The sequence below is a fragment of the Bacillus rossius genome, chromosome 2, assembly GCF_032445375.1.
Source record: "Bacillus rossius redtenbacheri isolate Brsri chromosome 2, Brsri_v3, whole genome shotgun sequence".
Classification (NCBI taxonomy): domain Eukaryota; kingdom Metazoa; phylum Arthropoda; class Insecta; order Phasmatodea; family Bacillidae; genus Bacillus; species Bacillus rossius.
Window position 1 is genome coordinate 5,444,952 of NC_086331.1, and position 121,941 is coordinate 5,566,892.

General features: G+C 41.1%; 1 protein-coding gene across 1 annotated transcript; it reads left to right on the forward strand.

The window, feature by feature from the left end:
• Positions 1–23,358: 23,358 nt before the first annotated feature.
• Positions 23,359–118,458, forward strand: LOC134529939 (solute carrier family 41 member 1-like). Its single transcript, XM_063364486.1, has 11 exons — positions 23,359–23,370; positions 24,676–24,939; positions 35,993–36,074; positions 62,192–62,514; positions 85,402–85,581; positions 102,943–103,087; positions 105,970–106,116; positions 106,751–106,898; positions 112,319–112,530; positions 115,801–115,949; positions 117,573–118,458. Exons 1-11 carry the CDS (start codon positions 23,359–23,361, stop codon positions 117,747–117,749), a joined length of 1,839 nt encoding a protein of 612 aa, XP_063220556.1. The 3' UTR covers positions 117,750–118,458.
• The last annotated feature ends 3,483 nt before the right edge of the window (positions 118,459–121,941 follow it).

Consider the following 121,941-nt stretch of genomic DNA (forward strand, 5'->3'; position numbering starts at 1 on the left):
TTATTATCAAGCAAGTCCAGACTTTGAAACGAAAATCAAGATAGTAATTACTTGATCCCACTGCAGCTATCTACAATTTCTGTTAACTGGCTTTCAATTAGACTATTGAGATAGCAAGCGTTGCGTACGTGACTTGCGGAATGTCTTGGAAAAGTCGTGATTGATGTTGAACTTTGTTATTCGCTTTGCTTCCTGAAGTAGGCACGCGGGGAAACCCCCCCCCCCCCCCCCGCAAACATGGTATTGGGTCTATGGAGTTGCCGGCGGCACAATTGGGTCATAGTACAGGAGTTGCAGCATGGATGTGGGTGGCAACTCGGCAGGGACTTCATCGGAAGTCTCCTTATCCCCACATCTTCATCATTGTCACCATCATAATCCTCATCAGCTTGCATAGTTGCCAGCCACCAGGATCCATATCCATTTTCTTCTGTGATCCCACCATCGCTCCGTGTTCACTTTGTTGCAGTTCTCTCCTGTCTTCTGCACACCCTCTTTTTTCTTTTCGCACATTCGCTTCTTTAGTCATCCCGTTTGTCTTTCATCTTCCACGAGCATGATCCTGGGTCCAGAGTGAGAGAGGGTCGTGTGCAGGATTCACAGTAATCAAGGTATCTTATGTTGAGGCACTGAAGGCCAACTTTCGTGTTACCTCGCGGTGCTTCGAGGCATTGAAGGCCAACTGTCGTGTTACCTCGCGGTGCTTCGAAGCATTTAAGGCCAACTGTCGTGTTATTTCGTGGTGCTTTGAGGCACTGAAGGCCAAATGTCGTGTTACCTCGCGGTGCTTCGAGGTACTGAAGGCCAACTGTCGTGTTACCTCGCGGTGCTTCGAGGCACTGAAGGCAGACTGTCGTGTTACCTCGCGGTGATTCGAGGTACTGAAGGCCAACTGTCGTGTTGCCTCGCGGTGCTTCGAGGCACTGAAGGCCAACTGTCGTGTTACCTCACGGTGCTTCGAGGCACTGAAGGTAGACTGTCGTGTTACCTCGCGGTGCTTCGAGGCACTGAAGGCCAACTGTCGTGTTACCTCGCGGTGCTTCGAGGCACTGAAGGCAGACTGTCGTGTTACCTCGCGGTGCCACGAGGCACTGAAGACCAACTGTCGTGTTACCTCGCGGTGCTTCGAGGCACTGAAGGCCAACTGTCGTGTTACCTCGCGGTGCTTCGAGGCACTGAAGGTAGACTGTCGTGTTACCTCGCGGTGCTTCGAGGCACTGAAGACCAACTGTCGTGTTACCTCGCGGTGCTTCGAGGCACTGAAGGCCAACTGTCGTGTTACCTCACGGTGCTTCGAGGCACTGAAGGTAGACTGTCGTGTTACCTCGCGGTGCTTCGAGGCACTGAAGGCAGACTGTCGTGTTACCTCGCGGTGCTTCGAGGCACTGAAGGCAAACTGTCGTGTTACCTCGTGGTGCTTCTAACACATCGGGTGTGACCCACTCCCAAGATTCGTGACACTCCATGTTTGATTCAACTGAGGCAAGGATGGTAGTGACGTTGAGTTTTTTTATATAATAAAAAATGAGGTCATTAGAGACGTATAAAAGAACCACAACACAAATATAGGATATCGGGAATTAAACTGGTCAAAGGCCATCGTTAGAGAAACCATTTGAGCATTCAACTAGGTTAGTTGTGAGAAACCTACGAAATATGAGGTCAGGATGGAAGGATCGTTATTTAAAACTGGCTTGTTTTTAGTTCAGATCCAGTGCCTCTCTCCTGCGCCATCTCTCTCCGAGACTTCCGCTGAGGAATATTAAATTGTTAATATATAAGTTTCAATAATAAATTTTTTTTTTCAAAAGTTTGATAATCATAATTAGTGTAAAGTTTTCTATAACCAACGATTTCAGTTCTCTTACCATTAATTGGGCATCACCTATACTAAATACAATTCGATTTATTAAGGAACAATATAAATAGCCTATACCAAACATATTCAAACCTTAAAAACCTCATGTGAATGTTTGACAATGATAATTCGATTGGTTTATGTAAACAGCGTTATACCTACTGTATTGCCACTTCGTGCGTCTTGAGTGGTCTGTGGTTTTCTTTCATGTTTGGCTATTTAAAGTTCTTAACTTCTGTGAAATGTCTGTATTAGCTCATTTTCTCTCTAATATTTGATAATTTTACAACAAAGTTTTCTTATGAATGAATTGATTACTGTAATTATTTCACAATATTTTTAATGTAAACCCTTATAATTTCCCAAAAATCTTAATGAAACATTTTTGTAAACGGGTGATAAAAATTTATTAATCATCTTTTTTAGTACTTTTTATCAACTCAGTAATATTACTAATTTTCACATTAATCTAGGAAATCGTTTTGATATTTGCTACTTTCTGTTTTATGCTTTAATATAAGAATTTTTTTATTGGCAATTTGCAGACAGGTAAGAATGTCGATCATTAAACTTTTAAAATTCAACCACTTCATATTATAGTGGCTGATAACTTTTTTCTTCATAAAACACAAAATAAAAATTATTTGAAATCACAATAAACTGGCCTAGGGCATTAAAATGTGTTAAATAACGCTATCAAAAATTAATGAACTGAGACGTGTTGATTATGAATTGCTACAGAAACGTGAAGATTTTGTTTTCCTGAGGGACCCGCAGAAATTATTTCATTCTTTTTTCCCCACAGGTTCGCTTATTAGAAATACGATTAACAAGTAGCCTGTAATTGTTTAGTTAAGTGATTTTATCGTGTTTGCGAAGATAACATAACTTTGCTGGTTTCACTTGATACTTTAAAAAATTAGATCATCGATTAAACGTGACATAAATAGCTTAACCATTGTATGAAATTAAAAAAAAATATGTTAGGTATAAAAAAATACGATGAATTATTACTCTTGTGCATACACCACCTGATATAAACCGTTTTTTATTCAAATTATTTAATAAGACGATTCTTCATATCTTGATAGCTTATGTGATGATTGATGTCATTGCATTTTATTATTTTGACTGCGACGATAACACTTAAAATGGTTTGATTCATCGTTGCTTCAGAAATGTTTCACCTAAGTGCTAGTGGCACCTGCGACTGAAACACACATTCTGCTGCTTGCGTTTTACTTAGCCATAGGTATGCTAATTTGAAGATAAAAACCATCTAAACTATGCCATTTCAGTGTGTTTTTGTACGTTAAAATTTTTATCCTCGTCAAAGTAGATGTTATTGGTTGCATTTCAGTGTAAGCGTGGCAATAATTGAGAATTGGAGTAGCTTACCGGTGGAGCTACCCACGAAGGATTTATTTTATTTCCTTGGTGTTTAAATCCTCGGTGACGGCGGGAAAGCAATGAACGGGTCGTTACCACAACGCCGAAATAACACAACGCCGAACGTACAATAACGCCGAATGCCAATTTGAACGCAACGCCGACAGCTATAAAACTGATGTGTACCACAACGCCGAAATACAGTAACGCCAAAAAAATGTTGCGGGGGGAGGGGGGGGTGTCACAGGAGCAAAATGAAAAACAACTGAATGAATTTTTGTGTGTTTCTTAAATGTATCTTAACGCCGAAATACCACAACCTTACCTAACCTAGGCTAGTCTAACGTAGCCTAACCTAACCAAACCTTCCCTAACCTAACCTTTGTGGCAGTCCTGCAATGACATTTTTCGGCGTTAATGTATTTCGGCGTTGTGGTAATTCGGCGTTGTGGTACACAGCAGTTTTCTAGCTGTCGGCGTTGTAAACAATTTGGCATTCGGCGTTATGGTTTTCGGCGTTAATGTATTTCGGCGTTGGGGTATTTCGGCGTTCTGGTGCGTCCCCGCAATGAACGCCATCAAACAACTTCTCAGGACATTGTTTTCGCGGGAAGACTCGGCCAGGGACCGTCGCGGCGTTTGCACGGAGTGTTTGCGGCAAGCCTCGGGGGTCCTTCCACTGCGATAACACGTTACATCTTCACGCAGGACCCCGACAGAGAGCCGAGACTCTACAAACATACGATACAAGGAGTGCAAAGGCATTGAAAAAATTGGTTGTCTGTAAAGTCGGTTTACGGACGATAGTTTAACGTGACGTCATAACAAAACATTGATGAAATTATTGCATACTTTTATGAATAAAATTGAATCATTTTTATTGAACTATCACTATTTTGTATGGATACAAAGAAGGAGTGAAATGAAATGTACAATTTAATTGATAAATTTACTTTTATTTGCAGTCATTAATTCAAATATAATTATTACTTTAACGAAGAGATTATTTTAACTATAACTTTTATACATGTTTGCTATTTAACTTCTTCCAATCTGTGCTATTCTGTTAAGGATAGGACGATGATAGGAAAAGTAGGAAACGAATGGGAGTGTTTCAAGTTTAATGTGCCTCGAAAAAGTCAAATCGATGGTTGTTCAAATCGAGTGGAAGAGAGATAGATGCGGCGCAAGCGTACAATGAGCGTAACGGGACACAGCGTAACGGGACAATGTGCGTAACGGGACACTTTTTCGTGCGTGCAGCCGGCGTTCATCGATTTATTAGACGTTGTCACGTCAAACATAGCGCGTGTAACTCAGTATTGGTGATGGTAGTGAAACTTCTTTGGCAATTTAAACCTCAACTCGTAAGTATATCGTAAGGGGTGAAACGGCAGAGGGAGAGAGAAAGAAAGAAGACAATATTCTAAATAAATAAAACTCACTGTTGAAATACACCATAAAGATAAACTGTGCGTGTTACTGTTTCTTAAAACAATTCGGCCATTTGTGAAACGCCAAATCTCTGAACGAAATATGAAATGCATAGCAGGTAGCGCTATCTATGCGGGACACGCAAGGAGTGTATCAACAGCACTCTCTACGCTGCGGGTTAAACAATGAGAAACGAGAGAGCGCTGGTAGATAATATAAAATTGAAAGCTGACTGTATAGGACACCTATATCTATTTTCTGAAACAAGCGCACGCGCACACTCTCTGTCTTATCCTTTTGTCCAACCATCTCTCTCGGTTTCTTATTTTTTTTGTGTGTGTGTGTGGGGGGGGGGGGGGGGGTGGCGAATCATGCACAAAGAGGAGATCGAAAAAGAGCCCAGCAACGTATATATCATTTTCGCCAAGTACCTATTCTCTGTCCTGATTGCGTCAGAAACGTTTCACAAAAATGTTTCACGAAATGTTGCATTCAAATGACGCCTTGAACGTTTACTAATCGCGCCCAAAGAAGTTTCACTTCAAAATTAAACCCTTAGGGACAAAAGCTCACCTTCATGCAGCGATGCCGAAGCTGCATCAAAATGGCCGCCAAATAGAAAGCAGAGCTCCGGGTGTCAACGCGCTATTTGCAAACAGTTAGAGATTTATTTAAAGTGTCTGATTACGAACAACACTTAAAAACCATTGCACTTGTCTGTACAAGTTTGGTTTCGTGGTTACATCTTTAACGTGTGTTTTTTGAACATCTAAAAACGTTCAAACGGGTAAGTATTTTTACGTAAGAAATAATTTCTATGCACATTATTTTGAGCTGTATAGGGAAGTGCTATAGAGGCGCGTTCCGGACTAGAGGACTGCGCGCTTTCGTTCGGCCCCTGGCGCGTACAGGCGAAAATGCGTGCGATGCGTGAGCCATTATCGCCCTTAGAGACTCGGTGCTTTAAGAGCTCGTGCGCTCAGTCAGGCGATCAACTTAACAACGTCACTTACTGTGACGAATATAGCATGCCCTGTTGAGGCATTTGGGTAAGGCAGGATTAGGACAGACAATGACAAATTAGTTTTAGAGATTATATTTCCTTAGGCGCGTTATGAGAAAATGAAGAGTGAAATTTTACGATGCACAGGCACCATGCTACGAAATTTTCACAGGATGGATAAAAGGCTAAATACAATTAAAAATTACATATTTGCTATTAAATCATAATATACTTTAGTGATTGATATTAAATACTGGTCCATATAATTAAAAAAATATTTATTTATTAAGAATATTAGTGATATAAATTGTGTTTATAAAATTTTTCAAGTGTATTTCAATAAGTGAAGTAATAATTTCATATGTATAATTTAATTGCGTTAAAATTATAAAGTATAGCATTATTATGTAAGATATTATTAATATTTATACATAAAAATAAACCTTCAGCATATTTATTGAATTCATTATTGATGAAAATTTATCTCGATTATTTTTTTAATTAAATAATTAATTCAATACACGTATTTATATTAATAATTAATACTTATTTTTATTTAAAAATTCAATTTAATTGAACTTATACTTTACCAAACGTATTTATAATATCACTCCGGTCCTTCTATTTTTTTTATTTATATTAACTAATGCATGTAAAACAAAAGTTAGATTTTCATTACGCCAAGTAAGCATAAGTTTTAATGCGCGTACTTAAGTACGCCCACCCGTTTGTTTTTGCCGCCACGATTATACCTTTACAACATAGACACCACAAAAAGTTTTTGGTAGCCACAAAGCAATTTATTTGTCTCCGCAAAGTGGTTTGTAACTAACAGCCATATTTCCGTGTCATTAACACGTGGTCATGACGAGACCACAGAACGCACTTTGACGGCACAACTGAATGTTGGTCAGGGTCAATCAAAGAGAAAGTAGTTCAATGGTGGCCGCAAAACTGTTTTCTCGGAGCATCGTATCACAGCGGGATCACTCTGTGGACGCGCGTGGCCTGTTCACGGTGGTTCTGCAGCGGGCGAAGACCACAGCCTGTGGTCGCGCATGGTCTGATCACGGTGGTTCTGCAGCGGGCGAAGACCACAGCCTGTGGTCGCGCATGGTCTGATCACGGTGGTTCTGCAACGGGCGAAGACCACAGCCTGTGGTCGCGCATGGTCTGATCACGGTGGTTCTGCAACGGGCGAAGACCACAGCCTGTGGTCGCGCATGGTCTGATCACGGTGGTTCTGCAGCGAGCGAAGACCACAGCCTGTGGTCGCGCGTGGTCTGATCACGGTGGTTCTGCAACGGGCGAAGACCACAGCCTGTGGTCGCGCATGGTCTGATCACGGTGGTTCTGCCACGGGCGAAGACCACAGCCTGTGGTCGCGCATGGTCTGATCACGGTGGTTCTGCAGCGAGCGAAGACCACAGCCTGTGGTCGCGCGTGGTCTGATCACGGTGGTTCTGCAACGGGCGAAGACCACAGCCTGTGGTCGCGCATGGTCTGATCACGGTGGTTCTGCAACGGGCGAAGACCACAGCCTGTGGTCGCGCGTGGCCTGTTGACGGTGGTTCTGCAACGGGCGAAGACCACAGCCTGTGGTCGCGCATGGTCTGATCACGGTGGTTCTGCAACGGGCGAAGACCACAGCCTGTGGTCGCGCATGGTCTGATCACGGTGGTTCTGCAGCGAGCGAAGACCACAGCCTGTGGTCGCGCGTGGTCTGATCACGGTGGTTCTGCAACGGGCGAAGACCACAGCCTGTGGTCGCGCATGGTCTGATCACGGTGGTTCTGCAGCGAGCGAAGACCACAGCCTGTGGTCGCGCGTGGTCTGATCACGGTGGTTCTGCAACGGGCGAAGACCACAGACTGTGGTCGCGCATGGTCTGATCACGGTGGTTCTGCAACGGGCGAAGACCACAGCCTGTGGTCGCGCGTGGCCTGTTAACGGTGGTTCTGCAACGGGCGAAGACCACAGCCTGTGGTCGCGCGTGGTCTGATCACGGTGGTTCTGCAACGGGCGAAGACCACAGCCTGTGGTCGCGCATGGTCTGATCACGGTGGTTCTGCAGCGAGCGAAGACCACAGCCTGTGGTCGCGCATGGTCTGATCACGGTGGTTCTGCAACGGGCGAAGACCACAGCCTGTGGTCGCGCATGGTCTGATCACGGTGGTTCTGCAACGGGCGAAGACCACAGCCTGTGGTCGCGCATGGTCTGATCACGGTGGTTCTGCAACGGGCGAAGACCACAGCCTGTGGTCGCGCGTGGCCTGTTAACGGTGGTTCTGCAACGGGCGAAGACCACAGCCTGTGGTCGCGCGTGGTCTGATCACGGTGGTTCTGCAACGGGCGAAGACCACAGCCTGTGGTCGCGCATGGTCTGATCACGGTGGTTCTGCAGCGAGCGAAGACCACAGCCTGTGGTCGCGCATGGTCTGATCACGGTGGTTCTGCAACGGGCGAAGACCACAGCCTGTGGTCGCGCGTGGCCTGTTAACGGTGGTTCTGCAACGGGCGAAGACCACAGCCTGTGGTCGCGCATGGTCTGATCACGGTGGTTCTGCAACGGGCGAAGACCACAGCCTGTGGTCGCGCATGGTCTGATCACGGTGGTTCTGCAACGCACGAAGACCACAGCCTGTGGTCGCGCGTGGCCTGTTAACGGTGGTTCTGCAACGGGCGAAGACCACAGCCTGTGGTCGCGCATGGTCTGATCACGGTGGTTCTGCCACGGGCGAAGACCACAGCCTGTGGTCGCGCCTGGTCTGATCACAGTGGTTCTGCAACGGGCGAAGACCACAGCCTGTGGTCGCGCATGGTCTGATCACGGTGGTTCTGCAACGGGAGAAGACCACAGCCTGTGGTCGCGCATGTTCTGATCACGGTGGTTCTGCAGCGGGCGAAGACCACAGCCTGTGGTCGCGCATGGTCTGATCACGGTGGTTCTGCATCGGGTGAAGACCACAGCCTGTGGTCGCGCATGGTCTGATCACGGTGGTTCTGGAACGGGCGAAGACCACAGCCTGTGGTCGCGCATGGTCTGATCACGGTGGTTCTGCAGCGGGCGAAGACCACAGCCTGTAGTCGCGCATGGTCTGATCACGGTGGTTCTGCCACGGGCGAAGACCACAGCCTGTGGTCGCGCGTGGTCTGATCACGGTGGTTCTGCAGCGGGCGAAGACCACAGCCTGTGGTCGCGCATGGTCTGATCACGGTGGTTCTGCCACGGGCGAAGACCACAGCCTGTGGTCGCGCATGGTCTGATCACGGTGGTTCTGCAGCGGGCGAAGACCACAGCCTGTGGTCGCGCATGTCTGATCACGGTGGTTCTGCAACGGGTGAATACCACAGCCTGTGGTCGCGCGTAGCCTGTTCACGGTGGTTCTGCAGCGGGCGAAGACCACAGCTGGCGGTCTGGCGGGGATTTCTTCGCTTGTTTGCGTCATTTTATAAAATTGTTTGTTTCGCTGCCCTTTTTTTTCTTGCGCCTGCTGCCACAATTGATCGATTCCTAGCAACGAGTAACATAATTATTTTACGTTATTTAAATAATTCTAGCAATTGGGGAGATTGATTTGAATCACTATTTCGGACATTCTCCATTGCGTGTTTGCACTGCTTAGCATAGAGAAAACCCAAATATCGGACAAGGAAAAATGAACATACAAACACAAAGAAAACAAGCCAAAATAATTCAATGTCAAATGTTAAATGTAATGGAAAAAAATTGGTTGTCTGTAAAGTCGGTTTACGGACGCTAGTTTAACGTGACAACGTCATAAAAACACGTTGATGAAATGATTGCATACTTTATGAATAAAATTGAATCATTTTTATTTTAATAATAAAAGAATAAATACTTGAAATCATACTAGTAATCAGATTTTTAAAATGCAAGAATAATTAAACTTTATTGCCGAAATTTTTGTTTTAATAAGCAATTAAAACCACATTAACTTTTCACTTCACTTTATAAACAGTCGATTGGAAGAGAGATAGATGCGGCGCAAGCGTACAATGAGCGTAACGGGACACAGCGTAGCGGGACAATGTGCGAAACGGGACACTTTTTCGTGCGTGCAGCCGGCGTTCATCGATTTATTAGACGTTGTCACGTCAAAAAAGAGAATTCCGTGGAAGGGATTATTCAGAACAATATCACTGCACCAGCGAACACAGTTTGTTGATGATCGAGAGTGTTCCATAGCCAGACGAACAAAGAACTTTGGATGACACCGCGATAGACAGAGGAAACCAACGATGATAATAATAAACACATATATTTTGACAAAACACGGACAATACAGCGATGCACTTGCGAACCCATGGATGAAAATAATCAAGTATTCTCACAACACAACGCGGACAGCACAGACAACCACAAAAGGTTTCCCAAGACGAAAGAGTCGCTGTCGCACTAACACGAAACAAGGTCTTAATTCCTGACAGGCATTCGAGAAGTCATGAGTTCCATTTAGATTGACTACTTGTGCGTGGCTCTAGTAAGCCAATGCTTCTGACTGGAAGACACTTGTTTTCAAAAAAAAATTAAAATAACATTTAAAAGACTGACTCTACAGTTACCGGTGTGTCTGACTTCATAAGACAACATGTATTGTTCCTCAAGAACAAAATGTTTTTTTTTTTTTAAAGAAAAACTATAAATCATAACTATAACACCAAATGCTCAACAACTACATGTTTTATTTCTTACCATTGACCCATCACGCAATCAGAAACTATTAAGTATCTTAAACGACCCTTGTTTCGTACCTTGACATGCTTTCAGTAACTTTGATAACCACCACAATGCCTCAGGAATGCTGTCTGGTGATAAGTGTTGAGAAGTTGTTACAAATGAAGTACCTGCAGGTATCGTGCATAGCCTTGACCTCAGGGTTGTTTTCCTTGCCACGTATTTCAGTCCATGGCACTATCAATGCTGCGCCTAAAATAGTCGTTCCAGATAAAACGTTTAGCTTAAGTGTCGCCGAACTCATTGTTAATCAGAAACTGTGAAAGCATAGAATTTGAAGAAAAAAAACGAGACGCCATATTGGACTAAAACGGTTTAGTCAAAACATTATTTATCTTTCATTACTGAATCGGTGTCTTCATTAAGTCATAAGCACATAATTAGAGACCCGTGAAATTCGCGGGTTCAATGACCTCCAGGATAGACTCCAATATCCTCTACACACTCGGGCAAATGCCAACTGTTCATTGGCTGCTGACTTGTGAGTCGTCTCGACTGGGTGGCCTGTGATTCGACACTTCTATGAGTGAGGGTCTCTAATTGGCACTCAGTCCTCCAGATTAACAGTGAACCAATGACAGAAGCAACACTAAGATATAATTATTTGAATTTTAGCATAACACGAAATGAACCCGCGAATTTCACGGATCTCTACACATAATTTATATCAATATCAGATGTTGGCGTGAGTGATAGGTTGCCAAAATATTATTCCCATATTAACAGTTTGTGTTCAGCATTGGATTAATTTTTGATTATGACTACAACAAAAAACATATATTACCAAAATGTAATTATTTTACAATGTAAGAAAATGTATTAATTTGAGCTCTCAGCTATATTTTATATTTTCTATAATAATACATAGAAAATTGCTATCACTTAAAATTATTTAAATCAAGATGGTGTAGTTTGGTTTTTATCCTTCCCCATAATATATTTTCAGCTGGATATTTCTAGATAGTTTGGTACTTGATGTATCCTTAATAGTAAAAGAGTCTTATAGAGTGCATCATGCTGAAAGCGGCCATATTCTTTTGCTTTATCATTTTAAATAACGTCAAAGCATGTCTGCTTGCATCTTTTACCACATCCTTGGTTACCTTTACATCTGGTTAGCCTTGAACAGTTTATTAATTTATTAGCTCCGCAGCATTCAAATTTGTAGTAAGCATTTAAGTTAAGTGTTTTTTAAGAAGAAAAAATACAAAGTCAAATAATTCTGACAGATGTAAGTGTAAACCTAGACAGTTTTTTTTGCACAAATCTCGCAAATGTTCTGTAAAATGTATTCCGGAAAAAATTGAATTTCATGCAATATGTTTTAAATTATTTTTGTTATCCTCTTTCAGATTTTTTAAAGAAAAAATTACAGGTAGATAGCATATCAAAATGAAAAGTAGTAAATAATGTTGCTGAAAGTAAAAATATATTCCCACATTTAAATAAATTAAGTAAACCGCAATTATGCATATATTTATATATTGAAGGTTTGTTCAATTACTTCTAGACGAGTTAAAACTGTAGATTATATTAACTGCATGACGCGCTACTTGTAGGAAAATGAGAAGCTGGAATAGGAGGGAATGCTATGAATGATATTGGGGTCAATGACATTAACAACATTTATATTTTAACGAAATTTAATTTTCAAATATAACACTAAGAAGTGTAAGATTAATACAGTATGTGTGTAACATAGACATGTTTGCAAATGCACATCATCTGTATGCATGCTTTTGCAAACACATTAAAAATATACATTCGTTCACATATATAACTAATACACATTAATACGCAGGCCTAGGGTCAAAAGTTGCATACGAGTTTGATACCTGCCTAGATATTCAGGCCAAACTTTATATGACATCCTCTAGATAATGTTGCATGTAGGTTTTTATATACTTTAATCTGTCTTTTAAAACTGTTGAATAGTCAATATCGAATAAAGTATGATTTATTAATGAATATATTAAATGCTTTTAGGTAACAGGAGCTGCCTGATGCCCTGATGCAAATACCATTTATGGAGATAATCTAGTAGCATTATTACATGAGCTTTGTTAAATCTGTATGATCAAATTATTTATTGATAATTTTACACAACGCGGGCAAGCCACCGACAACATTCCATTACATGAGAAAAAATCTTCTATCTGTGTGCTCGTGAATGGATGCTCGTCAACATATGACACATTCTCCTCCCAGTTCCGTGTTGTTTGCACATCACGTGACGACCGATGACATGTTTGTCATATTTATCAGCCGGGCTTGTAACTGCCCGACAACCTTCATTGTGGCAAGAGCTGAAGTCACTCTTGACAGTCCATGAAGGACGTTGTTGCCCAGTCACGCATCAAGAGTCTCAAATGTGTAGAGATGTGGTAGGTATCCGCACACCCATTGCGGTTTCAGGATGACTTTTCGGGAGGGGCTATCGCACAAAGAAAGGTCGTCGTTGCAAAAAATGAAAGTGGTCAGATATTGGCCTTGGAATATTATTTACAAATTACAGGTTTCAAATACAGAACCTTAGTAGCTCCATGCAACTTTTTATGAGATAAAAGTTTAACATATGAAATTAAATATTTAAGTAAACATAAATATACACTAATCAATAAAATTGGTATCGGGAGGGGCTATCACCCCCACCGCCCCCCTTCTGAAGCCGCGCTTGCCGCACACTAGATATGTTTCTTAAAATAGACCCCATCAAACATTTTGTGCTGAAAAGAAATTAGATTTTCAGCCTTCCAAAATCATTTGTGAATGACAGCAAAATATTGGTGACACTAATAAGACAGTTTGTGGACATTACACAGATGTTAAGTGGTGTCTGTATTGACAAGATAATTTTGTAGTGGCCACATAACCATTTTATCTTTGTGGATATGGTTTACGATGAATAGGGCCATGCATATTACGCGAAAAGATTCCGAGACCAGCTGAAAATCAAAACAATGTAGCACCGTCTGTGTTCCGTGATTGGGTGGGTTTCTCTCAGGTACATGTCGATTGTTACAACACCAATCACTAGAGAACTGTAAAATTCGCGATTTCAAATCCCTAAAGGATGGACTCCATGATCCTGTACGCACTCGTGCAAATTACATCTGCTGATTGGTTACCGACTCGTAACACCTGTTGACTGGAATAATCGTGTTTCGCTAATTCTTTTGTTAAAGATTTTTCATCGGCCCAGAGTCCTTCAGATTTACTGTGGCCCAATCACTGAAGCTAAATAATGTCAAAAGTATTTGGACCCTATCCTATCGCGAAATGAATCCGCGAATTTTACAGGTCTCTACCAATCACATTAGGTCAGTGCGGAATCAAACGCGTCCTGAGTGGCTCAGTTGAAACAAGGTGAAGACTTCTCTCGCAGACGGCCACCAATCACAAGGAAGAAACCGCTGGTGCGGGTACACCTTGCTGCAGTCTTGTAGACGTTCAGGGTTTTTTTTCGCGGAAAATGCCTGCCCCTAGCGTTGAATGGTTTGGGACTGTCGCCCATCATTCCCAGAAGAAGCTTCAGTTCTGTGGATCCATGTGAGAAAACACGTAACACTAGCTGCGTCGCGTGGATGAAACACAAATCCAAACACAGCGGGCAAGCGACTGCCACGACTGGAAGGTCCTCTGGCCTCGCCACGTGTGCGGACGATGAATGGGTCTGTTGACGTTTGCCCCGCGCACACAGAGAAATGCTTCACCGAGAGCTCACAACATCGCCACAGCTCCTGTTAGCGTAGTGTCTTCTGCGCGCTCTGCTGGAAACAGTTTAACTTGGGAACAATGAACCGCTGACTGAAAGTTGTTTACTTGTTTTTTGACGTGACAACATCTAATAAATCGATGAACGCAGGCTGTACGCACGAAAAGGTGTCCCGTAACACACATTGTCCCGTTACGATGTGTCCCGTTACGCTCTTTGTACGCTTGCACCGCATCTATCTCTCTTCCACTCGATTGGAACAACCATCGATTTGACTTTTTCGAGTCACATTAAACTTGAAACACTCCCATTCGTTTCCTTCTTTTCCTATCATCGTCCTATCCTTAACAGAATAACACAGATTGGATGAAGTTAAATAGCAAACATGTATAAAAGTTATAGTTAAAATAATCTCTTCGTTAAAGTAATAAACATATTTGAAATAATGAGTGCAAATAAAAGTAAATTTATCAATTAAATTGTAGATTTCATTTCACTCCTATGTATCTATACAAAATAGTGATAATTCAATAAAAATGTTTCAATTTTATTCATAAAAGAATGCAATCATTTCATCAATGTTTTGTTATGACGTTGTCACGTTAAACTATCGTCCGTAAACCGACTTTACAGACAACCAATATTTTTCCCTTAGTCTTTATATTATTTGTTGTTGTTCCAAGTAAAACTATTTGAAAATACTGTGTCAATTTTTTATCAACTAGGCGTAATACTAGTAAAACACTTTTTTTTCTGCTGGAAAATTTAATTTAGTGGCACTTTGTGTTTGACAGATTACAAATACTTTCAGACGGCGGGATAATTAACTTCATTTTGTTACTAAGGCAATACTTTGAGTATCTTTACTCACTATTGTGTACTGAAAAGTTTATTTACTATCAAAATTATTATTGCTAAAAAAAATTGACTGTTGGCGTACTATAAGACAAAGTTTCTCCCTTCTTTAAACACTGCACATAGGGCCGTCAGAGATCACAAATTTAAACTTATTTCTCAGCTGCCAGGTAATATTCCGAGAGTGTGATTTTATGTTACTATTATGGATATTTATAAAAAAAGGTTGTATTCTGGCTGCTCTCCGTTTGTATTATGTTCTTCAAACAGCTGTTCTAACCACTATACACATTATTCAAGATAAACAAGGATAGGCTTAAATACCAGCTTGTCTCTGTAAATGTCGTGGAATATATTAACTCGTGTTAACCATTTAACGCCTATACGAAGATGATGGTTATAAACCTACTTATGCGAGTTTACTTTATGGTCACAAGTGCAAATAATAACTCTTGGAAAGGTATAACAAATCCCAAACGAAAACCCAAAAAACAAGCCCAGATTATTAAACGTATTTTGCAGCAATCTCCGTATTTATATAAAAAATTACGGAGGCACAGCAAATATTGGCGGTCAGATAGCACTAGGTATTTAGAATGCGGCTATATAAAACCCAGCCGCTTACATCTTTGGTAGCTGCAATTCGGTACGTCAGTCAAAATTACAATCCAAAAAAAGGTTTAAATAATAATGATTCTTCTCACTTAAAACCCTGTTAGTTCGGCAAGAATGAAAAATCAAAGTTAAGGGAGTATACTGAAAACCATGAAAACTGATGAAATTAAATATTCTGAAGAAGCGAGTCCTATAAAGTCAGTTTTATCATCGGAACTTGACAATCCAAGATGGCGGTCGCCACCTCGCATCTCAACCGGAAGCCAGGGCCAGTACCCCTATTTGTATACTACTGTGGATGTCTTCCCTATCAACGCTTGATAAAAATTTAATTGTATTTGGTTTGTTATATCTGCTCCACTCGACTCGAGTGGTCGTTATCAAAAAATAGGATACATTCAATCAGTTACAGATTGACAGACGCAGTAGGTGGCTCTATGCGTTGACAATTGCTCTTGGCAACTGGAAACTTTTTAGTTCAATTCCATTTCAACTAGAAAATATTTGGTAAGCATCCAACATTAATTTATATTCGCTTGTTATGGAAAGCGTAAGTTAATATAGTTTATATTTCATTTGGGCATTACCAATAAGTAAGCTTTGGAAAATTAAGTTGGAAGTCGAGAATTTTGCAGAACTGAGTTTACAATGCTAAATAATAATTTTTACTTTTCAAAGTTAAAATATTTAGTTAAATTAAATATGCATAGTATTTTCCTTCCGCCACTAGGTATAATCGGAATCCTATCAAACCAATAGCCGTGAATAGCAAACATTTTTGTATCTATATTATGGAAGCAAAAAAAAAGCTAAGTTTTTTTTAAGATACAAAACTACTTAGCTTAGTTTAATAGATTTTACCTGTCCATTAGGATAACATTAACAGGCTTTTAACTAATGATGTTGCTTAAACAACTCGGTGAGGTTAAAACTTCAACTTTTAAAATTATAATTTTAAATGAACTCAATATTTGTCTAACCAGATTTACTGTACTCTTAGGTTTAAACAGAGAAAAATAATATATTTAAAACACTGGAACTGAACTGTGTCTAGGTATTCAGATGAAGAATTACTTTCACTAATTGGAAAATTCTTTCTGGTGTTTTTCAGGTAGCTACATCGACCCGGGTCTGTGAGCCAAGTGTAAACAGTCTGCTAAGCACGGTGCTAGCCTATCAACTGTATTTCTAGTGAGTAGCTTTTCGTTGATTGAAATCGTGTGATTCATTTCAAAATCTGAATGCAATTAGTTTTCTGTGGCAAAGAATCCAAATAAACGCAGTCTTTTGACCACTGACATTTTGTCATTCAAAATATCTGTGTTCCTTAACACATTCATACAGCTATGCAACTGACAAAAATTATATGGAGCCATTTAAATTAAAAAAAGTGTTCGTTTTAAGTTCTTGCTGATATTGTCATTCAAAGAAACTACAAATTTTCTACATTTTTTTTTTTAATAAATTTCCAACCAACTAATTTTTTGAAAAATAATATTTTAAAATTCATACATGCCAAACTTTAAAATAATAATTCTCAATATGTTTATATTTATCGATAAACTTTAAAGCTTATCATTCGAATAAAAATTAACTGACATTTTATAGTGCAATTGTGACCGATTAAAGAATTTCCTCCGATGTAATTACTAAATATTTTGTAAGTGCATGACTTTTAAATAAATTGACAAATACAACAAATTTACATTAATATGGCTTAGTAAAATTTCTGAGAGTTGAAATTAAACAAAATAATTTCAAAGATATGTAGGCTAAGTTCAAAAGGAGTTATTGAGTCAAGAAAGTATTCTTAAAGACGAATTTCCTTAAAAATATTAGGCTTAAAACCATCGTTTAAGTAGTGATGTTACAAATCTTAAGTCTAAGTTTTTGCACAACCATCTGCCCTTTGTCAATCAAGCAAAACAGCATATTTAAAAAAAAATTATTAACCTATTGTAAATCTGCTTCAAGATAAATGCTTGATAAATATTACGAAATTGTTTTAATTTTACACTTAGACAGTTTATTTAAACCATTATAAAATTTATCATGTATTAATAGTAAACTTATATTTTGTAGTTATGTATTTTCACATTTAAAATTTATTGAATATTTACTTTATATCATAATGGTTATATCAAAATGTAGCTATCCTTAAAACGTAACATAGTCACAAATTACATTTAGTAAGTAACGGTTACTAATGGTATATAATAACTTGTTTTAATCCTTTCGCAAAATAAAATATGCAAAGCAGATTTATAATTTCGTGAAAATGAAATTTTCTAGACAATTTTAAGTTTTTTTATTTCTGGAAGAAGAACGGTTAAATTCGTGATTAAAAAAACCCCAAGGTTCCTTGATTCCCTGGATGCTTGGGATGTATTCTAATGGCCAAACCCATTATGATGACCTCAGAAATATTTAACAAATAAAATATAATATCAAGCAGAATTTTTTCCTGTCGTGAGTAGGTACTGAGTGACCGAACTTTTACCGTAGTTTTTAGATGATTTTTTTAGGAACCACGGAGGGGAAAATCAACGTTAAAATTTCTATAGTTTATGAGCGCAGAGCCTATCCTACTTTCCAGAGGTAACATGCTGACAGTTGGCATCCTCTGTCAGCTTGCGAGTGGCCAACCACAGCACACCTGCGCGGCGTCGTAGCTGTCTCGACGGGGCGATGACATGTCAGTGGTCTGCGCGACTTCGGGTCCTCCCAACAACCTGCTTCTCTCCAGTGAAACTTCCTCGCAGCCGGCAGGCTGGTCGGCATCAGAGCGCAACGAGAGACGAAAAGTGCAACTCTCAGAATCGAGGCGTTCGAAGTTTTAAAAGGGGAGGGCGGGATAACTAATGAATAGGGGCAGGCATTTTTCGCGATAAAAAAAAAAACCTGAACGTCTACTAGACTGCAACAAGGTATACCCTCACTAGCGGTTTCTTCCTTGTGATTGGCGGCCGTCTGCGAGAGAAGTCGTCACTTTGTTTTACCGAGTCACACAGGACGTGTTTGATTCCGCACTGACTTCATGTGATTGTTGTTGTAAAAATCGACATGCACCTGAAAGAAACCCACCCAATCACGGAAAACAGACGGTGCTACATTGTTTTGACTTTCAGATAGTCTCGGAATCTTTCCGCGAAATATGCATGCACCTAATAATGAAGCAGACCGTCAGAAAATTCTAAGTCCCTAGGGCAAGATTTTCATCGCCATGTTTGTTACGATCGAGAACCTACATTGTGCACTTTTTCACATCGAATCTATGTATCAAGTTTCAGCTGTCAAATTTCTTTCAGAATACACAGGTGGCAGCAGTGGCGCTCGATGGCTTGTAAGCTTGCATCCTTGCGCAAAGTGTACATTAAAAAAACCTGGAAGGTGAATCGTCGCTAGAGAACACAACAGCGACCACAAACACGAAAACCGACGATTAGTCAAAACAGAACAATCCATGAAACCACCCAAAGCATTGCATTCAGCCCATTTTAACGCCATAAATTACTTCCAATACAGGAAATTATACATTCGAGTATCAATAGAAATATCAAAACACCGATCAAACAAGAACAACAAGGAAGACTACAAATTGAGCAAGAACTAGGAACCTCTATTCAGAAATTCGCGGTTTCAATGACCACTAGGATAGACTCCACGATTCTCTATGTACTCGGGCAACTATCACCTGGTCATTGGCTACCGACTCGGGAAACCTGTTTACTGAGATTCTTATGATTCGATACTTATTTTGTTGAATGTTTGCCATTGGCTCAGAGTCATTCAGGTAAATTGCGGTCCAATCACTGACGCAGCATTTAGCTAAACGAGTTTGGATTCCAGCCTGTCTCGAAAGGAATCCGCGAATTTTTCCGGTCTCTAATCATAGGCTTATTTTGTGAAGAAAAACGTTGCTCTGTAACGACAGACATTCATTAAAAACACAGTACATTTTAATGCGAGAAGCCCTTGAAGTTGTGATAGCGATCGGGAATTATTTGTTTGTATGGAAAGTAGAGCCACGGAATTTTCGCGCATTCATTTAGTCGCAAGCTAGAATGCAAACTTCCACTCTGTCGCACTGTGTTCATGATTGGACCGCAGTTATCTGGACACGCCCCTCTACGACCTTGAGCCAACGATGTCCAGCTAGGAGAGAAGTAAGCTAATCAGGTAGTGCCAAATAACAAGGATAAAAATGTTCTCGCTAAGAAATCAACCAATGGGAAAGTAAACATGGGTCGAGCACACCTATAACTTTGAATTCTATCCTGAGGCCAGAGGAATCCGCGAAATTTCCGGGACTCTAATAGTAAGTTTAAAAAATCTTAGTTGAAAATCCGCTCGTCACGTCTACTTGCTGCGTCACTTATACCATTTTTGAGCGTTGTTTACTGGGAAACCGATGTAGCGAAGGTAATGAATGCGACACATGTCAAGATAATGGCATGGGTTTCTGTAGATTAGCGGAAAGGAGAGGAAGTAGCTACTCAATGTCGTTTCTTTCTCTCACGCTTCACAAGGTTTCAAGCTCAATTGCTATGCTCACGAGCTGTAAATGTTGGAATGGGTAAGGAATGTTGAGAATAGTTCATTTGCGGTAAAATAAATATTTTTACGGCCTTGACTTAATTTTTCAATCGAAAAATTTCGTACTTTGCGACAAATAAAGTGTAGGCTACCTAGTCCATTTTTTCTTTTCGATTTTGTGTTTGATGCCGCAATAACTTATACAATATTTACTAACGGTAAATGGCTGTTGTATTTGCTTTAAAATATGAATACGCTGTGCATTAGAATTAATATTTTTATATGTTTTCATAGCGTTTTTTATTTTTTATTAAATATATTTTGGTGTCAAATTTTCCGAATTTTAGATGGTTCCTGAAAAATGTATTCGCAAAATCGCGGCTTCGTTGAGTCCGGGCTTTGTAAAATCGAGGTTCAAGTATACTCTTAAACATTCTGAAGTTAAGTACTGAACATGTTATTTAAGGGTTTATACAAATTTCCTTGTATTTATTTCAGAGATGGATATCAGGAATTTCTTTAGACATAAAGGTGTTTCTGCTACACAGAAAAAGAACCTCCATGACACATTAAAAGATCAATGTCCAGTACCTTCGAAAGTGTGTCCCACAACAACTTCTAATGCATTCTCAACACATTCTTCTAACTTCGCGTTATCTGTTGAGCAGAATCTCTACCACTGCCAGTCGTCAGAGGTCTCATTGCCACAATGTTATTCCACCATTAGTGCTGAATCAGTTGAAATGTCTACTCCTGACACTGCCGAGTGGGATGACGCCAAACCATCAACTTCAGTTTGTACTGTAAACAAGCATGAAGAAATACATTTAACAGCTAATCACAGCTTGGGCTGTATTGGGTTTGTAGGTTTGCATCCCTGCCTAACTAACAGCCCATGCGTTCAGCAGACGTAGACATTGTAAATCAGCTTATTTGGGCACATCGCCTGGAGCCTCCAAAATATGCCATAAGAACTGCGATCTCTGATCAGCTCATTTACAATGTTTACATGCGCTGAACGCGCGGGCTGTTAGTTAAGCAGGAGGGCCAACCTACGAGCTGACGGAAACCTCATGCGAATGTTTCGATTGTGTCGCTTTGTGTTTGTAAAAAATCAGACGCAAAATGTAAATATTTCTATTAAATAAGCAAGTCGATAGGTCAAGTGAGAGTGATCAAGATTCGTCAAGGAAGGGGGGGGGGGAACAAACAAGCGGAAATATCGCAAATACGATGATAGCTATGTGGACTTTGGCTTTACTCCAGTAGAAGTAAACAAAGAAGAGAGAGACAGCATTGGGTGCTCTGTTTGAAAATTCTAGGGCCCAAAAGTATGCTCCCAAGTAAGCCACAACGTCATCTTGAGGCCATTCACCCTACCGTGGTTGAAAAATCTCACGAATTTTTTAGTAGGAAGTTTCAAGATTTACAAAAACAAATAAGTGTTCATCACAAAGCCCCAGTACCTAGCAACGCACTGCTAGCATATTTCAAGATGGCATACAGGTTGGTGAAGTGCAAAAACTTAACACCATCGCAGAAGAGGTTATTCTACCGACTGCTCTCTGGTGGGAAAATCGGCGAAATATTTATCTAACAAGGTACCTTTAACTAACAACAACATTAGTCGAAGAATCCATCATATAGTTGAGGATCTCAATGTGCAATAAATAGAGAAAATAATTTAAAATGCAAGGAATTTGGTCTACAACTTAATTAGGCTACTGACAGTAATATAGATGCACAACTTGTTTGTTACTTTCGCTTTCTGGCTTGTAGTATACTACTATTGAAGACATTCTGCTCTGCAAAAGTATAATTGAAAGCGCAAAGGCTCAAGACCTGTTTGAAATTCTTGACAAGCTTATAACAGAAATTGATTTAGGTTGGGAAAAGTGTATCGGTGTATGTACCGGTGATGGTGCTCGATCAATGTCTGGCCGCTATGGAGGATTACAAGAGCTTATTCACAGTAAAGTACCCCGTGCTACATGTATCCATTCCATCATCCATAGAGAAACACTTGCATCGAAGTTGATGAGCTCTGAATTGAACTTGATATTAGTATGTGTCATAGACGTAGTAAACTTCATAAAAACTGAGCGCTGACATCCATACTGTTCAAAAAACATGCATGGACATAGGAGATGAACGCATAGCCGTGCTATACTACTGAAATTCACGATTTCTTTCATGTGGAAATGTCTTATCCCGTGCATTCGAGTTACATCAAGAAATTCTCAGGTTTCTGCGAAAGGAAAATCATGAAAACTCCAGAACTTTGCCGGGCCAGACTTTATGCTAAAAGTAGCATATTTGTGCAATATATTTGACAAACTGAATGCCATGAATCTCTCTCTCTCTCTCTCTCTTTCTCTCTCTCTGCAATGCAATAACACGCACATCTTGAAACTATTGAAGGAAATTGCGGCCTTTATGACAAAACTGTAGTTGTGGATAAGAGAAATTAAAGAAGATGGTAGTAAAGAATTTTCCTTAAAATTGCATTAATACGCGGCTTATAATGAGCTCGTTTTCTCACAAGACTTGCTGTCCCTTTTCACAGAACACTTTTCAAATCTCACTCAATGGTCTGCAAAATACTATGCAGAAGACAATGTAGAAAATTTTCTGTGGATCCAAGGTTATTTCCATGCTCAAGCTTCAGAATTCACTTCGCAAGAAGAAGAGAGTCTCATTGAAATCTCTTGTGACAACAGCCTTAAAACAAAAATTCGCTTGTTCCGATTTAATGGAGTTTTTGATAACGGTCAAAAATAAATATCTCTCAAGTTCAAACGCTATAGGGATTCTTATTCCCTTTGCAACATCCAATTTATGCGAAGCCGGATTTTCATCAGTAGCTGTAATGAAGTGCAAATATCGCTCCAAGATCAGTGTGGAGCAAGAAATGTAACTGGTAGTGTCAGCCTTATCTCGCGCTGAAAACATGTGTGGGGCTCACCAAGCTCACCCGTCACACTGATTAAATTGCCTCAGAATTTCTTTTTTGTATTTGTCTGTAATATCAATATATTCTTGTGTGTCAGTTCTAATATATGTATATACCCATGTGATCCTCACATTTTGGTTGTTTTCATTTATGTGCCTAGCGTCATAAATAAATAAATAAAAATATATTAATTATCCTTTTTTGACGTTGTACACATATTTCGACTAGAGCGCCGCGACAAATGACTGAACCTGTAAGTGCACCGCGAACTTAAAAAGCTTAGGAACACCTGCTCTAACTAATTCAGCTCACTGTCTCAACTTCGCATCGTGCAATGAGAACACCTTTATCTCAGTATTCATTGTTACGATGAGGACAAAAACCAGGTTCATCTTGACACGAAACTCTAATTTCCATGGAAGTCATCGTACATGCATTTAGGATGCACCCTTTTTGAGTCACGCGAGTATGATTCAAGTGTAGAACAGAGACGACGTAAAATAATCGTGTCATGTTTGTTGCCACGATAACAAGTGTCATGTAGAGTACTGTGTATTATAGTGACAGCTACTTCAAGATTAATTAATTCTCCGTCTACAGCGGGAGTTTGTCTGTCTGTCAGTATCAAATAGCGGAGCGATAAGACCACATAATATTTTTCCAAATGAAAGACGTCAGAATACTATATCTATATCTAGGACCCATTCAATCATACTTATTGCACAATCATAAGAAAAATTGTGTAACGTGTATTACGTTTTCAACAACAAAAGCATTACAGTTCCATAAAACGTAGTCAAGCTGATTCTCAACTGAGCTGTTAAATTTTCTCACTAGTTATGAATTCATTCTGCATTTACATTGCCACCTTCTAGTGCTAACTTCATCATACCCAGATTTAACGTGAGGGATTTCTAGAAGCTAACTGTATTCTATCCGCCTCCATAAAACTTAAAACTAGAAGAACAAATTTAAAGAGTTGTTTTGAAGTCCACTAAGGCCATTTCATTTGTTTGTTGGAATTCGGCACAAGTTTTAGTTATCCGAAACTGATCGCTCCGCTTCACCGTATTACACGTGTATTCCATGTTAAACTTTGCGCCAACGCATGTTGCGATCACACGATCTTACCTCGCGTGAACCGACAGACGATACCAATGTCGAAGAAACGTTATGTGCATTTCTATTGGTGGGCTGGAACGACATGTACACGTGAGAATCTGTTGTGTAACGGTGAGAAAATGATGCCTTATGCGGCCGCTGCGTCATTCCTGTTCGAAACTTGAAACTGAACTGAGAGCATTTCAAGGCCACTATTATAAGTATTTCACGGGAGAAGTGATTGCAACACAAGAAAAAGAAGCATTATTCTTATATGTATTATATATCATATGTCTGATTTCAAAATTGACATGCAAAAAGTCAGAAAACCATCCTAAATTGCCTGCTTGCACTGTGTCCATCCGAAATCATTGTCATGGACCGCTAGGTTCTTCTCGATGTTCTCGACTATCTTCGTGGAGCGCTCAGAACTCATTGTGTGTGTTTGGATGTGTAGGTAGAGGTTAATGAGAAGAAGGACAGGGTCAACGATAGAGGAGGGCATAGTGCCGGGGGCAGGTTGTGCCCCGTTGCGCTCGACAACCTAAAAGTCTCCAACAAGGACCACCAGACAGGTCCGTGGTCACGAAAGGAGATCGCTCTTGAACGGCCACTGTGCCGAAGACCCTGCGTGCCGATGGTGGACGCTGCAGGTCCTGAGGACTGCACAGGCACCTCGGGGTTCCTGGTTCCATTCCCGACGGCGCGGCCTCGAACCCAGGTCATCATACCCGGGCGACGTGTTCGACGTCGCTTGCGGCCGGGGGTTTTATCGGGGGACTCCTGTTTTCCCCCTCCGCGTGGCCCGTCGTCGCACCATAGGTATATCACCTCCCACAGCTTCAAGAGTCCCCGGGCACAAGTCCACCTAGTGCAGGATATCACTAAAGCATGTGCTATTAAGGGGGAGCGATAATAATCGGAAGACCCCATAAAATTTTCAACAGTTTTTCTCATATGTGACACTTTGGGAGATTTTCAAAGAACATAGTGTATATTAACAGTATATTTTTAAGTTGTAGTCATTCCCATTTTAGATTATTTTCTGCAGCTTTTATTATTAACTTTAGGCATTAAATTATAATATATAGAATGGTTTAGTGACGACACTAATATAGGTCCCTGGGTGGTGGGTGAGGATTGAGAGGATGGGGTCAATGACCGTCCGACCTCTTACGTCACGGCGGCCATCTTTAATGGTCTTGACCTTGACCTTTTACATTGACCTTGACCCTGGTGGTCATTTTGGTTACGCCATTTTGTTTTTACTCGATCTTGAATTCCGTCATCTCCAAATCGAATGTTCCACTCACCAAATGTTGCACTTTTAGTTACAGTCGCCATCTTGTTGTCTTCTGCAGGAGGCTGCCATTTAGGATTCCATCATCTTTGTTTTTGGTGTTTGTTCCTAGAGAGCGCCAGCAACGCTCTGTCTCATGCCCATAAGGTCGATGTTCCATTACCTGCCAATTTTATTGTGGTCCTTATCGTCATATTAAATTAAATTTTTATGAAAAATACATTGGAACAACGGTGATTCGAACCATGACAGCTCGGACCTCTGGGCTGGGAAACATACGCCTTTGACCGCACGGTCATCGAGACATATACCAGACCGAGAATTAAATAAGATACCTATTAAAAAAAACACACATAATTGTATTTTTTTTTAATTTGAAGGAATATTAAATATCATCACCTGTACGAGACCGAGCCACCTTTTTTTTTTTTAATACGTGTGACGGGGCTTGTGTGACGGGTCTCGTAGATGCATGTCATCCTTCAACGTGACATGAGATACATTGACGGAATACATGTAAATGCATTTGCAAGATGAACCTGACTTATTATCCATTCAGGCACTTAGAAAAGAGTAGCAGTTTTATTGACCATTGGTTGTAGAATTATTGCTAAAAAAGAAAAAAAATGTTAGGTCATCAGCATCGTATTGTCTGAATGCATCTCCTGCTCTATGCTATGCCGCATGAAGAGTCCGGCCGTCCCAGGTTCCCAGAGATGAAGCTCTGACGGCTCTGTTGCCAGTTGCAGCCCCCAGCTCTCCTCAGTGGGCCGGAGCTGGCAACAGCGGATGACCACGTGTTCACGCCGATAACCCCCCTCCGCTTCCCACTTGAACAATAGCTTCAATCCCTCCTCTGTCTCGGTCATATCTCTGCCCGCTGCACCCGAGCGCTACCTAGCGACCGTGATGAACAGCTGCGACCTTGAAGCGTGCCCTTAAAGCGCTCCGCAGAAACGGCCAGAATCAACCTTCTGCAGTACGTGCCGCCGGGCCTAAGTGCCGGGGACACACACGCGACCTCGCTGCCACGAAACAGCCTTTCGCTCCACGAACTCCAAGTTCACTCGGCGACTCCAACTTGCGACCTCTCACGTTGGATGCGGTGAAACTCGAGAAGTCTTTCAACTCGTGTCTCTTAACCTAAAGATGATAAGGATAACCAGAGACCCGTGAATTTCGCGGATTCAATGACCTCCAGGATAGACTCCAATATCCTATACACACTCGGGCAAATGCCAACTGTTCATTGGCTGTTGACTTGTGAGTCGTCTCGACTGGGTGGCCTGTTATTCGACATTTCTATGAGTGAGGGTCTCTAATTGGCCTTCAGTCCTCCAGATTAACAGAGAACCAATGACAGAAGCAGCACTAAGGTATAATTATTTGAATTTTAGCATAACACGAAATGAATCCGCGAAATTCACGGGTCTCTAAGGATAACATACTTACCTTACTTAAGGCGCTCGAGTTTGAAGTCGGAGATCGCAGAAGGGAGTACCAACTAAATGCAGTGAGAAGTACGGTACCTAGGCAAAAGAAAATGAACTGAATAATAATTGAAAGCATCACTGCCTGTTTACTATTTAATTTTCCCGCTTGGCATTGCCTTGGTACATTGAATACAGAACCATTTACACACATCTGCAGATCTAGATCTCGCATTAAAAAAAAATACATCAAATGTAATCCCTCATTACAACCACCATATTACGGGTAATTTTACAAACATTAAGAAAGCATTAGTTTTCCCTAACAGGTCCGTTGATTACAATCTTGGATGACGTAATTGTCTATAAAAGTTGTTTAGGCACACTCCCAATATTTTGGTCAAACCGGTCTCTAGTTATGGCGTTATTATGCGAGTCTGACATCCCGCACCACAGCAACGTGTTAAGTCTGGCTTGCAGTTTACGTAATTTCTCACGTAGCGTAAAAGAAAAAGTAGTAGAGTTTAATTCGCCACATTACGATTCAAGATGCTAGCAAGATATGAATTTAAGTTTATGATCACTCAAGTCTCTCTGCTTATTGTTTCCTTGAAAAACCAACCCGGTCTCTGGTTGTTAATAACGGTTGCGTCGAGGCTTACTTGTAGTCGCGCAGCATGTTGGACGATAACCCGGGCTGGCCACTGGTCGATGCGTAGGTGAATGGAACAGCCTTTCCATTTTAGCAGCGGCGCAACACGCCTGCACCCGCGAGCCGAAGTCGACTCCACCAGCCGCCAGCACCGTCTCCACGCTCGCCAGCCGCAGACCGTCGCAGGTTAACGCCTCACCATGACGTCATAAGGCTCAGCGCGCAGCGCGGTGTTGGCTCGCGGAAACACACACACGCGCAGCGCCGCGAATGTCCGTAATGCTTTTGTTTTAATCAAGCTTCAGGGCGAGAATGGACCAAGTGCCAAACAATCTATCATAATTAATACCAAATCAATTTAAAACGACGTTACTGTTACAAAAGGAGGTTAAAACAAACAAATAATAAAATTGAAGTTAATGGAGGCGTGGCAAACCCCTCAATATGGGCATGCATATTTCGCGAAAAGATTCCGAGACAAGCTGAAAGTCAAAACAATGTAGCACCGTCTGTGTTCCGTGATTGGGTGGGTTTCTCTCAGGTACATGTCGATTGTCACAACACCAATCTCACAAAGTCAGTGCGGAATCAAACACGTCATGAGTAGAGACCTGCAAAATTTGCGGTTTCGATGGCCTTCAAGATAGACTTCACATACCGCTGTACACTCGGGCAAATAACGCAAGTTCATTGGCTGCCGACTTGTAAGTCGTCTCAGCTGGTTTGTCTGTGATTCGATCCTTCTTTGGTTGAGGGTTTATAAGTGGTTGAGATTCGTTCAGATGAACAGTAAGCCAATAGCAAAATTATCTATGAGATATATGTGTTTGAATTCTAGCCTATCACCGAATGATTCCGCGAATTTTGCAGGTCTCTACTGATTGGTCATGATTAGGGGCAGGCAATTTTCGCGAAAAAACCCGAACGTCTATTAGACTGCAATAAGGTATATCCGCACCAGCGGTTTCTTCCTTGTGATTGGCGGCCGTCTGCGAGAGAAGTCGTCGCCTTGTTTTACCGAGCCGCTCAGGACGCGTTTGATTCCGCACTGACTTCATGTGATTGGTGTTGTCACAATCGACATGCACCTGAAAGAAACTCACCCAGTCACGAAACACGGACGATGATACAGTGTTTTAAATTTCAGCTGGTCTGGGAATCTTTTCGCGAAATATGCATGGCCCTAGTCATGATTCAAGCCCATATAATTAACGAGTAAACAACTTTCTTTACTTCGCTAACGTCTCTTCGACAGTGGGGTCATAAAAATGGGATACATAGGCCAACTGAAACCAGGGATTTTGGTAAAGGAATTTTCCATGGCCAATAATAACAAACCATCCCAGATTTTGAAAAAAAAATAATAATAATTGGCGAAACGTTTTTTAAACTGAAATAAGGTTGTCTGTACTAGGATTCGAACACAAACGGTTCGGAATGCAAGTCAAACGTGTTAAAAATGTGTTCCGCCAACCGGGGCTAAAGAATATCTTGACCCGTAACATTGCCTTGAAATAAAACTTTCTCTAATTTCAGCTTTTAAATTGCGTGAATGTAGCACGAAGTATCTCACTGAATAAAAGTGGCGTGGTTAGTCATTTTCTTTTGGCGTACTCGGTTATTTGTTACACGAGTTAAACTGCCGTCCAGTAAGGACAAACATAAGAAGTCGCCATGTGTTCTGAGAAGACAAGTCAGAGAAGCGAACTTACCTCTAATGACATCTGGGCTAGCCAACAAATCCTCAAATTTGACCATGCATTCCTAATTGTAGAAAAAAGACGTACCATTTTTAGTTTCTCTGTAAGTGGATTCTGGTTAGGAGCAAAAAAGGTCTTGGATTAATCCGGTAGCTGAGTAGACGAACGGCTTTACTTTATTGATAGAACGGTAGTTTTATTGACACGGCCCAGAAGACATTAAGAGGGAGTGTTGAGGCAATCCCAAAAAAAAAAGAAAGAAAAAATAGCTTTTGGCCTTCGTTTTGGCCACTCAGCTGCCGAAATTGTTCTGATTGTGTGTGGAAGAGTGGGGAGAAAATAACGCGCGAAATGACCGTGACTTAGCTGTGGGACTAGATGGCATGTCAGGACAATAACGACGATAATGGCAGCTCTGCAGGTGACCTTGGATGAGCTCGCACGAGGCAAGGCACCACGCGGTATCTCGCGGTATCTTCTTCTGCAAACACGGCGAAGCAGGAACCTTCTGGCGAGTGATTCAACCGCAGTCCTAGGTAGTCATTTGGACCGTCGATTGTTCCTGGTTATTTTTTCTTTCTTTGTTTCCAACCTGGAACGAGTATGCGGGTGTTGGCAAAAGGCAGGGAACAAGAACATCAAAGAGAAAAATTTGTGGTGGCTTGTTGGTACTCGACAACTGTTCCTGCAACAAATCCATCTGTTAGTAACTGTAGCTTAGAATGTTCTGTATAAAGATAACTCTATTGCATTGTTAACCTCAGGCAGAACGTTTCTGTTGCCCCTTCTTTGCTCATTTTCCTCAGAGTTGTAAGTTCTGGCACGGAATCGTGAACACGTTGGAATGGAAGGGCATTTATGACCGCCATGATGAGCATTAAGATACCATGGTTTATAGTCTAACCTGCAACCTAAATTTGAGACTAGAGTTAAAACCGCACAAAACCTGTGAAATTTTACTGCAAATTCGTTAAAACAGCTCAACTTCAATCTTTAATCTTAAGATTCCCACTGTTTGCTTTTTTATTTGTATCTGTCACTGATTTTGTATTGAGTTTCGCTAGCATAAGCACGAAGCCTGTTGGCAGAATTTTCATTTTTGACGTGATAACGTCTTATAAATCGATGAACGCCGGCTGCACGCACAAAAAAGCATGACTCATTGCCACGTTCCGCTTGAGCCGAGCGTGCAAGAACCGGCCAACCACCGTGCGAGAAAATCTTCTATAATATCAAACAGGTTAAGGCGGGCTTTTTAAAAGCAGCAATTTAAAAAATTTGATTTATTTGTCCAATTTCGTCATTTCAATTTAACAATTTATTGACATTGATTTGATATCAGTTTATTTCTATAACTAATTGTTCGTGATTATATTTAGCCGAATTATGAAAATTAAATTTGCAAAAACTAAATCATATTCGAAAATTAAAAAGTACCTATGCAATTTTTCATCAATGTTTTCTAATGAGGTTATCACGTAAAATTATCGTCCGTAAACCGACTTTACAGACAACCCCCTTTTTTTTAAATTAAATTCAGTGGTTCAATTTAAGAGTACGTCTACAATTGAAGTTATCTTAAACGATCAATAACATAAGAAAGACGGAAATGTCCTGATATCTGTTTTCCGCGACTTCCCGGAACCACTCCTGTCGAATGCTGGAACGGTTCTTTCCGCCAGACTGCTTATTCCTTGTTGTTGTGTTTCTGTCTCTAGTCCCTTACTGTGTATGAGACGTTTAATACAACAACAAAAATTAAATTATTATAAAAATATACTGTTTGTCTTCAAAAACCTTATAATATTTATTAATCGTCTCATACGTCTTTACAGCCTTGCTTTTGAAATAAGCAAAGGTTTTTTTTTCTCAATTATATAGAAAAATTAATCTTACATTACATCATAATAAGTCAGACTGTACACGATTTTAATAATTTAATACAACCGAAACCCAATATTCAACCAAAATGAAAACGTGTTTAGAAATACATTTAGAGAAGTAATATTTGTGTTCACGTCTAACTATCGTGTTAGTGAAATGTGTATTGAAGTATCAAATTATACAAGGTATAAATGTAGCTGCAGTGACCATAATGTAACCACATTAACGTGCAGTCTTAAATCACTTGTATCGGAAGCCCAGTTAAAAACCGGTCACTTGTGTTATGGCGTGAGAAGCTTATTTCAATACTGGTTAGATGTTAGACAACTTGGCCACCCGTTGAAAAATTATGAATAAAACAAACACTTAAATTTAATATACACGAAATATTTATAAAAATTAAATTTATTATTTTTATATATTGAAAAAGAAAATTATTTCTGATATATGTATATACGAACGAAATGATAAAAATAATTTGAGAAAAAAAATATTTTTAGTGAAGAACCTCTTGAGAAACTACATTGCGCGTTTATTATCTCTGGTCACTAAATATACTGCCTTGCTGTGGATTCGATTCACTATACACCAGTATGTCAACCATATTAACAGTGCAATTTGTATGAAGGTGCTCAATTGAATAGAGTTCGCAAAAACATTAGCACGCTAAAGTTCAGATGTGCGTTAAAATCTATTCGCAATCAATTTAATCCTATCATTAGCGCTGGAAAATTGACACAGCAGTGGTTGGTAGAGACATATTTGCAAGTGGATGCCAACAATCTCAATTATATTAAAACAAACACACGTGGCCAAAACATGGAAAACTACTTTATCGCTGAAAAAAAATGCTGAAACTATCGACCTCGTTAGAATATGACGCGATTCATGTTACCTTTGCGCCGCGGACTCGGCAGCAATGCTAGGAGGAACAGGTTAGCAAAGAACAGTGAAAGTGTTACACTGTAAGCGCGTGAAAACAGAATTCATAGAGCGTCACAGAGTCAGACAGTGAGTCGGTGATGAGAGTATCTATATTATTTAATTGCTCTCAGTTGTATTTTTTTTCTTCAAAAAAAAAACAACAAATAATGTTACTTCGATGTTTTTTATGAAATAATTTTGAGTATCGCTTCCATAATTTGTGCATATTCCTGATCACTTTTAATAAGCTAAAATTTGTGCCTTACTACCTATGAGGATAAAAAACCGCAATCTCCTTAAACAGGCAAAGAATTAATAATTATATTTTTGTAATTTTTTTAAATTATTTCTTGAGTTAAGGAGGAGCTGAAAAATGCATGCAAGTCGTATTTCAGAGCTTTTAGTGGAGGAATTAATTGGTATTTAGTCTCTAATCACATCGATACCATGACTTGCAAATAGGGTGGAAATAAATAAGAAGAAGAATCAGTTATGGAATGCATTTCCCGAGAATGCCTACCAGAATATGGCAACGTCTACCACTTTTTCAATTGAAAAAAAAATCGGGTTTTTATAATGCTGGGAATTTAAAACTATTCACCTTGGTGTGACCTCAATTGATCTGAACACTCAAAATACCTTGATCACTTTAAAAAGTTAAAGAAAGTAATTATGCGTGTTGCTTCTGTGCGAGTTACATACACTGTGGACTGGCGCGTAGTCTTCTCGTCGTCACAGGACAACTGTGAAACTTGAGCGGTGACCGTGACATCATATGGCAGAGAAATAAAAGATAAAGGTTTAATGCAAGTTCCTTAAGTGCTTTCAAGAATCTGTACCGGTTGTCTTACGCATAAAAATCACTCTGAAAATACGCGTTTCAGCCATTTTAACTGTTCTAAAAATACATTTTAAAAACCTTATCTGAAGTAGCTTGGCTCCTGGGTTGTAGCCGTGTCCTTGGCAAATAATTCACCAACGTTTCGGTCGACATTGCAGTCGCCATCATCAGGGAGCAGTTACCTACTCAAGGACACGGCTACAACCCAGAAGCCAAGCTACTTCAGACAATGGCCGTGAAAGCCTGCGAACATTGTTAACCTAATCCGAAATCAAAAGTACTTTCCGGCCCTCAGCGAACTCTGAAATGCCCCACTCGTATGTCTGGAGCGGTCTTGTAATCGCTTTGTTTGTCGTGGAGCTCTGCGCACCGCGTCTGTGTCCGGGCAGACGGGGGGGGGGGGGGGACTTGCGCAGACGAGACACGTCAAGGCGAAGGACAGGGAATTGTGTGTCTATGCGTCTGTGTGTGTGCGACCGTGGCAGAATAGCGCCAACCAAGTGCAAGGGCGAACGGGAAACAAGCTGTTTTCTGGGAATGGCTGTTCAGCCAGGGTGACGTTTCGTGAGGAATCAGCGACAGCGGTGGATGGTTTTCAGTAGGTGGTTGGGAGGGGGGGGAGGGGGTAAGAGACAGGTCTTATCTTGCGGATGGCGCGGCGTCTGAGGAGGGGGAAGCCTTCTTTTCACAGACGAGAGAGCCAAACTCCCGATCGTGCATCTTCGGATGTTTTTTTTTTTGTTCATTGTAAATAAATATGGCGGTGTTGATAAAAGGAAAGACCATAAACAAGGCAAAGGTATTTATTTGTACGTTGCCATATTTTTCGTTTGCCGTGTGTCCGTGAATGTTTATTTTGGACAACTCATGATAACTAATGGTCAATTAGGTGAGTTTAGCTACATTATACATACTTTAAAACATTGTGGACGGTTGATTTGTTTAGGATAGATACATTAAAGATTCTGTGAAATCATGTAAACGGTTTCCTAGCGCTGGATAGCTACATATTAAAAAGTTATTTGCTAAGCAACCATTAAATGATTTTACCGTCTTTTTAATGTAGATATACTTACCTAATATATAACCAACCATCCACAATGTTTTAAAGTATTTATAATGTAGCTAACCTATCCTAATCGACCGCAAAATTCAATGCCAAACCGGTTTATACAATCAGCTAGAACGGGGGGAAAAAAGCGAGCATGAACGTCGGGGAACTTCGGGTGTGGCTCTCTCGTCTGTGAAATTAGGGAAGCCTAATATGTACTCAAGCGCTGTCCCTGCCCGAACACGCCCGAATATTCACCTTCGGCCAACCTCGGGTTTATTTATATATATTTACATTTATATTTCTCTGTTTATTTTAATGTAGCTATACAAACATAACCAAACGTCCATGGTGTTTTAAAGTGTTTTAATGGAGCTAAACTAACCGACTACTTTTAATATTTGAATTCATTTTTCCTGCGAAAAAATAAAACAAATCCCGAGGTTGGCCGAAGGTGAATATTCGGGCGTGTTCGGGCAGGGACAGAACTTGATGGACATCTTAGGCTTCTCGTTTTTTTTTTCCTAACCTAAGTTAAAACTAAGTGTGTAAGGGAGGGGTCTAGGTAGGGAAGACTCTAAGTGCGTCTCAGGGCAAGCCCTATACGCTCTAAACATGCGGGTTTTTAACCATGCAGAAAAGGTCACGTGCATCATGTGCTAGGAGGGGATTGGCCAGCCACGGCAGACGTTTTCGCCATGACTAACTCCCCTCACTCTTAATTCTAGACTAAAACTAGATAAGTTGGGCCCAGGTAAAACCTGCATAGACAGAGGGAAAACCCTGGGCACATACATGCGGGATGCAAAGGTCATGCATTATTACAAGCAGGTGGATTACAGGAATAGAAGGATGGTCCTGGAAGAAGAGTGGGGCATGGTAGAAGTTCTACTATGCAAGGGGTGGGGCACTTGGACTTTTAGTCCGCATTGGTTTGGTCAGGTCTGGTCTTTTGGGGGCGGCTTATGCCGTTTCCCGTCGTGCTGCCAGTTAGCACTCATTGTGGCTGTGTAATATGATCGTGTAAGTGGGGCGGTCGCGAACTGTGGCGTCGGACTAGACTCCAGAGTGGTGACAGAGCTTCAGGTCGACCTGTCGCCAGTAAAAGGCTGTCGGTCAGTTGGAGAAATTTCCACCATCTGTCATTGAAAAGTCCTAGCTGCAGTACTACGCTGTGTGAGCTGCGGTCGCGAGCAGGGTATCGAGCCAGACTCCAGAATGGTGACATAGCTTCAGGTCGACCTGTTGCCAGCAAAAGGCAGTCGGTCAGTTAGAGAAATTGCCACCTTCTGTCATTGAAAAGTCCTAGCTGCAGTACTACGCTGTGTGAGCTGCGGTCGCGAGCAGGGCATCGAGCCAGACTCCAGAGTGGTGACATAGCTTCAGGTCGACCTGTCGCCAGTAAAAGGCTGTCGGTCAGTTGGAGAAATTTCCACCATCTGTCATTGAAAAGTCCTAGCTGCAGTACTACGCTGTGTGAGCTGCGGTCGCGAGCAGGGTATCGAGCCAGACTCCAGAGTGGTGACATAGCTTCAGGTCGACCTGTCGCCAGTAAAAGGCTGTCGGTCAGTTGGAGAAATTTCCACCATCTGTCATTGAAAAGTCCTAGCTGCAGTACTACGCTGTGTGAGCTGCGGTCGCGAGCAGGGTATCGAGCCAGACTCCAGAATGGTGACATAGCTTCAGGTCGACCTGTTGCCAGCAAAAGGCAGTCGGTCACTTAAAGAAATTGCCACCTTCTGTCATTGAAAGACTCTAGCCTAGCATCTACGCTGTTAATCTTCGAAGGATAATTTATTTATTCCGTTAGGGCCCCGCTGGGCCAAAGCGCCAGGTCTTATCTTGCGGAATCCGCGGCGGTCTGAGGAGAGCCTCGCCCCCCCCCCCCCCCCTCCACCCCCCTCTCGGAGGAGGAGGAGGAGGAGGGGCGGAGGAGGAGGAGGAGGAGGGGCGGTTGAGTAGGGGAGGAGGGGAGAGTGTCGCGAGGGACAGAGGACGCGACGGGCGGTCAGCGAGTCGCCGGAAGCAGACCCGCCACAGCGGCGATGTGATCCGGCCGCCGCCGAACAGCCAGGTGAGTGCCCCCGGGGTTTTTACACGTGTTCCCGCGCGCCCTTCTGGCCTTCACAAATAATCATAACTAGCCAGCACAACAGTTTGTCGATGATTATTTTTCTGATGTTATACTTCTTTAGGAGCGTTATAAAAAAAATGAGAGAGAGTTATTTCGTACGCGCGCACCGTGCAACGAAATTTTCACTGGATGAAAAAAAAAAAAAAGCTAAATTCGAATAAAAATTATATACCTGCTTTTAAATATTATAATTTAGTCATTGATATTGAAAACGTGTTCAAATCATTAGTGATAGAAATTGTGTCTATAAACTTTTCAAGTGAGGTTATGTTCCCGAATGTATAATTAATTCTCAATATAAATTATTAAATTATATTTAATAAGTAATTTAAATTAATAAGTTGTAATAAACAGATGACATGATTATTAATTTCATACTCGTGTTTGTATTAGTTTTGAATGCTGAGTATTTATTGAAATTTTTTTAATATGATTTAATTTATACTCTACCAACCATTTTTTAATAACTTTAGTCGTTTTATTATTTTATTTCTACTCATTGCTTGCATGTAAAATTACCGTTATTGTTTATTACGCTAAGTAAGCATAACTGCTAACGCACGTACATAAGTACACTCACTTTTTTTTTAAATATTTCAATGAATGAATATAATATTTGCAAAAAATTTTAAACCCAAAACTAAATCTTTTCACTATTTCATAAAAATTCCAATTTATGGCGATCAACCTTGTGATTTGTAATTTTACGATTGTTATTATGTGCATTTGTTTGTTGAAACTTACGTTATAAACGTGGGAATTTTTCGATGTGTAAACAATTTATCTCCCGGTGTACGCCGATAGGTAGGAGTAACTTCGCGAAAATGGAAATAAATTCGATGAACGGAACCACGCGTATCTAAAGATAACAGCTGTTTAAGACATCAAAAAACACTAAGGCAACATATCACATAGATAATTTTTTTTATCATTAGGAAGAATGCACAAGTTAAATTAAGATTTTTAAAAAAAGTGATTGATTCGTTTTGTCACTGATTTTGCAAAATTTCTAAATGCTCTTAAAATGTACAGTTTCTCACCAACCCCTTGCACGCCTTTTTCTTTTTTTTTTCATTCTGTCTGTATTGCATTGAAGAGAACTGTAAAATTCACGGATTCATTTCGCGATAGGCTAGCATCAAAACAACTATGCCTTCGTACCGCTTCTGCGATTGGCCTACATTTTATCCGCGGAACTGTGAGCCAATGGGAAACACTAAACCAAGAAAGTGCCGAATTACGGACAGCCTAGGTGAGACGTCTCACGTGTCAGTAGCCAATGAACAGGTGTCATTTCCGCGAGTATTTAAAGGACTTTGGAGTCTATCCTAGAGGTCAATGAATCCGCGAATTTTGCAGGTCTCGAATTATTTTGCTTCAGTGAATGGGCCACAGTTTTTCTGAAGGACTCTGGGCCAATGAAAAATCTTTAACATAAAAATTAGCGAATCACGATCATTCCAGTCAACAGGTGTTGCGAGTCGGTAACCAATCAGCAGATGTAATTTGCACGAGTGCATAGAGGATCACGGAGTCTATCCTTTAGGGATTTGAAATCGCGAATTTTACAGGTCTCTAGTCATTGATTATCACAGCGAGCGTGCCGGACGCCTGCAAGCAAGTAACGTCAAATAACCACGGGCCAATCAGGGAGCTCCTCGCCTGCGGCGGCCCTGGCTTGTTGGCGCCGTGTCGCGTTAAGCCCCCCGCCTACCCGGGAACACACACGGTGCGCAGAGCTTCAGGGAAAACAACGTAACTACTCAACACATCCGAGTGGGGCCTGCTCACGAAAAGCATTTAAGAGTTCGCTGAGGACCGAAAAGTACTTTTGATTACGGATTAAGTTTTTAAACCGTATTTTTAGAAGAGTTAAAAATGGCCAAAACACATGATTTCAGAGTAATTTTTAGGCGTAAAACAACCGGTACTGATTCTTGAAAGCACTTACGGAACTTGCATTACACTTTTATCTTCATTTCTTGGCCATATAATGTTACGGTCACCGCTCATGTGACGACGAGAAGACTGCGCGCCAGTACAGAGGAGACACCGCGCTAGAAGCACCAGCGAGCGTCGCGCTTATCATCCCGCCTCGCTGACACACATACACCCCTGACGAGGCGGGCCCCTTAAGGCCCCTGCGCACAAGTCCGCGGCGCTAGACTCCCCCCCCCCCCCTCCACCATCCCTCGACAGGCAAGGCCGTGTTCCACCGAGGTCACGTAGCGACGGCTGTCCGGATCAGAAGAACTTCCCGCCTACTTCCTGGTACAGAACGCTGACATTAAAAAAAATTGGTTGTCTGTAAAGTCGATATACGGACGATAGTTTAAAGTGACAAAGTCATAACAAAACATTGATAAAATGATTGCATACTTCTATGAATAGAATTGAATCATTTTTATTGAATTATCACTATTTTGTATGGATACAAAGAAGGAGTGAAATTAAATCTACAATTTAATTGATAAATTTACTTTTATTTGCACTCATTAATTCAAATATGTTTATTTCTTTAACGAACAGATAATTTTAACTATTACTTTTATACATGTTTGCTATTTAACTTCTTCCAATCTGTGTTATTCTGTTAAGGATAGGACGATGATAGGAAAAGAAGGAAACGAATGGGAGTGTTTCAAGTTTAATGTGCCTCGAAAAAGGCAAATCTATGGCTGTTCCAATCGAGTGGAAGAGAGATATATGCGGCGCAAACGTACAATGAACGTTACGGGACATAGGGCAACGGGACAATGTGCGTAACGGGACCCTTTTTCGTGCGTGCAGCCGGCGTTCATCGATTTATTAGACGTTGTCACGTCAAAAAAATTATTTGTCGGACTGAGATGAAGTTAGCTCTATATCCGCCGGCTCTATCCGGCCGTCCGGGACAGAGAGCTTGGGACAACAACAGCCTAAGTCATTCCACACAACTACGGCAGTTTCCAACCGAGTTTTTATATTTTTACAACAAAATTTTCAAACATAACGATGGCGACCGTGTCGAGTTACACACGGTTCAACACTGTAGTTACTTAAAGACTCACAAAATATTTTAGCTGTATTATTTATCGCAATTATCATGCCAAATGGAATGGGGAGAAAAAATACCACGTTTATAACGTAGTTATTAACAAACATATGCATGTAGCTAATAACGATCAAGGCTTATTGCCATAGATTCCTGTTTTTGTGATACTTAGTTTTACAGTATTTTTTATTTTTTTTGAAATATTGAATTTATTTATTGAAAACAAAAATAAATGTTGTGTGCTAGTCTTACAGTACTCGCCAGTGATATGTTGATGAGCAAAATCATGTGTTCTCATGTTGTTCATGTTGCGAATCAACTTACCATACGAAATTCGGACACGAAATTTAACGTAGAATTGTTTGACGTGACAACGTCTAATAAATCGATGAACGCCGGCTGCACGCACGAAAAAGGGTCCCGTCACGCACATTGTCCCGTTGCCCTGTGTCCCGTTACGCTCATTGTACGCCTGCCCTGCATCTATCTCTCTTCCACTCGATTGGAAAAACCATCGATTTGACTTTTTCGAGGCACATTAAACTTGAAACACTCCAATTCGTTTCCTTCTTTTCCTATCATCGTCCTATCCTTAACAGAATAACACAGATTGGAAGAAGGTAAATAGCAAACGTGTATAAAAGTTATAGTTAAAATAATCTCTTCGTTAAAGTAATAAACATATTTGAATTAATGAGTGCAAATAAAAGTAAATTTATCAATTAAATTGTACATTTCATTTCACTCCTTCTTTGTATATCCATACAAAATAGTGATAATTCAATAAAAATGATTCAATTTTATTCATAAAAGTATTCAATCATTTCATCAATGTTTTGTTATGACGTTGTCACTTTAAACTATCGTCCGTAAACCGACTTTACAGACAACCAATTTTTTTTTCTCATCGTTGTCAGCCATGGGCGCAAATCTGTATAATTCGCATGGGAGGCCTGGCAAAAATTTCTTGATTGTGGGAGGGGGCGAAAATTTTTCGCGTGGGTTTAACCGACGCAAATCTTCTCCGAATAGGATGCTTGTATGTTGTATACTGTCCATATTTTGGCCTATATGTAGAGACCGGAAAAATTCGCGAATGCATTTCGCGATAGGCTAAAATACAAATAGTTATGCCTCAGTGCCGCCTCTGCTATTGGCTCACAACTCACCTGGATGACTCTGGGCAAATGAGAACCGCCTGACCAAAGCTTTATCGAATCACAGGCTGCTGCGATGGAACGTCTCACAAGACAGCAGCCAATGAGTGGGTGACATTTGATCGAGTGTACGTAGAACTATGGAGTTCATCCTAGAGGTCATTGAACCCGCGAATTTTTCCGGTCCGTACCTATATGTAGATAATAAGCAGTACATTTTTTTTTTAAATACGCAGGAAGTTTTCCATTGGTTTCGCATGAAACCGGTTTTCACGATCACCCTTCAACAAGCCAAAGCGGGCGCCCTTGAGAGAGGGGATTGTTAAATCGGCCCGGGGGGGGGGGGGGGGGGGGGACTGCCCCCTTATACCAGCTGTTATTTAAGGGCGAAGGATGAAATTTGAACACGATACCTCACTTGCACTTGTTGTAAAGTAACGAAAAAAAATTTTCAACAAATATTCTCTAAGTGTAACATAAAGAGTGTAAAAAGTCGCGCACGTTTTCCTGATTATTGTCTCTTCCGCGGCTTTTTACGCCCATTATATTACACATACATTATATTACACACACTGTTGAAAGTATTTGTTGTAGAACAGAAATAGCTTGAAAACTAAAAGAAATGACGAGAAAATGAAAGGAAGAAAATTCATTTTGGTTAGTTGGATCGAACCTTAATACTTTCACTGTGCTGGAGTTTCTGAGTACATGTTGACTTTGGACTACAGGCTGTCCTTGCATATCGCGAGATAAAATCGTATAAAGGGCTTTGTTTTCCTCCTTACTGGTCTGTTTATTTATAAACCACTGACCCGGTGACGCAGTGATTGTCCGTGGCCTGACAGCCAGCTCTTGTTGTGGCCTCATGCTGGGTGACTTTACAGGCTTGCAACACGCCGGTATTGTGTGCATAGTGGATTGCCTACCTCACAGGCGCGAACAGCTGTTTACGACGCCAAGTGTCGTAATGTACACATAATTCTTATTCCTTGTGCGCTTCCGTTTATCGCGCCCGTCTTTCTCACACCTAATTCCTGACAGAGTGGAACGGCACCCCTGGTTGCTCATTCTTTTGTTGCACTAAACTGCCAGCGACTCGCAGCACTCGCCACGGCTCATTACTTTTTATGAGCCCTCTCTCATCGAGAGCGCTCCAGAAGCCCGCTCACTCACCGAACCGTTGGTAGCTACGACAACTAGTCTCGTCATGAGTCGTCATGCGCTTGATGCCACGTGGCAAGCGGGTGGTAGCATGGAAATATCCTTAAGAGGCCCGCCTCGTCAGGGGTGTATGTGTGTCGATGAGGCGGGATGATAAGCGCGACGCTCGCTGGTGCTTCCAGCGCGGTGTCTCCTCTGGACTGGCGCGCAGTCTTCTCGTCGTCACAGGACAACTGTGAAACTTGAGCGGTGACCGTAACATTATATGGCGGATAAATGAAGATAAAAGTGTAATTCAAGTCCCTTAAGTGCTTTCAAGAATCTGTACCAGTTGCTTTACGCCTAAAATTTACTCTGAAAACATGCGTTTTAGCCATTTTAACTCTTCTAAAAATACAGTTTAGAAACTTAATCCGAAATCAAAAGTACTTTTCGGCCATCAGCGAACTCTTAAATGCTTTTCGTAAGCAGACCCCACTCGGATATCTTGAATAGTTTTGAAATCACGTGTGTATTTCCTGAAGCTCTGCGCACCGTGTGTGTGCCCGGGCAGGCGGGGGCCTTAAGACACTACCGATGAATACGTTTTATCCCTCCTATTTTTGTTTACGGAAGAATGTAGCTGTATAAAGTGAGCTACATTTAAATGGTAAACGTATAACGTAGAGACCTGCAAAATTCGCGGTTTCGATGGCCTTCAGGATAGACTGCACATGCCCCTGTACACTCGGGCAAATAACGCAAGTTCATTGGCTGCCGACTTGTAAGTCGTCTCAGCTGGTTTGTCTGTGATTCGATCCTTCTTTGGTTGAGGTTTTATAACTGGTTGAGATTCGTCCAGATGAACAATAAGCCAATAGCAAAATTATCTAAGAGGTATATGTGTTTGAATTCTAGCCTATGACCGAATGAATCCGCGAATTTGGCAGGTCTCTACGTATAAGTCAATGAAATTCGTTCAAGTGTAGGAACATTACCAAAAATGATTTGACAGGAAACTGGACGAGGCCAGAAGCACTCGCGTGTTTACGCTGCGGTAACTGGGCACAGGTGGGCAGGATCCATATCTTTGGCGTATGATTCTCACGTGTTATCAGCAGGAGCGGCGACGTGGGAAACAACCTCGATAAGCGGCGTTCGAGTACATGTGAAATTCTCAGTCCACTGTAAGTCCCGAACGTGGTGGTGAGCCCGATTTCTGATATCGGCAGTCGAATTTTCTTATCTTGCATGCCATGACCAGGTGTGGTTAATCATATTCCGTTTTCGAACAATCTGATACACAGCCAACCTTCATGCAATATTTCATTGCAAGTTTATGAACAAAACGGTTGGTCCTATTTTTTTACAGATATCCACATTGTGTTAAGTCTGGAAAAAGTAATGTAAGTTGGAAATGGTCAGGGAAAGTCAGGGAATTCACTTGGGATCCTGGAAAACACATAATAATTCCCAGTGATGATAATCCGAGAGAAAAAAATATTTTCAGTCTGCTATCACCCGGACAATGAATTTTTTTTTTTTTTTAGGTGGTTGTTTTAGTGCATAGACACACAAACTGTAGAATCGCGTATTCATTTTATGTTTGAATTTTCAATATATATATAATCCAAGGCCAGAAATATTTATAAAATAGCAAAATAGTTATGTTATTTAAAGTTTTATCAAAATATTGGAATCAATGTACAGGAAAGGTGAGGGAATTATTATCATATATTCGTGTGGACAGCATTTTTGACGTGACAACGTCTAATAAATCGATAAATGCCGGCCGGCCGCACGAAAAAGTGTCCCGTTACGCACATTGTTCCGTTACGCTGTGTCCCGTTACGCTCATTGTACGCTTGCGCCGCATCTATCTCTCTTCCACTCGACTGTTTATAAAGTGAAGTGAAAAGTTAATGTGGTTTTCATTGCTTATTACAACAACAATTTTGGCAATATGCGTTAATTATTCTTGCATTTTAAAAATCTGATTACTAGTATAATTTCAAGTATTTATTCTTTTTTATTAAAATAAAAATGATTCAATTTTATTCTTAAAAGTATGCAATCATTTCATCAATGGTTTTTTTTGACGTTGTCTCGTTAAACTATCGTCCGTAAACCGACTTTACAGACAACCAATTTTTTTTGTTTCGTAAACATACCCCATTAGGGGATGTTGAGCCTGTTTTTCTTTCTTCTTTCAAATCGCGTGGTTTTTTTTACCGAATGTTCGCACGCCGTGTGTGCGCCTGGCCAGGCGGGGCCCTAAGTGTTAGGGTTGGCACAACTGAACCGTGGGACACGCAGGCGCAATCACTTGAACAGAAACCTAGTACTCTGAGTCTGTGCGGCACTTCTCGCAAGTGTCTGCCGAGCATCGCTGTTGCGGCGATCGTGAGTTCGATTCCGGCCGCCCGCGCCGGGGATGACGTCATGGTTTCCCATGATCGACTCCTGGAGGGTTTCATTTCTTAACGTTTAGCTTAATTCAGGGGTTTTCACACTTTTCACACCCACAGCGGTATTAATTTATGGATTATGTCCGTCATACAACGAAATGAGGTTCTTCGCGAAAAATGTTTAAAATATATAAATAAATCACAAACCCAAAAACTGTCTAAATTAAAAATTTTTATGTTTAACAAATCAATTTTTTTTATTCTCAATATACTTTGGTATTTTTTTTAATGAAGCTTTTTTATAAATAAACACATGAGGTGGTGGAAAATATCTAACTGCGCAATTAAGGCAGTTTAAGATTACGCTCTGTTGCATTGCTAGTGGAGTTATTCCTACGGGCCAGTCACTCGAGCGAGTGATTTTGTAAAATAGAATAGACTTTGCCACGCAATTTCTGGGGACCTCAGCCTTAATTGGCGTAAAGCTGTTGGCCAGTCGCAAACGCAAAATAAAATAAAAAAAATGTGCAATTTGTCCGGACATATGTTTTCTTCTTTCCCGAATGTATTCCTTGAAAAATACACTCAACTTTTACGGGGTTAAAAGTACTTTGTTTCCTCTGTAAATGCCACGTCCAATAGCGTCAGAAAAATATCAGGGAATCTTCCGCTTGCTTCTAAGCCTTGTTTATTGTTCCTTGCAGCATCGTAAACGGATTCCTTTAGGCTCCCATCAATTAGGGCATCACGCTAAAAAGAAAAAATATGTATATATGCTATCATCTAACCTCAACTTATAAACTACGCTTCCAATTATACCCGAAACGATCGCAGTGTTTATATCCGTGTTTTATTTTATTATTTTTTCTCTTGCGGGTTGTTCATAATTACCATACATTAAATATTTTCCTCAGAAGTACGTGACCTTGAAAGTATTTACGGTGCAGCTTTATCATCAGTGGTATTTCCCATTGATAAAAAGTACGAAAGCAAACTTAATATTTTCCTTTTACGTCACGCATGTGATAATTTCAAATGCAACGAAGAACACGGTTTTGATAACAAAGTCTTGACACATTGTTATTGATGTGCCTGTAAACTTGGAACTAATGCCGTCTGCGTAAGACAATGGCTCTGTCATGTTATGTTTCATGTTTGATGATAAGGTTTCGTCCCTAGCCTAGAATGGTAAATGTAAATTATTATTTGTTGTGTTTTTCAAGACCAATGCGCAAGTTTGTCGTGCGAGGAATTCGTAATAGGAGCATGGGCGAACGCTTTTCTGATGTTTCCTAACGCTTTCTTTCGTCTCACGAAACCGCAGTTGAAATACCGCGTTGCCGTCATTCGAATCGGATTTCAGGCGGAACTTGGGCTGCTCACTCGTTCATAACATCGATTTTTCCACCCATTATCAACTAACCAGGAACACCAGAATTTCACATCGACTTTCTGGTCGCAGGGAATGCGTCTAAAACACAAGAATTCGTGTTACGTTTATGTTTGTATCACCGACCTTTTTATTTTGCCCTAGACAGTATCCAGCAAACAGTGAACAATTAAGTAGTGAAATTCATTCCAATGGACACAATCCTGTCAACCTGCCGACGGCCGGAGAACTAAATATGCGTTGCTTTCAGCTGCATACTGAACAATCTAACTCCGGATTCCACTGGAAAATCCTATGCTACTGAAAAATCTACGCTATTCACTGTGATCAGTTCGTGTGGATGGGAAATAATTGCATATTCCGTGTAAATCGTTGGGGGAAAAAAACAGTGAATAATTTATTGTGTGTCGGTGAATAGATTCTTAAATGATAACCTGATTAATCGACTATTGTTTTACATATTATTTATTATCCATACTAATAATTAATTCTTTCGTTTGGTCAACGGTTTACTCTCCCCCCTGGAGACAGTGGTTCTCCCTACTGTTCGCCTCTCACTGCACTCCTCTGTCCCAACACACTGCCTCGCACTACTCATTCGTCCGGCGCACACAACACAGTCGCGGATACTTAAGTCCCCGATGCAACAATCTCCGCACACGAAGCCCGTCGCTCGTCACCCGCTTTCGCTCGCCAAGGGGTTACTTTCACTCTTCACTTCACTGCCTCGGAGGCCGGCGTCGCCGTTATATACCCCTTAGCACCCTTCTGGAATGTTCTTTGCACCCTTTCGAAATATCAGGGTTGACTTGTCACCCGAAGCTCCCAGAACAATGGCGTTATAGTTACGACACTTCACGCAGGCGGGACTCTCGAAACATGTCGAACCCTCCAGAGCCGTAGATAGTTCAGTGAGGAAGCGATGAGGCAGGGGGAAACGGGGATGGGGTAGCGAAGTGTCGTTTGCTAATCGGATTAGGCGTGCAGCAGTAATGGAACACACCCCACCCGAGGGATAACGGACCAGCTGGCTGGAAAAAACAGACCACTGGACCGCCCCACGTCCCAGCCACCAGTATACTCGCAACAATATGCAATTACTTCGCTTAACAATAAATAGAGACCCGTAAAATTCGCGGGTTCATTTCGTGTTATGCTAAAATTCATATAATTATACCTTAGTGCTGCTTCTGTCATTGGTTCACTGTTAATCTGGAGGACTGAGGGCCAATTAGAGACCCTCACTCATAGAAGTGTCGAATCACAGGCCACCCAGTCGAAACGACTCACAAGTCAGCAGCCAATGAACAGTTGGCATTTGCCCGAGTGTGTAGAGGATATTGGAGTCTATCCTGGAGGTCATTGAACCCGCGAATTTGTCGGGTCTCTAACAATAAGTAGGATTTCTATGATTTGCATGGAGAATTGTCGGTTGGTTTGCAGTCGGAATTTATATTTTTGAAACAGTTCATATAATTATATTCAGCTCGAAGAGAGTAATGACGTCTTACTTAATGGCAAATTATTTTGTGAAATATGTGCTTAGAAAATCTTCACACTTCAAAAAAAATTGTTTGCTGTTAGATACACAGTACTTAAGAATTCAATTAAATTTTGAATGTTTAAAGACCTGCAGGTGTGTAAGTGGCGATACTTTCAGAGGGTTTATGCTATTTCTTGTAGTTGTGTCTACGTTAAGGAACGTGCATAGCTAGCAAAGAATGTGTGTATATATATTTAAATATATATATATACATTCTTCATTTGTTTGGAATCTCGTTACCCATATGTTTTAGGAATTGGTGTTTGGTCATCATATAAAAATACTTTTAACCTAAAGTGTCTGAATATGCATATACTCCATTGTATATCGCCATCCAGCGTAAGTTTAATTGAAGATAATATTAATAGATAATTTTCAAAAATTGTTATTTATTTCTAAATATTTGTGTTGCTTACAGCGCCTCCGTGTGATGCTTGCGAAGCCTACAAGTATTGCTTGCAGTGCCTTTAAGTGTTGCTTGTAGCGCCTCCGGGTGTTGCTTGTAGCGCCTCCGGGTGTTGCTTGCAGCGCCTCCTTGTGTTGCTTGCAGTGTCTCCAGGGGGGTTGCTTTCAGCGGTTCCGAGTGTTTCTTTCAGTACCCCTGTGTGTTGCTCACTGAACCTCTGAGTGTTGCTTACTGCACCTCCGGGAGTTGCTTGCAGCGCTTTCGTGTGTTGCTTGCAGTGCCTTTAAGTGTTGCTTGCAGCGCCTCCATGTGTTGCTTGCAGCGCCTCCTTGTGTTGCTTGCAGCGCCTCCATGTGTTGCTTGCAGCGCCTCCTTGTGTTGCTTGCAGTGCCTCCAGGGGGGTTGCTTTCAGCGCTTCCGAGTGTTTCTTTCAGTACTTCCGTGTGTTGCTTACTGAACCTCTGAGTGTTGCTTACTGAACTTCCGAGAGTTGCTTACTGCGCATGCGAGAGCAGCGCATTCAATTGTTGCTTGCAGTGCCTTTAAGTGTTGCTTGCAGTGCCTTCAGGCACGATGGCTCTCGTAGACAGGAGCCTTATCGTCACTCGGTTAAGAAAAGAAAGTCTTGAGATGCTGCAAGATGATATATATATTTATTTTGAAAACAAAAATGTAATTATTTGTTTCATAATCCATTATTATAGAACTGCTGATACCGTGTGTAAGAAGCTCTCAACTGCATCTTGCCGATTATGTAAGGGTATTAAGTATAATGTTATATACCGAATATATTTGAATTTTCCTGCGGTTCAACTTTAATAAATACATCATATAATTAATATAAATTAATAAAATGTAACTAAAATGATGTTGTTAACCGTAAGAGAAGGCATGATGTCTAACTCTGCCACTTTCTGACCAATTTAATACATCGACGATCATGAATTTTCTTTCCTAAAGGAAAGTCCATGGTTTTTGTGATCACTGCATAGCGAGGAATGAGGACCGGTTAAAACTGAAGCCTAACCACCAAAACGGCAGCCTAACTGGTAGGCAACGAAACTGGTTTCAAGCCGTTAGCAAGTTCCAGGGTACACATGGGTCTTAAGCAAAGAAACCTTCGTTGAGCGCGACCAGATATAAAGACGATATCTACATTTAGTGGAATTGCCAGACAAGGTTTACAACCAGTCATGGTTGTGGCGTCTTCGCAAATAAGACGACTTCCCGTAACAGCGTTGCCTTATCTTAAGCCCGCGGGATTTGCAACCGCAACTGTCAGGACAGATATGAGAAATATTAGTTTTACGTCACGGGTACTTCTGCCTGTTTTATACCTGTAGCAATCGAGCTTGAACATGCAAACAATTTATTTGACATTTTAGTATTGTTATTTTTTTCCGAAACAGTAATTTGCAATAACTAGTAAGCTTACAACAAGCAAATTATTATTTTTTTTTATTGTTGTCATTGTTACGTATCTCAAAAATAAAAGGACGTTCTTCAAAAATATGTCATCAATGGTATTCGTGTCCAGCGAAGGTTTTTAATTCGTGGTTTTTCGTCATTCATATAATTTTCTATTACTTTTAATGAGCTCATATAAGTCTTAACTCATTACTTCGTTGAAGTCTTATTACAATACTGAAAAAATTTCCTGCCCTTGCAGAATTCTTTATAACTAGATAACCTACACCACCGGAGTGAGAACAAGACACCGAAATTAATTGAAAAATTAATGTACTAAAAATAATATGAAAGGGCAAAATTCGCTAGGAAATCTACTTTGATAACGCAAAAGTAATCTTAAACCAGCAAATGTAAATTGTTTTATAGCTAAGAATGAAATACTTTGTAAATTAGTCAATTAATATATATTTACATATAATATTAACAAGAGTGTATTATTTGTGTTCCAGTTCGTCAAAACGATGATAATATCTTATTGAAGTTTTGAAACATTTTTGCCTTGAACACTTTTTTTTTTTTTTTTTTGGAAATTGTTTGCCCAAATCTAAAATCTTATTCACAACACAAATAACATATTAATAAATATCTCTGAATAGGCGTCAGATGACAAAAAGTCCAACAACAGTATGTGATATTTGGATTTAAATTTGCATGAATAATTCAAAAAAATTTATCAACTGCTAAGTGATTCGTAATTGGCTCGTTTTTAAGTTATTCCAAGTACTGATACTGTATAATTTTTTTTCAGTTTTTAATTTTTTTGCATAAATAATAATTATACTATAAATTAATCAGTTCACAAAAAATCTATATATTATTTTCAGAAATGTGTTAATGTGTTAAAGTGTTAATGCACGTGGTAGAAGTCACTGTAATTTTCATAAGTAAGAGAATACCTTGAGCTTATGATACATTCTCCTTGATATTATTTATTAATATTTGCGGTAACTTTCAAAAGGTACGAGGCGCGTTCACAAAGTAGGTTTCCCCCAGGGGGCATTTTACTCAAACAAGACACAATTTCATGGAAACATTTATTGAAACAGAAAAAAAAGAAAAAAAAGGTGTTTAGCGTTTGTTCAACGTACTCGCTATTGGAATCGAGACATCCATCATGCCGTGGGACCAACTTTGGAGCACCTGTGGTGGTAGAAGTCGAGGTCTGGAACCCACGACCCCCCACATTCGATTACGGGGCCCTGGACCCAGTAATGGAATCTTCCCCCCCCCCCCCCAAAAAAAATTTTTACAGTCACGTACTACATTATAATTGCATGGTTATTTCTTACCAACACTCTTTTTAGAATGTTATTAAACACGAAAATACAGGCTATTATTATAGTTACTATTTTATAAGTCCAAACTAAGCTTTATTTATAAAAAATTGTTTGTCTGTAAAGTCGGTTTACGGACGATAGTTTAACGTGACAACGTCATAACAAAACATTGATGAAATGATTGCATACTTTTATGAATACAGTTGAATCATTTTTATTTTAATAATAAAAGAATAAATACTTGAAATTATACTAGTAATCAGATTTTTAAAATGCAAGAATAATTAACCTTTATTGCCGAAATTGTTGTTGTAATAAGCAACGAAAACCACATTAATTTGCACTTCACTTTATAAACAGTCGACGAAACAGTTCACGTGTAGATGACTTGTAATTAATTTTAAAAACTGGCGTTTAGCTATAAAGTTTAAATATAATTATGAACAAGTTTTCATATAAATAAACTGTAATCAAATATCTAACATCAATTATATTAATCACCATAATTTTTTAGTCAATTGTTACATAACCTATTATTACTGCACTCGCCGACAGCGTAACGGAACACAGCATAACGGAACAATGAGCGTAACGGGACACAGCGTAACGGAACAATTAGCGTAACGGGACACAGCGTAACGGAACCTTGTGCGTAACGGGGCACGTTTCCGTGCGTGCAGCCGGCGTTCATCGATTTATTAGACGTTGTCACGTCAAAAACGACGCAAACCAACAGACTACATGCGCAACAAGAACGAACACGGTGTGAGCGGCATTTATATTTCTCGGTCGCGCGTTAGTCTGCTCGTTGTATGTGTATTCTCGCCTGGTTTCTTTGTGATCACTGTCGTCATTTGTTTGTCTCCGTCTCTTATGATTTGTTTGTGGGTAGGCATTATATTTACATCCATTAATTTCATTAAATGTTTTTGCTATTTCCCTCTTAAAAACGATTTTTTGACGTGACAACGTCTAATAAATCTATGAACGCCGGCTGCGCGCACGAAAAAGTGTCCCGTTACGCACATTGTTCCGTTACGCTGTGTCCCGTTACACTCATTGTACGCTTGCGCCGGATCTATCTCTCTTCCACTTGACTGTTTATAAAGTGAAGTGAAAAGTTAATGTGGTTTTTATTGCTTATTACAACAACAGATTCGGCAATAAAGGTTAATTATTCTTGCATTTTAAAAATCTGATTACTAGTATAATTTCAATTATTTATTCTTTTATTATTAAATTAAAATAATTCAATTTTATTCATAAAGTATGCAATCATTTCATCAATGTTTTGTTATGACGTTGCCACGTTAAACTATAGTCCGTAAACCGCCTTTACAGACAACCAATTTTTTTAAAATTGATTTGAGCTTAATGTATCATCGCAAGCATTGTCACTAGGGACGTTAGCACACAATCAGACTAGTGACATCAGGAGAGGTACCTGTCACGGCCTGAGTGAGGAACCCCGCTGTCATTCGCCGGGAGTGTCTCGGGAAGCCATGACAAACCGAAGCCACAGGATGACAGGACCGTTATTCTAAACCCTGGTCCTCCTGCTCGAGAGACTAATTTCCTATAGCGTCTCTCAGCCTTAGTTCGCAGCGTGAATTGTGATGGACATTGACTCCCTCTTTTCTTTCTCTCTCTCTCTCTCTCCCTCTATCGCTCTCCAACTCTCGATTTCTTCCATTAGCGCCATCTTTGTTCCGGTGTGCTCTGTTGCCAGATACACTCCGTACAGCACAACAATTTCAGCTAAAAGTTAAAATTTAAATTAATAAATACTTGAAATGTAACTTAAACATTGCATTTTATTAAGGAAAATTTGTAATGAGTATTTTGGAAATAAATTTTCATGTTGTATTCCATCAAGAGCATCATATGATGATGTTCACTTTTTACTTATAAGGAACCGTAAATGAAAGGCGACATTTTGGTTTCAACAGTTTTTGCTAACAGAACTTTTCATGTAATTTAATTTTAACAGGTTTCGCTCTGTTTAAGAATTGCTTCAAATTCCTTTTCTGTACTTTAAGTATTATTTAACAGACTGCTGCAATTAGTTTCTCCCGTGAATTAATCATTGATACTTAGCATTGAATTATTTTTTTCTTTCAGAATTATACAGATGTAATTATACCTTCAATAAACACTATTTTATGCTCTTAGAAAAATCATCACATACTAAATTTTTAAAAATATATTAAAACCTATACTAATAACGATGGTGTGAAAATAATATTTGTATTGTTATCAAGCCGGGTAGTATCAACAGTGACGCCATTTACTACGTAGTACAATCTAAGAGTGACACACACATCACCACTTCACCACATATCGCTCCATAGTTCAATTCACGAATGTTTGTTTTGACAAGATATGATTTTTGAAATGTGTCATGTATCAGTGGTCTTATGTTATGTATCTTGAAACATACGATATGGCTCACATTGGTGCGTAGGTGTCGAGCCCATATCGTGTGACTCGTGTTTGGGGGGGGGGGGGGGGGGGGGACACAGCGAGTTGAGACGTACCCTCGCCCACAAACTGTGTCACACACTTTTCTTCGTCTCAGCTTGTGTTAATACACTGAGTCGTTCCAAGAAATATCCATATTGTTACGAGGAAGCTAGCGACGAGGCTGGCCAGCCTTCCCGCTTGCGAACCTGCAGGTGGTGCGCGATGCAATTAGCGCCCGTCCCTACATCACCGCTACAAGGTAATCCGATTAGCAGCGGCCGCATCTGTACAGCTCTCTTGAGGGTTCCCCATGTTCCCAGAGCCCCTGTTTCCGAGAAGTGGCGTAACCAGTATGCCATTGTTCTCCTAGCTTCGAGTGTCAAGTCGGGGGATTTTGATGGCGCGACACTTCGGAGGGCTGTAAGACATTTCCAGGGAGGGTCTGACAGGTATACAAACGTGGAGGTTGACCTGAAGTGACTAGGCTGAGTGACACCTTTGAATATATATATACTGTATAGAAGTCGCGAGTGGATAGGATTTACTCTACGTTTTTCAAAAGCGTATGATGTGGAGCTTGGGAACTTCACCGCTGCAGTGCGCTGCCGTAACGCCCTGTATCGTCTTAGTTGTTATTTACACGTTAGAGCGCAGCTCTGTCGCCCGCTGTCATTCCCCGCACCCCCCACCTATCATTCACTGCAGCTCAAGGTCGTTCAACGGGAGGGGGAAGGGGTGTTTGAAGAGTTCGACACTTGTCCGCCAGGGACCACCACAAGTCGATGCCCTAGAGATGGTGGCGATTGCGGCGGTGAATTAACCAACTACCTCAAAACCGTATTAGAAAATTTAACCTGGGCTGGCGACTTCTATACAGTATATATATTCAAAGGTGACACCTTGGCGAGCGATAGTGGGCGACAGCGGCGGCCTTCGTGTGTGAATCAGGGACCCAAGCATCCGGGACGGTGTTGTGTGCGCGGCAGACGAGTGAGTAGTGCGAAACAGTGTGTTGGGACAGAGGTGCGCGTTAACAAACAAACAGTTTATATATATATATATATATAGCCACTGTCAAGCCGAGCTCCAGTGGGAAGAGTAAAATGTGGTTTTGCGATGGCGTGATTAATTTGCGTACAGACATTTAGATTGTTATAATTTAAGATCTAGTGAAAATTATTAGTTAATTAATAAAACTGTTTTAAATAAATGGGGCTACTTTCCGGACTTGTTTTCTCCAATTTTAACCATATAAGGACGGTAACCACCTAGTGATATACAAGAGGTCCCGGTTTCACAAAGGCACACATTTGTTCATAACAAGTTGTAAAAAGTACCCAATCACAAAGCGGACTGACTGTGTTTGTCACCGGCAGAAGAGCGACACATCACCAGCTCATTGAGGTGTCCCAGTGATATGTGGGAGAACGGTGTAGGCTCCAGCAGTGCTGAATTCGTCTCAGAGCTCAGGACGCAGCCACTTGTCTGGTCAGCTGAGTGAGGCAGGGGGTGAAGGTGGTGTCTATGCTGGGATGGGTAGCCTCAGCCTCTGGACATAGCCTGATCTCTAACATCTCTCCTGTTTCGCGAATACGGCGTATCTGTATCCACGCCCGTGGGGGCCCCAGGCCGGCAGGGCCTAACGGCTAAGAGGGCTGGGTCAACAAACAAAAGGCGGAGCAATCCCTTTGACATTCGTGTTGGCATTGCGAGCGGCCACATTTCCGCCCGAGGAGTTAACACTTCTTTAAGGTCTCGGAATACCGCACGATTAATTCAGTTTGTTGTTTATTCAGGGATGTGAACAAGAAATACCAAAAAAAAAAAAAAGAAAAAAAAGGGGGGGTGTTTGCAGGGGCGCAACAACTAAATTTCCAAAGGGGGGGAATATACCTTTTTATAAAGAATCATGATCCCCCCTATTGAAGCGGGGGGTCCGGGGGTCCTCCCCCGGGAAAATTTGTATTTCAAGGTGGAAAATGGTGCTATTTAAGCAGTTTTATTATCTAAAAAATGATTACACAGCACTTTATTTGCCCCCATTTGCCCCCACTTCAAGGTTTCAGAGGGGGGGCAAAATACCCTTGCCCCCTCCCCCCTGTTGTTGCGCCTCTGGTTGTTTGTAAAGTCTTTTACGGACGATAATTTTACGTGATTACGTCATAAGAAAACATTGATGAAAAAATTACATACTTTTTAATTTTCAAATATTATTTACAGTTTTTTGAAAAATTTAATTTAAATAATTTGTTTAGCTGTAATCACGAACAATTAGTTAAAAAGCCCACCTTAACATGTTTGATATTAAAGAAGATTTTCTCGCACGGTGGTTGGCCGGTTCTTGCACCCTCGACTCAGGCGGAACGTGATAATTTTTCGTGCGTGCAACCGTCGTTCATTGATTTATAAAACGTTATGACGTCAAAAAAATGTCTGACTTAATTTATAAAAACTGCCAATGTATTACTTGATCAGTTTAAAGATACCATTGGCCACATTTTCTGTGTGGATTAAAATAATGTCGAATTTTTCATAAAGTTTTCACTTCCGACAAAAAAAAATTTCAAAAATCTAAATTTAAATAAATCTTAAAATACCCATACCAAATTATTTGAACACGATATTTAGTTTTTAAAATTAGGCTTTTCATATTTATAATTCTCAAAAAATTTAAAAATAGTTACTTCGACAGATAACTAGGCGAACTTAATAACCTAAAGTGGCATTTTATGGAAATAAAGTGAATTGCGATGCCTATAAATAAAGACCGGAAAAAAAATCGCGGATTCATTTCGCGACATGCTAAAATGCAAATAATTGTATTTTTGTGCAACTTCTGCAATTGGTTCGCTGTTAACCTGGAGGACTGTGGGCCAATTATAGACCCTCAGTCAAAGCAGTATCGATTCACGAGTCTCCCAATTGAGACGCCTCACAAGTCAGCAGCCAATGAACAGGTGACGTTTGTCCGAGTATGCACATGATCGTGGAGTCTAGCCTGGAGGTAACTGAACCCGCGAATGTTTCCAGTCCCTATCTATAAATGAGTTGATTTTCACAAGGATGCATTGAAATGTTGCGAAAGGCCGTAGCGAAACACCCTGCCCTGGTCACATCGTGATAGTCACCCTGTAGGGAGAGGTTGGGCAATGAACCAGTCTGCGGGCTGTACAACCCGTTATCATCTGTATCGTTCTCATCGCGCTCACTGCTGTCCTTATTCTCACTACCATCATCGCTACCCGGGCATACTCATCATCATAACGGAGCGAAGTAGCGCAGCGGTGAGACACCCAACTTGCAGTACAGAAATCACAGCAGGCAGTAGATGGGTCTCCGCTGCAAGCCATGGTGCAGTCATTCCACCAGGAGAAACAGGGAAAACCTGGTGAATTCAGGGAATTTCCAGCAACATGGAAAGGCCTGGGCATTCTTCGGTGCGTCAGGGAATGTTTTAATGATGAGTTTACTGAAGAATTAAAGCAATGGCAGAGATTTATTTTAATTTGTACCGGTTCCACGTAAACATCTTTTCTCTCTCTCGTCCCGTTCCTTTTTGGTCGTTAGTAAATCAGCATTCCGTTCACGTGCGTTGACTCCAGTGCTATCGACAGCAGTGCGATGAAATAATTGGCAGTTGCCTGTTGCTGTAGTGAAGTTTCGTGTGTCTACGAGTTATGATTTTGAATGTGAATTTATGATAGTTATTGGCAAAAAGAGGGTTGTCTGTAAAGTCGGTTTACGGACGATAATTTTACGTGATAACGTCATAAGAAAACATTGATGAAAAATTGAACACTTTTTTATTTTCAAATATTTTTTACAGTTTTTGCAAATTTAATTTAAATAATTTTTTTTTAAATATAATCACGAACAATTAGTTAAAAAGCCTGCCTTAACCTGTTTGATATTATAGAAGATTTTTTCGCACGGTGGTTGGCCGGTTCTTGCACGCTCGGCTCAGGCGGAACGTGACAAATTTTCGTTCGTGCAGCCGGCGTTCATCGATTTATAAGACGTTGGCACGTCAAAAACTGTGCGTTTACTTATGTTGGACACGTGTTAAAAGTTATCATATTTTGACATGAATTTCCAACAGGAATATGAATATCTTTAATCTCTGGTTTTGTGTCACTTCGGCTGAGGATTCGACACGGCTTAAAACTCGTGAACTATGACAGCTACAGAGTTGAAGTAAATATATCTTAGCAGAGCAGACTTTGCTCGTGGTTGTCACGTATGACACACTCGGTGAACATTTGCAGTGATGACGTCATGAGCGTTGGTGAGGGCCGTCGAACTGAAGTCAGTGAGAGCTGTCACTCCAAAAGTAATCAACCGAATGGCGTGATTTAAAATTTTAATTTTTCGTGAGTGAGCTCTGAGTGGTGCTAGTTGAGTGGATAACTATTAGTTACTAACTTTGGTTTTGAAGCCATTAATTGAATAATGCCTAAGCGAAAACCGGTTATGTTGGGGAAAAGAAAGAAAATAAGCAATTAATTATGCAGAGAAGTGTGTTAGGTATAGAATGAAGCAAAAAGAAGCGGAGATAAATGAGCCAGTGGGGCAAAACGAGCCCTCAGAAGATGCACGAAACTGCGCTCGAGCGAGCCTCAGCGTCTACTCGCGAGAAGCGACAGGGATTGCAGAACATTGTTTGGTAATAGACGTGGATGTGCTATCTGATGATTCTGATGTTGGTATGGAGTCAGTTGAGCCAGTGGTTGTGAACGATGGGCCGAAACTGTCGCGGTTTGCTGTCGCAATTTTTGGTGTCGCAATTTTTCTGGCGAGGCCGCCCGACCGACAAGTAAGACGTTCATCGAATTCACGTCAAAAAATTAAAGCAACATTAATTTTGTTCAATAAATTTGTTTATTGTATACACAACGCGATGGAAATTCATGAAACAAACACCTGGAGCTGTAGCCCAAAATACGCCTACCAATATTATTTTTTTTAATGTAGCCTATCTACTGGACTGCAACTTATAGTTTGGAAAATACATGAAAGATGACGCCGCGTTCGTAATGTTATAGAGAACCAACCAAATGTTAAATTTCTCTAACTCCATTTTTGTTCTAACACAATTTTCTTTAATAATAAATTATAGGTATTTTTAAGTTGTGATTATATTGTTATGATTCTACAAGTTTACAAAGTGTATTCCAGAATAGTTCCACTATCATTAAGTTTCATTTGACACACCAATACGCCTAGTGAATTTCCCGATGTTCACCAAAGGTAATATATATGGTTGCATGCTGTCACACGCTATATTGACGACTTCGGCTCGTGGCTGTAGCAGAAACGCGCAAGCGCATTGTACCGTCAACATTTTAAATTTCCGTTGTGTGATGCGAACGCATTTCATTGCTAACTGAAATCTAGCCCTCAACGCGCCTAATTACCCGAATTTTAGGCTTTAGGAAAATTTTTCACTGTCCATATTATAAGTTTTTTTGACGTGATAACGTCTTATAAATCGATGAACGCCGGCTGCACGCACGAAAAATTGTCACGTTCCGCCTGAGCCGAGCGTGCAAGAACCGGTCAACCACCGTGCGAGAAAATCTTCTACTATAATATCAAACAGGTTAAGGTGGGCTTTTTAACTAATTGTTCGTGATTATATTTAAACAAATTATTTAAATTAAATTTGCAAAAAACTGTAAATAATATTTGAAAATTAAAAAGTGTTCAAATTTTTCATCAATGTTTACTTATGACGTTATCACGTAAAATTATCGTCCGTTAACCAGACAACCCCCTTTTTTTTATCTCAGTTTTACTAGCAACTCGGTTATTATTGTGTCATGAACTGAGTTACCATCACTGATGTTCACATCACGAGCATAACGACTCCATGTGGGAGGTGAAGGTCTGCTGCAGACGTTGAAGACTCGCATCTTGCTGCAGATTTGGTGGCTTCCCCCGATATGTAGTTGTTGTGTGATGATGTGATGACCAGATGTGCTGTAGCCACGAACTCGCATCTTGGCACAGAGATGGTAGCGTTAACCGATATGTAGTTGTTGTGTGATGATGTGATGACCAGATGTGCTGTAGCCACGAACTCGCATCTTGGCACAGAGATGGTAGCGTTAACCGATATGTAGTTGTTGTGTGATGATGTGATGACCAGATGTGCTGTAGCCACGAACTCGCATCTTGGCACAGAGATGGTAGCGTTACCCGATATGTAGTTGTTGTGTGATGATGTGATGACCAGATGTGCTGTAGCCACGAACTCGCATCTTGGCACAGAGATGGTAGCGTTAACCGATATGTAGTTGTTGTGTGATGATGTGATGACCAGATGTGCTGTAGCCACGAACTCGCATCTTGGCACAGAGATGGTAGCGTTAACCGATATGTAGTTGTTGTGTGATGATGTGATGACCAGATGTGCTGTAGCCACGAACTCGCATCTTGGCACAGAGATGGTAGCGTTACCCGATATGTAGTTGTTGTGTGATGATGTGATGACCAGATGTGCTGTAGCCACGAACTCGCATCTTGGCACAGAGATGGTAGCGTTAACCGATATGTAGTTGTTGTGTGATGATGTGATGACCAGATGTGCTGTAGCCACGAACTCGCATCTTGGCACAGAGATGGTAGCGTTACCCGATATGTAGTTGTTGTGTGATGATGTGATGACCAGATGTGCTGTAGCCACGAACTCGCATCTTGGCACAGAGATGGTAGCGTTACCCGATATGTAGTTGTTGTGTGATGATGTGATGACCAGATGTGCTGTAGCCACGAACTCGCATCTTGGCACAGAGATGGTAGCGTTAACCTATATGTAGTTGTTGTGTGATGATGTGATGACCAGATGTGCTGTAGCCACGAACTCGCATCTTGGCACAGAGATGGTAGCGTTAACCGATATGTAGTTGTTGTGTGATGATGTGATGACCAGATGTGCTGTAGCCACGAACTCGCATCTTGGCACAGAGATGGTAGCGTTACCCTATATGTAGTTGTTGTGTGATGATGTGATGACCAGATGTGCTGTAGCTACGAACTCGCATCTTGGCACAGAGATTGTGTCATTCGTGATATGATGTACCCGTGCTTTGCTACGGAAGTCTACAGGCAGAACACTCTCGCTCTGGACACTATAAATGAAGGCTACAAAATATCCACTCTTAGAGCTGCTCTATGACCCACGATAACTTACGTACCAAATGATAACTGTTTAACATTTTTTTATTTTGATGTATTTGTAATCAGTAGGTGGGTGAGTGGGTTTTGGATTTTATAGTTAGTTTATATACTCAGACCTTTTCCATATTTTTATCATGATCTTACGCCTTACTTTTATAACACTTAACGTTTATCTGTTTAGAAATAAATAATTTAAAATATAGAGATTACAAAGTATCTGGTTTAAAATATTCAATCAAAAAAATTTATATTATATTAAATATATTTTCTTAGTGAAACACTGAGCTTATTAAAAATAGAAATATGTAAATATGGAGGAAAACTTTTACAGTCTACTCTTGTTATGTAAAGAAATAACAATGTATCGAAAGCAAACCAAATGTACTTACTCTGCTTCAACATAACTCTGTTATTCATTCAAAATGTTATAAAAAACTAACAAATAATTTTTGATTATCTTTATTCTAAATAAGAACCGATGTCAATTCTGTATTCTGTAAAACGTTAAACATGTTTTGATTTTATGATATCCGGATTGACTTTAAATGGCGTAGAAATTGTCATTTAAAGATGATTAGAAACAGGTTCAGTCTCTGCCTGTATTCACTGGTCTATTAATGCCCCTCCTTGTAATGCCACCACTGCCCCTCCTTGTTGGTACGCCATTGTCACTCCTCGTAGTTCCATCACTGCTCTCTTCGTGGATTCTCCATCGCCTCTTCTCGATGTTCCACCACTGACTGTCCTCGTAGGTATACCACTCCCCGTCCAAGTAGGTCTACCACTGCCAATCCTCGCAGGTATACTACTGTCGGTCCTCGTAGGTCTACCACTCCACGTCCGAGTAGGTCTACCACTGCCAATCCTCGTAGGTCTACTACTGTCGGTCCTCGTAGGTATACCACTCCCCGTCCAAGTAGGTCTACCACTGCCAATCCACGTAGGTCTACTCCTATCGGTCCTCGTAAGTCTACCACTCCCCGTCCGAGTAGGTCTACCACTGCCAATCCTCGTAGGTCTACTCCTGTTGGTCCTCGTAGGTCTACCACTCTCCGTCCGTGTAGGTCTACCACTGCCAATCCACGTAGGCATACTCCTGTCGGTCCTCGTAGGTCTACCACTCCCCGTCCGAGTAGGTCTACCACTGCCAATCCTCGCAGGTATACTACTGTCGGTCTTCGTAGGTCTACCACTCCCCGTCCGAGTAGGTCTACCACTGCCAATCCTCGTAGGTCTACTACTGTCGGTCCTCGTAGGTATACCACTCCCCGTCCAAGTAGGTCTACCACTGCCAATCCACGTAGGTCTACTCCTATCGGTCCTCGTAAGTCTACCACTCCCCGTCCGAGTAGGTCTACCACTGCCAATCCTCGTAGGTCTACTCCTGTTGGTCCTCGTAGGTCTACCACTCTCCGTCCGTGTAGGTCTACCACTGCCAATCCACGTAGGCATACTCCTGTCGGTCCTCGTAGGTCTACCACTCCCCGTCCGAGTAGGTCTACCACTGCCAATCCTCGCAGGTATACTACTGTCGGTCTTCGTAGGTCTACCACTCCCCGTCCGAGTAGGTCTACCACTGCCAATCCACGTAGGTCTACTCCTGTCGGTCCTCGTAGGTCTACCACTCCCCGTCCAAGTAGGTCTACCACTGCCAATCCACGTAGGTCTACTCCTGTCGGTCCTCGTAGGTCTACCACTCCCCGTCCAAGTAGGTCTACCACTGCCAATCCACTTAGGTCTACTCCTGTCGGTCCTCGTAGGTCTACCACTCCCCGTCCAAGTAGGTCTACCACTGCCAATCCTCGTAGGTCTACTACTGTCGGTCCTCGTAGGTCCACCACTCCCCGTCCGTGTAGGTCTGCCACTGCCAATCCTCGTAGGTCTACTACTGTCGGTCCTCGTATGTCTACCACTCCCCGTCCGAGCAGGTCTACCACTGCCAATCCTCGTAGGTCTACTACTGCCGGTCCTCGTAGGTCTACCACTCCCCGTCCAAGTAGGTCTACCACTGCCAATCCTCGTAGGTCTACTACTGTCGGTCCTCGTAGGTCTACCACTCCCCGTCCGTGTAGGTCTGCCACTGCCAATCCTCGTAGGTCTACTACTGTCGGTCCTCGTATGTCTACCACTCCCCGTCCGAGCAGGTCTACCACTGCCAATCCTCGTAGGTCTACTACTGCCGGTCCTTGTAGGTCTACCACTGCCCGTCCTCGTAAAGGCATTCACAGCTGACTGTATAGGATATCTATACATATTTTCCTGAAACAAGCGCATGCGCACACTCTCTGTCTTATTGTTTCGTTCATCTATCTCTCTCGGTTTTATTTTTCTTTCGGTAGGGAACGAATCGTTGCACAAAGAGGAGAACGAAAAAAAGACCAGCGACGTATGTAGCATAGTGCTCTCTTTATGTATCTTTGGTCAAATACCTATTCTTAGCAACTTTGCATTAAAAATCGGCCATGAATGTTTACTGCCATTGCGCCCAAAGAAGTTTCACTTCGGAAAGAAGCGAGGTGCAAGCGGTCCGCCGCTAAGGCTTCTCCGCTGACGAGGTAGGTGTGCAGTGGGGGCGTGCTGTCTGCCGCAGAGATGGTGGCGTTCCCCGACCCGGCCAAGGAGGAGGAGGCCTCGGGCGTGTACCGCATCGCCGGCCTGCCGGTGCTGGTGGCGCCCTACCTGGGCCCCGACGCGGCCAAGGCGCCTGGGCCGCAGCTCACGCCGGCGGGCAGCTTCGTGGCGCTCATCGCGCCGCCCAGGGACGCCGACGAGGAGGCGCCGCAACCCTCGCCGCAGCCGCCGCCGCCCGCGGGCGAGGAGCGCTGGTTCCACATCGCGCTGCAGGTCGCCGTGCCCTTCGTGCTGGGCGGCATGGGCACCATCGCCGCCGGCGTCATCCTCGGCGTCGTCGAGGTGAGTCCTCCTTGCTCGCCACCTGTCGCCGCGACGCCTCTCCCAGTTCTCCTTCCTCGCCACCTGTCGCCACGACGCCTCTCCCAGTTCTCCTTGCTCGCCACCTGTCGCCACGACGCCTCTCCCAGTTCTCCTTGCTCGCCACCTGTCGCCACGACACTTCACCCAGTTCTCCTTGCTCGCCACCTGTCGCCACGACACTTCACCCAGTTCTCCTTGCTCGCCACCTGTCGCCACGACACTTCACCCAGTTCTCCTTGCTCGTCACCTGTCGCCACGACGCCTCTCCCAGTTCTCCTTGCTCGCCACCTGTCGCCACGACGCCTCTCCCAGTTCTCCTTGCTCGCCACCTGTCGCCACGACGCCTCTCCCAGTTCTCCTTGCTCGCCACCTGTCGCCACGACACTTCACCCAGTTCTCCTTGCTCGCCACCTGTCGCCACGACACTTCACCCAGATCTCCTTGCTCGCCACCTGTTGCCACGACGCCTCTCCCAGTTCTCCTTGCTCACCACCTGTCGCCACGACGCCTCTCCCAGTTCTCCTTGCTCGCCACCTGTCGCCACGACGCCTCTCCCAGTTCTCCTTGCTCGCCACCTATCGCCACGACGCCTCTCCCAGTTCTCCTTGCTCGCCACCGGTCGCCACGACACTTCACCCAGTTCTCCTTGCTCGCCACCTGTCGCCACGACGCCTCTCCCAGTTCTCCTTGCTCGCCACCTGTCGCCACGACGCCTCTCCCAGTTCTCCTTGCTCGCCACCTGTCTCCAGGACATTTCACCCAGTTCTCCTTGCTCGCCACCTGTCGCCACGACGCCTCTCCCAGTTCTCCTTGCTCGCTACCTGTCTCCAGGACATTTCACCCAGTTCTCCTTGCTCGCCACCTGTCGCCACGACGCCTCTCCCAGTTCTCCTTGCTCGCCACCTGTCGCCACGACATTTCACCCAGTTCTCCTTGCTCGCCACCTGTCGCCACGACGCCTCTCCCAGTTCTCCTTGCTCGCCACCTGTCGCCACGACGCCTCTCCCAGTTCTCCTTGCTCGCCACCTGTCGCCACGACGCCTCTCCCAGTTCTCCTTGCTCGCTACCTGTCTCCAGGACATTTCACCCAGTTCTCCTTGCTCGCCACCTGTCGCCACGACGCCTCTCCCAGTTCTCCTTGCTCGCCACCTGTCGCCACGACACTTCACCCAGTTCTCCTTGCTCGCCACCTGTCGCCACGACACTTCACCCAGTTCTCCTTGCTCGCCACCTGTCGCCACGACACTTCACCCAGATCTCCTTGCTCGCCACCTGTCGCCACGACACTTCACCCAGTTCTCCTTGCTCGCCACCTGTCGCCACGACACTTCACCCAGTTCTCCTTGCTCGCCACCTGTCGCCACGACACTTCACCCAGATCTCCTTGCTCGCCACCTGTCGCCACGACACTTCACCCAGATCTCCTTGCTCGCCACCTGTCGCCACGACGCCTCTCCCAGTTCTCCTTGCTCACCACCTGTCGCCACGACACTTCACCCAGTTCTCCTTGCTCGCCACCTGTCGCCACGACACTTCACCCAGATCTCCTTGCTCGCCACCTGTTGCCACGACGCCTCTCCCAGTTCTCCTTGCTCACCACCTGTCGCCACGACGCCTCTCCCAGTTCTCCTTGCTCGCCACCTGTCGCCACGACACTTCACCTGTTCTCCTTGCTCGCCACCTGTTGCCACGACGCCTCTCCCAGTTCTCCTTGCTCACCACCTGTCGCCACGACGCCTCTCCCAGTTCTCCTTGCTCGCCACCTGTCGCCACGACACTTCACCCAGATCTCCTTGCTCGCCACCTGTTGCCACGACGCCTCTCCCAGTTCTCCTTGCTCGCCACCTGTTGCCACGACGCCTCTCCCAGTTCTCCTTGCTCACCACCTGTCGCCACGACGCCTCTCCCAGTTCTCCTTGCTCGCCACCTGTCGCCACGACACTTCACCCAGATCTCCTTGCTCGCCACCTGTTGCCACGACGCCTCTCCCAGTTCTCCTTGCTCACCACCTGTCGCCACGACGCCTCTCCCAGTTCTCCTTGCTCGCCACCTGTCGCCACGACACTTCACCCAGATCTCCTTGCTCGCCACCTGTTGCCACGACGCCTCTCCCAGTTCTCCTTGCTCGCCACCTGTTGCCACGACGCCTCTCCCAGTTCTCCTTGCTCACCACCTGTCGCCACGACGCCTCTCCCAGTTCTCCTTGCTCGCCACCTGTCGCCACGACGCTTCACCCTGTTCTCCTTGCTCGCCAGCTACTCGAGGTGCTAGACCGTGCCGAGACCATCATCCGCGATCACGTCTGCTGCAGTGCAGAGCAAAACCTCGGTACAGTCCACCACATCAACTTGGCTGAGCATTGCAATCCAAGACAGTAGTTTACATAATTTAATTCGTTTTCCTTTTATGGAGTGACAATGACACACGACCAGTCAAACGGGAAAGTGTTATTTCCCCACATACAACTGGATGACTTCTTTGCAAATTGAAGATGGTGTGTAGATTATATTTGGTGAAAAAAAGTGCACCGCTTATGCAACAGAATGAATCACCTAAATTGATGTGGTGATCCAAATAGTTCAAATTTTTGAGGATGGCACATAATTACACCTCACGTATTAAAAAATGGATTATTTTTTCAATTGAGCCACGCGTATTTACATCAAGTAATTAAAGTTAGATGAGATATAAATCTCAGCAATGTTTTTCTTAGGATCATGACGATATTAAATAACACGTTATTTAAGCGAAAATTGTAACATACAAACTTTAAGGTTGTCTACTCCATTTAACTGTTTAGTTAGTATTATTTGTTCGTGTTTTGGTTCTGAATAATATATATAATGAATAATATAAAGTCAAAGGTAGATGCTATCCAAAGACAACACTTGTGACGTCACAGTCAGATGGCGGACACGTGGCTCCAACTCCTCACTCCGACTCCAGCCGTAGGAACGTTATTTGTACACGACTAATGTCACCACTCAAACCTCATAGTTAGGGGCAGGCATTTTACGCGAAAAAACCTGAACGTCTACAAGACTGCAACAAGGTATACCCGCACCAGCGGTTTCTTCCTTGTGATTGGCGGCCGTCTGCGACAGAAGTCGTCGCCTTGTTTTACCGAGCCACTCAGGACGCGTTTGATTCCGCACTGACCTTAATGTGATTGGTGTTGTAACAATCGACATGTACCTGAGAGAAACTCGCCCAATCACGGAACAAAGACGGTGCTACATTTTTTTGACTTTCAGTTGGTCTCGGAATCTTTTCGCGAAATATGCATGCCCCTACTCATGGTTGTCCCGTGCACGACTTGGGCTTAGAGGCGAAACCGCGCTAGAAGCACCAGCGAGCATCGCACTTATCATCCCGCCTCGCCGACACAGTCTAGTCGCGGTTGTTGCAGGAGTAAGTGGCCTGCCCGCCCGAGAAATGCCCTCTTCAACGTTCGTGATCGTTTGTACACTTTGTGGTCACGAGCGCAGCCGAAAGTTACCGCAGAACGGATGTTTTTTTTTATCTTCCCCCCTCTGGCCTGCCGAGGAGTGAAAGTTGGTCTGGCAGTTCGCGCGCGAGTGGTTTTGCGGACCGCACTCCACGTGGCTTGTGCGTGCAGCGCATAGTCCGAGGAGCCTTGTTGTGTGGAACCCTCCGTTTTCTTTTCCCCCAAGTAACCGTTCATTCATCACTAGATACTTGCAAAATTCGCGGATTCATTGACCTCCAGGATGGACTCTACTACACTCTACACACTCGGGCAAATGCCACATGTTCATTGGCTGCTGACTTGTGAGTAGTCTCGACTGGGTGGCCTGTGATTCGGTACTTCTACGAGTGAGGGTCTTTAATTGGCCCCCAGTCCTCCAGATTAACAGTGAACCAATGGTAGAAGCAGCGCTAAGGTATAATTATTTGAATTGTAGCATATCACGAAATGAATCCGCGAATTTTGCAGGTCTCTATTCACCACCCAAGGCTAGAGCACACACACACACACGCACGCGCTACGGTGAACCGGAAGATTTCAACTCAGTCGGGTGATAACGAGCCAACAAGAAGGCGACGCGATCGCTTTAGTCGGTTTGTTAGAGTCCGTGAAGTGTAAAAAGAAGCGAAAACCTGAAGCCCGGTGTAAATATTGGCTCACAAAAAGAGAAAGAAGTTAAGGCCCCCGCCTACCCGGGAATACACACACGGTGCGCAGAGCTTCAGGAAAAAAAAAAACACGCGATTTCAAAACTACTCTCAAGATATCCGAGTGGATATCTGCTTACGAAAAGCATTTAAGAGTTCGCTGAGGGCCGGAAAGTACTTTTGATTTTGGATTAAGTTTTTAAACTGTATTTCTAAGTCCACCACACGGTCATACAGTAAGGTCCGGCAACTTGCAAACCTTCTTGGCGAGACCCGTCTGCTAGCGAACTAACTGTGCTAATAACAGTTTAACTTTGAACTATTTCACTAGATGGCAATGCCTTGAATTTGAAATGCGCTATCTTATTGGTGCGTCCGTGTCAGTTTTTTTTTTCTTTTTTTTTTTTTTGCCAGCGTGGCAACTTGAGGCTTGGACGGCCACCGGAAGCGTCGCGGTAGTTCCCAGCGCGTTGACCTTCTGTTCACGCGGTGTAGTGGTCAGAGTGCTATCCCCTCGCCACGGTGGTCTCGGGGTCGGACTCAGGCAGTAGTGGACCTTGTTTCCCCGCATCCATAAACGTTTTGGAATTTTCAACGACACATTTCACGGACATCCAACATCCTGACCACTATATGAATAGGACCATTGCATTTATTTGCATAAATAAAGTTTTCTAAACTTATGACATCTCGGTGACCTTGAAATAAATTTTTAATCTCATAATTAGTCTTCCGGCATAGGACTAATGCGAGAGCGTTAATATTATCTTTAAAACATAAATACATTCATCTTTCAAGGTTTAAAAGGACGTGATTTTTTGTACTCAGTGTCGACAATTGCCACTAGAGCAACATATATATATATATATATATATATATATATATATATATATATATATATATATAAGTGATATCATGACGAAATTTGTCATATCTGTAGTGATATTGAAACACACAGTAATGTCGAAATTAAGGTGTTTGGATTGACTTCATAAACTGGTTTTCGCAAACGTGGATCCCGTGTTTACCATTCTACAAACACGTATTTTTCCTGAGATTTGCTGATGCCTGGTCTGACGTTTTCGGACGTGTTTGTGCTCCGACGACTACCTGGGGCTTATTCTAAGTGAATCGTTACGTCCATCGAGCCATTTAGACGTCGAGTTCCCTCGATAGGGTTTCTAACAACAGAACATATCGAGAGCAAGTAAAGTGTATTCTAAGTAGGCAATCGTTAATACGCTACAGTCGCTCTTGTAAGTTCGGGTTTTTTCGATTTCTTCTCCTCCTCTAAGACCTGAGAGAGGGTATGACGTCACAGCGGAAACGTAATGAAATATATATATATATATTTAAGTATTATAAATTAAACGCATTTTTTTAACACGATTGTGTTGTATTAAAATATGTAATGATTTTTAGAGTCAACATTTTATTTGTTGGTAGAACAAAGATATAATTTAGTTATAAACTCTGTAAGTCACACACTCTTGTGATTAAAAAAAAAATGAGTTTATAACTGTGGTGGCACTGCAAAAAACTGTATAGCAAAAGAAAGACAAACAAATGTATTACTTCGCACATACGATACCTAAAGAACTAAAAGAAAAACAGCCAATGCAGTTGGCAGGTGTATGACATCACACGCGGATCCGCCATCTTGTCGGCTACAACTCGCGGGTATAGCAGACAAATAGAACACGTTCTAGTGCCGTTGTAGGTTAGACTTTGGGCACGAAAACCTTTCATTCCAGAGCCAAGCCCTCGTGGAAGGATGATAAACTGTGCTCTACACAGGGGAAGAGGTGCGCAGGGATCAAATACGCATGGAAACTGTCAAGGAAATGAGCATCGAGTGGGGCTTTCGATAGCTTGTACCTTCTCGTTACGAAACTATAGTTTTTAAAAAATTTATGCATCGGGAATGACGTCATAGAATACGAAAATGTCGAGAAGGAACGATAATCGATAGGCAACGACCAGATCTATCGATACGATGAACCTAGAACAAGCACCCTGGTCTCTCCTCGGTGTACACGAGTTCTGCAGGCTTGTTGGAAGGAGTCACAACGGCTCCAGCCACGCCTTCAGGAGTGAGGTTATGTCGCGCTGCGCGGGCCAATCAGCAGAGCATTCTGGGAACACGGACGAAATTTCGCTCGACCGCCAAGAAATAGCTGTGATTACATCACTGCTCCGTCATTTGTTTTGTAATTTGCAAAATTACATTATCCGTCCCTTGCTAATCAAGCTACGTGAAATTGCTATATTTTAATATGCTGCTCCCTGATGATGGCGACTGCAATGTCGACCGAAACGTCGGTGAATTATTCGCCTAGGACACGGCTACAACCCATGAACCAAGCTACTTCAGACAATGGCCGTGAAAGCCTGCGAAAATTATTATATTTTTAATATTTTGTTGATGAGACATTTCAGTGGCTTCTCGTTGAAAGGCTCATCGTAGTTTAAACATCAAATTACAGCGAGCTTAAATATACCTAGGACAGCACCGTTTATTTTTGCGTTTTACAGTGGTGATTGGTTCCGATCCGAAGTTTGGTAAATTAGGCGTTTCATAGGTTTGCGATACTGATTTCATTAATCTCCGATATATGTACACGTATCTGCTGGTGATTAAATGGGAATATAGGATGAAATGACGAGTTCTGGAACAGTTTTATTTATACTTATTTTGTTTATACATAATATTGAATTTTAATAAATTGCTCTTTTTAACTTTCATCTTTATATAACTAATGTAAAGTTTCTTAGGTTATATTTTATATATTTATTTCTCACTTATTACACATTTACAAATGTTTACAATCGTCAAAATAGCGCATGTAATTTGAAGTGACTAGATGCACTCACATACAAGCTTGCTTTCGTGAGTGCTAAATTTCCTGGTTGATTAAGTGAATATTATTAACAAAGTGTAAAAAAATTGGTAAATAAATGGGAAAGTTTTAATGTGTAGCTTAAGTTTGGATTCTGTGGTTATGTTTACATGAAAGCCAGTTCCGTTTCCCGCCGTTTTCTCGACGCGGCGGTCTGTCCTTGAGGGAAGCCTTCTTTTCACAGACGAGAGAGCCAAACCCGAAGTTCATGCTCGCTTTTTTTTTTTCGTACCACAACAGGTGTATTTATTTGGGGGAAACCGTTTACATGAATTCACAGTATCTTTAATGTAGCTATCCTATCCAAATCAACCGTCCACGATGTTTTAAAGTGTTTATAATGTAGCTAATCTAACCTTATTGACCATTAGTAGAGACCTGCAAAATTCGCGGATTCATTCGCTGATAGGCTAGAATTCAAACACATATACCTCTTAGATAATTTTGCTATTGGCTTACTGTTCATCTGGATGAATCTCAACCAGTTATAAACCCTCAACCAAAGAAGGATCGAATCACAGACAAACCAGCTGAGACGACTTACAAGTCGGCAGCCAATGAGCTTGCGTTATTTGCCCGAGTGTACAGGGGTATGTGCAGTCTATCCTGTAGGCCATCCAAACCGCGAATTTTGCAGGTCTCTAACCATTAGTATCATTAGAGACCCGTGAATTTCGCGGATTCAATGACTTCCAGGATAGACTCCAATATCCTCTACACACTCGGGCAAATGCCAACTGTTCATTGGCTGTTGACTTGTGAGACGTCTCGACTGGGTGGCCTGTGATTCGACATTTCTATGAGTGAGGGTCTCTAATTGGCCATCAGTCCTCCAGATTAACAGAGAACCAATGACAGAAGCAGCACTAAGGTATAATTATTTGAATTTTAGCATAACACGAAATGAATCCGCGAAATTCACGGGTCTCTAGTTATCATTGAGTTGTATATTTATTTACAATGAACAAAAAAAAAATGAAGATGCACGATCGAGCGTTTGGCTCTCTCGTCTGTTGAAAGAATGCTTGCCAACGTGAGTATTCGGGTATGTCCAGAAGGACGAGTGAATGGTAGGCTTCCCCTCTGCGAGGCTCAGGAGCGGGCTCTACCGCGCCGCGACTCTATGGAGCGGGCTCTACCGCGCCGCGACTCTATGGAGTGGGCTCTACTGCGCCGCGACTCTATGGAGCGGGCTCTACCGCGCCGCGACTCTATGGAGCGGGCTCTACCGCGCCGCGACTCTATGGAGCGGGCTCTACCGCGCCGCGACTCTATGGAGCGGGCTCTACCGCGCCGCGACTCTATGGAGCGTCCTCGCGGAAGCGCGGTGAACCGCGGCGGCTAAGTTCTGGGACAGGCCACGTCTAGCGACAAATTGAAGCCACCGCGGTGACCTCGGAGTGGTCGCAGCGCGCGCACCAGAGCGTGAAGGTCGCCGTCTCTGCGAGACACCAATTCACGGGCATTAGCGAAAATGAGATGCTACGTAGCCGAGAAAAAACTTTTCCATTACAAATTGCAAGTTGTGTGCTGGCGGAAAATCACCCTCGTCTTCCTTGATTTTAGAGGAATCATTTTTTTTTTTTTTTTTACGTGACAACGTCTAATAAATCGATGAACGCCGGCTGCACGCACGAAAAAATGTCCCGTTACGCACATTCTCCCGTTACGCTGTGTCCCGTTACGCTCATTGTACGCTTGCGCCGCATCTATCTCTCGTCCACTCGATTGGAAAAACCATCGATTTCACTTTTTCGAGGCACGTTAAACTTTAAACACTCCTATTTGTTTCCTACTTTTCCTAGCATCGTCCTATCCTTAACAGAATAACACATATTGGAAGAAGTTAAATAGCAAACATGTATAAAAGTTATAGTTAAAATAATCTTTTCGTTAAAGTAATAAACATATTTGAATTAATGAGTGCAAATATAATTAAATTTATCATTTAAATTGTAGATTTCATTTCACTCCTTCTTTGTATCCATACAAAATAGTGATTATTCAATAAAAATGATTAAATTTTATTCATAAAAGTATGCAATAATTTCATCAATGTTTTGTTATGACGTTGTCACGTTAAACTATCGTCCGTAAACCGACTTTACAGACAACCAATTTTTTTTTCGTAATGAAATCATGTTCACATATTTTGTAGTGAATTCAAAGGAACATCATTTACCTTATCTTTCTCTACCTTTTGGTTTTTTAATCGGCAAATATAGTTCTTTATTTCAAGTATGTTTTACAGAAAAAAATAAATATCTTTGTAAATTTTTCATTATGATTTAAACACAAACTATCACTAAATCCATACAATATCTTAGTCATTCGTTCATAGAACTGACATAATACTTTTTTTTATTCGATATTTTTATAAAAGTGACGCACAAATATTTTCATTTTCGTTACAGCTGATATTTCTGCTCTGTAATTTTTTAAGAGATCAGATTCAACCTAATTTCTCAACAGTGCTAGAATTTTCAGCCTCTGAACGTGAATACTTAATCACTAATTTTGTATCGTCAATATTCGAACCCTGAACCCGAAGCCACGAGAATTTGTAAATGTTATCGTGTTTCTTAATTTACCAAATATGTCTCATTATCATACTTTAAATATAAGATCTCCTGAATATAATAGCCTACTTTTATCGCATGTTTATCCATCAGGAGGTATTAAGACTTTGTGATGAATAAGGTGGTCGAAAACATGTGAGCCATTTTCTCTAGAATAAATTACTTGCTTCGCCATTGGCTTTGAGGAAATACCCTATTGTGTGATTGGTTCTAGTACTTCAGTTGAAATAACGCAGGTTTGATTATCGAATCTGTAAATTACATACCTAACTAGTTAGTTGAAATTTCACAGATAAGTAATAATAATAAACCAAAAAATGACTAAAAAGATAAAATGTGAAGGATATCGTGACAAAATTTCTAGCTGTCACCAAAAAACCAGGTTTTTAAAAATTGCATTACTTGAAGATAGAAGAAATAACAAGAATAAAATGCGTGATAAACTGTCCAAAATTCAATTTTTATTGTAGGCTACCCTTAATATTCAGGCTACTACTGTAAACATTTATTTGAATAATTTTACATGTTTTACAGGCGTATGGAGCAGTTTAGTCGGTGTCAATGTGGTTGTAATTTAACCAACAAATTTAGCTCATTCATTTTATTACGTTGGACTAAAATCAAAAGTATTAAAATGTATTTGTTAATGTTTTATCTATACTGATAATTAAATTTAGAAATTAATCCACCACTTCTTAAATTTTCTAAAAACAAATACAGTCAGTAATTCACACAGACTATAAATGTGTAAGTTTGTGTTTCTTTTACTTTAAAAATAATTTTCTGTAATTTTTTATAACAAATTCAAACCCGAAAATTCCAATTTTTATAGTAATAAGTAGAGACCTGCAAAATTCGCGGTTTCGATGGCCTTCAGGATTGACTGCACATACCCCTGTACACTCGAGCAAATAACGCAAGTTCATTGGCTGCCGACTTGTGAGTCGTCTCAGCTGGTTTGTCTGTGATTCGATCCTTCTTTGGTTGAGGGTATATAACTGGTTGAGATTCGTCCATATGAACAGTAAGCCAAAAGCAAAATTATCTAAGAGGTATATGTGTTTGAATTCTAGCCTATCACCGAATGAATCCGCGAATTTTGCAGGTCTCTAGTAATTAGCAATCACGTCAAAGTACGAATCTGCAAGAGACGGTTATTACACGTGTTCCTAAACAACACAAATGGTTGCAAACATGTTTTTGTCAATATTTTTCATATATCTGCGGGTCCTCGGTAAACCTAGGCCTAAATACCCTTTAGAGATCGATTGCGCTTAAAAAAAAAGTTTGGGAACTTTTATATTGTTGCGAAAAGTTCTTCCGCCATGCAAGTAATTAATAATCCATTATTTAATATAATTTATTCGAACCAAAATGCTATACATTTCCTAGACTAATAATAATAATCGAACCTTACATTTTGAAGACAGCGGAAATGGCTTCATTAGCGTGCTGCTAACTTAAATAAGTGTAAGTTATAAATATGCCTCAGTATTCTAAATCACAGAAAATGTCGTAAATTAAAATGATACTAGCGAGCTGATTATCACTCATGAACATGGAGGTAGTGGTACTCGCTAAACAAAAAAAAAATGGAAAGTGCTGATAAATTACTAAAATTTACTTACTAAAATATACTGTAGAAACTCTCAGATTCAAGTAAAGCTCCGTGAACCAATTCGCAATAAAATTTCACTCATTTAAAGCCGTTTCCAATATTTTAATTTTTAGTATAGCTGTGTCAGGAATTTTAAAAAATCACCATTTCATTTTGTCAATTTAAATTTTTGTTTTTAATACTACCTGGATTATTTCGAACATGCTGTAATTTGCTAAAGGTCACCAAAAAATTTTGAAAGCCCTATTTATGACCAAACGAAATATTTACAGAGTAAGCAATCTGTCTACTCTTTTTCTCTATTTGTAAAAAATGTCACTGAATATTTGTAAAACTCGGGTTGAATATTTCTAACAGGAAAATAGTGATGTTGATGAGTTCTTCATCCATGGTCCTTATCGAAGGTTATTTCTACTTGCAAAAGCTTACATTACTACGAAGACACACGTCTCAGCAATTAAAATAATATACGACGGTATTTTATTACAATCGCTTAAAAGCGATACAAACATGTTTTTTTTTTCATCTGTGGCAGATAGACACAAAGGAAACACTGACGTGGCGTTATGTCAGGTGAAATAACGAGAAATAGGCCTGTCATATACGACGATCTGCGGATGTTTCTGCCGCACGCGGGATCACAATTAAACTTTGAACGAAACGCACGTTGAACTGAAATTACAGATTCACTCTCAGTTAAATTGCAGAGCACGAAACGGATTACGCTCAGGAGTCGCCATTTTGCGCAGGTGGCGCTACGAGCGAGAAAACAACAAAGCAGTACTCGCGCATGTGCTTATATGAAACTTTTTGAGCTACTCTTTAATTGTGACCGTGAACCAAAAGGTCAAAAGCATCAAGTTGATACTGTTAAAAATTTGTAACTGGGACATTCTTTTGTGGACATACTGTAGTTCTCGACGAGTAGTTCCGAGTGTTCGGACGGTCGCAAGTGCGCTAAGGCGAGCAAGTGAAAGCGCACGATCAGCTGAGATCCGTCAAGGAGAGCGTGAACAATTGTTCGAGACTCGGGGTGAAAAAAAAAAAGTCCCGATGGAGAGTGTTGGAGTGGCCGAGCGCCCGGTGGTATCACTGCATTCTTGGACACCCTATGTTTGCTGCCGCCAACTTGGAAGCTTTCGCTGAAGGATCAGTCGTGGGTTGCATTTTTCTCAACAACAACAAGTCAACTGCGACGGATTCGCAGAATTTAATGTCAATATTTGGAAGAAGATTAGAAACGTGTTCCTCGCATCAAAACAAGGAGACGGGATTATGGGGGAGGGGGAAGTTGTTTTCGAGTAAGCTTGTCTTACATGTTATTCGAAGGCAAAGACTCAGCCTAAGTATCGCGTTTAGCGTGTTTTCATAGTGAGCTGTGACGAGATTTGTTGCCCGAGGAACCCGCGTGCGAAAAAGACCATGGCCATGTCGCATCTACCTGTGTGAACACGTCACCTCCCTGGCGCGTTTCAGCGACGACTTCCGTCAAAGTTATAGACACATAGTTTTGCTACCGTGCTGGGTTCGAATTAATAATAACTTTCTGAAACTGGCAGCCGCGAAGTTCACCAGAAACTAAACTGAAATGCGTTTCCTCCTAAAAGTGGTTATTTCAGCCTACCCGCGTAGCACAGTTGTTAAAGTGGTGCCTCCCATTTCAGGTCAAGATTTTATATTTATAGTAATTACAGATAAACTTGTAGACTTTTTCAATTGTTTAACTTTCACGAAATGAAAAATATGTACAGCGCATACTTTTCGCATAATTAGCTGCCAAAGTTACATTTTTAACGTTTTTGGGTTGTACAAATAAAGGGAATTTAATTTATTGCAGAGCTGAAACTTTTTATGTTTAACTGCAATTCCACTGGCTACTTCAAGATATGGTTTTAATTTCTTTCAGATAATATTAATTAATTTTACCTGGCATTTCCAAATTCTCACATTTGTTACGATTTTGACAGCCAAAAAACATGAAATAAGGTTTTGTGATAGAAAGCAAACCATATCATGAAGTAGCCAGTGGCATTGCAGTTAAACCTAAAAAGTTTCATTTGCGCAATAAATTAAATTCTCCTTATTTGTACAACCCAAAAACGTTAAAAATGAAACTTTGGCAGCTAATTATTCAAAAAGTATGCATTGTATATATTTTTAATTTCGTGAAAGTTAAACGATTGAAATAGTCTTAAAAATTGATCAGTGATTAATATAAATATAAAATCATGACCTGAAATGGGAGGAACCCCCTTAAAGCACTATGTTCTGTGCCGGACTTCGCAGTTGGAATAACTGATGAGGTGTATGTGGTATTTTAAGTCGTAATATTATATTAAGGTTAGCTCAACTCACCCCCTGAGCAACTTGCTGGCATGAAAGTAGATGCATTAATAGGCCCAGTTAAAAAAATATATAAGTAAAATATTTTTTTTCCCTTCATTTGATGTTTAACGTGTTGGCTCTTCGGCTACGAGTGTGAAACGTATATTGAGTTTGCTTCCAGCACTTGTATATGCACGACGCAAAAATGTTATTTTTTAACATGACAACGTCTAATAAATCTATGAACGCCGGCTGCACGCACGAAAAAGTGTCCCGTAACGCACATTGTCCCGTTACGCTGTGTCCCATTACGCTCATTGTACGCTTGCGCCGCATCTATCTCTCTTCCACTCGATTGGAACAACCATCGATTTGACTTTTTCGAGGCACATTAAACTTGAAACACTCCCATTCGTTTCCTACTTTTCCTATCATCGTCCTATCCTTAACAGAATAACACAGATTGGATGAAGTTAAATAGCAAACATGTATAAAAGTTATAGTTAAAATAATCTCTTCGTTAAAGTAATAAACATATTTGAATTAATGAGTGCAAATAAAAGTGAATTTATTAATTAAATTGTAGATTTTATTTCACTCCTTCTTTGTATCCATACAAAATAGTGATAATTCAATAAAAATGTTTCAATTTTATTCATAAAAGTATGCAATCATTTCATCAATGTTTTGTTATGACGTTGTCACGTTAAACTATCGTCCGTAAACCGACTTTCCAGACAAACAATTTTTTTCCCCTTCATTTGATGTTTCACGTGTTGGCTCTTTGGCTACGTGTGTGAAACGTATACTGAGTTTACTTCCAGCACTTGTATATGAACGACGCAAAAATGTTCTCTTTTTTTTGGTGTCCCTCTACCAAATTGTATCTATGGTTTTCGCTCTTGAGTAACTGTAGCTCGCAACAGTCGCTGGGCAGGAAGTGCTACGCTGATAACGCGTCAACCGTAACATAATACGATGCACAACGTCCTGCATCGTGGTCCTGATAGACAGCATCCTCCGCCACTCGCACGACATGGACAATGTGAATTCACATCCTGACTTGGGTTCGTTGGCCTTCCGGAAACTCTAAAGGCCAATAGAGGTTTTTTTTTGTGTGTTCAAGGTCAACGTGGTTTGAGCTCAAAATCGTTTCTTGGGCGGGGTCTCGCGCGAAACTTACCAGGACTTTTCTGCCAACTGAACCAAATTCAGTGCTGTGGCCACGTACGTTTTAAACAAGTCTCTTTTTTTCTGAGCACTATTGTTTAATCCGCTACGGTTTTATTTTCAAACCGTTATTATTTCAGTTAACCTTAAATCATGCGCATAGTTGTTTTTTTATTATTATTTAAGAAAATAGCATCGCTGTAACATAAATATCAATCGATAGTTCAAAGAAAAGTAAAATACTTTACCATATTGAAGTGATTGTGTGAAAAAGCCCATTGGGTTTTTCTCACTCTAGGTGGAACTTCAGAGCACTCCTAAGAAGTGGGTGTATTTGTGTCAGTGAGGCGGGACGATAAATGCGACTCTCGCTGGTAATTAAAGTGTGGTGTCACCCTAGGAACAGGTGTCTGAAATGACGTGAAGTGTTCTCGTCGACTTTGAAAGTTAACTAACTCAACATTTTATAGCGTATAGTAAAATATCAATGTTTCGTTTTACAACCTCTTCTTTAAATGTTACAGTAAAGTAATTAGCATAGCTAATAATCATTTTGCTACCATTTCCACTCTCCTGAAAATATATTTCAGAAACGGAACGCAAATGAAGACATGTGTTTTCGGTCTGAACCTTTTTTTTTTTTTAAAAAAAGCCTTTCATGAGAACACGTTACCCAGATATCTAGAGCAGGTTTTAATTCTTTGTTTAATGGAACAGGTTTCGAGCTGGTTATTTGGGGTTTTCACGGAGAAATATTTGAAAAACAGGTCTACAGAATTCAAGTTGCATACATTATTAAGTTTTAAAAACACAGAAAATGAAATTCTAGTGGGTAACGATGACGCACTTCGTCAATCATAACGTTTTGTTATGAATATCTCAAACGAGAGAAATTGCAACCGTAGGTATAATGCAGTGTAACATCTTCAGGGATTTCCTTAACATTTACATTTTTATTTATATAGATTTTGTTTTAATTGTGCGGTTTCACAAATTGTTCAATAATTTGCGGAATTATTTGCCCCCCGGACTTTAGTTTATCTTGACAACTCTGTTTGAGGTACAGTGTACTTTTAACTTTGAAAAGACCGTAAATTCACAGTAGTTTATGATCGCACTCGAACACTAACAAATAACTGCGCTGGTTGGCAAGAGACCGAGGGAGGACGATGAAAACTATTCGAGTTGAAATCGGTCGGTTGCCATGGAACTGATGCAATGTGAAGCGTTCCTTGATGGTAAACACCGTTCACTTCCTGGAAAAGAAGTAATGAAGTGGATTGGAGAAGATAGCTGTTATCTAAACCTCCCTTTGCGAATAACGGCACACCACACCAAGACCGCAGGCAAACATTCGCCAGTTAAAGTCCGGACTTCTCTGTTCAACTAAGCCACGACTGATAACGTCAGAAGCAATAAGTGATCGGAAATCATCGCTCCTAACGTTCTAGGAAAATTATTAATAACTTTTATGCGTGACGTAACACACACGTTTGAAATTATATACGAACAAATGCCTATCGTAACTGCCACGAAATTGCTTTTTTACATGTTTCTATGTAAATGTTTCATTTTTCCACACATAAACTATAGTGTAAGCATTTGCTCCAACCAATAAACATTTCGAAAAAATTATCATAAAAGAACAATCATTTCTTTTGACAATACCTAAACAATTTAAAGCCTATAAAACATTTAAATTTAATTTTAGTCCATTTATTTACTATTTTAGTGACTATTTTCATATGCGGTGGTCGTTTTCTGTGACCAATGACCAAAATATTGTGAAAATTCTTTCTATTATTTAAAAAATGAGTCAAATGCCTCTAATAAACGCACTTTCTCAATAAATTAAAAAATACATACATATATTTTTTCATACATTGACTGCCCGAACATTAAATATTGGACAAATATTTTTTTTTGTCGGTTACATAACATTTCTTCAAACTTACCACAGTGGTGTGCCAGTGTTGTAATTATATCTACTTTATAATTTGCAGTATTTTAAAATTATAGTTGTTAAGTATTCAAGGCGGCGCTCTGGAAATACTCCTATTGTTTTGCCTCAGGCTGCATGACTTAATGCACGCAATTACAAGGCTGCAGGGTTTTAACCACCTGTTGCCGCAAACACAAAGACTGGAGAAGAAAATTCTTTAGATGCGCATGCGCAGGGCATATTATTTCTTCACGTAAGCAGTGGCTTTAAGAGCGTTGTTTGTAGTGGGAGTTTTTGGAGGCGGTTACGAGAGTTCTGGGTAGATTTGCAGTTGTTATAAAACGGATGTCCACGTCCTAACGTGCGTGAACTGTACACCTTAAAGTTTTAACGCTCGAAACCAATCATAAACCATGTAATCTGATTCAAAAACAGTTATACACTGTTAATAGTCCAGGCTTTCCAGCTGCTGTGCCGCGGCACACTAGTGTGCCAAGAAACCTCTGTAAGTGTGCCAGGAAACCTCTGTAAGTGTACCGCGGCACATTAGTATGCCCTGAAGCATTTGTAAGTGAGCCAGGAAACCTCTGTAAGTGTGCCAAGAAACCTCTGTAAGTGTGCCGCGGCACACTTGTATGCCATGAAGCCTTTGTAAGTGAGCCAGGAAACCTCTGTAAGTGTGCCAGGAAACCTCTGTAAGTGTGCCGCGGCACACTTGTATGCCATGAAGCCTTTGTAAGTGAGCCAGGAAACCTCTGTAAGTGTGCCAGGAAACCTCTGTAAGTGTACCGCGGCACACTAGTATGCCATGAAGCCGTTGTAGGTGAGCCAGGAAACCTCTGTAAGTGTGCCGCAGGTTTTGGGCAAAAAAAAAGTAACGTGAGTACAATGAAAGTACGCGAAGCTCAGACTTTTGATTAAGGCCGTTTCTGACTTCAATTTAAGTATATACTTGTGCGTACTTGATACCGGAAGTGACGTCACGAGGACTGTACCAACTGCAAGTGAAGTATGCAAATGAACTTCTCGCGTACTTCCAAGTAAAGAAAATTGCCGTTATGAAAAGCTTTTTTTTTCTAATTTTATTTGACAGAAAACTTTTATAGTGAAAATAACTCGTAAAATAAATTTCATTCTATATTTTACAAAATAATTGTTAACAGGTTAATAATAAAGTTTTAACAAATCGATGAACCTGTACCGACTGTAACTGACGAAGAAAAGAAAGAAAGTTAAGTTGATTGACATAACTTCATGCCTTTGAAATTGAGTTTTAAATTTCGTTACTATCAGATTAAAATACAATATGTCTATAAACAAATGTCCCAGTTTCAATAATATATTATAACAGTTTAATTTAGACTATTTACGACAAATCATACATGAAATTGAAGTTAACTAACCTAGTTTCTCTTAGAAATGTTCAATATGTGCACTTTTAGTTATACGGCACACATCCAACCTAAAGTCCAATTCTTCCCACATTTTTGCTAACACGTCCGGAGCCATGGAAGCAATAGCCTCTTAAGTTCTGTGCCTCAACTCTGGCAAATCATTAGGTAGCGGCGGAACGTAGACACGATCTTTGATAAAGCACCGAAGGAAAAAAAAAATCGCACTGCGTTATGTCAGATGAACGTGGAGTCCAGTGTCGTCTCGACCATTATCGACCAATCAAACGGTCAGGGACTTCGACGTTCAACCACACTCGCACAAAGAGATTCCAATGGGAAGGGGCTCCATCCTGTTGCCAAATAAAGTTTGCATGTTCGCCTTTCTTTCGCGCTGCAAGAGAGAAAACCACAAAGCAGTTCTCGCACGTGTGCTTTATCTTAAACTATTTGATTCACTCTTCGAAATTGTGACCTTGAACCAACGCTCTACAAAAGCTCACAGTCGATGCTATTGAAATGTATGTGTGCGACATTCTTTTGCGGAGACGATGAGTTTTGTTGCGATGAAGCACGTGTTGGTGGTAAAGGGCGGCCGCGTGTCTGGCTGGCCAGCGCCGCCCAGAAGGGCGAAAATCGCCTCACAAGGGGACTGCTTCGCGCGCTCGAGTGCTGTGATTTTTCCCCTAACCAAACTAATAAGTGTATTTGGGAGGGGTCTGGGTAGGGAATACTCTAAGTGCGTCTCAGGCCGAAGCCTATACGCTCTAAGCAGGCAGGTTATGAACCATGCAGGAGAGGAAGCATGCATCATGTGCTAGGAGGGAATTGACCAGCCATGGCAACGTTTTAGCCATGACTAACTCCCCTCACTGACTATTCTAGGTTAAAAACTAGATAAGTTGGGCCCAGGTAAAACCTGCATAGACACAGGGAAAACCCTGGGCACTTACATGCGGGATGCAAAATTTCATGCATTAATTACATGCGGGTTGGATTCGGGAATAGAAGGATGGCTGAGGAAGAAGAGTTGGAAGAGTAGAAAATATCTACCAAGCAAGGGCGGGCACTTGGACATTTTTGTCCGCATTGGGGGTTTTGGGCATAACTGGTTGTTAGGGGGCGACTATCGTCGTTTACCGCCAGGCTGCCAGCCAGCCAAATTAGTTGAAAAGAACATAATTACATGACCGCAGCAGCCAGGTTGCCCCAGCCGCTGCGGCCATGTGTGTCCGACACAATCGAGTGTCATTGACCTCTGACAGTCTCCCGGCCCGGAGGTACTCAAGGACAAAGCTGAGAAGACTACACGGGTGGTTCCCAAGCCGGTTTCACCGACACACCGGAAAAAAAAAACAATAAAATAATAAGCACACTTAATAGTCCACTAACCAGTACTATCTTTTATTTTCATGTGAATCTTCTTTGCTGAGGAGGCTACAATTTTCGAGCGTTACGAAGATTCCGATCGCGTGAGGGGAAATACCTAGTTATGTGGTGGGGGGACCTGGAAAGGAGGGGAATAGTCAGGTACGTGGTGGGGGGAACCGGTAGAGGAGACGGCAGGGAAAGGTAGACAAAACGGGAAACCTTCTTTTCACAGACGACAGAGCCAATCGCCCGATCGTGCATCTTCGGTTTTTTTTGTTCATTGTAAATAAATACGGCGGTTTTGATAAAAGGATACTAATGGTCAATTAGGTTAGGTTAGCTACATTATAAAAACTTTAAAACATTGTGGACGGTTGATTTGGTTAGGATAGCTACATTAAAGATACGGGGAAAAAAGCATGAACTTCGGGGAACTTCGGGTGTGGCTCTCTCGTCTGTGAAATGAAGGCTTCCCGAAGAGAAGACGCAGCATAATTGCACGCTTGCACACATGCGCACTTGCACACTTGCGCTCTTGTCATCTGGCGCACTCAGGCACTCGCGCGCTTTCCCACTCGCGAATTCGAGCATTCACGCCCTAGCGCTCTTGCTCACTTGCACACTTTCTTTAATGTCCATTTTATTTTAAAATAATTTGTTTTGAGAATTTTCATTTCTGAATACTAATTATTTAGAATCAAATACAAGTGTTTTATGTATCTGTTATGAGTATCATTATTATAACATTTGGTCGTGATCCTTGCTATGTGCTGCACATTGATCTGTTGAGAAATTTTAAATTTAAAGTAGCTTTTAGCAACCAATTTCACAACCATACAAAAGATTAAATTAGAAATTTAAATATTTAAAATATGAAATTTCTTGTAAATATTTTATGCGAGAACCAGGTCTCTGAGAAGACAAACACACACACACCTCTTCTTTTCACCTGTTTTATTCTTTGAGCTGCTGTTGTGTGGATTCGTTTTTGGCTTAATAGTTCCAGTCTGAAATAAATATATATATATATTTTAATTTTAACAATGTATGAATACAATGGTGTTAAACTTAATGAATGAATTAATCACTTATTAACGTCACGTCGACATCTGGATCATTTGAAACTATGATTGGCAACGAGATAAGAATGGAGCGCTGACGGAGTGAGCGTGTTGATGAAACGAGAGCACTCCGAGAAAACCCACAGGTTCATTAACCACTTCCATGTTTCTCACTTGCGAAAAAAAATCACGTTTTGACTGAACTTAGCGCTCATTTATTTTACACAAATAATTTATTCAAATATTTGTTTTTACATCGCAATGAGTTTGTCAGTTCAGAATAATACATATATTTTTTTTTCGGAATAAGACTCCATTTCATTTTTGTCACTTATTAATTTCCTAACAATATGTTTTTCAAACGAACACCACATATTGACAGTAGGTAAAACAGAGTTTAATAAGCCTAAACATTTTCTTTTTGGTCTGAACGTGGCTATTTCATTATTTTGTAAACAAAGCGTAGTGAATAGCATTTTCTCGGTAAATGTAATTTTTCCGTTACCATAGTGTTGCTTCCACGCAACCTTGTGTCACGTGAGTAAACTATTCCTGTTCTGAAGGTGATATCAGGAATGATGCTCAGGGGAAGGCCAAATAAAATTTTTCAATACGATTTCAGTACATTTAGAATTGAAATTACGTTTTATTTATGGATCAAAATTGCCCTGTTATCTACATCACTGCTGTGAAATAATACTTGAGTAAGTTCGGTCAACTATGATAAGGAATTGGCCAGGTTATGGGGAGGGGAGGTATGCCGCTATGGATCTGCCAGTGGAACTGAGTGACAATTTTTTCACAATTCAAATTTCTTTATTGATTCACATTATGAACAATACACACAATTGATACAGTAGCACACAAGAACTCTGTGCTCTTTTGCCAGTAGAATACAGAAGCAAGTCGCTTGACACGTTTTAACAAATACATGCACTAGTCAGCCCGTGCGGAATTCCGCAGTGCGCACCAAATCGTTTTGTGTGGCATTCCATTGTTTAGAAATTTGGAAGAAATGACATTTTGAAGAAGAATAGAAAAAAGTAAACTGGTGTTGGTACAAATAGCTGTTACACTTTTTTTTACAGAAGTATTATATCCAAACATACCAATAATGTACGCGTTTACAAAACCTCTTTAAATACAATGTTGGAAGTAATGATGTGATCATCGTTTACTTTTTGGTTGTACGTATCTTCAATACTAACTGATGCTATGAGAAGTAAACGTAAGAGGTCATGTTTGTAAGTTATGTATGTGGTACAAAATATGAACAGTAATTTCAAAAGTATTTACTTATAAGAAAAAGTCTGACGTGCCAGAAGTTTTGGTTAAGTGTTTTTTTTGGCTAATTTAAAGGATCCTCTAAGATTTTTTTTATCATAAGTTCTGTTTATTATGAAGGAAGAGCAATGTAAAAAAGAAATATGTAAACGCTGATATTTTAAGTGGATATCCGATTCAATATTTATCGAATCCGATTCCATATCTACCGAAAAATCGACGCATCCATTAAAGGACCCCTTTCTTAGATGGCTTTAAATCTCAAATTTAAGAGAAGCAGTACATGTTTTGACCGTGGGTCTTTTTTTCGTCATTAGCCGGCACGATAAGCTTTAAAACGAGGGGTAAATAATGAAATTTGATAAAGGAGTGACAGAAAAACAGGCTAGAGAAATAATATATAAGATATAACTATAACTAACTATAACATGATGGAAAAAAAGGGGATTTTCTGTGAAGTCGGTTTACAGACGATAATTTTACGTGATAACGTCATAAGGAAACATTGATGAAAAATTGCATACTTTTTAATTTTCAAATATAATTTCCAGTTGCAAAATTATTTTAAATAATTAGTTTAAATATAATCACGAACAATTAGTTAAAAAGCCCACCTTAACCTGTTTGATATTACAGAAGATTTTCTCGCACGGTGGTTGCGCCGGTTCTTGCACGCTCGGCTCAGGCGGAACGTGACAATGAGTAGAGACCTGTAAAATTCGCGATTTCAAATCCCTAAAGGATAGACTCCATGATCCTCTGTGCACTCGTGCAAATTACATCTGCTGATTGGTTACCGACTCGTAACACCTGTTGACTGGAATGATCGTGATTCGCTAATTCTTCTGTTAAAGATTTTTCATTGGCCCAGAGTCCTTCAGATAAACTGTGGCCCAATCACTGAAGCAAAGTAATGTCAAAAGTATTTGGACTCTATCCTATCGGGAAGTGAATCCGCGAATTTTACAGGTCTCTAACAATGAGTCATGCTTTTTCGTGCGTGCAGCCGAAGTTCATCGATTTATAAGACGTTTTCATGTCAAAAAATCCCACGGTGGTGAGTGACGCGAAGACGTGTTTCCTTCCAGAAATGGGAGGTGTTCTCCGACATCCGAGCACTATTCATCCTCGTGCCGGCTCTGCAAGGCCTCAAGGGCAACCTGGACACCTGCCTGGCGTCGCGGCTGTCCACGCAGGCCAACAAGGGCAACATGGTGTCCCTCAGGGAGGTCAAGAAGCTGGTCATCGGGAACATCGCCCTGGTTCAGGTGAGCCGACTCTTCCAGAGCGCGAGAACCACGGCGCAAGGAGGGGAGTTGCACGGAGAAAAAGGTTTGTTTGGATCAAACAAATGTTTGTTTATACATGGCGGAACAAATGTTCACTTGGTGGAACAAAATATTTTGTTATTATCTTTGAAGGATTTGTGCAATGGGAGTGCATGACTTGATGTATTCTTTTGGACATACGCCATTGCTAAGCAAATGCATGTCTGTAAAAGAAAACTACAAAAAACACAAAAGACAAAAAGCTAAAAATTGCTGTTGTCAACAGGATATAAACACCACATAATATTCCATAACATAAATATGGTCAACAAACAAAGAAAAACAAAGAAAAAATTGACTAACAGAACGAAAAACCCCCCCACAAATGATGACAGCACAAAAATATTGAACCCAAAAAAAATTGACAACAGCAACTTTTTGCTTAAATTGTGTTTTTGTCTTTTGTGTTTTTTGTAGTTTTCTTCTACAGACATACATGTGCTTAGCAATGGCGTATGTCCAAAAGCATACATAAAATATTTTGTTAGCTTAACCAAACTCGGTAAGTAACAAAAATGATTTGTTACACCTAACCAAGTATACATTTGAGTTGACAAAATAATATTGTTGGGTCAACCGAATCTTTCCTAATACAACATATTTGCTTGAATTATTAACAAAATATATTTATTTCGCCATATACAAACAAATATTTTGTTGAGGCAAACAAACAATTCTCTCAGTGTAGGGTTAGCTTCTCTCGGCTGGCCGAGTCATAATGGCGCAACTAATGCAGTACGCCCACAAAAGAATGCCTCAGTTACAAAATTTAACAGATCTCGATAAGCGCATGCGCGAACACTGCTTTGTTTGATTTCTTGCTTGCAGCGCGAAAGAATGGCTCTTTCCCCAATTACCAGAGGGCGAACCTGTAAGCTTTATTTGGCAACAGGATGGAGCCCCTCCCCATTGGAATCTATCTGTACGAGAGTGGTTGAACGTCGAAGTCCCTGACCGTTAAATTGGTCGTAATGGTCGAGAAGACATATCTCTTTCTTCTTTTTCGCTGGCCTGACACTACGCCATGAGATTTTTTTCCATTGGGGCTTTATAAAATATCTTGTCTACGTTACGCCGCTACCTAATGATCTGCCAGAGTTGAGACACAGAATTTAAGAGGCTATTTCTTCCATTACTCCGGACTTGTTAACCAAAGAGCAAAGCGAAACCCCGCCTGCGCCTGCGCCTTCACCTTCGCGCCATGTGATGGCGACAGCTTATGGCTCGCATGCCTTGATCGACCTGCCTGATCGACAGAAACTATCTCGCCATCATGTTTAATATTCTGTTCACCTTTGCGAACAAACCACCTGCTTTATTAATTCAGCTTCATTCAGAATTATTCATGTTTCCTTTTTTGTTGAGAACTGTTGTTAGACTACACAATTCAAACGAGCATATAACAGTTTAAAAAAAGGGGGGGGGGGGTTGTCTGTAAAGTCGGTTTACGGACGACAATTTTACGTGATAACGTCATAAGAAAACATTGATGAAAAATTGCATACTTTTTAATTTTCAAATATTATTTACAGTTTTTGCAAATTTTATTTATACAATTTTATTTAAATATAATCACGAACAATTAGTTAAAAGCCCGCCTTAACCTGTTTGATATTATTGAAGATTTTCTCGCACGGTGGTTGCGCCGGTTCTTGCACGCTCGGCTGAGGCGGAACGTGACAATGAGTCATGCTTTTTCGTGCGTGCAGCCGGCGTTCATCGATGTATAAGACGTTATCACGTCAAAAGTGTCTTTACTGTTAAAAAAAAATTCTTAACACCTTCTCAAAGAGATTTTTTTTTTAACCATATAGAGTTATAATATTCTACTTCTTGCCTTTTTACAAAACCAGTTTTACGAAATTTACCTGATTTGGCATCTGCGTGTTAGAAAAACCATCCTTGCGATTCTGCGTGCGACACAGAAATTTCCTCTGGAAGCGCGTCAAGATGGTGTTTGTCTGCGGCGTCAACAGACAGGCGCGCGTGCACAGAAGTGGCCTGACTCAGCTGTTGTTGGTTCAGACTTTGCCTAGACGTCTGGGGCGCCGACCGCTTCCTGACCACCATGTCGCCGCGGGTCGTTACCACAACGCCGAAATACCACAAGGCCGAACGTACAATAACGCCGAATACCATAACGCCGAATGTCAAATTGACCGCCACGCCGACAGCTAGAAAACTGCTGTGTAACACAACGCCGAAATACAGTAACGCCGAAAAATGTTAAATGTATCTTAACGCTGAAATACCACAACCTAACCTATACTAGGCTAGCCTAACCTAGCCTAACCTAACCTAACCTAACCTAACCTAACTTTTGTGGCAGTCCTGCAATGACATTTTTCGGCGTTTATGTATTTCGGCGTTGTGGTGATTCGGCGTTGTGGTACACAGCAGTTTTCTGGCTGTCTGCGTTGTAGTCAATTTGGCATTCGGCGTTATGGTTTTCGGTGTTATTGTACGTTCGGCGTTGTAATCGCTTCCCCCATCGCCGCGGCCTCTTTCACAGCCTCGCTTTCTCGCCACAGCGAGTGGTTTCTGCGAAGCACAACAACAACGCATTACCGTCATAGAGATATGCTTCGCCGCGATGCATCATTCACTTACACTGACAACAAAAAATTACAACAAAAAAAAAAGGGGAATTGTCTGTAAAGTCGGTTTACGGACGATTATTTTACGTGATAACGTCATAAGAAAACATTGATGAAAAATTGCATACTTTATAATTTTCAAATATTATTTACAGTTTTTGGAAATTTAATTTAAATAATTTGTTAAAAATATAATCACGAACAATTAGTTAAAAATCCCGCCTTAACATGTTTTATATTATAGAAGATTTTCTCGCACGGTGGTTGGCCGGTTCTTGCACGCTCGGCTCAGGCGGAATGTGACAATGAGTCATGCTTTTTCGTGCGTGCAACGGGCGTTCATCGATTTATAAGACGTTATCACGTCAAAAAATAAATTTCGCCGCTAAAAACAGATTATTCTGAAAGTATTTGCCTGAACGCTACCAGAAAAGCCATACTACCATCATGTGGAATGTATAAAACTAATAATTTATTTAAACGATCAAATACTGCAGTCTCTTTGTATATGATTAAGAATTTTTTTAAAAAAATACACTTTATATTTTCCGCATAATTGTGTTAAAGAATCGGCAATGTTTAACTTTTATTATCACAGAATATATTTTGAAAACTAGTTATCAAATAATTATTTCACAAATTTGCCATTCTTTTACTGTTTCGTGTATTATTGGTGTTCATGACCAACAGTGAAGAAAATTGTTGACTGTAATGAAGTCGTGTGACTATTAATTATTAGCTTCCTATCAAATTATGATGCACTTAGACATTGGGTTTTCCATCATTCAGTGAACGTGTGATACAAAGATAGTTTATAATGTTCAGTAAAAAAATAATTCCGTTTATTTAAACTAGTTACGTGTGATACAAGGAAGGTTTAGAATGTTCAGTTAAAAAATTAATTCCGTTTATTTAAATTTCTTGTCTATAACACTGTGCTTGGCATAAAACTAAGCAAATTTCTTACGCCCGCCTTTAGTTACTACTTCATGTTTCTGTAGGTATCATTTAATTAGAACATAACATTTTACAGTTAGAGTAGAATGTTCAAGAGGCGGCGCCTAGAATTCCTGGATATAAGACAAAATTATGAGACCATGAAAATAAGTAAAATATAAATATAACCAATTTTAAAATCGAAAAAACCCGAAGTAATAACATTGTATCTCACGTTTGTCAAGAATACAGTTGCTATCCACTACTGTCCAAGTCTGCATGTTGTGGTAGAGAAGTGTAGTGATGTAACTACTTTGTGACTTATAAAATTTTATTTTCAATGTCCTACAAATTATAGCGGTACAGTTAATGTTTTTGAACGGAGTCAGAACATTACCTGTGATCACAGATATTATATAATTTGCCTGTGGTCTAGCAAGCCTGTATCAACACATGTGCACAGGCAGCGCTTGGGATGTTCTAAAAAGCTAGCTCTTTAGTTTTAACTATTCAAAACATGCTATGCTTTAATTACGACAGCAACTTTGTATAATATAATTGCAGCCATTTTCTTACAGCGAAAGAAAATATAAATAATTTTACTGTGGTGTTACATTGGTAAATGCAAATCCGGAAAGGATAGCCCAAATTAATCAACTAGATTTTATTTATCAACGAATAATTAAATTATTTCCTAAATAACCAAATTATGAATTATTGGCCACAAACTACTCATTCTTAAATGAGTATACTTGCCCTACCGGAGACCGGCTCAGCAGTCTCTCTCCCTAATGCTTGTTCTGGCCACACACCTCTCATTGTACTACTCACTCGTCTGCGGAGCCACCAAACCCGTCCCCGATGCTTCAATCTTCGCACACAAAGCCCGTCTCTCGTCATCCACTATCGCTCGCCAAATGACCCTCTTTACTTCACTGCTGCTCGAAAGGTCAATCCGCCTTTTATACATGTGAGTACATGTCAATCCCCTGACTTAACACACGAAGCTGTGAGAACAATGGCTCCACATCACGCGATGGTGCTTGTTGGAACCTGTCGAACTCTCCAGAGGGACAGAGGCATCTGGACTCCATGGGAAGGCGCTGTGGTTGTCGGAAAGCGGCCGTTAATGGAAGGCTCTTGTAATTGTAACGGGAGGGACGGGCTCTACCTTCGTCGTGCTCCTCAAGGAGGTCGGGTCCTCCACAGGCCGGCGCGCCGGGCTATCTGGCTGGCTTCGTCTCTAGCAGCGTCGTAACAGTTTTTTTCTGGTCAGATTAAAAATATAATTTGAATTTTGGAAAATTTTAATACAAGATAGTCACATAAAGAAATGGTCAATGTGTAGTTTAATTATTCTTAGGAACTTTACAGCGTTTAAGTTAGCGCTGATTTGATAAGTCCAAAAATTATTACTCAAAATCGTTGACCTTTCAAACTTCACTATAGTCTTTCCAGATTTCAAGTTATATTTCTTCACATCTCTTAGTTTCGGGTACGAATACTTTTCATGGAATAGTGTTCCGTTTTAAGATATCAGATAAGACGTTTTCTATGCCTCTTACCATGTTGTCATCCTTGCAAATTCAACATAAACAGGACCTTGGCTAAGAAACAATAACAAATATTTCACCGCCACGTGAAGATATAAAACAAGTTTTGCTCCCCAAGTCGATTATCCCGCAAAACTGTAAGTTGCAAAATCTGAGACGACAATCGAATTTTTTTAAAAAAAAAATTAATGGTGTTTAAGTTACTCTCTGCTTCTAGAAAATATCTATCTCTCTCATGGTTTGTTTACTATTGTGAGATTATTTGTCGCACAGCTACTGTATTCATTTTATTGTGATTGATCAGTGTTTCTGAGATGCATTTATGATTTAATTACGCTTGGATCCCAAATGTTTTATAGTATCTGTTTGTTTCCGCATAGTTGGTTAGGCTTTATTGGTTTACTCAAAGTGTAAACAAACGAGTATAAAATGTTTATAAGCAAAAATCCAAAAATGTTCATAAATTTTGTAAAACATTCCGCGCTTTTTCGAGTGCAGAACACCCCGTTTACGAGTAAATTGGGCTGACATATCACTTAAAGTTTGTACATATTTGTCCCTGAGATGACCTTGAAACCCAGATACCACCAGTCTGTTACTCGTCATTGGTAAACACAGACATCCGTTGTGGGTTAGCACAACTTCACGAAAGAGTAGCTGCGCTGCCGACTACACGGAAAATCAACCCTTCAGTGCCGTTCGTCTGTATAAGACTACAAGTAGCAACCAAAAATACTAGACCTAACTATTTCCTTAATATGTTAGCATTGCTCTCTATTTATGCGTATTTTTCAATACTCTACGACTAAACTTAAATTAACGTGAAAAAGCAAGTTTGCAACAAATTTCACCCAAAAATATCAGTCACTAGAGACAGCATGGAAACGAAACTAATTAAGTTTATAATTATTTAATTGATTAAATGGAGATCATTATTATCAGTTTATGATTTAAACGTTTTAAACTAACCTCTGTTCGTCGCTTGGTAATCTAGGTGGAGGATGGCCGAACAAAACTTCAGCCGTTTTAAAACAATTTCATGTCCATGCGTCATTGTTGTTTTATACTGAATGCCATAAGAAAAACCCTCAATAATGGATAAAAAGGGTGAATACAAATACGCACGGAGAGCAGGCCAGTATCAGCTGTAAGCTGATCAGTTTACATGAGCTGGTATTGCCTTGTCCTTCGTATGTATGTTTTTCATCTTTTTTTTTGCCATCCTTGAGTTTTTTGACGGGAGAACGTCTAATAAATCGATGAACTCCGGCTGCACGCACGAAAAAGTGTCCCGTTACGCACATTGTCCCGTTACGCTCATTGTACGCTTGCGCCGCATCTATCTCTCTTCCACTCGATTGGAACAACCATCGATTTGACTTATTCGAGGCACATTAAACTTGAAACACTCCCAATTCGTTTCCTACTTTTCCTATCATCGTCCTATCCTTAACAGAATAACACAGATTGGAAGAAGTTAAATAGCAAACATGTATAAAAGTTATAGTTACAATAATCTGTTCGTTAAAGTAATAAACATATTTGAATTAATGAGTGCAAATAAAAGTAAATTTATCAATTAAATTGTAGATTTCATTTCACTCCTTCTTTGCATGCATACAAAACAGTGATAATTCAATAAAAATGATTCAATTTTATTCATAAAAGTATGCGATCATTTCATCAATTTTTGTTATGACGTTGTCACGTTAAACTATCGTCCGTAAACCGACTTTACAGACAACCAATTTTTTATGAAATTAAGCTGAAAACCAGCAATGGCGTATGGTCATGAAATCTTCCCCATTACAATAATAATTTTAAGAACTTAAAACGTTAGCTGGATTAAGTTGTAATAACGTGCTCCGTCGAAAATAATCAAGTTCACTCCACGTGGACTGTAATGTACTGCATTCCTGTAGTCACGTGCGCGCCGAGGTCTTGCTATCGTCACAAGGCCATTGACCCGACATGCTCAGGCCACTTCGACAAACACGTTTTCTGTCGTAGATAACATTTATTTCGTCTAACTCTGTTGTGCGGGTGGAAACATTTAGAGCCGTAGTTTATTTTCTTAAACTAACTTCAGCTCACAAAAGTTTAAAAAAAAAACTTTCTATATAACAATTAATCGGTTCTGTTACCTAACAAATATGTTTTAAATATCTACATTGAGAATTTTCTAAATAATTAATTTATAAATGTTAACATTTTGGAAACAAAAAAATCATGCAGTAATATTGCCATTACGGCCAATTGACGATAGCATTAAAACATTTCGTACAGGTTCTGCACAGATTATTATATTTATATATATATATATATATATATATATATATATATATATATATATATATATATAGGGTTGGTTGTCAACTCAGATGGAGTATATAAATTTTTGGCATTAATTCAAAATAATAGTTTTATTAAGCATAGATTCCTTCGGATCTTTTGTGACTGGGTAAATAACTTTCACAAATTTCATTTCATTACTCGTTAAAATGCTGAAATGTTCGTGGATTTACTTTAATGACAAGATAAACATCTAATGGGTATTTTTACTTTTTATAATGAATAATGCGACTCAGGCATGACTATCCTAAACAATTAAGAGGAGATTAGGGTTGAGAGACATGATAATAACTTTTAACTGTCTCAACTACCAGCGTATTAACGACGTGAATCAACGTCTATGTGAACTTCTAAGACCAGCGCACAGATAAAAATCTCCGATTACGTATAGATAAGTATGTTGCCAAATGTGAGATTCTTAGTCTTAAAATAAATTATAAACGCAATATTTGATCGTGTTTTAAAGTTTGTACGTAACTAGTAGTGTTTTTATTTTGTCAATTATTAAAAAAAATGGAATTAAAACAAAAATTTAGAAGAAAATAATTTTATGGTGTTTGAAAATTTACTGATGAACATCTAAATTTGTGTAAACTCTCTTAACATACGCACTAGTTTGGACGTACATGTTGGCGCCTACAATTCGTGTGCCTAATGACGGGAAGAAAGAGCTATCTCCGAAACGTCAAGGCTTTCGTAGCAGTAAGCTCGTGTTGCTTTAGTTGTGTTGTCTTATTGTGTTGATGTGTTCGTCTGAACTGTCGTACAGGGCTGTTAACTAGTTCACAGAACTTTTGTATTTTTCTATTCGCCCATTTTATTATACGCTGTGTCGTTTTCCGTTTGGAGAATACTCAACATGTTTACTTATATTTTTTGATGACTGATAATGTTGGTGCCGTTTACCATGTGTGTTTATGTATGTATATATGTGCCTAAATATACAGTATACGAATCCGTACACAGGACTTTTGCGCAAAATATTTGAAAATTAATGAACATGCTTTTAACATATTGTTTATTTTAAATTACTGATGAGGCCTACATTCCAAAATATGTTTTAAAGAAGTTACTAAGACGTGTTTATCATTTTAAGAGGCCGTGTCAGTAAATGTTCATTTCCAATATTCTGCTCTAGAAGTTCTCTCTTTTAACAGTGAGATTTAGTGGCTTTTTCAACCGAAGGAACTGTAGCCGCAGCGCGTGATAAAGCTACTATACCCTTATCACAGGATTAGTGGGAAGGTTGACAGCTCGAGTTTACTCGACGAAAAATGTATCTGGTTCCTCGACAATCTGAGAGGATGACAATCTGACCGGCGGCTCACTAGGAAATTGCGGATGCAGGGATTCAGAATCAAGAAACCTCACTTATACAACTATGGTATGAGTCGAATCTAAAAATTTTAATACTTTAAACGTATCGGAATACAATTAATCTTCAAACATGTGGTAATTATTCTTTATCTGGATGTAATAGTCCGTGATAAATAATGTTAGTTGACATTAAAAAGTATACGAAATTCATCATGTAACGTTTTAAAAGGATAATAACATAAATGCATATGCTTAGATATTGCATATGCATCACACACAATCTAAATACAATCTCACTTAAGTCAGACTACCTAATATTTTACAATGCACCATCATACAGTTTAACAGAGGTAGGTGAACCTCTTATCGACGTTGTTTCAAAGAATTTAAATTTACAAATATTATACTATTTATCTTAATACGATATGTAGCCTACCTTTATGAATACGAACTTACAAAAAAATTATTGAATTTATCACATTACACTTTAACATTACACAAGACTAAAACACTAACAAAACTTAATTTTATACATTGCTGTAGCATATTAGAAGACGAAATAACTCACAAGACTAACATTAAGAGGGCTGCATTACAAATTTACTTTACAGAGAAGAAAATATCCTTTCAAGATATTTCATTACCTCATTCATTACATAATACTGCCGTTGATGTGATCGTAGATATAAAGTATTTAAAAAATATATTCCATTATGTTTATGTAAATATTTTGAAAACGTTATTGCTTAAAGATGCTCATTATTTAAATAATAACGAATCTTTTACTTTTATGTACTGAACAAACAAAATACTTATAAGTTAATAAGAATAAGCTTAGTTGAGTAACATCTTCAATTTGTATTGAATTCAATGTACATATCGAAAATCATGTACAATGAATGAAACAGATTGAATTCAATAAATATTTGATCTTGTGAAACGGCCATAATATTGATGTAGATTAGGGACCGGAAAAATTCGCGGTTTCGACGGCCTTCAGGATAGACTGCACATTCCCCTGTACACTCGGGCAAATAACGGCAGTTCATTTGCTGCTGACTTGTTAGTCGTCTCAGCTTGTTTGTCTGTGATTCGATCCTTCTTTGGTTGGTGTTTTATAATTGGTTGAGATTCGTCCAGATGAACAGTAAGCCAATAGCAAAATCATCTAAAAGGTATATGTATTTGACTTCTAGCCTATCGCCGAATGAATCCGCGAATTTTTCCGGTCTCTATTAATTATAGATGCTCACATGCATCGTGAGAGTCCGTATAAAGCCTATTACAATTCTATAAGTATACATTAAAATGCTTTTAAAATATACATGTGTAATATAATTAAAACTTGTTTAAGTAAGATCATCACAAAAAAAATGAAAATCCTTCAACAGTAAGTGATGTTTTATAAGATTTTAACAAAACACACTTACAATAAGAGAATACTAATCATACCACATAATTCAACACAAAATATACATTCCAGTAGGCGCTACGTAAAAACAACTTCTATTTTTATGCTGATAACTCTGCATTGTTTTATATATATATCATTATTTCTAACTTTTAATATTCTCTACACATTAACTGAAATTACTTATTTACAGAGTCTTAGCTAATGTTGGTCTGTACCACATACAGTTCGTACGATATCTCTACGCAAAACACATACAGTTCATTATTAGTAATATCAATTATATTTCATGAACATAATGAAATTAGTATAGGCCCTAGGTTGTTCACTGTTAATTGAGTACTTCTGAAGTATTTTCATTGTGAGTTAACATACATACCAAATGCCATTCTTCCAGTAAAGTTACAAAGAAGACAACAAGATAATATAAATATGTATGTAGTACCATATTTTAAACCCCTATTAAATGAATAATAACTCAATCTCTATTCTGGACTATTAAGTAATAATTTTTATTAATGTTATTTATAACTTAAATAAAATGACAACTAACAAATTAGTAAAAAAATATAATTACGTGCGATATAGTGTTACATTTGTACTTGGACGGCAAACGAATATAATAAAATGTCTATGACAATGTTAACTTTACTCATTATTATGGAAAGAAACAAAATGGGCAGATAAGCATATTCTACGCTGACATTTAAAAATGCTCAATTTAAAATGAACATTCCAAGAAAATTTATTTTATATCACCACAAAAAATCAAACTGCGGCGTCATTTTCCCGATGACAAACAAAAAAGTTGTATGGTCGCGAATAATACATTCGTATGGCGTCACATCAGCGGAATATTCCCTTGGCATAAATGTGTGAATTCTGTGGCACTAATGGAGAAGTAAACCTTCGCTCGAACACAAAAACAAATGAACGAACAGCTTTTTTTTTTGATAAGATGTGTAATCGGAGACCCCTGGGGTGGTTGAAGAGTGTCAGGTCGGTCGCCAGACCAGATAGTAAAAGCTCAGAGGCTGAGGATAGAAAAGGCATATCTCCAAATTATTAAGTATAAATGTTGTCATGTAATAGTTAAAGACTTGATTACACCCAGGTTTATAAACCCATCATGATCATGAAAACACTGATCGGAAGGTAATGTGCAATACATTTCAATGGCGTTTTCAGTTTTTGCTAAATAATCATAAATATAAGCAAAATTTCAATGTATCTGGACAAATCAAAATATTGATAATATTATTTTCATCACAGAAATAATATATGATATGATAAATAAATTTGAAAAAAGCGGTTATGTTAAATGTATTGTATACTTTCAGTAGGCAAAATTTCCGGCCCCTACCTCTTATAGACTTTGAGAAAAACTGCCTTTTAAAATAACATTGATATAGATAGGAGCGCAAATTTGTGACACGGCCTCTTAAGGGAATCTGCTGTTATAAATTTTGGTGTATTAATTTAATATTAACATATAACACCAAAAAAATATTTTCGTACTTAAAATGTGCTGTTATTTCAATTATAAAATGCGGTTTGCAAATATTTAAAAACAAATGTTTAAATTCGTACTTTTTAAGTTTGCAAAATGATAAGTATTTACTTTTGTGATACTTACTGAAACGTTTCATTTGCACTTGAAACGCCGTTCACAGCTAAGAAAGTAGTGCGTCTGGTCGCAGAGCGGACCACTGCCCAGGCAACACACAGACTAGTGCGCTCTGAACCGTGATTGGTTGAACACCTCCCAAGCTCTGTTGGCGACGTTATGTTACTTAATCATTTCGAAATTCTGCAGTGTAGGAAAAAAAACTAATTACTTACATGACGTCTAGAGTCTTGTGGCTTGAAAAAAAATTCCAGAGAATTGTAATTGAACCTCTATAAAAACGTTCGAGAATCTCACAAACATAAAAAAATTGGTTGTCTGTAAAGTCGGTTTACGGACGATAGTTTAACGTGACAACGTCATAACAAAACATTGATGAAATGATTGCATACTTTATGAATAAAATTGAATAACTTTTATTTTAATAATAAAAGAATAAATACTTGAAATTATACTAGTAATCAGATTTTTAAAATGCAAGAATAATTAACCTTTAATGCCGAAATTGTTGTTGTAATAAGCAATGAAGACCACATTAACTTTTCACTTCACTTTATAAACAGTCTAGTGGAAGAGAAATAGATGCGGCCCAAGCGTACAATAAGCGTAACGGGACACAGCGTAACGGAACAATGTGCGTAACGGGACACAGCGTAACGGAACAATGTGCGTAACGGGACACATCGTAACGGAACAGTTTGCGTAACAGGACACTTTTTCGTGCGTGCAGCCGGATTCATCGATTTATTAGACGTTGTTACGTCAAAAATTCTTTTATGAGAAAATTAATTATTTCCCGTGCTATCAATCAATCACTATCAACACAAGCGCACTGTCCAACGTGCCAGTCTTTAGTGTTAGGACCATTTGCCATTACTTCTTAAAACATCTCTTAATTTTTTTCGTAATGTATTTAACAGGTAATCAAAGCGTGCATGTTGATGATGCTTTTGAATCGGCAGAATCTTTGATTGTTTAAGCGAATTCATCAAACAGCGAGGAATTTGTGCCTTCATTCGCATTTTTTATTACGAAATAACAAGTATATTGGATTTCAAAAACATTGTGTTTTGTGATTCAACAAAATTTTATTATTGTGTGTATATATGTATATACATTACATGCTTCAAGAAATTTTCCATGCTTGTTGCAAAGACGTATTTTTTTATTTTTATATAGAAAACAATTTATTTATAGAACACTAAAATTGTTATTAAATTAATAAATAATACCTGGTTTGTGAATAATGAAAACTTAATTCAATAAAATTAATTTACTGCATTTAATTCAGTACAATTTTTTTCGAGTTTTTTTACTGCACTCCACAATAGGCCGTACTTGCATTAATTTAGTAAAACTCATAAGCATTCGTGGGGCCAGATTTGAAGTGTTGATTTCTTACATTCTCTTTCTCTTTTTTTTTTTACCAGTTTAAATATGATGTGTTTAATAGTGTTTTGAATTCTCGTAATATAGGATTTTCGTATGTGATAACAAGTTAAGTCATACTACGCAATCCATAGTTCAGGTAAAATTAAACATATAAATCTAACTACATAAATCAAGGTTAGTTCCTTGTCAATTTACTAAGACGTTCTCAATCGGTCGTCTTTGACATTATCCTTGACATAAATACTTAGTTATTTTTATTTCGTTTTCGAGAGGCAACGAGTAAAACATTAAAATTTAAATGATGCGTTCTTTCTTCTGGGCTTTTAGATTAGTTTTTATTTCTAAAGATACTTCGTGAACTATCCTACATTAATTCTTCTTGTTGGTAAAAATGTGGATTTAAAAAAAAAACATCATCTTACAAAACAAAGGACGAGGTTATGTACTGTTAATTTAAATGATTTTTTAAAAGATACTTGCTATAGGTAATTTTGTGAGTAACTCGGACTCCCTGGTTGTTAAAAATGTTTCAGTAATAAGAGATGCTTTTCCTATCGAACATTTCTAAAGTACTTATAACATTGGGTTTAGCTATCTTAGTTTATAAACAATATTTGCAAGTTTTATACATAGTACAGATAATTGTGGTTTCGGGCGGTGGTATGGATAAGTATTCTAAAATAAATTGTCTAGAGGTTCAGGAAACTGTGTAGTTTTGTGATACAAGAGTGTTCAAAAAGCTATAGTACTTAAGGTGAAAGTCACGTTGCTGGTGAATTGTTACAGAGATGGATGAGCGTGATAATAATGTATTCTATTTTTATCTTTATTATAAATAAATAATAACCTCATAAATCATTTCACTGAAAACAAATCTGTTTGCATTCAAACCTATAAATTATATAGGTAAATAATGCAGATCGTAAGTTTATAAGTCATTTGTAGGGGCATGCGTTTTTCGCGAAATAATCTGCTCGCTCGTTAGACTGCAACAAGGTATGCCATTGTTCCCTTGTGATTGGCGGCCGTCTGCAAGAGAAGCCATCGCCCTGTTTGGCCGAGCCATTCAGGACGAGTTTGCTTCCGCACTGGCTGGCTGTGATTGGTGCGCCGACAGTAGACATGCACCTGGAATAAACCCAGCCAACCACGAGACACAGAAAATGCTATAGAGGTTTAGCACACAGCTGGTCGGAAAATCTTTTCGCGAAAATCACATGGCCCTAGTCATTTGCCTCAGTATAATAAGATCATTAGAATTAAAAGATAAATAATTAAAAATGTTTTTCTGTAGCAATAAATAAATATATAGGGTATCCTTATAAGAAAAATGAGGGCAAAAATTCTAATTTTCAAAAATTTCACTAACAAATGAGGACGAAAAAAAAATCTGTTTTTTAACCTCCAATTTTAGATAAATTATTTTTAACTTATCTAAACTGCTTTTGGTAATTTGTTTCTGCGAAGCCATTGTCAGCATTTTGTCCAAACCAATTTTTAGTTTCTCCTCTATGATAAAGTTTTGCATGATATTATGTTTATTTATATTCCTAAAAAAATATTCTTTTTTTTTTGTAGAAATTGTGAAATTTTAACTACCACACTCTGCTTGCGGACACAACTGTCGACAGTCAAGTGACACACTCTGCTTGCAGACATAAATGTCGACATTCGATAGCCACACCCTACTTGCGAACACAACTGTCGACAGTCAAATTACACACTCTGCTTGCGGACATTGCTGTCGACAGTCAAGTGACACACTCTGCTTGCAGATATAAATATCGACATTCGATAGCCACACCCTACTTGCGGACACAACTGTCGACAGTCAAATTACACACTCTGCTTGCGGACATAAATGTCGACATTCGATAGCCACACCCTACTTGCGGACACAACTGTCGACAGTCAAATTACACACTCTGCTTGCGGACATTGCTGTCGACAGTCAAGTGACACACTCTGCTTGCAGACATAAATGTCGACATTCGATAGCCACACCCTACTTGCGGACACAACTGTCGACAGTCAAATTACACACTCTGCTTGCGGACATAAATGTCGACATTCGATAGCCACACCCTACTTGCGGACACAACTGTCGACAGTCAAATTACACACTCTGCTTGCGGACATTGCTGTCGACAGTCAAGTGACACACTCTGCTTGCAGACATAAATGTCGACATTCGATAGCCACACCCTACTTGCGGACACAACTGTCGACAGTCAAATTACACACTCTGCTTGCGGACATAAATGTCGACATTCGATAGCCACACCCTACTTGCGAACACAACTGTCGACAGTCAAATTACACACTCTGCTTGCGGACATTGCTGTCCACAGTCAAGTGACACACTCTGCTTGCAGACATAAATGTCGACATTCGATAGCCACACCCTACTTGCGGACAGAACTGTCGACAGTCAAATTACACACTCTGCTTGCGGACATAAATGTCGACATTCGATAGCCACACCCTACTTGCGGACACAACTGTCGACAGTCAAATTACACACTCTGCTTGCGGACATTGCTGTCGACAGTCAAGTGACACACTCTGCTTGCAGACATAAATGTCGACATTCGATAGCCACACCCTACTTGCGGACACAACTGTCGACAGTCAAATTACACACTCTGCTTGCGGACATAAATGTCGACATTCGATAGCCACACCCTACTTGCGGACACAACTGTCGACAGTCAAATTACACACTCTGCTTGCGGACATTGCTGTCGACAGTCAAGTGACACACTCTGCTTGCAGACATAAATGTCGACATTCGATAGCCACACCCTACTTGCGGACACAACTGTCGACAGTCAAATTACACACTCTGCTTGCGGACATAAATGTCGACATTCGATAGCCACACCCTACTTGCGGACACAACTGTCGACAGTCAAATTACACACTCTGCTTGCGGACATTGCTGTCGACAGTCGAGATCCATACTCTGCTTTGGACACAAATGTCAACAGTCGAGAAGCACACTCTACTTGCGGACACAGCTAACGACAGTCGAGAGCCACACACTGCTTGCGGACACATCTATCGACATTCGATTGCCACACCCTACTTGCGGACACAACTGTCGACAGTCAAATTACACACTCTGCTTGCGGACATTGCTGTCGACAGTCAAGTGACACACTCTGCTTGCAGACATAAATGTCGACATTCGATAGCCACACCCTACTTGCGGACACAACTGTCGACAGTCAAATTACACACTCTGCTTGCGGACATAAATGTCGACATTCGATAGCCACACCCTACTTGCGGACACAACTGTCGACAGTCAAATTACACACTCTGCTTGCGGACATTGCTGTCGACAGTCAAGTGACACACTCTGCTTGCAGACATAAATGTCGACATTCGATAGCCACACCCTACTTGCGGACACAACTGTCGACAGTCAAATTACACACTCTGCTTGCGGACATAAATGTCGACATTCGATAGCCACACCCTACTTGCGGACACAACTGTCGACAGTCAAATTACACACTCTGCTTGCGGACATTGCTGTCGACAGTCGAGATCCATACTCTGCTTTGGACACAAATGTCAACAGTCGAGAAGCACACTCTACTTGCGGACACAGCTAACGACAGTCGAGAGCCACACACTGCTTGCGGACACATCTATCGACATTCGATTGCCACACCCTACTTGCGGACACAACTGTCGACAGTCAAGTGACACACTCTGCTTGCGGACATAACTGTCGACAGTCGAGAGCCATACTCTTGTTGTTGACACAACTGTCGACAGCCGAAAGCCACATTTTGCTTACTGAAACTGTTTAATTTCTTATTTTATGGCAATATAATCACTAATCAGTAATGAAACCAATTTGGTTCCATTTATTGGATTCCTTTCACAACTTTTGTCTAGATCTTCCACACTCTGTAGATTCCTGGACATTTCTTTTGATAACTAAATTTTCTTTTGATATCGGCTGAAGAATTAGTGGTTCTCCCAGCTGATTAACTATTCCCAATCATGCTTTGTCAGGTGCCGCATGTGTGGACATCATTGCCTGCTGTGATTTTCAAGCATTGGGTCAACAAGTGTGGGATATTTTTTATCTGCCAACAGGTTCAAGCAATAGTCGCAGCTATTGTTGTGTCGATATTTGCCTTGTCAGTGACCGCCGTCATGAGTGGAGAGTTCAAACCAAACGATGCTCTACTGCTATCCGCAGCAAGTTTGATGACAGCCACTTCTTCCTGCTTTTTCCTTGGTAAGTTGTTTCTGTGAGCTTCTTATTACCTGTTTACATTATTATTATTGATAAATATATATATATATAATTTCATGCTTCCATTGAAAATACTTTCTCTATAAGTGCCAAGGTACGGCTGAAATAATACAAATCTCAAACAACTACACTGAAAGAAAAAGAAGGGTTGCTGACTACGATATAAGTATTAGGTAAAGAAAAACTAAGCAACTTTTTTGAGTCCACGATGTGGCTTGTTAGTGTTAACAAACTTGTGCTATCGCTAATTTTTTTTAAGACTGTAAAAATATTATGTCACTGCAATAGTGAGGGTTATAGTGATAAAATATCGCATGGTGGCCAAAAAAAAATAGTGTGTCTTTCAAGGCTTAAGTTGCGCTCGTTTAAAAATCATGATTTCAAACATTTTATTTTTGATTCCACTGTAACTATGTCCATTTTAGATTTACTTTCCATCACACCTGAGTGTGTTTATGATACAGAAATATACTACTGAAGTACCCGGCGTTTTCCGGGCTACACACATCATAATTAGAGACCTGCAAAATTCGCGGATTCATTCGGTGATAGGTAGAGCCAGGAAAAATTCGCGAATTCATTTCGTGATAGGCTAAAATACAAATAGTTATACCTCAGTGCTGACGCTGCTATTGGCTCACAACTCACCTGGATGTCTCTGGGCCAATGAGAAACACCCAACCTAAGGCTTTATCGAATCACAGGCTGCTACGTTGGGACGTCTCACAAGACAGCAGCCAATGAGTGGGTCACATTTGACAGAGTGTACGTAGAACTATGGAGTTCATCCTACAGGTCATTGAACCCGCGAATTTTTCCGGTCCCTAGTGATAGGCTATAATTCAAACACATATACCTCTTAGATAATTTTGCTATTGGATTACTGTTCATCTGGACGAATCTCAACCAGTTATAAACCCTCAACCAAAGAAGGATCGAATCACAGACAAACCAGCTGAGACGACTTACAAGTCGGCAGTCAATGAACTTGCGTTATTTACCCGAGTGTACAGGGGTATGTGCAGTCTATCCTGAAGGCCACTGAACCCGCGAATTTTGCAGGTCTCTAATCATAATGTAAAGAACATCACTACCGAGTTTCAAGTCTGTAGGACATATACTTGAAAAACGGGAAATTTTGATTTTCAAGTACCTTTGATGCACAATCTATGCATCAAGGCTACGCATCAGCAAACCCGGGACACCATTTTTCAGTTTCATTTTGTGGGAAGGCAGGTAACATCTAGGCAAGACGTTTCGGACACACCAAACGATAGCGCGTTACAAGTTCATGGCAACGCCATCTATAGACTAATTTCTAAACTAAGCAGTTATTATGTACCTTTAGTTCGCCAGCAGCCGCGAGCTTCACTAAGCGGATGGATTTCGCCAAGGAGAAGGATAGGAAGTTGCCAGACCTTACTATATGGCCGTGTGGCGGACATAGAGAAATAACATAAACTCACTGTTTGTGTGTCTATAGCCTACCTGCTATTATTTTCTATTATAAACTGAATTTACCCACTTCTCATTCCCTTAGGGATGGAATTTCATAATTTTATGTACTTTATGTCACTCTCCAGCTCATAAACTATCTATATACAAAAAAAATCATGCTGATCCTTTGCTCCGTTGCTTCGTGAAAAAAGGACAAAAAGATAAACACACTTTCGTATTTATAATATTAGTATGGATATACTTTTTCTGGTGTAATCTTTACACTTGTTATCACACAACATTGGGAGTAAGCGACACGAAAGCGATGTTGAACGCTTTTCCGATCAGGCCGGCAGAGACTTTCAGCTGCTAAAAGGCGCCCACCTATGCCACTCATTGGTTGAACACGAGAACGCACGAGTCTGGACATAGCTTTTGAAGAAGATTGTTGTTGGTAGTAGAACACATATGTATCAGTTCGTAATGAATTGGCCATAACAAGTAGAATCAGGCATTTTCCGCGAAAAAGATCTGGACACTTATTAGACTACAACAAGGTATACCCGCACCTGTGGTTTCTTCCTTGTGATTGGCGGCCGTCTGCGTGAGAAGTCGTTGCCCTATTTCACCGAGCCACTCAGGACGCGTCACTGAATCACTGTATTTGGTGTTGTTACAATCGATATGTAGAGACCTGCAAAATTCGCGGATTCATTCGCTGATAGGCTAGAATTCAAACACATATACCTCTTAGATAATTTTGCTATTGGCTTACTGTTCATCTGGACGAATCTCAACCAGTTATAAACCCTCAACCAAAGAAGGATCGAATCACAGACAAACCAGCTGAGACGACTTACAAGTCGGCAGCCAATGAGCTTGCGTTATTTGCCCGAGTGTACAGGGGTATGTGCAGTCTATCCTGTAGGCCATCCAAACCGCGAATTTTGCAGGTCTCTATCGATATGTACCTGGGAGAAATTCACCCAATAACGAAACACAGACAGCGCTACAGTGTTTTATCTTTCATATAGTATCGAAATCTTTTCACGAAATATTCATGCCCTTCGTCATAAATAGAGACCTGCAAAATTCGCGGTTTCGATGGCCTTCAGGCTAGACTGCACATACCCCTGTACACTCGGGCAAATAACGCAAGTTCATTGGCTGCCGACTTGTACGTCGTCTCAGCTGGTTTGTCTGTGATTCGATCTTTCTTTGGTTGAGGGTTTATAACTGGTTGAGATTCGTCCAGATGAACAGTAAGCCAATAGCAAAATCATCTAAGAGGTATATGTGTTTGAATTCTAGCCTATCACTGAATGATCCCGCGAATTTTGCAGGTCTCTAGCTAATTACACTGATTTGCAGAATTTTGCTGCAGTTGCATCGTAAGCTTGCGTTGAGGTTGTTGTTGTTGTTTGTAGACCTTGTCCTCATCTCAGTGATCATCGTGTCGTACCGCAACAAGATGAACCCCGACAACGTGGCGACGCCCTTCGCAGCCAGCATCGGTGACGTCATCTGCCTGACTCTGTTCTCGCAGATCGCCACTCTGCTCTACGGCATCCATGGTACGTCCGCCGCCTGTTCGCCGCTCAAGTTCGCCCCGCACCGTAAAAAATTGGTCGTCTGTAAAGTCGGTTTACGGACGATAGTTAAACGTGACAACGCCATAACAAAACATTGAAGAAATGATTGCATACTTTTATGAATAAAATTGAATCATTTTTATTGAATTATCACTATTTTGTATGGATACAAAGAATGAGTGAAATGAAATCTACAATTTAATTGATAAATTTACTTTTATTTGCACTCATTAATTCAAATATGTTTATTACTTTAACAAAGAGCTTATTTTAACTATAACTTTTATACATGTTTGCTATTTAACTTCTTCCAATCTGTGTTATTATGTTAAGGATAGGACGATGATAGGAAAAGTAGGAAACGGATGGGAGTGTTTCAAGTTTAATGTGCCTCGAAAAAGTCAAATCGATGGTTGTTCCAATCGAGTGGAAGAGAGATAGATGCGGTGCAAGCATACAATGAGCGTAACGGTACACAGCGTAACGGGACAATGTGCGTAACAGGACACTTTTTCGTGCGTGCAGCCGGCGTTCATCGATTTATTAGACGTTGTAACGTCAAAAATTCTGTTGGAAGTGTGTAGTGTGCATGTTTAGCACGTGAACTGTGTTGCAGACACGCACTGGTGGATCCTGGCGACCGTGATTGGCAGCTACCTGGTGGTGCTGCCCTTCTGGATATGGGTGGTGCTGAGGAACGACTACACTAGGCCGGTGCTGAAGTCTGGTTGGGTGCCTGTGCTGTCAGCGCTCTTCATCAGCGGGTGAGTGGACCACGCGGGCCGTCTATCTCCATGCGCGTGCGTTCTAAAGCGGTCGGGTGTTTCGTCAGCGGATTGTTACAAAAACCAGGTTTCAGTGAGTGGTATACTTTAGGGGCTCCTGCGGCAAGAGTAGCAGTATGGCACCAGAGCCCGCCATCTTGGATTGTGATGTCACGGGAGCCATCTTGCATGACCTCTAACTTGACCCCTGCCGCCATCTTGGATAACTCTGACCCCACCTGCCATCTTGAACACCACTATTTTTAATTGTCACATCCGGAATTTTACTTCGAGAATTTTCCGCCACCTTAGATTATTGTGTTTGCCGCCATATTGTTTTCGTCTGCTGGAGGTCACTATCTTAGAATATGAATTCACAGCCACCATCTTGGATTCTAGAATGTTCCAACATATGAATTCCGCGATTTTGAATCATGACGTCACATCTGCCGCATTGAAAAACATAATTACTAACAAAAAACAGGATATATTTTAAAATTCATAAATAAACTGTTAAATTAAGTTTTAATTCAATTTTAATTAAAAAACACTTATGTCAAAGAACTTGGAGTCCTCGGTTCTAACGCAGTGAGAGCAAAAATTGTGACGGGTCATTCGTCCAAAGAGGCTACCAGCAGAATGATCTCCACCACTAAACCCAAGAAATATATATTAATCCAGCCAGTATGACGATGTGGCAGCTATCTTGAAACTGCCATTTGGTTTTCGTCTAGTAGAGTCTGCTGCCATCTATATTGGTTTAATATATCCCACTAGAGTGCAGTATCACTAGACCGTCAGATTTTTTTAGCATCCATAGAAGCAGTTTGCTGGTTGCCACTTCACCAGGTTCGAAAAAGGACTCTAAAGTTCATGCAGTAAGTATTTTTTAACAAAATTAATTTTTTTTTTTCAGAAAAATTAAATTTTTTTTCCGAATTTTTTTGATAGTATAAAGGAATTTTCAATATGGCGAACAAGTCTGGAGGCTACGTGGTGTTCCAGCCGACAGCGACTACTAGCAGTGTTCATCAGAGCCGGAGCGGACTGGAGGATTGTCGGCGTGACTCTCGCTGCCGCAGGATGGGTGGCCTGGGGTGGACAGGTTCAGAGGCTACGTGGTGTTCCAGCCGACAGCGACTACTAGCAGTGTTCATCAGAGCAGGAGCGGGCTGGAGGATTGTCGGCGTGTCTCTCGCTGCCGCAGGATGGGCGGCCTGGGGTGGACAGGTTCAGAGGCTACGTGGTGTTCCAGCCGACAGCGACTACTAGCAGTGTTCATCAGAGCCGGAGCGGACTGGAGGATTGTCGGCGTGACTCTCGCTGCCGCAGGATGGGTGGCCTGGGGTGGACAGGTTCAGAGGCTACGTGGTGTTCCAGCCGACAGCGACTACTAGCAGTGTTCGTCAGAGCAGGAGCGGGCTGGAGGATTGTCGGCGTGTCTCTCGCTGCCGCAGGATGGGCGGCCTGAAGTGGACAGGTTCAGAGGCTACGTGGTGTTCCAGCCGACAGCGACTACTAGCAGTGTTCATCAGAGACGGAGCGGACTGGAGGATTGTCGGCGTGACTCTCGCTGCCGCAGGATGGGTGGCCTGGGGTGGACAGGTTCAGAGGCTACGTGGTGTTCCAGCCGACAGCGACTACTAGCAGTGTTCATCAGAGCCGGAGCGGGCTGGAGGATTGTCGGCGTGTCTCTCGCTGCCGCAGGATGGCGGCCTGGAGTGAACAGGTTCAGAGGCTACGTGGTGTTCCAGCCGACAGCGACTACTAGCAGTGTTCATCAGAGCAGGAGCGGGCTGGAGGATTGTCGGCGTGTCTCTCGCTGCCGCAGAATGGCGGCCTGGAGTGAACAGGTTCAGAGGCTACGTGGTGTTCCAGCCGACAGCGACTACTTGCAGTGTTCATCAGAGCCGGAGCGGCCTGGAGGATCGTCGGCGTGTCTCTCGCTGCCGCAGGATGGGCGGCCTGGGGTGGACAGGTTCAGAGGCTACGTGGTGTTCCAGCCGACAGCGACTACTAGCAGTGTTCATCAGGGCCGGAGCGGGCTGGAGGATTGTCGGCGTGTCTCTCGCTGCCGCAGGATGGCGGCCTGGGGTGGACAGGTTCAGAGGCTACGTGGTGTTCCAGCCGACAGCGACTACTTGCAGTGTTCATCAGAGCCGGAGCGGCCTGGAGGATCGTCGGCGTGTCTCTCGCTGCCGCAGGATGGGCGGCCTGGGGTGAACAGGTTCAGAGGCTACGTGGTGTTCCAGCCGACAGCGACTACTTGCAGTGTTCATCAGAGCCGGAGCGGGCTGGAGGATCGTCGGCGTGTCTCTTGCTGCCGCAGGATGGGCGGCCTGGGGTGGACAGGTTCAGAGGCTACGTGGTGTTCCAGCCGACAGCGACTACTAGCAGTGTTCATCAGGGCCGGAGCGGGCTGGAGGATTGTCGGCGTGTCTCTCGCTGCCGCAGGATGGCGGCCTGGGGTGGACAGGTTCAGAGGCTACGTGGTGTTCCAGCCGACAGCGACTACTAGCAGTGTTCATCAGGGCAGGAGCGGGCTGGAGGATTGTCGGCGTGTCTCTCGCTGCCGCAGGATGGGCAGCCTGGGGTGAACAGGTTCAGAGGCTACGTGGTGTTCCAGCCGACAGCGACTACTTGCAGTGTTCATCAGAGCCGGAGCGGGCTGGAGGATCGTCGGCGTGTCTCTTGCTGCCGCAGGATGGGCGGCCTGGGGTGGACAGGTTCAGAGGCTACGTGGTGTTCCAGCCGACAGCGACTACTAGCAGTGTTCATCAGGGCCGGAGCGGGCTGGAGGATTGTCGGCGTGTCTCTCGCTGCCGCAGGATGGCGGCCTGGAGTGAACAGGTTCAGAGGCTACGTGGTGTTCCAGCCGACATAGACTACTTGCAGTGTTCATCAGAGCAGGAGCGGCCTGGAGGATTGTCGGCGTGTCTCTCGCTGCCGCAGGATGGGCGGCCTAGGGTGAACTGGTTCAGAGGCTACGTGGTGTTCCAGCCGACAGCAACTACTTGCAGTGTTCATCAGAGCAGGAGCGGGCTGGAGGATTGTCGGCGTGTCTCTCGCTGCCTGGTGCTGCAGAGGTGGTGAACAGGTTCAAAGGCTACGTGGTGTTCCAGCCGACAGCGACTACTTGCAGTGTTCATCAGGGCAGGAGCGTGCTGGAGGATTGTCGGCGTGTCTCTCGCTGCCTGGTGCTGCAGAGGTGGTGAACAGGTTCAAAGGCTATGTGGAGTTCCAGCCGACAGCGACTACTTGCAGTGTTCATCAGGGCAGGAGCGTGCTGGAGGATTGTCGGCGTGTCTCTCTCTGCCGCAGGATGGGCGGCCTGGAGTGGACAGGTTCAGAGGCTATGTGGTGTTCCAGCCGACAGCGACTACTTGCAGTGTTAATCAGAGCAGGAGCGGGCTGGAGGATTGTCGGCGTGTCTCTCGCTGCCGCAGGATGGCGGCCTGGGGTGGACAGGTTCAGAGGCTACGTGGTGTTCCAGCCGACAGCGACTACTAGCAGTGTTCATCAGGGCAGGAGCGGGCTGGAGGATTGTCGGCGTGTCTCTCGCTGCCGCAGGATGGGCGGCCTGGGGTGAACAGGTTCAGAGGCTACGTGGTGTTCCAGCCGACAGCGACTACTTGCAGTGTTCATCAGAGCCGGAGCGGGCTGGAGGATCGTCGGCGTGTCTCTTGCTGCCGCAGGATGGGCGGCCTGGGGTGGACAGGTTCAGAGGCTACGTGGTGTTCCAGCCGACAGCGACTACTAGCAGTGTTCATCAGGGCCGGAGCGGGCTGGAGGATTGTCGGCGTGTCTCTCGCTGCCGCAGGATGGCGGCCTGGAGTGAACAGGTTCAGAGGCTACGTGGTGTTCCAGCCGACAGAGACTACTTGCAGTGTTCATCAGAGCAGGAGCGGCCTGGAGGATTGTCGGCGTGTCTCTCGCTGCCGCAGGATGGGCGGCCTAGGGTGAACTGGTTCAGAGGCTACGTGGTGTTCCAGCCGACAGCAACTACTTGCAGTGTTCATCAGAGCAGGAGCGGGCTGGAGGATTGTCGGCGTGTCTCTCGCTGCCTGGTGCTGCAGAGGTGGTGAACAGGTTCAAAGGCTACGTGGTGTTCCAGCCGACAGCGACTACTTGCAGTGTTCATCAGGGCAGGAGCGTGCTGGAGGATTGTCGGCGTGTCTCTCGCTGCCTGGTGCTGCAGAGGTGGTGAACAGGTTCAAAGGCTATGTGGAGTTCCAGCCGACAGCGACTACTTGCAGTGTTCATCAGGGCAGGAGCGTGCTGGAGGATTGTCGGCGTGTCTCTCTCTGCCGCAGGATGGGCGGCCTGGAGTGGACAGGTTCAGAGGCTACGTGGTGTTCCAGCCGACAGCGACTACTTGCAGTGTTAATCAGAGCAGGAGCGGGCTGGAGGATTGTCGGCGTGTCTTTCGCTGCCTGGTGCTACAGAGGTAGTGAACAGGTTCAATGGCTACGTGGTGTTCCAGCCGACAGCGACTACTTGCAGTGTTCATCAGAGCAGGAGCGGGCTGGAGGATTGTCGGCGTGTCTCTCGCTGCCTGGTGCTGTATAGGTGGTGAACTGGTTCAGAGGGTACGTGGTGTTCCAGCCGACAGCGACTACTTGCAGTGTTTAGCGGACTGGAGGATTGTCGGCGTGTCTCTCGCTGCCGCAGGATGGGCGGCCTAGGGTGAACTGGTTCAGAGGCTACATGGTGTTCCAGCCGACAGCGACTACTTGCAGTGTTCATCAGAGCCGGAGCGGACTGGAGGATTGTCGGCGTGACTCTCGCTGCCGCAGGATGGGTGGCCTGGGGTGGACAGGTTCAGAGGCTACGTGGTGTTCCAGCCGACAGCGACTACTTGCAGTGTTCATCAGAGCCGGAGCGGGCTGGAGGATTGTCGGCGTGTCTCTCGCTGCCGCAGGATGGGCGGCCTGGGGTGAACAGGTTCAGAGGCTACGGGGTGTTCCAGCCGACAGCGACTACTTGCAGTGTTCATCAGAGCAGGAGCGGCCTGGAGGATTGTCGGCGTGTCTCTCGCTGCCGCAGGATGGGCGGCCTAGGGTGAACTGGTTCAGAGGCTACGTGGTGTTCCAGCCGACAGCGACTACTAGCAGTGTTCATCAGAGCCGGAGCGGGCTGGAGGATTGTCGGCGTGTCTCTCGCTGCCGCAGGATGGGCGGCCTGGGGTGAACAGGTTCAGAGGCTACGTGGTGTTCCAGCCGACAGCGACTACTTGCAGTGTTCATCAGAGCAGGAGCGGCCTGGAGGATTGTCGGCGTGTCTCTCGCTGCCGCAGGATGGGCGGCCTAGGGTGAACTGGTTCAGAGGCTACGTGGTGTTCCAGCCGACAGCGACTATAGCAGTGTTCATCAGAGCAGGAGCGGGCTGGAGGATTGTCTTTGTGTCTCTCGCTGCTGCAGGATGGGCGGCCTGGTGCTGGACGAGGTGGTGGACAAGTTCAAAGGCTACGTGGTGTTCCAGCCGATTGTGAACGGTATCGGCGGCAACCTGGTGTCGGTTCAAGCCAGCCGCATCTCCACGTACCTGCACGTGACCAAGCCCAGTCAGATGGGCTTCATCCCGCCGCAGACCCGTCTGTGGGCGTCTCCGTGGGCGGCTCTCTTCAAAGGACGTAAGTTGCCGTCGGCTCTTGACGCATCTGGCTGGTCTATCCTAGCCATGGGTCAGACAAACTTTCACCCAATCCCCAATCGCCAGTTCTATCCTTTAAGGATTTATCTTTTTTTTTCATGAGTCAAAATTAAAATGATAGGTAGGGACAGGAAATTTTCGCGAAAAAAAATTTGAACGCCTACTAGACTGCAACAAGGTATACCCACACCAGCGGTTTCTTCCTTGTGATTGGCGGCCGTCTGCGAGAGAAGTCGTTGCCTTGTTTGCACGAGCCACTAAGGACGAGTTTGCTTCCACACTGAATTAGTATGATTATTTGTTGTAACAATCGACATGCACCTCAAAGTATCTCACCCAATCAAGAAACACAGACGATGCTACATTGTTTTAACTTCCAGCTACTCTCGGTATCTTTTCGCGAAATTTCCATGGCCCTAATGATAGGGCTATATCAGCAAACGCACAGAAATGTAAGTTTTGGGTCACGTTTACCCTATTAACTTTATATTTTTTTAAATATATTACCGTTATATGTTTAGCATAGGTATAAATAGATACCCGGATATGCAATGTAGACTGCACTGCTTTGTTGATTGGATCGCAATTGTTCGAACACGCCCCTCCACGACTGTGGACCAGTAACTGCCAGCCAGCTGTAGAGTGGCCGAATCACATCGACCCACTCCAAAGAAGGGGAGGTTCTGCAGAAAGGTACCAGCCAATAGGAAAGCGTATGAGGGTAGATTATTCATAGGATTGTGAATTTTAACCTGACACCAAATGAATGCGCGATATTTCCGGGACTTTAGTTACAAACAATTTGCTTTTACAACAGAAATGTTATCAAATGGTAAACAATCATTCCCAGACTGTTGTGGTTGGTAGCAGATATAAACATATATTTTCTGGCTTCTGTAGGGATAAATAATGCAGTCTTTGTAAACTTCACAGGGGCTAGTGTCTTAATTTTTGAATTTCTTTTCATCAAATAATTTTCTTCGAATTTATTTTTGCTCAAGTATGAAATTCTTCTCATGCTAAATGTTTCATGGTACTTAAGGATTTGAGAATTTCTTTGGCTTATTCATAATTAGGGCCATGAAAATTTCGCTAAAAGATCCCGAGAGTAGCTGGAAGTTAAAACACTGTAGCATCGTCTGTGTTTCGTGATTGGGTGAGTTACTTTGAGGTGCATTTCGATTGTTACAACAACCAATCACACTAATTCAGTGTGGAAGCAAACTCGTCCTGAGCGGCTCGGTAAAACAAGGCAACGACTTCTCTCGCAGACGGCCGCCAATCACAAGGAAGAAACCGCTGGTGTGGGTATACCTTGTTGCAATCTAGTAGGCGTTCAGATTTTTTCGCGAAAATGTCCTGCCCCTATTCATAATGCATCGTAAACTAACATTTAATGAGGTATTTAACCACCAGGCTGGATTGGACAGTCCTGTTAACACTCTAAAAATGGCAAACTGTGGCCGTACTGGACGCAGTCTTCCTATTATACACGAACCACGCTGAAATAACCCACATGAGAGCTAAAATTTTTATCTCTGTATCGGGGTCTACTTATGCGTCTAAAACTAAGACTGGTCCAATTACCCAAGGAGGATAAGATAGAATGTGTTTTAAGATGAGCTTGGTGGTAATATATGCCGCGAATTAATGGGGTACTTATTTATGGAACATGATTCCTGCCTGCCTTTCACTATGTGGCACATTTTTGCAGGTGGAATCTTGTCTCACTGGACAGGAAACCTATCCTAATTTTTTTCTCTGCTTAGAACATTAATAAACTCTTGTAGAAGTTACCCGACCATAATGTAAGTATACCCGACACCAAAATACTATTGGAAATCTCTTCCTAAAAGCCTGCAAGAATCTAAATTCGAATTACTTGAAAATGCTGCACTTGAATTGGTGGATACATACAGTTCGTTTCTGAAATTGAATGTCACTCTCCAAATCAGTGGATTTTGCTGATTTTTCGGTGGGTTTCACCTATTTATCAGCCAGTAACCACATGTTGGCAGAAATGTCAGTTACTTAAACTTCTCTGATTTAAAAAATAATAATAATATTTATATTTACAGGACTACCAGCTCCTTATTTTAACAAAAGCAAACAATTTAGCTGTAACTACCACCAGTGGATTAGCGACAGCTTGCAGCACTACAGATACCTGATAGGTTACCCTTTCATCAGCCTGAAACCAGCATTCTCAAGATGTACGTATAGTCGCTTCCAGGGGCGCTGTGAGGAGCAGTGGTGTAGAGTTTCGCGGTATGTTTTACCTCCGTATTGCTATGCAAACACCTGTGCATTTAACTCATTGAATAATTGGTATGGATTCGTAGAATTCCTTTTATTATTTGGTGACATGCTGGAATATATACCGTAATCTCTTCAATTTTAAGGCAACAATGTAGCCATCAGCTTCTACCTTAGATCCTACCTTAATAATGATGAAAAACATAATTTGCTAGATTTATTTATGAAATTGATTTTGTAGTTCGTACTCCTTAAATTTTGGTAAAAAAGAACCTTGATCACGTGTATATGTTAAAAAATATAGTTTTTTTTAATTTCTCAACATTTAATTTTTTTTCACAATTCCTGTTTTCTTGATAAAGTTCAATGCGGACTAATCTAAAATCTCTGAATACAAATAAGTGTTTCATTCAATAACAATTTAGTGACCTCGGTTTTGTGCAATGTTAGGCATTGGCAAGTCAATTGCTAAACGAAAAATTTTATGCTTACAGCTAGACAAAAAAAGGGGGGGGGGTTTGTCTGTAAAGTTGGTTTACGCATGATAATTTTTGTGATAACGTCATAAGAAAACATTGATGAAAAAATGCATACAAACCACATTAACTTTTCACTTCACTTTATAAACAGCTGACAAAACAGTTCACGTGTAGGTTGTGTGCTTGCCGCTGTCTCTCTTCTACTCGGACGCATCGGCCGATGGAGTGGAAGAGAGATAGATGCATCACAAGCCGATCGTGCCTCTCTATCGCTTGTTCCGCGCTCTCGCTTGCACGCTCGGCTCAGGCGGAACGTGACAATGAGTCATGCTTTTTCGTGCGTGCAGCCGGCGCTCATCGATTTATAAGACGTTATCACGTCAAAAATTAAACAGTAATTAAAATTGATGGTTCTGAGTTAATTTTTGTTTTCATAAAATACCTAAATGTGTGTGTTTTCGTTCAGTGATGTTGTGACGGCTGATGGATGTAAAATGCACTGACTGTTGTTACAGTGCCTTCAGCGAGAACAGCCCGGATCCTGATAGCAATGGCTGTGTTGGGACAGTCGCTGTTCGTGATAATCGCTGATTTGATCCACTCTTCCACGTTCACGATCCAAGCACCATTCTTCTTCACGTACTTAGTAGTGAGCACTCTGCAGGTGAGTAACGTAGTCTTGCGTGGAAACTGTTCAACTAGTTAATATGTTGGCCCGCACAGCAGCCCTGACGAGCAGGTAACCTACCCACCAGGGGCTCATACTCCTTTTCTCAGCTATACAAAATGATACCAAACACCTTACAGCCCAAGCCATCTAGACATGAGGCTGTCACTTGTAGCAATTGGAGGTGAATCAAATTTTATTTTATATTGAGCAATGCAAGGGAATATATGATACTAAAGAAAAAAATTACGCCACTAATAAGCAAGAGTGTGAAAAATTTAAAATATGAACTGTGTTCACTAATCTTGCCAAGATATTCATATAAAATAAATATGAAATTTTTTCGTACACTACATTCAAGCAGAAAATTAAATGTTTTGGGCGAATTTTAGGATGAGTTCTTCTAAACACATGTTCAATGCAAGGAATCATAAAATACATATATCACTGTCCTAGAGAACGCTCAGCTGTGCGTTATATGTTTTGATAGACTGTCAGGTGGAACTGCCCTGACAATACATGCCAAGGCATGCAAGACTGAAGCAGTCGATAAACGCAAAAGACTTTAATAATAAACTTGTTTGTACTGGTAGTAATGTAGAATAAATGCAATAAATTTTATTTATAAAAATGTATTGTTTTATTTATTTAACCTGGAACATAGACTATTATGGTAACATGTTCCATTTAAGTGATATTTATTTAAATTTTTGGGCTTTGATAACTTTTTTTTGCATCGATCAAGGATCTAACTGAGGACAGGAACCGATGCAATAATATGTTAATAGTATTTTTTATGATTCTTAGAGTTTTTCCGAATTTTTTGATGATAATTATGAATTTAAAAATGGCAGTCAGAATGTACGGCAAGATGGTAGACGTGAAAATAGTTGACTGTCTTTTGATAAACACTACTGCACTCTAGCAGGTAAAAAAATCCAGATGGCAGGTGCACACTCTAGAAGACGAAAACCAAATGGTGTTTCCAAGATGGTATCCATGATATAATATGGGTGGGTATAACATATTTCTTGGTCAAAGTGGTCGGGGTCAGGGGTCAGCTAACTGGTAAAAAATGTGGAGGAATGATTTTAAAAATATATTAGATTTTCCTTGGCTGTAAAGAACTCAGGTCTTTAAGTCCATGGCATACGAATTACATTTTTACCAATTTTTTTAGTTTTTAGGTAAAAACGGAATTAGACTTACACTCGAGGTATCATATTTCAGTCACCTTACAAGATCACATTCATCCAAGATGCCGCCATTATGTCACAATCCAAGATGGTGGTCGTTCATTGACAGGCACCCTGCACCCAACTGTAGCCTGTACCAGACTCGACCACATCATACTACTAACAAACTTACTCAATTATGTGGCCATGCCGTGGACAGCCCGGTCCAGAGACTACACTTGTCATCCGCCAGTGGACTTATGGCTTTGACTTTCCCCAGAATAAAACACAGATTTTGCAGTTCTATATGTGCATTTGAAGTAAATACCCTAAAAATAAGAAAAACATGTCATGGACGGGGACATATTGGTCATCGAATGTGTGCTGCAGGCAGACAAAAGTATTTCAGCCTAAAGTGAAGTGTGTGGTGTGTGTGTTATTTTAGGTGACGATACTTCTCTACGTAGCCCATCACGTGGTTCACTTGATGTGGAAGTTGAAGACAGATCCTGACAACTCGTCCATCCCGTACCTCACGGCTCTGGGCGATCTGATTGGTTCCTGCCTGCTCGGGTTGGGGTTCCTTTTCCTGCAGACCATCCACTGCGAGTACTCGGGCTGAAGACATGCCGCAGTATTCGAGAGGAATCTGCGAGTCACTGCTTGTTACCACTCAGAATGTTAAGCTATTGGGCCTCTTACACAAGAGATTTCCAAGGCATGCGTGTTGTAATCCACACGAAGTTCGTAAGAATTTCCACACCTGCTTAGTGAACAAAGATACACTTTGATGCGGTCGCTGAGGTTATGTCTTGGGGGTAAAAATATTTTTGTAGCGCACTGCAGTATCTGTATTTTCAGTCATATTGTGGAACAAAAAAAAATGCCTTTACAAACTTGAAAATATCTATTTAAAACACTAAGAAGGTGATATTTATTCAAATTGTGGGTGAAACCCATGATTTTGTACTTATAAGTTGTATATATTTTTTAAAATGTTAATCATGTACACGTTAAAGATGCTAAAATGAGGCTGCTATAAGCGTCTCCATGAATAAATCGCCTATATTTTCATGGGTACTCAAAAGAGTTTATTGTAGTTGCACCAAAAACAGTACCTTAAACTACTACACTTCAAAAAATGAAAACAATTAGGAACAACGAAGATATTTTTCTTATATTGTATCAAAAGCCATTGACTTTCATTTTAATGAAATGGATCTCAAATAATTGTATTTTTAAACCGTCAACACGAGAGTTTTGTTGAAAATAAATGAAAAAACAAATGTAAAATGAGTATCTTACTACATTAAATATTTTTGGATTTTAAATATATTGTTGTTTTCGTTTCACGTTGAACCATTTTCCTTTCCCAAAGCCACTTGAACTTTTCAAAGATGAAGCTCTGAAACTTTCTCCAAATCAAATAAGTTTGACTGCAAACCGTTTCAAACTGGATTACTGCTAAAAAGCCAACTAATTACAATTCAGTGGCAGTGTTTTGCTGCTGAAAATGTAATGAGTTCTGATTTACAGTGACTTGTGGAGTCCTGCTTATTAATTATGGCAGTCAGTTAATTAAAATCATCTATTGATCTGTAAAGAACATATACCCTCACTTAAATAGGGACTATGTTTATTTTAATGTACGTTTCCGAATGCTAAACGACTACGAAACGCACACACCAGTAACAAACCACAGTAAAACACGGCATGGATGTAAGTAACTAAGGAGTAGCTATAAATTTTTGAAAAACGTCAGTATCAATTTCTATACCAATTATTAGAGACATGCAAAATTAGCGGATTCATTTCGCGATAGGCTAGCATCAAAACAACTATACCTTCGTACCGCTTCTGCGATTGGCCCACATTTTATCCGGGGAACTGTGAGCCAATGGGAAACACTAAACCAAGAAAGTGCCGAATTACGGACAGCCTAGTTGAAACGTCTCACGCGTCAGTAGCCAATGAACAGGTGTCATTTCCGCGAGTATTTAAAGGACTGTGGAGTCTATCCTAGATGTCAATGAATCCGCGAATTATGCAGGTCTCTACCAATTATACATCACCATTGCTAATAAATTTTAAGGAGCTGTAACTTAAATATCCACACTCCTCCTTCTCATGCTGAGTAACTGATTAGTGATTCTACTAAAATATATGTTTCACCAGTTATCTATTATTTGGGTTCTTGTTTCATGTTCCAAGACAAATGCTGTTCACTTTTGCTGCTCAGAATTTGGCCGCCAAACGCTTAACGTTTTCCATTGTCTCAAGCGTTTCGTAGAGCGTAAACAATTTTTGTAAGGGAATATAATTTTAGAGGAATTGTTTGGTTTTAGCTCTCTAGAGAAAGCACGTGGTACACTTGTTGAGACAGACAGTATGTCTTCGTGTGTTTCCCGTTCGTCAAGTCTCGCCGCTCTAGCATTTCCGTTTGTTCCGAGATGCATTGTGTTTAGGTATGGCAACAATATATCGAAAATTTCGATATTTCAGGTTTAAAGTATTGATTATTTAGTATAGATGTTTTAGTGCCCATAATTATTTCATCAGTATTTTGTTCCGATAATATCGCATTTGAATAAAATAATATTTTTCAAGTAAAAAACTTTCATTAAAATTGTCTATAAATTAATTTTTTTTAAAATAATAAAATGGTGGACCAAAGACTTCGGGGAGGGGGACCAAACAAATTATTTAAAATGAGGGGGGGAAAAGGGTAATATCGGAGTTCACAGTAGGGAATTTCATAGGTTTGTAGATTGAAGCATTACAATGCAGTGACAGATCGACTGTCAGGCAAATGTAGTGGCCGGTGACATTAAAATAGATTCGTGGATGTATGTTTAGTAACTGCTTTTATATTCGTATTAAGTTTTTTCAGCGTTGTAATGTGACGGTCTTATGTTATAATAGACAGATAAATCTAAGATATCCATATTTTATGGGCGTCGATATAATTCAAGCGATACATCGAAATACCGATATGTCGGCGTGATGAAATATCCACAATTATTGTGATAGAGAATGCTGACGCGACAGTTGGCGGCACTGCAGAGGTGAAGGTAAGGACGCGAGATGGTTGGTAGAGAAAGAGCCGATCACAGTCCAATACAATAGTCTTGCTAGGTTATAAAGAGCACTAGAAATGCATTGAATATATAAGACGTGGATTAGATTATTAGAGTCCCGGAAATTTCGCTGATTCCTCTGGCCTCAGGATAGAATTCAAAGTTATATGTGTGCTCGACCCATGTTTACTTTCCCATTGGTTGATTTCTTAGCGAGAACATTTTTATCCTTGTTATTTGCCACTACCTGATTCGCTTACTTCTCTCCTAGCTGGACATCGCTGGCTCACGGTCGTAGAGGGGCGTGTCCAAATAACTGCGGTCCAATCATGAACACAGTGCGACAGTGTGGAGGTTTGCATTCTAGCTTACGACTAAATGAATGCGCGAAAATTCCGTGGCTCTATAGATTATGAAAGGCACCACTAGACTTACCGCGGTAAGTAGGTAAGTACTGTAAGTGTTTGGTACCAAGGATCCAAGGTGGACATTTAGGATGATCTTGACCTCGACCTTTGACAATGAACTTAACCACGGTGGCCATCTTGTATTACGTTAGTAGAATAGTTTGGTGGCGTCGGCGGGAGGGTCCAGTGTCCGCCCGCCATCTTGGATTGTGACGTCATGACGGCCATATTGGATATAGGATTATCTTGGTAAAAAAAGTATTCCTTTTGATTTCATGAACTTTTAGTGTGTTTGCAGCCTATTATTGTGTAATGGCGATTCTGCAAATCATGAGATTTCTTCTTTCGGATGAGTTAACTTTCTGATTAAAGTGCTAACAATTTCAATGAACATTAATAATAAATAAGTGACTTATACCTAAATTATTTAGAAAAAATATGGCAGTATGATATCATTTGGATGGTAAGTTGCTTGTAGCAATGAGTTAGACTTCTTAAGACACAGCCAAACATATATACAAGCTAACAGTGACACATTTTCTTTGTCAAAGTAGTGAATGATTGGTAGATTTGGTCTTATCGTGGATTTTTTTTAAATGTTATATACATTTAGAGGCAGTGTTTTTGGAGGAATCATTAAAAATAACAAACTTGGGAAAATATTAAATTTAACTTCCTTTGGCCTAACATCTGCATATGTCAAGTTCACAGACCAGTTGTACAAAGTACTGGCAATCAGGGCATGCAAATTTTCCTGTAATTATATGTACCAATACGCCCTGTATAAAATAGAGTAAGTAGGTGTTTTGCTTATAAATAAGTGGCTCTTTTGTATACTTAAATATAATTTAGGAAATAACTATATTAGAAAGTCGTAAAGCCTATTTACTTACGTTTAGGAAAACCTAGTTCGTACTAGTTAAATTACACGTTATTTCATTCTTGGCCCACCATCGTTTTACAAATAGGTGCACAGCTAATTTAGTCACCACATATAAACATGAAAACATTATTTAAAGGTGAAAAATTACAAAAGCGTTAATTCGCATTACAATATTTTTATCGCGCAGGCCTTAACTCACGCCCTTGCATGTGTAGACCTATATTCAGGGTTTAAAATTTACCGTACAAGAATGGCCGTCGTTTCAGAAATAAACAGAAAATTCACGGAAGCACGCAGTACATACGCGGAAACGTGGTCCAAAAAGTCAAGAATTTAATATTTCCTCCTTTTTTTAATACAAACCATTCCCATCCATTTAGTAGATCTGATAGTCTAGCCCAACATTGATAAAGCTACTCCTTACTCAAATAGTACCGTGTCTTGTGG

Bases quoted from the DNA above. Each gene is read 5' to 3' on its own strand.
- LOC134529939 (XM_063364486.1), top strand. The intron at 112,531-115,800 runs GTAAGTTGCCGT...CTGTTGTTACAG, and splicing joins GGCGGCTCTCTTCAAAGGAC to TGCCTTCAGCGAGAACAGCC. The intron at 115,950-117,572 runs GTGAGTAACGTA...GTGTTATTTTAG, and splicing joins TAGTAGTGAGCACTCTGCAG to GTGACGATACTTCTCTACGT.